Below are 144,179 nucleotides of genomic sequence, written 5' to 3'. Positions count from 1 at the left end.
ACAGTTAAGGCATTTAATTACCCTACTATCACTTTCAATGTTATTCGAAATACCAGTTTATGATTTTCGTCAAGATCTAATTAATGGGTTAACACCTTTTAAGGCAGTTGCAATCAATGCAAAGTGAGCGGTGGCCGTGCAACAATGTTGCCTGCCGCTGCCGCTGCCACACAGCTGACGTCGGTCGGTTTGCCCGATGGTCGATGCCGATCCCACTGGCTATATGATTTATGTCCCGGCACTCAGTAGGCGCCGCTTCTTTACCTAAACCAAAGAAAATGTTTGTTTTCCCAACTCTCAGATAAATCATTGCTTATGATTAAAGGGTCTTAACTTTCACATTGCGGATTAATTTGTTCGTTGCGATTACAAAATGAATAATCACGAAGCCAATCAGTTTTAAAATCAATGTTTAACCATTACAACTATGCTACCCACTCAAAAAAAATATAAATAAACGAAATTCAAATTTAAAATTCGTGTTTTATTCATTTCTTTTTGGTAACAAAGTCTGCAATTAATGGCTTGCATATAAAATATTCATCGTTCGCATTCAAAAGTCCATAACACGGTATCAACTACTTTGATATTGAGTATTCAAGTGAAAGAAAAAGTGTTATTCGGCTAATATATAAGAAGTAAAGAGAGAGACTGATACAGCCTCTTGGAACTGAACCGTTTCGTTCTGTGAATAAAGTGAATAGCTAATGATAATGCCTGAGCTTCGACTAGTTTGTGCTTCCATAGCACTTTTAGTTGTTGTTTCTTATGTTGTTGGCCACATGGGATGCAATGAATTGGTACTGCATCTGGAAAGTTTCATGCCACAATGATTGGGCATAGCTATTGTCGTGCCGCATGGGATTGACATCAGTCAGAGTATCCGAATCATCACCTTCCAAAGATTCGTTGGCGCTGCTTTCCTCCACAGATCCCTGGGTGCTTGATCCAGCCAAGCTGACGTTGCTAGCGGTATCCTCATCGTCCTCTTCCTCTGCAGAGCCAACATCTGCCTCGGAGGACTCCAAATTACCACCCTCACTATCATCGAAATCAGGCGAGTAAAGGCCATATTCCTCATCATCTGTGGAATCCGTTTCGTAAACTGAGGTATCAATACCGGATGAAGCACTCTCGTTGCTCTCTACAAAGCCGCTCGAAGAATTGTGTTCATCGCTCAACTCTTCCTCATCATCATCATCATCATCGTGTTCATTGAACTCCGAGTCCTCTGATTCGGATCCACTTTCTGCGACAACTTCAATATTCGCCTGAGGCAAAGGAGGAATATCCATGCGATGGGTAACATGAACACTCAGCTTGTTCTGTGGCTCCACAACGATAGACTCCTGACTTGGACTGTTCACAAGGGAGGGTAAGTCGTCCTTCAGGGATTCTGATACCAGCTTACTCAAATCCTCATGGTTGATGTAGTAAAGTTCAAGCATGGCGTCATAGAGATTATCTAGGAAAACGCCCACCTCTTCATTATCCATTTTATGTTTCTTGCTGTAGTTGTACAAGCGTTCCAAAATTTGCTCACGATTTTTCATTTTGTTGAGCAGATAATTTAGATTCAAGCGTGGCAAAAGTGAGACATTTTTATACATATCAAGTTTCTAAAATAGAAAATTATTTAGTTATCATATACGCATTCTGTAAACTAATTCAAAAACTTACCTTTAGTTTAAAGTTGCGCTTAACTTTCGGCTTTGAATTTGGTTCAGGTCGTTGGCAAAGCAAATGGTGGCGTTTTCCCTTAACTCTCTTCAGCAAACGCTTCTTCCTGTTGGACTCGAATCTCTCCCAGATTATCCCCTCATCACTACTTGTGTAGATGGTATCGTAGGACTTGTCACTGTGATAACCGCATCCCATGCTATCCGAACTGATGCTACTGGCATCGTCGACCGTGTTTGAAATAACCATGTTTTGAATGGTCATCGAACTGGTCTGAGTTGGAGCAGCCAGACAGTAGGTCTTGTTGTTAATCGAGTTAACTGGTGGAGCTGGCGGTGACACAGTGGTTGGCGATGGCTCATGGGTTAAGTCCAGTGGTGTTAAGGTCGGCGTCAATTCGGGAGAAATCATCTCTTCTGGGTTCAAGGTACTCTTTGCCTGAAGCTGGATTCCTGCTCCATTATCAGGTTGATTTTCTTTTTCATTTGATGATTTTATTCCGGTTTCTAAATAGACCTTTAGGTAATACTCATTGACTTTGATCACAGGCGTTAGCTGCTTCTCAGCTTTTTCTGTAGGAGATGTTTGTTTTTCGATCTGTAACAACGCATCTGCAAAAATCTTGGATGGAGAAATTTGTCTAGTTTTTTTCGAAATTTTAATTTCCTTATCCTTGGCTTTTAAGGCTTCTTCTGGTTTCGAGCAAGTGTTGCCTTGTTTTACATCTATAATATTGATATTTGCATTTTTCTGTGAAGTATGTGGTGCGTTTTCCATGTCCACTTTTTCTTTGGACTGAATAGTTTTTGAATTGTTGTTCTTAATATCTTTATCTGTTTCACCAACATTTGCTAAGGCCTCTTGTTTGTTTTTGGAACCACATTGGATGTTCTCCTGATTTTTTTTAAGTTTCTTTACTGTATCCTCCTGCTTCTGAGTTTTTTCTAAGGCCTCCGATTGTTCTTTAGAAGAAACAGTAGGTTTATCCTCTTTGCTTTGATCATGATTTGCATTTAACACAGGATTTGCGGGCTTTGCTGGCATTTCCTGTAGCGGATTACTCTCCTTGATGTAATATTCAAAATTGTATTTATCAAAGTCCCAGAAATTGAAGTCCTTGGGCATTGGTTCCTTCGGAAACTCTAGGACAGACCAAGCTGTAGCAGCTTTGTTGACCATTTGCTTAAATTTAAAGGCCTCTTTCTCTGAGGTAATAAAAGTTATGGCAATGCCTTTTGAACCAAATCTGCCGGCGCGACCAATGCGATGCAGATAGGTCACATAATCCTGTGGTGGATCGAGATTTATAACCAGATTGGCATGTGGCGAGTCCACACCGCGGGCCATCAAATCGGTGGCCACCAAAGTGCGCATGGTGAAGTTTCTATAGCCCTCGAAGACATCCAAACGCTCCGATTGTTCCATGGCTCCCGATATCAAATTGCATTGGACTCCACCAGCTGTCAAGTAGTTTCTGTAGGAGTCGGCTCGCATCTGCGAGCTGGCAAATAGAACGGCCTGCTCATAAGGCAACTGCTCGAAAATCTTGGTGAGAATCTCCAATTTAAGGCGCATCTCCTGCACACTGTTGATTTGTTTGGGCAACTCGTATACAAATTGACGGATGCCCAGTAAAACCGTGGCCCTTTCGCTATTCGATATGAGCATGGGTGTCTTCATGATCTTGGCCAGGCGGACATCCAAGTCCTGATCGTATGTGGCACTGCAGGCTATTATTTGAATTCTCTTGGGTACGGCCTTAAGAATTTTATGGACTGTTTCCTGCAGACCTTTGGTTTGATACAACTGATCGGCTTCGTCGAGCACCAGGAGACCCAGTTTCGAAACATCCAGGACACGGTTTTCATATAGATGCAACAGACGTCCGGGAGTTCCAATGATAACGCGACTCTGATTGATTCGCCTGCGATCTCTGGCCACATCGGTGCCGCCAATAAATGAAGCGCACTTGAAGTGCGGGAAGAACTCGCACAAATAGCGGAAGGTATCCTCCACCTGGATGGCCAATTCCCGAGTTGGAACCACAATAAGGGCGTGAGGTTTAGTCATTTGGGGACGATAACTCTGCATGGCCGCAATCAAATAAATCAGCGTCTTGCCAGTTCCACTTTTGGACTGGACCAATAGATCTGCGAACAGGTATTAGCCATAACTAGAATCCTTTCGGTACATTATATATCTATCAGCATATTTACCCATATTACTTAGGGCCATTGGAATGGCAGCCGCCTGAATCTTCGTTGGCGTCAAAAAATTATGGCGCTTCAGGCCGCGCAGCATGTAGGGGCATAATCTCAGTTCCCCGAAAGTTTTCACCTGCCCGGGTGCAACGTCACTGGTGCGCGGATCACCGGGAGACAAATTGTGCGCTATTTCGCGCTCCATCTTGTACGCTTTTTGTTTTTTTTGTTTGCAATTTCAAAACCTTCCAACTGCGTGAATTCTTCAGCCGGAAAGTGTGACCGCAGCAAGGCCGGCCAAATAATCTTAAGCTTGCAAAAAATATATACCATTCATATACCGCTTAAGCAGAATTTATTCATGGTTGCTTATTATATAGAAATTTTGTTGAATTTTTGTTGAATTTAAAACATGCACAAGGGTATCAACACTTTTTTGCTCATAAATTTAAAAAAAAAAACATAGTGACATGGTAGGAACACATTTTTACCAAGGTCACACACCAGATGCAAAGTCCGTGCTGGCGTTTTAGCAGAGACGCCAATCAACAATTTGAGATATTATAAAACTGTACGAGTTCTTCTCAAACTGTAATTATAATTTAAAATTTAAATAAGAAACTGGAAAAACAATAGCTAAAAAAGGGACCACTATTAATGCTAAAATGCTACCCATATTTTAATTTTTTTAGGTAAATTGGTCGTCATTAAATATGATATTACAGAGAATTTGTTTTTAGGGGTGTAGTTAGTTTCCAGGCCTATAATGTCATAGCACTTTTAATCGTCTCCAAAAATAAACCAAAAATTTACTTTCAGGTCAACCATTTTTTTTTTTTATTGTTTTCTAAATTCCAAAACCATGTTCAAGGTCAAGTTTCGCGACATCGGCTTCTTTGTGCTGCTGACATCTCTGCACATCTGCTCAGATCTTCAGCCTGTGCTCGAGGCCCATGCCAATATTAAGTCGCTTTACCCCACGGTGGACCGGAATTTAACGCTCCAACTGGGCTACAACTACAATCACTGGATGCTGGTCAAGGCGGTAATGTATTCGCTACTGGTGCTGATCGGACTCTGGTACAGTCGGCATTTGCAATTTACTGAAGCACAGGAGTTGGAGGAAAGAAAGGGCATCCTTAAGAATCCACCAACTGCCGAGGAGGTGAAGAAGAATTGGCTCAACAGGAACAATCCGAATTCTGAAACGGAATTGGGTCTCTTTCCGTGGAAAAACTTTATCCTATTTGCTCTGCCCTGGATATTGACTTTTGTGGCCAGCGGATTGATTAACTACCTCCGTTTCTATATGGTGATCCAACATTTCTGCATTTCCAACTGGAGGGCCATTCAGCTCTATGGACAACTTCAGCTGCTCTTTTTCCATCGCCTGTTGTCAGTGGCTTTGATTCCCTATTGGTCACAAGTATTTGGGGGAGGAGTATCCTTAGAAAAGGCATCCAACATTCCCGGAAATTTCATCAGCGTCGAAACCCATCTGTTAGACTTGGCATGATTATTATTTTTGATTAGTCTTTTATCTTATTGTATTATTGGAAACCAAAATTAGAGTCAAAAATATTTTAAAAGATAAAATTGGAGCATTGTTTTATTGTACCACTCTTCAAAATAAAGGCTCACTTATAAACATTTATTATAATATTTAATAATCACCTTGAATCTGTTTGTTGGTTAAAAAGACATACACATTGTACTATCCAATTTATGTTTTCCATATGCACACATTGAGCAACGTGATGACTGCTTTATTGTTGGTTTTAATTTGCCAACTGTATTTTATTGTTCACTCCTGTGTTGTTTCGCATGCGACAATAAACGACATTTTCTATCAACAAACGAAAAAACTTTTCCACGAACTTTCCTGCACCGCTTGGCAGTTTATTGTTGCAAAAACTTCTCCATCACGTGGGAAAAATGCAGCAGCAATCGGGGTTTTCTGCTAACTTTTATTGAGAGTGAATAAATGCGGAAGAAGTAAATATATACGCAGTTTATTTAAGAACCAAAGGAATTTTTTTGGGTGTTTTTCAAGGAGCTATAATGTTTGGAAAAAAATATTTAAGAACAAAGGCGTACTTAGGAATTAATTATCCAATGTTACAAATATTAATGCAGGTTTCTTCGAAATTCCATTAATTCGATTGAGATGTGTCTTTGCAAGTTGAGTTTAAATTCACTTTCTAGTAGGCCTTGGAAATAATTTATTTTTTGACTCAGAAATATTAACAGGAAAATCTTAGTTCTTTGGGAAGTGTTGAATTCGTAACACCTATTAGATCGGCTCACTTAATAATTTGATAAATGCCAAACAAATTATAGATTTTTTAACATTAATTCATAAAAGTGGAACTGTTTTTCGGTTGGTGAAATGTGACAGTTTTTGCGGAATATGCTTTTTTCTCTGTGAAAGCAAGTGACAGTTCCCGGAAGACCCGTCTATGGAAGACAGAAGGCACTCCTTGCTGCGATCAAAGCTCGTCTTCGTGTCGGAAAACTACCTTGGCTACGAACGTAATCATATGGGGGTTCCTGCGATAAAAGCCATCTTGCGATTCTCGACCTGCGAGAACTTTTCCTGGAAAAGAAAACCTCCCGACAAGCAACGATAGTGGGTACCATCTGTAGTAGAAGCTGCCGATGGTGTTCTCTATCCATATTTAGGTAAATATTTATTAAAATATTTTTTAAATTGATTAACGATTGACTTCAGGAAGGTTAGCTCCAAAGCCAAAACAAATCTGTTGCGAATCATTGGCTACTTGCATTATCCACATGCAGTATAAATAAATTCCTGATAAGCTGCTCCTCGAGCTTATAAGGTTTTTCAGGTATGTATTTAAATGCTACGGCTGCTATTCGATATTTATAATCCTGTGACCGCAGATATCTCGGAGGTCGGAATGCCGAAGGATCTCTTTCTACGCAATGACGCCCCATTGAAACCTGTACCTGAGTTAGCTTTCCGACCCCAAGACCAGTCTCGATCGCTGCTCGGTTTGCCTTCTGACCACCACGGACGAGTCTTCTTGAAACAGGGACCTGTTTTTGAAGAACGGCAAAGCATATGCAGCAAACACTGTCACGCTGTCTTCGAAACTTAACAAAAATAAAAAATTTAAATGTAATTTTTTTGAGAACGTCGTTATACTATTTTTTAAAGTATGCCTTTTTGGGATGTGAAATTAACCCTCAAGCTCTGGAAATGCAGTTTGCATAACCCCTGACATTCGTTGAATGTTTGGGAAAAGCTTTATACATATGTATAAAAATGAATGCAAACAAATCGGTCTTCTCCGGAATAAAACATTAAAAAACACCTTCAGGGATCCCATTTCAAACGTTTGGAGATATGCCACTTCATATAAATGTTGTAGCCTCAGAAACAGAATTTTTTGGTCTCCTCTTAAAGGTTTGTTTTTAAAAAATCGACCTAAATAAAAACCATTTTTTTTTCCAAACACATTCCAGAAATTTATTTTGCTGAGCAGAGGACGCTTCTAATGTTCTGAGTCGTACAGACGTTCATGAAGTTAAGCTTGAATTGGAGTGTAGGTGTGCTCCTTGGATATTTTTTCCCAATATGCTTTCCTTTGACCTCATCGTTGCATTTAGATTAATATTTACTTATAAGAAAATTTGAATAAATATTGTTCTTTTGGTAAAGCTCAATTTTTGTACCCCCTTTCATAAACGTGACAAAAACATAAATGTTTTTATTTTCCAAAAAATTCATTAAAATCGTTATTTTTTGTCAACATTTTTTTTTTTTTTTTGGGTTCCAGAAAATCAATTTAATACTTAGCCTTATTCAAAATATAACATTACGATGAATTTGATGTAAAAGATCTGTGGCTATCACAGATTCGTGTGAAAATATTAAATTGTCATAGCGCTTCATTTTCCTCTTCATTATCCATTAAATTATTACAAGGTTTTCAGAAAATCACGATATCACTGACAGGCCAGTCGATCGATCAAAGTTCACTATAAAACGAGAACTCTCCGAGCATATTTCAAAATTTCACCCACATAAACATTTAATGTTAATTGCTTTTGTCACGAACGGTAATCGCGTTTTGGGCCATCAAATTATCAAGCTGTTTCATTCATTTCACAGGATAAGCAGAAGCTGTGTCGGTCAGCCATCGGAAACACAGGACACTTTCAAACACACCCGTTTCTTGAGTTATCCATTGGCAATCTTAACTATTCGAAACTTTCGGTCCACAGTTTCGCCTTGCTGGTGAGTACTCAAATTCAAAATAAAACAATCGAAGGGAAGATATTTTAGATTTGGATCTGTGGCAGGCATCGTAAAGAATTATAAAGATTTTTGTTTAAGGGGTTTAGGCCACTGTAGAGTCAGAGAATGTATAGTTTTGGAATTACTAAAAAAGAAAATCAATATTACAATTTATTAAGGTATTTATTTATATTATTTTTTGAACTGACCAATTTCAATTTGGCGGCTGTGAAGCGTTTTTGCCCTGGCTTCTTTATATTTTCAGCCGGGCAAGCGCTCGTGTAATTTTTGAATTATTTGTTTTTTAATTTAATATAATAAGTTTTATAGAATTACATAATTTGAAAATTGCGCACTTCCAAAGGGAACAGTAAAAAATTTCGCTTAAAATTAAACGCAATAATTGTAAGTAATGAATGAGAAAAATAAAAAAATGCCTTTTTTAAAGATATACATATTTAAAATTTAAGGTAAATGGGTCGGAAATTTCCACATTTGACAATTTGGAATTAATAGATTATAGGTTGTAGTTTTTTTTCTTTTGTAGTTTTAAGAGAGAAGCAAAAATTAGCTCTCCTTTTAAGTTAAGATTTTAATACTTTCTGACTCTACAAACCCGAACATAAATTTAAAAAATATTTTTGCTAACCGATCTAGTAACCTGTCTCTTTGCAGTTAGCAACAAATTGTTCAGTTCAATTCAGTTTTTCGGTTTTTTTCAAGGAAGGCAGACCTTCCTTTTATTTTATTTTGTACTACTCATTTTACGTTCGCAACTGAAATATTTTTGAACTTTTTTGGACGCGTGAAATACCTCTGAAGTGACAACGCAAAATCAAAACGACACCAACAAAAACCAGTTGTCTAAATTGTGTAGATAATATCGCGAGTGTAATAGATAAATTGCATATCCTTTGAAAAAAATCAAACAACATGCGTGGACAACTGCTGCTGAAGGGACCCGCCTTGGCGAGGAGTTTGAGCCGGGTGCGCCTGAATGTCCAGTCGCAGGTGGTGGGTCAAGTGCGTCATGTGACCGCCGGCTGTTCGGCCGGTGAAGCCGTCAAGGGTGGCAAAGGACTCGTCCTGGGACTCTACGAAAAGGAATCGGGCAAGGGACCTCGACTGACGCCCGCTGGCGAGAAATTCGACGATCGTTTGACCGGCAAGCTATCCGAATTGGTTTGCGAAACCAAACTCACTGGTCGCTTGGGTCGCGGCAAGGTCTTCAACAATGTGGATCCCGAATTCCGATCCATTTGCGTGGTGGGCGTTGGCCTGGAAGGCATTGCCTTCAACGAGCTGGAAATGCTGGACGAGGGAATGGAGAATGTGCGCATTGCTGCTGGCATTGGCGCCCGATCGCTGCAGAGTATCGGTTGCTCCGAGGTCCATGTGGACAATATGGATTATGCCGAGCAGGCGGCGGAGGGTGCCGCTCTGGCCATTTGGCGTTACGAGGAGAACCTGGCCAAGAAGTTCCGCAGCACCATACCCAAGTTGGAGCTCCATGGCTCACCCGATGTGGAGTCATGGACGCGGGGCCTCTTCAAAGCGGAGGCCCAGAATTTGGCCCGCAGGATTTGTGATGCGCCCGCCAATTGTATGACTCCAACAATTGTGGCACAGACTGCCGTGGATGCTCTGTGCCCGTGTGGCATCACCGTTGAGGTTCGCACCATGGAGTGGATCGAGCAGCAGCACCTGAACTCCTTCCTGATGATTGCCAAGGGCAGTTGCGAGCCGCCAGTGCTGCTGGAGGTGGCATACTGCGGCACCGCTCCGGAGGATAAGCCCATACTGCTGGTGGGCCAGGGCATCACCTTCAATTCGGGCGGCATCAACCTGCGTCCTTGCAAGGGAATGGACGAGTTCCGTGGCGATCTCACTGGTGCCGCCAGCATTTTGGCCGCCATGCGAGCCGCTGCCGCTCTATCGCTGCCCATTAATATTACAGCCGTGTTGCCACTCTGCGAGAATCTTCCCTCGGGAATGTCCTGCAAACCGGGAGATGTGGTCACCCTACTAAATTCCAAATCCTTGGCGGTGCGAAACATCAGCAGAACGGGCGTGGTGGTCATCTCGGATCCGATGTTGTATGGTCAGATTACGTATAAACCCCGACTGGTTGTGGACGTGGGCTCCATGTGCAAGGGAGTGAAGAAGGCGGTGGGCGGCGGAGCCACGGGAATCTGGTCCAACTCTCACTACATCTGGAAGCAATTCCAGAGAGCTGGATCCTTGACCGGGGATCGCCTGTGGCGATTCCCCCCTGTGGCGCTACTACAAGGACCGTGTGGCCGAACACCTGAGCTTCGATCTGCTGAACGATGGCGAGGGCTATGCCTCGTCCTGTTTGGCAGCCGCTGTGCTCCACGAACTCGTGCCCTGCAGCGATTGGGCTCACTTGGACACCTATGGCACTGGACTGCTGAGCACCTACGGATTGATACCCTATCTGACGGCTGGAAGGATGACTGGCCGACCGACAAGGACGCTGGTGCAGTTCCTCTACCAAATCGCCTGCCCCGAACAGCCCAAATAAGTGTTGTTCGATCTGGAGTCCGATTTCGGTTAACTACGATTACGTTTTGGTTGTTCCAACTCAAGCCCCCGATTATTAGATGCGTGACTTCAACCATATGTGTGATGAGATATGGTTATCAATGCCATATCGCCCAACGTTTTAAGCCTCTTGACTGATCGTCCCGACACTGTGGACCAGACTCCGTTCAATGTTTGTGTTTAATGTTTATGACTCGGCCACATCTCGGGGCTGAGTTGGCTGGCAGAGAGTCTCTCGAGTCCAAGAATATCGAAATTCACACAGATAAATCATTGTACTACTCTACCTTCAAATTTTTTCGGCAGTCAACATGATGTAATAAATTTTAGGGTTATTTAATGAATTTTAAGGGTTTTATTTCTTTGTTTTAAAGGTAAGTTTTGAATCATATTCTACTCAAAAATTATAAATAAGTCATAAAGGTTACAACCCAGCGAAGGAGACGCCACAGTATATACATATTTTTGATATGATAAAGCTCCCGAAATAATTCCCATATGAAAGATTAAAAAAATAAACCGAAAGCCCATAACTTTTCTTAATGATGTCCGATTTTGGATATGTATACCTCATAATGCATGGAAATAAATGTCATAGCTTTCTTTCTTATTTTCAATAAAAATACATGCTTGAGAATACATTTTAAAGTGAATTCATGGACACCCGTATTTTCAATTTATCGTTTACCTAGTATCTCTTTAAACTCAATTCATTTAATTCCCCTTTAATAAAGCCACCTCGCTTTAACTGCTATTCAGTCAGACTTTTGGCCACCACAACAGCCAATTTTGTGCGTTTTTGGGTTTTTCAGTAAACTGCAGCCAAGGTCCTCTGACTGGGCAACGTGAACGTCAAGGCAATCACAAAAGAACTGACGCACAAACAACCAAAATTTCACCCACTCTGCCAACTAATTCGACTTTTGGCATATCAATGGGGCGACCCACAGAAGGAGAATGATGATGGGGAAGTCTGCAGAACGAGTGACAGGATATCCAAGAGTTTATGGCAAAGTTTTAGCACGTTATTGATGTCCGGCTCAGCTTGGCTAAATTTCAAACTTTGCCGGCGCACAAGACGTGCCTTTTGGCTCTGAACAATTGAAAGGCTCCCTCCATTGCACTCTATTTGTCGACTAATTCAATTGGCCGATGTAAAAACGTTTTAGATTAATACTCCACCCTGATGAGATGGCACAAAGTTCACAAAAACTAGTCACACATGCATTTTAAAACAATTTCTCAGTGAGTTAACTGCAGTTGACACCGACCGAATCATTTATCATTAGCCAATTCAATTGCGGTTTCGCTTTCGAGTTTTTTCGATGAAGTGCTAATTGAGTTCGTATTAAAAGTGTGTGCGAGTGTGCAAGGCTGCTAATCTGTCAATGTCAATATTATGTATGCCCCATGTTTGGCCTTAAAAAATATTGTGCCAACATTTTTCACCGACCAGCGGAAATTTGCGGACATGCGCTGAAAAAATCGAAGTAGTTTTTCAGTAAATAAAAAGTTTGGTTTTTAATTACAAAGGATAGACAAATTTAATAACAGTTGACGCTCTCTATACTTTTCAGATTGTATACAAAAAATTGGTAAATAATATGAATAAAGTTTATAATTTTATTCAAAAATGTATATTTATATAAAAAAGCAAACATTAAAAATATTTTATGCGCAATAATTTCCTTATATTAAATCACTTAACATATTTTTAAAGGATAATTGTGGAGCATTTTAATTAATTTTGGAGCTTCTACTGCAGCAGTGTAACTTATTTCCCCGACCTGTCAACTTTGGTAATGATAAAGTGTTTCATTATAAGCCTGGCAACCGTCTTGTATGGAAATCGTGCAAAACTGCTGACAGCAAAGTGCCCCAAAAAAAGGGGGGCAGCAGCAAAAATGAGGAAAAGTTAGAGGAGGGGCCAACAACCTGTTCAGTGTGAGCGGTGTAAAAAGTTTTATGGCTTAATTCTGCACCGCTCTTCGTCTTTTTTTGGCAGTGTTGTCAGCAAGTTGGTGGCCTGCCAAGTAAGCTTCCACTTTTCCGGGCTTGAAACTACTAAAGTGTCACGTGGTTAAAATAGTTTGTTGGTTGGATTCATTTTGGGCCTGATATAATTAAAAGGGAATGTCGGGTTTTCACTTTGATATGATCTGTTGAAGGCTACTCAGAACTTGTAACTTATGTTTTAATTAGTAGGGTTTCATTTGATGTAAACATATTCTAAAAATATATGTACAAAACATACTTTTCAGGGTTGGACTGAAATTGTTTCTAAAATTTATTTTCTTTATGGCTGAAAGTTTTTCCACGATATAAGATAGAATTAAGGATAAAGGTCAGGCTGTCGTTCAGTTAGCCTTCCTGCCATTTGACCGTCACTGTGATATGATCTTCCTGTATCCATCTCTTGGCCATCTTAATTTCCCCCTTCCGACGGCTTTTGTGCATTGTTATTTATGATGGCCATTGGCAGGAAACGGATATGCGTGCTCGAACGTCAACGTGTCACAGTCAGCAGAGGATGTCCAAGTGGCCCCGATGCACTGGCATGCAATGTCATTTGGCCGAACGAGTTGGCCGGCAGACAAATCGATCCGACCATGTCTGCAGCCCACCCGCTACTCCCACTCACACTCCCACCCAATCAATCGAAGAGCCACCCACAAGTTGATGGATGCAGTTCGCCCGTTGTGATAGGCGACTGTCAGAAAGGTCAGCTGGCGAGCTGCGATGCTGTCGATAAGGTCCTCCAAAGTTGAAGGCCATGAAACGGGAGAAGGAGCGGAATGTCAGACGTGTTGCATAAATGGAAAGTCAAATAGCCTTAAGCTATTATGTTTAAATGATTGCAGCCCCGGAATGTCGCTTTAAAAATTAAATTTTAAATGCTGACTTTAAAATGATATATATTTTTTAATAAGGTACGTAAAGTTGGTAATTTGTACACAATTATAAATGAGCTTAAACCGAAATGTTAAGTACAGCTAAATATTTATTAAATTTCTTCTATCAATTGATTAAATATAAAATGAAATGCATAATGCACATACTGTTACAAACACTGCGCTTTTTTCCTTTGCTAGTTAATTGGTGGAATTTAAATAGTTTCCAAAATAAATTGGCTTTTTTTGAATATTAAACCCATAAGAGATATGTTTCAGGATTCATTTAACAGTTTCTTAGAGTTTATAGCTTCCAATAACCATAGCCCCAAGGAGCAATTTAGCTACATTTGAATGCAAACACGAATTCCCCGCAAAAATTTCGGCTTCCGTTAAGGGCAATTTCGTGGCTGGTGTTGCGGCACAGTTAGTGCCAAAAATAAACAGCCATAACAAGTGCATTTAAAGAGCAGTTTAAGCACACCGGTAGAACTGCGTGGTTCTGTGTGGTTGCTCCTCTAGTTGTTTGCTTACCGATGTTGCACTATGCGTAATGCCCATAAATGTTGCGGTCAGTGTAGCTTTCCCCCTTTTGACCCCTGACCCCTTACACCTACGGAACCACAAAATGGCCGAGCGATGGAAGGAAGTCGCTTTTAATTAATGCCGAATAGCATATTCAGGGTACATAATTTCGTGTTTGCCCTTCGGAAAAGGTTCCAACCCGTAAACCCACAAGGTGCGTTACCAAATTTAATATCTCCCCCACTTTCTATTCAATTTTTGGGTGCCATTTAAGCAGCTTTTTATTATAGCTGGTTATTATATTAAATGCATGCTGCTTAAACCAGACCTTGAAAATGTTGATTTTACTAACAACAAATTTCCAGCAAATACGCTTTTAATTGAATTGCACTTGATCCAGATGTTTGTATTTAATTACTTTCATTAAAACCTGACTGCAACGTTTTTTTGCAGCCCACAAAAATGAGTGAAAAGAAATTGCAGGCTTTTTAATTAAAATAATTTGAGTAATGGCTTTTGGAGATATTTATCCGGTTGATGAAAAGAATTATACAAAAAAAAACTGATTGCTGATGCCAAGTTATTTTTGTGCAGCACAAAGGAAGTGATTTAACCTTCTCGAATAACAAGGTTTACCATGATTTCGTTACGTATCACAATACGTCAATCTCAAACATATTGTAAATCATAGCATACTTTTTAGCGGCGACCTACACTCGAAAAAAATAGACAGAACACGTTTAGCTGTCACTGAAAATCCACTTAAAATGACTGCCAACTGTCAAAGTGTCACCTGTTCGAGCCTTGCGGGCAAAAAGGCGTCACCAGCGATCCGAGAAAACCGTGAAAATAGAGCAACAATCGTGAAAATGGCTGCGCCAGAACGCAATTGTCACTTGATTTTTTTCTTTGCCCTTTTTGTGTCTTTTTTTTTTGGCCACTCCTTGATTTTCTTTTTGTTGGTGCCGCCTTTGTGAGGAATTTTCGCGCACAATTGAAAATTTATAAAAAGCGGATGTTGTGTTTTCCGGCGGAAGAAACTTGGCTGCATTCATAGCAAAGAAACTCAAAAAGAGGAAAAGAGAGAAAAAATGATTCGCGTTCACCGGAAACGAGGCAAACTTGATTCAATTCACAGACGTAAATGAAAAACAGAACGACGGCGACGGTGGCCAAAAGTCAAGGCAACAACACTGAATCCCTCGTAATCAAAGGGCAATGAAAAACCAGCTTAAATGCATTTGGGCCAAGGGTAAGAGGGCATGAAAAGAAAGGGGGAATAAAGAGTACTTAAAAAAGCAAAAGGGAGAAAAGGAAAATCCCCCCCCCCCAAACTTTTCATTTATAAAAGTGACATAGAATTTAAGGACTTAAGCTAATTATATTTTTGTGTGTCTTTCAGCAGAATTTGAATGTAAAGATAAGCCTGGTTTTCTTCTAATTATTTAGCCTTTTCCTAAATAAATAGTTAGCAAATAAAGTGTACGCAATATTAATTGGGAAAACATGTACGTATTATAATAAACCATAACATATGAAATTGTATATGAATATGTAAAATAGTTAATGTAAAAATAATTGTGACACGCACAAAGTCATTCAAATATTCTGCCACTATTTGTTGGCTTTTCACATAAATGCAAGCAGGCCTAAATTCAACGCATAAATACTTCACCATGATTTCCCGGCACGTTACAATTAATGCATTTTCTGCATATCGGAAATGTCTGAATATCTAGCTTTTGGTTTCCAGAAATTAAATTTTCAATTATGCGCATTGGATTATGTAATTCTGTGCCGAACGCACTGATTTCGTTTAGTATTATATTTTAATTGTGTGCAGCATTTTCATTTTGTTTTCTATTATTGTTTGATTTATCTGACGTGGTGCCCGCAAAATCCCATTTGTTTTTATGAGACCGTTTTTGTGTCCGTCTCATTGGGGAAATATGTTGTTTTATTGTTATTATTTTTTTTTTTTTTTGCATGCAAATTGATATTTTGACAAAGCGAATGGGAGAAAAAAGCAGAAATTTGTCAGCCTATGACATAATTGGATTTTATAAAGCCTGTAATGAGGCACTCGGCAGCAATCCCATTTCCTGGATAAATAAACAGAAATAAAAATATTCACGCTTGAAAATGTTTGGGTATAGCAAACAACACAGGGCTTAACACGTTGATAAGCCGGTTTCTTATCCGCCGGAAAACCCAAATCAAAATCACCGACAACTTGATCCCATTTACCCGGGAAAAATATCCCCAAAAGGAAACAGAGAAATATGCACAAAAATAAAAAGAAAAAAAACACACCTAAGCGCACACATGGGCTATCAAAATATCCTTGGCTCAAAGTCCTTTGGCAATCCAATTGAATTATGTTGCCAAGCATTGTAAGCCTGTCCGAAGGCTGTCAGCCACTAAAGAAAGGTGAGAGCAAGGTTTTTATTCCTTTTTTCATTACTTGTTTTCCCCATAATGGCGTTAAATATTCAATATTTTTCTGACCTAACTTTATCAATAAATCAGTTTAATTAGGCGAGACCATAGAGTTCCCGTTAAATGAATTTTCAATCCGAATTTTCAGCTCAATATTGGGGCAATCAGACAGTTCACAGTTTTCATTTGAACTTTTCCTACCTTTTTCTCTCTCACTGATTTTACTCTTTCGGGGAAACTGTTATACGGCCATTATAGCCAGCCTCCTTTTTCGGTGTTACTTGCGTTAAATTTTATGGCCATTTTTGGGCTTTTACGGACCTGCCAAGTGACTTGCCAAAAGAATATTTTTGTTTTTTATTTTCGATGTGCAAAGGAATGCCAAAGTAAAATTAAAATTGATTTTACACGGTTGAATGGACAGCATTGTGGGTTTGGGTTAAAGCAGTCAAGAGTTTAAGCCTTTTAAACAGGGTTTTGGCAATAGGAATTCATTCGTTTCCTATGATAAGAAAAGAGTATTTTAACCAACAAAAAACTTTACTATTTTAATATGTACTAGTATAACTTCATCGTACTTTACCAGCTTTGTTTGCAACCAAAACATTTACCCATTATCTGGGCAAATAAACAGTAATCATCGGCGAGTTTTGCTTTCCAACTTTCTATTTGAATAAGTTTCGGCAATGTTGGCCATCAACTTTAAGACTGACAAAAGTCCCGCAAGATAAGCTAAAATCTGCAGTGCATACATTTGCCAGAAAAAAATACAAAAAAAACACGAGAGAATACAGGAATAATAAAGGAAGAATGAAAGGAAACTTTGGCAGCGACAAACGCTTACACACGGAGTCATGGAACAGAAATTTCTATTTAATAACGCCAAAAGAGAAATTACACTGCAGCATTTTGGTGTCGGGAAGTGTCTGAGTATCTGTGTCTGTGTCTGTGCCTTTCTCCTTTTTGAGTGAGTGAGTAAGTGTGTGTGTGCATGTGGAGTTTCTGTGGGCATTGTATCACGACTGCATTAATTTATGTACGAAATGGCATGGCAATGGCATTACACTGCGATGCACAGCACGTACTACCGAATAGAACCATCTCTGCGGAGCTGAATCTGCGGCCAAGAGTCAGACAGGCAGAAAGCTCAGACGAGCACACTGCAAGATGCAAAACCAGTCGCAACCGGAAGCTACGGTTTGGGGCAAGGACAATGTGGCTTATGGAGAAGCACTCGCAAAAAAAAGTAGAAGAAAACGGAGGCTTTTGTGAAAAATTCCCAAGTTTTTTCTTTAGTTTTTACAGCCTGTATTTGCGGAGATTATTTGGTTACTCAACTCGGCTGACACTATTTGTTATGCTAGCTAACAAAAACCACTTTTTATTTATTTCAAAAGAGTTATTACCATCTAACTAAATAAACAAAATCATATTTATGTTTTTTTTTTAAGTTAAAGTTAGATATAAAATTGCATTGAATTTGATTAATGTCTATAGTAAAAAAGAGCTGGTCATAGGTGTACTGCCTTATAACTTAATTTATAATTATTATCCAAAGGATTTCGTTTGTATTACAATTATTTATTTTATTAAAATTATAAATATCTATAAATTGACTTCTTGCAGTGCTTTGAATGTGCAGCATTTGTGGCAAATGCTGATTGCAGGCTCATTATCTCGCTATCCACTCGCACATACCCACAGGAGTTGTTTCAGCATCTGCATCTTTGGCCAGAGATTGCAATGCTCGAAATGAAATTCCACTGATTTAAAGCCCTGGCAAAACCGTTGACCTTAATCTATGCTAACTTTTTCGGTCTCCCTGCTCAGCTAATATGGGTTAAAGTGTCCTGTGTGCTGTGTCTGTGACCTAAACAAACGTCCAAAGGACCCCACTCAAACAATGGGCAAATGGAAGGACCAGGCTCTCATTGTTTGCTTGTTGCTTATTTCCTTTTATTTCCTGTTTTCGGTTCGCGTTTCCAGCTTGGTAATTTACATCCAAATGGAATGATGGGCGTTGGAGCGGTTGCTCTTTAAACACACATGACTCTCGGTTTTTTTATAGAGCAAGGAGGTGTTAGTTGGATGAGAATGGTCTCTGTGATGCTTAGCTTTCGTTTGGCTATCTGTGGTCACAGTTTACTCAAAAGCAAAAGGGTCAAGAGAAAACTATATAAAATACTTGGAAACTCTTAGAGCAGAAAACATTTTTAATCATTAAACATTAGAAACCAAAAGCAGAACCACAATTATTAAACATTACGGGTTTAAGATACCTAAATCAAAAGCATTTCATTGAAATTTCATCAAGCATTAAATGAAACCGAGTCCGAAATCTTGAAATTAATATAAATGTTTCTCATATTTCGGATAAGCAGATAGTTATATTAATCTAAGTTGCAAATTCTTGCCAAAGCAAAACTCTCAAATAACAACTCAGAGCTCTCAACTATTTCATTAGTTTCGTAACATTCCAAAACCGACAATATTTCGCATTTGCATGAAAACCTAATCCCTCAAACAGATTTTCCACCTCCTGGCGCAAATTTATGATCGAGTGTCAGCCGCGCATTGACGGCATTATTGTTAATTATTTGGCAAGGCAAAAGGACAAAGGAATTTGAGGCGGACATAATTCGCAGGGTCACGCCCTCTTTGGAATTCGGTGATGACGACTGCGCCTGACATTTTCCTGTATCCCCGCAGTTCGGATTGCTGGTGTGGGTGTAAATGGAATTTGCATTTGAATGACTTCGCTCACCTCAGTGCAAGTTATGCAACTCAATTTGAATGTTGCACGTCGAGTGGCGAGAGGCCTTGGCCAAAATGAGGGTGAGAGATGTCGGCGAAATCCCACAGTATGCCACATCCTAGATTACGGGTTAACTGTTTATAATGCACTGGCGCACTGAGAGTCTATGCTAATTACGTTGGCGAAAAGTGGGGAAAATGTATAATTGAAAAATTAAATATACTAATGGAAAATGCATTCTGTTTACTCCGGTCTACGTACTACTTTCTGTTGATACAACATAATCGAAATTCCAAATGCAGTCGAATCCACAATTTATTTCACAAAAACTTGTTGTGAAACACAAAAGCAATTGCTAAATGCAATTTATCTCCGGCAAAACTTTAAACAAGAGTGGTTTTATCGCCGGCAAACAGACACAGATTGTCGCTATCTTGAATGGCAGTTTATTGTTCTCATAATTTAAAGCGATTTAATCGCCTGCCGCCCACAATGGAAACCAATTAAGTTCTGTCACATCATTTTAATGAAATTAAAATAAAATCAGTGCGAATAAATAGGCCCATGATGGATGAGTGGAAACCGCAGGCTTTGCTTTTGTCTCAAGGCTGAATTCTGTAGCCGACGCTTTTAAAATTCAGGGCATGTCCGCAGGCGTCTGACAGACCCACTCAGCCCCACCCTCCGCCCAAAAAAAAGTAAGAGAAAATCCACCAAAGACCACCCACTCACCCACTGACTGACTGAATACATGAACAAGGTGCTGCCTGTTTGCTTGCGGCTTCAGTTACTGCATGAATCCTTAAGTGACTATGAACCAAAAAAAATGCGGAGGGGAGGCGAAAAAAAAAGTGGGAAAGTAAAAATAAAATGAACAACAAGATAAAAACGGGTAACAGAAACGGATGCCGGGCAAAAGTAGACAAAACGCTTAGTCTACTCAATCCTCTGGAAGATTCAAGAGAAGGGGGCGTGGCAACGCCCATTTCTTGTTTGCTTTTACCACTGTGTGAAGGTCGTGGGCGTAGTGACGTCGTGCTGCAAAAAAATATTGCCAACCAAGTGTCGAGCATAATAATGAGAAAAGCAAATGGAAAACAGACGCTCCAACCACTCAAGTTAGAGCAATATTTATTACAATTTTTTTTTAAATCACAGTTTCCTTTTAGCTTACATAAAATATCTGCAATTTTGTTGTTCTACCAAAATAAAAAATAAACATGTCTGGAAAGTCAACTTTATACAATTTTTTTTGTTTGTTAGTTCGATCATTGTTAAAACCCTTTTCAATGAATTTTTGAAAAGAAAATATAACAATGTATTGTTTTGTTTGTATATATCTTATTTAAATTTCCACAAAAGTAAACAGTAACCTTCTCAATACAAACCGTAAGTTTAATCCTTAGAATCCTAATCTAAAAACTATTTTTTTACCCGTAACTGTTTCCAAGAAAGCACATACATATATGAAACGTCCGCTGTGATTCTGTGTTTGTATTTTCACAGTTTACCCTCGTCCAACTTTCACTTTTTGCCATCCGATTTGTTTGTTTTAAATAAATTATGCCCGACTGCGAAGTTTATTTAACTTCATCATGTTAACGAGTCGGCTTACTTTCAGTAACTACTCGTCTGCATGTGACACACATTTAAATTGCATATCCAAGTGCGTTAACCGAAATGCAAATTCATTTCCTGTACTTGCTCCCTAGGCAATTAGTCGGCCACTTTGGTGCAATTGGCTAAATTACAAGCGGCTCGATTTAACTTTTGCAGGCTTAAAATGCTCTTATTTGTGTGTGCGAAACCCTCGTCCACAGGAAGTCATTGCCATTGTCATTGGGGGTTTTTTGCGGCTTGCTGGTGTCTGCATGGCAGTCAAGTGAATTAGCATAAATTATTGGGCTCGACGTCGGGGAATTGGACTCGCTTTTAAGGCGGCTTAAATATATTGCCTAAATGGAAATTTAATATTGCTTCCAAAGGCAATTTAATATTTATACTGGCATTGATTTAAGTGAATTATAATATCAGTTTTTTTGTTTAATTAATTGGCTTATCAACTTGTTTATTTTATTAAGCTAATATATTCAAGTGAATAATGAGGCTTTTTCGTGAAATATGTTTGATTTTTAAGTCATAGATTAATGAATAAATAGTTATAAAAAACTAGAAAAATATTTAAACTAAAACAAAACACTCTTTAACTGAACGATGTGCTCAAAAAGTTTTTTAGATATTCAGGCAATAGTTTCAACTACATTTTCTAAGAACTGTCCAAATAGTAAATCATTTAATGTCATCGCCTTGAGCTCGCCGATTATCTCTGATCTGCGCTAATTTCCCGGCAATAATCGCAGCAATTAAATTTACGACCGTCTTTGCAGGAACTCTACAAAACGCTCGAGTTGGCTTCACATTTTTATTACCCTGAAGCCCAACCCATAACGAAGCCATAAAATAGGGCATGGCACACTTTTTCATAAGCATAAATCAAACAATATACATTAACTTATGGCAGTGGAAGAAAGACAGCTATCCGCACAGCTGCTATTAAATATTACGCATACGCAATGTTAACACTTTATAAACGCATTAGCGACGAACCAACATCTTGAAAAAGGGGCAAATATTGCATATTTTAGTTTGTGTCGTGGCTCTCATATTAAAATACGATTTTCAAGCTGAACGACCGAAAAATAGAAAACAAGAACATAAAAAAACCTAATGCAGACTAACAAAATATTTATGAGCCAAGAAGGAAAAAACTTCTCTGACCATTGTCCGCCATAAATCATTATTATTATTGGCCGAAAACACGTGCCCAGATGAAGATAATATACGGTGTAGTTTTAAGTTATACTATCTAAAATAATAATAAAATTAATAAAGAATTGTAGAAATTGGTTATACAAATGTAAAGACCAGGCAGCGGTAGAATTTCCTTTTCCTTTTAAATAAAGTTTTTAAAACATTTTAAAATGTAATGTAATGAAACGCACTGTATCCACGTGGCAACGAGTTCTTATAAATGGCTATGCCACGCCCATAAGGCACAGGACATTAAACTCAATGAGTTGAAATTATTTGCAGCTGAAGGTCAACTAAATGCGGACTGAATAACTGGCGGTGGGACTGGGGGGGAAAAACGTGGCTGTGGAGTAAAATATCCATGGTTCGATGGTCCTGCGGGTGTGCCTGCTTGGGCGCCATTAAAGACAACTTCCGCAAACAATAAATTTTGCTTACCAAAGAAGCTGCTGCCTGATGGCGAAATGGGTCCCAGCTCAGTTTTTGGGGGATGCTAAGAACTTAAGCGCTATTTTTTATACCAAAATATATTTCACCAGCTTTCTTGTTTGTTTTTTTTTTGTTAGAAAGCAAGCGAACTGCTGTCGATTAAACTGTTATACATTTTTTGTTTTTGTTGGCGCTTCGCGGTTTTTGGGTTTCAGTTTTTTAGGGTGACACGGCTCGGAGTTTTTAGCCGGCTAAACGTGCACGGTTGCGTTAATTTGTATGGATTATTTATGGTGGCCGCTGCCGATTCTGCTGCTGGCAGCAAATGAGGCCACAATGGAAGTAAAGCTGGCGAAATTCTCGTCCGTGGGAAAAGCCGGATGAGCTGCAAGTTTCCCGAAAGTTTGCAGCCTCACGAGTGCCAACTAAAATTTATGGTGCTGTTTTCAAAGTTGGCGGCGCATTGCCAGTGTTTCTGCTCGTATACATTTAATTTCCCTGACTGTACAAAATCAATTAACAAGAAATAAAGACACACGTTCGACATCGAGTTGATATCAGTGAGGTTTTCACATCTAATGGAAGATGTTCTTAGTTCTTGTGGTGTTTGAATTTATAAGTTTTACTTATAGTAGGGAAACTTTGTCACCCTGCGAAGATATGTTTAAAAAGAACAAGCGAGGTCTTGAATCCAATTTTAATTGCTTAATGGAAAACTATAATTTGACTGAAACTCTTTCGGATGTTATTTTAAAACTGGATCAGGTTCAACAAGTATTGGATAAAATTACATCAGATGAAGGGGAATATAAAGCATCGCCTTTTAAAAACATAGATGATATATTGGACATATCGAGTGATATTTCTCATAAAGATTGTCATGAGAAGCGACAAATTATACGAGCTATCCGTAGAAAACTTGAATGGGTTAATGTAATGAACGGTAAAGATACTACTCTCTTTCCCTCTCTCTGGAAATCTGATCTTAATAAGCCTGAGATTACTAGGGATAAGGAGATCTCACCTGAGATTCAAATGAGGACCGAGGTTTCACCCTTTTTGGATGATGTCCGTTGCCTGCTGGCGAATGCCATTCGAAACTCAGGTAATAAATTAAGCTTTTAACCTTTGTTGGCTCAATTGATTGCGACAATTAAGGCGACACAACGGCGGTGACAGGTGCGAAAAAGTGGCCAAAGGTCGGGGCAACTGCATTTAAATTGTAAATAAATTTGGAAGCATCTCGCCGCACAATGGCACGCAATCAGCAAGCCTGGGGCGCAACTCTATCACAGAACTGACCGCTGATACACTGTGAGAAAACAAATGTCAGTTGGCTCATTGGATTTCTTAGATTATACTATGTTCTAGTTTCTTTGTTTTTTTACAATAGCATTTATTTATTTACTGTTTTTCTGTTTAATAGGGTTTTTTTAATTGTATACCTATTTCTTACTTACAGAACACAACAAAAAATACAACTGAATATGCACAATGGAATGGATTGTACTCCAAACTTGTCGATTTGATTTGAATATTTGGAATTAAAAAAATGCATTTGTATTTTTGGTGTGCACTTTGTTTCAGTGCCTGGAAGAACCTGCTGTGCTGGCATAAAAACTTGTGGTCACATGTGTACGAAGCGCCTCTTTCCCTTTCGTCCAGCAGTTTGGCCTCGTTTTTAAATTGAAATCTCAGCAGCCAACGGTGGACATTCCCCGTAGACAGAGAAAGGAAGAGTTGTCTCCGCAATTCTCCCGTCCTTGGTGTGCTTTAAATAATTGCTTAGAAGCCGAGCGCACACTCGTAACAATAATAACCACCCAAGCACTCCAACTATGATAATAATAGCAAATATAACCTGCCGCAGATGGAGCTGCCACTCGGACAAACCCCTCTACCCACATAAGCCTTTGGCTTATGACCCCTACTGCACTTACTATCTATATATATTATTATAGGGAGAGAGAGTGAAGGGATAGTGGGGGAATGTGTGTTTATGCCCGCTCTTAATGTGCCATATAAAATAATTTAATGACCAGCCAGAGACGAGGGCGTCTCCTGGTAATGAGTAAAGCGATTGGGTCCACTAAAGTGGGTGACTGTAAATGATAATAGTGGCATATTATGGTGCAGATAACCGTGACAAATGCCCTGGTTGCATTTAAATTTGTAAACCGATTCCAGTTAGATCGGCATGTATAAAAAACAATTATGTCCATAAATAGAAACTTGTTCATTAAAATTGAGTAATTAAACCACTAATAATGCAGTACTAATACTAATTGATGTTGTTTCTATTGGCAATATTTATCTTTATAGATATTAATATTGAACATAAAACAAATTAATTTATACTTCTATTTAGTTACAAATATTTTGGCTTGTTTCATTTGTTATTTATTAACTTGTATTTCGCGTTTCTGTACCTTTTCATTTAAACCAAAAAAGGTTTAAAAGGTAATTCATACATACACAAATTCCTTTTTTTAACATGTTATTTTTAAAACTCCCTTCCTGGACTTCTTCCATCTTAATCTGCAGAAATTGCCTTCGGTTTCCTTAAGTCAACCCTAATTAGGTTATTCTTGGGCTGCCATTAGCAATTCCGGACTCAATCCCCTTTTAAAGAGGCCTTACGAAAGCGGAATTAATTTTAAGTATTTTTATTTTCCCTGGATTTCCTTTCGGTTTATTTTGTCGTCTTCTTGGCCTGTCTCTTATTTTCCTGACTTTTCCTTCTCCCATTTTGGTGTCCTGGTCATTTTCTGCAAAATAGTTGCGCTTTATTCCCAGCCAACTCTATAGCTCAAGTGACAGCTGTCCTCACCTCCACTTCCGCTAGAATGTCAATAAAAATTCAATTACGTTTTCCGCCGAAGAAAAGTTGGCGCTGAAAATACGTTTCTTTATGGCCTTCTGTTTCCATTTAAATTGGCCGCTCTTTGTCAAGTGAAATTTGTTTGCCTTCCTGATCGATTTGAAGATGCTGAGGGGGGAAAAAGAAATCAGAGACACAGGCACTTATATTTAATGGCCTAATTATGTAACCAAACGCCCACACATAAATAGGCTGAGTAAATAATCATAATCATCGGTATTACGCGGGGAGGGGAGAAACCATAAAGTTCTCCGAGTCCAATAAAAGTAAATTGTCCGATTCGGCTTGGGCAATTTGGCGGAAATGTTTTTCTGGCTTAAACACATATGTTTCTGCCGTTTTTTTTCTTTTCTGGCGGTTTAATAGTTGGCCAAGTTTATGCTGATGATGCTGAAGGTCGTTGTGCATTAAACCAAATTTTATGCTACCTTTTAGCAGGTAGTATCAAAGAGCTATCTCTCCAATCATTTGCCCACTCGCTCACGCACAAAACTGTTATACTTGTTGTAGTGTTATACGGCAAAGCTGCTGCATACTTACAGGCTCTTTTGCGGAAAATTTCAGTCTCCCTTTGCAAGTGCTCACGTGTGGACGGAAAAACTTTTGCTCATCGCTTTTCGCCTCGCACTGGCAAGTCGCGTAAAATTCTCGTGGAAATAAAGGAAAGGAAAAACCTCAGAATTTCTTACCCCTTCCCCCAGGGGAAAACCTCAAATTCCTTGGACTATCCGTATCAATCATCGACTAAAGGCTTAGTCCTGTCTGTGAGTGTGTGCTTTTTGTGTGTTTGCCGTGTTTAGTTGTGCCGGCATTAATTAGCAGCTCTTCCTCTTTCAACCGCTGCTCTTGCGTGCGTTAGATTAATGAGGCAAAAGTGTTTTATCGTGTCGTGCGTTAAATATTTAATACAATATCAAATAAATGTTGCATAAGCCGCCTGTCATTTAGCATCTTGTGCCAAAAAAGAAGAGAAGTGTGTGCTTTTACCACAAGTAATTCGAACAGACACAAGCGGATTCTGTTTCTACGATTCGCAAACAAACAGATCAAGTAAGTTGCGGGTATTAAATATCACAGGAATAAAGCTAAACGGGGTTTCATATTTAAAGTCAGTCATTTCTGCCCCTGTTAACATATTTTATTGGTCCATTTTTCCGCTGAGATATCTTAAGAATTTTTCCGTTTCCCAAACGCATTTAAAACATTTTTATTGCCCATTTTTGCTTTACGTCCGCCATTAAAAAATCTCCCGTCAGGTAGATAATTTTGATTTGATATTCGTGTAATTTCGTCGTTTGTTATTTGGTCGAATTCCTTTGCTGATGGCCTTCCAGGGAATTTCGATTTGCTTTCCCCTTCATTTGCCTTCAAATGGAAATAATGGTAGAAATGCCCGCAAAATACTTTTACAGCTACGAGACTCCGGGGCCGGTTTTCATTTCAAATTGCTAACATTTAGGGCCACCCTTGGCATCGCAAACCCGTTTTTATCACCCGCATCCCCTGCAACTGACATCCAAATGTACATGTCTCCTCTCGTTGCCCAACGCAGAGTACGAAATTAATTGTAACCAAACGTTTTGCTGCTTGCCGCAAACTTACTTTTATGCTAGTTCATTTGCCACGCCCATATCCCCCACGGAATGGACACACTCACACACTAACTGAGGGGTACACACGCACATTGACACTGAAAAAAAATTGTTCAATAGCAAAAATTTTACAAAAAAAAAAAAAAATAAAGGGTTAAAACCCAAAAAAAAAATGTGTGGTTGGAAATACCTATTCACTAATTATACAAATATTTAAATATTAACAAAAATTGTTTAAATGCTTGAGTTAACTTCTATTTTTGTTTCCCTAAAGAATAAATGTTAGATTTTCGTAAATTTACAAAAAGCTCAAGCCAAAGGGAATGAATGTTTTTAAGTACAAGCAATTTATATACATATATATAAGATTAAAATAATATTTTGCGCCTGGTGTACTTCAACAAACACGTGCACACGTACATGGGGATCATCAGGCAGCTTCCCAACTAAGTAAATAATGCGTAAAACAAGTCGAGCGTTTTACAAACCCACCCATTTCGCCACCCCTTTCCCGTTAAACAGGAGGTTGCCACTGCGAAAATGGGGAGTTTCCCCATTTAGAAACTGTAGAAACAGTCAATTGTAAAATTGCTGCAGCCAACAAAGCGTGGCGAGGAAGCTAAGCGAGTGCTCAAAGCGTTTCCATAGGTAGTTGCCTGATGTTGATGATGGCAAGGATTGCTGGATACCAGGAACCGGGATTTCTCCGGTGGTTCATTGTATGTAATTCATTATTATGCTGACGAAGGCAACGATGCTACCATAAAAAGAAGCCAGCGAGAAGCAGGAAAAAATATTTGCGCACATGTGGCCAAAGTTTCCATCACTCCTCCTGCCGCTGTTATTCTTGTTAACGCTAAAATTGTCTGTCACTTTGAGACTTCCGTCATCATCAGCAGGATAAAAGATGTGAGGGGAAAATTATGAGAGCGAAATATGAGACCTCCACTTGGGCAACATTTTAGTTGTTTACAAAATACTCCACTGCCTCTTGTTTATGCAACAAAGATATGTTTGAAATTAAAAACGGTGGAAACAACAACATATTATGTGATTTATATAGTTTAGCTTACACAATTCATAAATATTAAGCAGCACAATTTATTTCATACTTGACTCAACTTTTTGTGAGATTAAAATATGACTTTTAAAAATGAATCTGTCAAACTGTTTGCAAACGAAAAGGACAAGAAAAAACCACCACAAAAAGAAGAGCAACAATTAAACAGTCCACCTGAGTTTCGTTCATAACAAAACTGCCAAAAGAAATAGGAAAAAGCTGCAAATTCAACAACAAATGAGAACAATGAACAAATGGCACACAGAATAAAAGTTCTGCCCGCTCATTTTTGTTTGACTTGTTTTCACATTGACCCACCAAAAAGTTGTTCTATTTTTTACAACGAGCAACGATAAATCAAGGGGCGTAAACGTGCCACCTTCACATATATAGACTAACAAAAGAAAAAAACTTGCACAATAATATGGTATAAACAGCAATTACTTTAAAACTCCGAGCCTTGACTTGTTTAGCCATCCAATGGAAAACTTTATTGTCAACTTTTTTCTCAACAGCTCTATTTGCAGTTATTTACATGAGAATACACACATATTTTTGATGACAGAGTGATGTTGGGTTTTTCTCTATTTTCTCGCATACTTGCGACGGCAAATTTTTGCACAAGAGTTGTGCAATTTATTTCGGACAATATGCAAAATGATATTTTCCATCCAACCAGTGTGCTTCCCCCCAAAAAAGAACTTGAGCATAAGTTTTTCTGAGAATTTTAATAAAATAGAAAAGGAATTTGCGTCGAAGATATGTTTCTGGGATTCTATAAGCATACAATTTGTGGGCATTTATGTCCGAATTTATTTACAAAACATGTGCAATACCATATAACTTGCAGAGATTTTAATTTTAAATTTCACTTAACGAATTTGTGTCACATTATTTTAGATCTTGAGAACCCTTTTTACATTTTAGCCCATAATGTTTTTAGTTGTGCTAACCACTTTTATGCATCATCCATCTTAATCGCATTGACTTCTTTGGGTGGGATTTCTTCTTGGTTTTCCTCTCTTCCCTTTTCTAATAAGCCTAATGGCATTGCTGTTGCCATTATTTCAAGGAAAAGCGTGCAAATATAATTTATTCCACATAAACTTGATTAAATGCTCCTTTTTCCACTTCTCCATAGCATTAGCATACAAAAAGGGGAAATGGAAAAATCCTACTTAAGTTCTTTCTTTCTCAAAAACAGTCAACTTTCCGCACACGCAGACCACACAAAAAAAAATGAGCTTCTTTTGTAGATGATGATGGTTCTGGCTGAAATCCGCTTAGTGAAGGATACTTACATCCTGGCAACCGCCACCTGCTGCAAGTCCATTGCCATTGTGAGCCATCTATCTATCAGGCACTTTTTCGAGAGCCCCCATTCAATCGAACATATCATCAATCATGCCCAGCATATTTTCAGCGGTGCCAAAACGAATGACAGCGAAAATTGTTGAACGAACAGATCGCAAATGTCGCATTCAAATCGCAGAGAGAAAATCAGCAAATCGATGCGAAAATTCCGCTCAAATTTCAATCATTCGGCGGAATACGATTTGTGTGCACGAGATGAATTGCTTTCCATATCGAGCTTTTGGGTTAACAAACTCATTAGATGTTTGGCATCATTATGCAAGCAGAGCTACAAGCACACAACAGCACTTGGAAAAAAGAAAAATTGTTTATTTCGGGAGAGTTTAAACTTAATTAAAAACAAATAAATAAAAAACACAAAGGAATTAATAAGCAAACATAATTACTTAATGATAATTCAACTCCCTTTACAAAATTTTACAAAAATGTTTAAGTTTTTTCAAACTCGACAAGGTTTAAAATATATTTTAAAAAACTGTAAAATTGTTGTGTGTGAAAATAGTGTTTTACTATTTATGTTCTGTGTGTTGTACGAGTGCATAGATACGCAACCATTAAGTATGCGCCATGTGGTTCCACTTCCGCGTATCGATGCCATCACAATGACGCTCTTGATGCTGCTGCTGCTGCTCCATTTACCGTAAAAAATGTTAAAGCCAACAAAAGCAGATAACAAACATACACACGCAAACACCCACCCGCACTAAGTGGTACACACACCAACACATAAGAAACTTTTTCTGATACTGGAAAAAAAGAACTGCGGTAATGGTGAAGGTCAGGCCGTTGTTACGTTTTTTTGGCCTAAACCCATGGCCTTTTGCTGTTGTTCTTGTTGCTTCGCATATAGTTAAATTGTTGTTGCCACTGCCATTGCATCCGCCCTTTCATCTTACAATATTTCACTCTCTTTGATCATGCGCCCTTTGACCCTTTGCGTAGCACACTTTTTGTGATGCTGTCTTGGACATTCGCTTGGCCGTATAACAGTTTACCAATTGCAGACTTTTGGGCGCTGCTTCTCTGCATTTGTTTTCGTTCGCTTTATTTTCATAAGTTCTGTGGCCACAGGACTTACAAAAAGAAACTTTAAACCTGTTTTTTTGATTTAGTTATTTGCGCGTTAAATTACCACTGGCGCCAAATGCATAAAGGCAACGGAAAAAAAGCAAATAAAATTATACGTATGAGTTATGTTGGCCGAATCAACATGCATGGGATTATGCCCCGGGTTTCAGTTTTTGTGAAAAAGGAAAAAAGCGGAAGGCTAACGAGCAGGTTGAAATATTGTTGAGCTTTTTAAATAAGCCAAAAAAACAAAATACCCGAAAGTTGTGTTAAAAAGAGCAAGGAGCCAAAGGCAAACAGTTGAAATTTAACTTACAACTAAAAAAATTAAATTTAAAAAAGGATGTAATTTAGCTTAAAGAGTACTCCCATTTTCCGGGGTTTTTCCTTCACCACCCTTGGCATCAGTTTCACCCCCATAAAATGGCATTCGTAATTGACTAGCCGTGCTGAGCTTTGCTTAACCAGCAAATCGTTTCAGTTCTCTGCACTTTAAAACTTGGAAATAATTGCCGTTTTCCGACGTAATTCGAGCCTTCCAAAAAGAGAATTAAGAGAGGTAAGTAAATCCCAGTGATTGCCTCTTCAATCCACTTTAATAACTCAAGGACTCTCTCGCGTTTTTTTTATATTATCTAACTCTGATGGTGCTTTTGTCATTTTAATGCCATTTTCATAATGCGGACCGGCACCTTCACATTTTTATTATCTTCGGGATGGCCCGGCTAAATCTCTTTATCCAACCTCTTTCGCCCACCCGAGACTTTCACAAACTTTTATGACACGCTCTTCAAAATCGCTTTTGCTCACTGTGAAGCTGACAGGGCAAATGCGTATTTAATTCCACTTGTGTAGCTCCTGCCACGCCCACTCCATTTGGGCGGGGAGCGGATGTTGTTGATGCGTTAACATTAATAAATGTCAGCGCGTTTTCCGCTGCACTGTCAGAATGACAGACTTTCCGCTTACCGACACTAAGTTTTACATATTGCATTCTTTTGAACTTTCATTAGACAGACACACAAAAAACAACGTAATAAAAGAGAGATGATTGACTCATAAAATAAGACAATGAAAAAATGAATACTAAACAAAATTTATTATACAAGGCCAAAAACAAAAAAGTATGAAATAAACTGTAAAAATAGTTCGGTAAAACTTTGTTTTTTATTTTAATAAAAATCTATATTTTATTTGAGTTGTATTACATTATATCTGTTATATACAGATTTAAATATTCCATGGTAGTTTTCCCCCAAGGGCGAGACAAACAGATGCTGATTGTCAAAGCTCCTTAAATTAATTAGACCCATTTTTTGGCTCAGTCAATCTCCGAGTTTGCCGTCCCTTGGCAGACTGTCTTTTTGAAAAGCTGCTGACAAGTAGATTTTCCTGATGGGCCATTTTTCTTAGGGCTATCGTGTGGCCAAGCCAAATTTCTAAGGCATATTGCCTGCTTTCATTTTGGCCTTGGCCATAATCGGCTTATGCCAGAACAGTGCAAATTGATAAACGCTACGGAAATGAAAGGAAAATATGCGACAGCCGTTGTCTCAATCAATCAGGCTAATGATGATTTTCAATTAACTTTAATCGACAATTAAAAAATCAGTTGCATGCAGGGGAAGATTGACTTTTTGATTGCCTGCCAAAGGGAAACGAGGGAAATCATCCCTTTTGGCCCACTAAGCTGCAGCTTACGGTGACTAACACACACCCATGTGTTAGCCAGGATTTTGCCTTGGCTTCTGCTGCCATTTTTGCAACCTTTTTTTTTTGCCCCAATGAAACTCTTGCAAATTCGTTCGAAAGCTGCAACTTTTCAATTTGGCTCTGACGGAAAATCAGATGGGGCAAATCCAACTACATATTTGCCTTCAATTTAAGTGATGAGAACATTTCGTTTCTGCCAATTTCCTACACCCTCCCCTTCAAATAACTCAATTATTTATATACTTGCTTGGAATTTGCCAACTTTAGTCAAGCGAGATAAAAAGGGAAAAAGTTTTAGCAAACTCGGACTAACCAGTTCAGAAGTGAGTTTATTTGACCGATTTATTAAGCAATTAGAAGGGAATTGGGATAAAGTGAATGAGACTGCATATTTGAAGTAATAGAATTTTTTTTAATATTAAAATTATTTCTAAAATGTTCCTTATAAAAATAAGGGATTTATTAATTAATATGGATTGTCCGTAATTTATTTCTTCATAAAGTTAAAACAATTTTTAAAAAGAGCTCAAATCAGAATGACATTATCTAACATGAACTTTTAGGTAACCGAAAAATTGGCTTACAATTTTCAAGTTTACAACAAATCTGTGACCTGCTTTTGTCAGTTGACTAACAAAGCCGTCAACAGAAAAAATCTAACCAATAAATGCAGATGCGAAAAAAGCCGCAAAATTGGGGCACAAAAAATATATACATGAAAAAGAAATAAAATGCTGGTCGATGCCACTGACATATACTGCAATCATTTGATTGCAACTTTCAATAAAAAGGCAAACAAGAATTGCTCCACATTCAATAGCAAACAAATGAATGCAAATGGCCAGAAGGGCAGCAAGAAAAAAAAGATGTAGAGGACCAGTGTTCCAAATGCCAGATGATGGGTCCTTCAGTGACTTTCGATATCCCCACTATCCCATTTATCCTGATGCCTCGCAAAGGAAAGTAGAAATTAAAAACACTCAAACTCTGTGTTATCCAGTCAGCCACTGGAGAACGAGATTGAGGATTGCCAAAGGACTAGAATCGAACCGAAGGATAAGTGCATAAGTCCTGCCAGGGGACATGCAAAAAATAGATAGATTTGGTCGGGGAAATCAATATTATGCAGACTGGCAGACAAGTAGGTATCATCCTACCTCTCGCTCCGTTGAGTGGAATGTGAGTTCAACTGTTGCACAGACACTTGCCACCGGTTGAAATTGCCACTTGACAAATTTCCACACCCGCTGCACTGCCATTCGTTTCGAAACTTTTCCGAGAACTTTTTCCGGCATGAAAATCATCCAAATATATATAGGGGTAGAAAAAGTTGTGCCTGCCGTGGAAGTTCGTAACTTGACCAACCATTTCACATGGCTAATCGTCAAATACCATGGACATGCGATCTCGATTCCTCAACATGTCTCTCTCATTAAAAAGTAAAATAAACAAGCGCAAAAAACTTTTCCGAATCAAATGTGAACTGCAAAGCTGAAAGCAACAGCCAAAAACAGTCCGGCGAAATAGAAAAAAAAAAAACGGCAGCAAAATAAGAGAGAAAAACCACTTGAGAAAGCAGCAAAAGTTTTCCATTTATAACGAGCTCAGGCTCTCCAGTGGATTTCCGAGGGCAGAGTTCAGTTCAGGGGGTAAAGGATATGGATGGCCTGACTGCTGAACAAATAGAAACAGCACCGACTGCCGGGCTTAGTCATAAGCGAGAGTTGAACGCGAGTTTTTGCCAGAACATACATGTTCACTGAGGAAAAAAAATTAACATTCTTATAATTCCTAACTAATTACAGCAAAAATTGGAAAGAAAAAAAATATTGTGTACAAGTGACAGCAATGCTTAATGCAATAGCAATAGCATAATGCATTTAATTTCAAAATCCAAACAGTATTAAGAATAATAAGCACCACCCATATAAGCCACACACAATTCGTTTAAACATGTTAGAGTTTCTCCTAATTAAAAAGAAATATTTTTTTTCAGTATCCTTCATCTAGGCGGCAATGTATCTTCAGCTGTCTCATTTTCAATGTGTGCTTGGCAAAACTTTAAATGTGGCGGTAATGAAATTGTTGGCAGCAAATGTTGTCAACACTAACACAGAAATACCTCCTATGTACACACATACTGGTTTCACATAAGGACCCACACACTCAGACAGACATCATCAACACCATTTTATGACGGAACCATTCCGGCGAAGAGGCATCCTGCAGATTCACTAAAGCCGAAAAGTTCTTCAAAATGCCAACACAACTGTGAAGGCGAAACAGAAACAGAAACAACAAATATTCGGGAAACTTTAAGGGGAAACTGTGTTAGACTTAGAGATACAGATACATTTTGTTGTATCTTCTTGTTTTGGGTCACAGTTATGTGAACCGCTTAAGATTCCGAGGAAGCGTCAAAAGTGTTTTCAAAACTTTTCTCATTCGATTATGGAAAAGGTTTGTCGGGATTTTCTTGGTGACTTTAACCTGGTTTAACGAAATTTATGGGCTTCTTAAAATAACGTAGAGGGTCGTGTAAACAAATTCCTCATAAATATAATCAAATTTCGACCATTTAGATATAAAGTATTTAGTTATAATTTAAAATAAACCCAATTAATAACGTAGAGGGTCGTGTAAACAAATTCCTCATAAATATAATCAAATTTCGACCATTTAGATATAAAGTATTTAGTTATAATTTAAAATAAACCCAATTAGTCTCCAGTTGTTTTACTTAATTGTGGAGGTAAAATCTGTGTTACTGTTCACTTGTTATATTTTTGTTAGCCAGTTTATTAACGCAACAGCTGTCAATGTTGCGTGAACGCAACTAAAATGGGATTCGAATTCACTTCGTTAATCAACCAGATAATCATCGCAGAACATTTGCATAAATTAACAGACGGGTTAAGTTTCGGGTTTAATTAGTCGCTCATCCCATTTGGACTCCATTAGTTTTACCTTTAATTATGCAATGTGGTCGAGCATAACTCAGGAAGCAGATGTCAGTTGGATTCACCTCACTTGAATAATAAGTGGAATTATCATAATGGTACGGAATGAATATTCAGCGAAGGTAGTAAATCCTTTCGGCCAGTTAAATAATAAGATAAATATTGGTTTTAATTATATGAGAAAGCGAAAGTAATATTTAAGCACAAAAATCGCACATATTGTTCAAGAATAATTTATAATATTGAGGTTTATAAGAAAAATATTAAGGATATTATAAGCTATTTGGGTTTTAAGACCAACTAAATAAAATCTAATGTGACTAACGACACAGCAGCCCTAGAACCAAATTTCCGACAGTATATTCTTTTTTCCTGATGGAATCTCATCCGAATCTCAGTTTACTTCGTGCTTTGAAAGTGTTGTGTAGCTAGTCCAGCTCTTGTGAAAAATAGAAAAAAACATAATTTTTTTTCTTCAAAATTATTTGTTGTTTTTAGTGCATCGTGTTTCAATTTCGTGTTTTTAATACGATAGATACTCAAAAAACCCAATTTACGATTTTCGGTGCAAACGAAATTCGCAGTCGCATTTAAATCGGTCCGAACAGGCATCTATATAGATATAGTTTCCAAAGAGCTCCCAAGATGAACAAGATGCGAAATGTTCTGAAGCTTGTGGCCCAGCAACGCCTGCCGAATGTTATTCAAATTCGCAATTCCTGCGGCGAAAGCAAGGTTTCCAGGGGTCTGGTGGTTGGTCTTTACCAGAAGGAGGGCGACAAGGACCCCAAACTAACGCCAGCTGGCGAAAAGATCAACGATCGTCTGCACGGCAAGCTGAACGAGCTGATTTGCGAAACGAAAATCACTGGCCATCTGGGAAGGGGCAAGGTGTTCAACAACGTTGATCCCGAATTCAAGAGTTTGGCGGTGGTTGGCGTCGGTCTCGAGGGCATTGGCTTCAACGAACTGGAAATGCTGGACGAGGGCATGGAGAATGTTCGTGTGGCAGCTGGAATCGGAGCGCGATCTCTTCAAGAAATTGGCGTATCAGAGGTCTTTGTGGATGGCATGGATTATGCGGAACAGGCGGCCGAAGGTGCCGTTCTCGCCATTTGGCGGTATTGTGACATGAACTCGAAGAGGAAGGGCCCTCACATTCCCAAACTGGAGCTCTACGAATCGCCCGACTACGATAGTTGGACCCGGGGCGTCTTCAAGGCGGAGGCGCAGAACTTGGCTCGCAGGATGTGCCAAACGCCCGCCTGCTGCATGACGCCCACTCTGTTCGCCCAGGCGACCGTGGATGCCCTGTGTCCGTGCGGCATCACTGTGGAGATCCGCACCATGGAATGGATCGAGCAGCAGCGCCTTCACTCCTTCCTCATGATTGCCAAGGGCAGTTGCGAACCGCCCGTTCTGATGGAGATCACCTATTGCGGCACGAGTCCCGAGGATAAACCGGTTTTATTCCTGGGCAAGGGAATAACCTTTAATTCGGGTGCCATAAACCTGAGGCCATGCCAGGGCATGGATGAGTATCGGGCTTGCATGTCGGGTGCGGCATCCTGTGTGGCCATGATGCGATGTTGTGCGGCATTGTCCCTGCCCATCAATGTCTGCTGCATTATTCCGTTGTGCGAGAATATGCCATCGGGCATGGCCTGCAAGCCGGGCGATGTTGTCACCCTGATGAATTCCAAATCCATGGCTGTAAGGGATCTGGACAAGGCCGGCGTGGTTGTGATGGCGGATCCATTGCTCTACGGCCAGACCACATATAAACCCCGCTTGGTTGTGGACGTGGCCACCTTGGGTGAAGGTGTTAAGAAGGCTTTTGGCGGCGGTGCCTCGGGAATATTCTCGAATTCCCACTACATTTGGAAGCAATTCCAGTCGGCGGGTGCTCTGACCGGCGATCGAGTCTGGCGATTGCCGTTGTGGAACTACTACAAGAAACAGGTCACCGATGAGATGGGCTACGATATGAGTAATGACGGTCGGGGATTGGCCAGTTCCTGTTTGGCGGCAGCTGTGCTTCACGAACTGGTTCCCTGCGTGGATTGGGCCCATCTGGACACCCGAGGCACTGGCATGCTGACGAAGTTCGGACTGATACCCTACCTCACCAGCAAATACATGACGGGCCGACCCACTCGCACCCTGGTGCAGTTCCTCTACCAAATGGCCTGTCCCGCCGATCCAAAGTGAAGGATTCGGATGGCAAGTCGGCGGAATCCGATCTGAGTCGAATCGAATCGAATTGCACGCCAGTGCCTGGCATTGCAAAGATGGTTTTATGAGATGAGATACATGTCGGTATATTCACGCAACGTGGGTGCGGCACCTGCTCCCCATTTAGAATGTTTTGTGAGCTGTCCTTGTGGAGTGGCGAATTATCTTCGATGTCTGTTGAGTGTCCATTGTTTCCAAATCGAGTGTATGACATGTGTGTAAATAAAAATATATAGTTTTTTAAAAAAAGATTCGTTTCCTACAAAAAGGTTTCATTTTAAATGGAATGTAGGTAAAGCAATTGTCAGTTTAGTTATATTAAAATCTATTTTTATAATATGTAGCTTGCAAAAATATTTATTTCCTAATTTTTAAGCTTAAAAGATATATTTGTTGTTTTTAACAAATATTTTCTTATTTAATACAACCCAATTTCTCTGCGCTTTCTATTCTTTTGGGATAATTCAATTCCAAAAGTTACATACTAATGAAATCCACTTCTGATTAAAGTCGAAAAAGCACACCTTAGGCTAAAGTTAAAGACCGTAAAAGCGGGTAATGGCTATCGTAGCACACGATTCCCTCCCAATTAGGCAAACAAATTTTCCCAATTTTCACACATTTGACACGTTTCAGCCATTTCGAAGGCCTCCTTCAGCACACCGCTGTGTGTGGAACGAGGACCTCAGGGTTCGAGAGCATCCTTGGCTGGCAAAAGGATATTTGCATTTCCACATGAGCTCGCCACCTTGCCCTTAGCCGTGTCTTTGTTGATGAAATTGCTCGGGGATATTACTTTGAATTATCATAAATAACAGAGCAAGGCAATGGCAATGGCAACGGCGATATGTGTGCCAGTTTATGCGTATCCTGCGGTTGCTAAAAGGATTAGGTGGTCCTTGCATACAAGGGTTGGAAGTTAACCCTGGTTATTTTTTCGTTGCCTACACGTTAAAACATTTAAACAGATTTTAAATTATATCCAAAAAAATAAATTAACGAATATGCAAAGGCAATAAAATAATACACAGAAAAGAATTTATTATACTTCGGTAATTTTTATAATTATTTTTTTTAACCGAATTGTGTAGCACGATTTTCTAAGTGTAAATTTATGATAACCAATAAAGTAGACGTAAAATGTTCATCAGGTAATCGGGTTGCCTTTCCCAAAATGGTTCCCATATAATTTAAAAGCCACAAGCTACGAACAAGTTTCCAAGTTGGCGAAAAGTTTATTGAAAGCTTCTTACTTTTTTTTGCTGGAAAATGGATTGCGGCCATCGGTTAATGTGCGTCTCGGATTGCCAATTAAAAGTAGTTGTACTCCACGAAGTATTAAAACGAAGCAAAGAGAAAGATCCGGTGTTCTTTCTTTCGGCTTATACCGATTTTCCATTGATTGGCATTTAAAATTTCATTAAAATACTTTTCCGTTTACACAAGCATACTTTTGCGTACTAAAAGAACGACACTTTTCTCGAGATTGTCTTTTTGTGAGTTTTTTTCTGCATGTATATTCGCATTTTTCCAGGCGAACTGATATTAACCATTTTCGTCATTATCCGATGGCCAGCAGCTACTGCCTTCACACGTGACCGTCGAACATTTATCTATAGATATTCGCTTATGGAAAATCCTTGGTCTTTGGTCCTTGGTCCTTGGTCCTTCGCTTCTGGCCACACGTTCTGCCCCACAATGTTTTCAATTTATTTCGTTTGCCATGTGCGAGCTGCCATTAAATATATTGGATTTTACGTTAACCGAATTAAATTCGCATTTATTGGGCAAAAGTGCCAAGAGTACAACGAAAAATTAACATAATTTACTTTACTCTTTTATGACCTCACTGGTTAAGTCAAGAATAATTTGTTTGTCAACAAAAGGCGAAATTCAATTACAGTCTCCAAAGGACAAAGCCGCTTTCGAACTTGAGCCACAAAAGCCAAGTGAACACAATGGGCTTAGGATATTTCCCCATCACATATGAGTGGCTCGGAGAAAATGTTGGGAAACGAGTGGAAAAAGAGGCAGTCTAGCCAGGGTTAAAATACTTCAAAAGGGGGTCATATCGAAAGAGTCTGGAGAAGTGTGTGGATGTGTGGGGTGCATGTAACTTTTTAATTTGATTTGTTCTTGCCAACTCTTTTTCACAGCTTTTTAATTTCTTACTCTTCTCCTTTTAATTGTGCAAGGAAAAAGTTTTACACATCTGCCGCTGGTCTTGGAAAATTTATATCTGCACTCTGATAACTCGATCAAAGTTTTCGACTCGGTTTCACTTCACTAGCAGATTGATTGCAATTAATTTATGCATGAGCCTTTACAGTCGCCACAAAAGAATATAAATTCAAACAAAATTCTTTGTCCAAAAAAAATTAAAAGAAAATTTTGTTTACGTTAGGAGAAGCATTCATATATATTTTTTTGGAAAAGAGCGATTATTAAAATTCGATTTAAAAGTAGAAACGTCCAATTTTCTGTACTGTTCTAAAAGCATGGCTAATTGTCACCGCTTCTTGGAGGATTCTTCACAAAGTATGCAGTCCTTGGCACTCCAAATTGACGTAGTCGAAGGGCCCAGGAACTTTGGCTGCTATTCCCAGTTGCTTCAACTGGCTGACATCGGCTTAAGAGGTCCTGGTTGGCATCCTGGCGAACGACCATTTGTTTGGTAGCGGTATAGCGCAACCGATTTGCCATTAGCGGAAATACGTACAAAAAATTTCGATACATTTTTTTCTACTTAAGGCAAAGTTTATCCGAAAAATAAAATCTAAATCTGGATTTCGATTTGGGAGTTCGTGTGTTGTACTGTGCTTGAATCGATATGTAATGATGACTTTACGGATCTGGCATTTATATAACCTTTTAGATTGAATTTCCTATGAAGCATTGATGTTTTCATATTCAAGTGTTTATATAGAAGATAAAGAGTTATATCATGAAATCAAAGATAAAAATCTTAATAATAAATATTTAATCTATTTTTAAAGAGTCACAATAAATCACCCATAATTATTTATATTATCCCTATACAATATTTTATTTTCCTCTGTGTATTTTTGCATGACGAAAAGCAAAGTGTCAACTTCCATTCAGTTGGCTGCTTTTGACGTTGGCCAAACTTAGTTTGCTGCCAATAAATCAAATTCTCAATCACATCAAGCAGAGAGCATCGAGCCAATTTTTACTTTGCCACTTCCCAGCCCCACGCCCACTTCTCCGCCCCCAAAAATCCCGCCCATCCGAAGGCCATCAATCAATCAAATAGTGAGATACAAAGACACAAATGTGGGGGACTGGCAACTATGGATCGATTTCATATCCACAAATGCAGTTGACAGAGTTTAAAGGTTTCAGTTAATAACCGACTCAATTAAAGTGGACTTAATTAAGCTTATCGAGTCGCCATCGAAATCGAGATACTGTTCGGGGGGTCTTTGTTTGTGGCAACCAATGGAAACATCTGGCCAAACATGCCGGAAAACTCAAACCCAAATGCCATCAAACGTCGCCAAGTCAGACGACGTCACATTGCCAGTGGCAATAATCGCAATTTAATATTCATGACGCTCCCCACAGTCGATGTATTTGGGGAAATTTTATCGAGAGTTGCAACTGTCAACGGAGCTCAAAAAAAGTCCTCCGAACTATTCGACATGAGTACTTTTTTATTCATTTTACTTTTGTATGTTTTTCCCAGGCGACAAATGTTGAGTTTACGAGAAAAACTTGGTTACCTTTTAGAAAATATTATTTAAAATTTGGTTCAAAAATTAAATATTTAGTTTAAAATATATAGTTGTCTATTATTTAACTACTGATTTTTATGAACACATATATAGAATTTAAAGAGTATTTTAAAGGTACTCCTGAAAAATTTATATTAAATTTTTTTTAATTTTGGTTTTTTTAATAAATAATTAATATCATTATTTCGATAATTTTTGTGTCGCCTGGGCAGCCATCGTGCTTTAGATCTCCTGCAAGTTTACGCTCCGCTGTCGTACATTCAATAAGCAAGGAACCCAATTTACCCGCTCCTGTTACTTAGAACCCCGCATTTCCCTTAAGTCAACGTGGAGCAACAAAGCTGACACCCCTTGCTCATCTGTTATTTATCATACTGTGCCATATCCTGGCTCTCCTCTTGTCCTTTTTCCCATGGAAACCCACAACGCGGGCTTTTCCTTCTGGCTCCTTTCACTTCCTTTAAGGCCTTTTGTGTGTTCGTGGGTGTTTTGTGCAAAGAGAGAGTGGCATTCTTTTGGCTTTACATATTTTTTTTTTTTTCAAGCACTTCCGCTTCGTTTCTTCAGCTTTTTCCTCTTGTCCTTCCAGTAGTTTTGCTTGTTGATTTCCTTTTGGCGATAAGCTGGGCGGGCTACATAGTTTTCCCCCATGTCCTACTACTCTATTCTCTCTACACTAGCATATAATATGGATTATACAAAATTGTGTAACTTTAAGATACTTTAAAGCAAGATGTTAAAATGTTAAATTAAAAAAACATTGTATATAAATTAGTGAACATATTTTAACTCTAGTACTGAAAAGATTTTGAAACTTTGCCATGTTTATAAAGCATTTAATTTGCTTCTCAACAAGCACTGCGTATACTTAATATTTTCTTAGTGTATTTTCAACAATTTGCGCCTCCACTTTTGTGTAATTTTTCCTACACTTTTTCTAGCCTCTGGCTAAATTTATGACTACTGCGGAGGTCTGAGAATTAGTTCCTCCCCTCGGTGTTTTCCCCCAGTTTTCTGCCTTTGGGCATTATCAACGCATCAGCTGCTTATGCTGATTGGCGTATTAATAACAGGACTGTTTCCTAACTGATTTCGGCGCCATATGCCTGGGGCCATTGGGAAAATAGTTGGGCACGTGCTTTGTGGAGACTCCATTGGTTTATCAATACGTAGGTTTACGCCTTTTGAATTTATCATCGAAGTGGAATGAAAATTTCCTTTTGCTCGAACGATAAGCTGAGTGAATTCTCTGCGGGAATTTCCTGCAACTCAATATTCGGTTGGGAGCCATTGTTTGCGTGCTGTGTGGTAGATATTTACGACAGGCACAGTGAAGTGATTAATGATTTCAAGGAGAGTTCCCTCATTGTTTAGAGTGCTTCATCGTTCGACCCAAAATGTGGTCTATAAACAATTTGGCTTATTGGCATAATGGGCCCTCAAAAAAGATAAACTACAAAAGGTTCCTCTATGTACTCCTATAATGAGCAAACATCTGGCCTAGAATCAACATTTGCTCTGCTCCTGAATAATTGCATAATTAATAATGAAAATTAAATGCAAATTTTCATCCCAAGAAAATGACCGTTTCGCAGAGGATGGCGTCCTGGTAAATCTCTTTGCATAATTGAAGCCGCTCTCGAGGATGTTCTATTTTATGGCAGTTGGCAAAAATGTCGCAATCGTTTCCGCCGGATGCAACGCTGCTCCCGGCCGGACTTTTCCTCGGTCCAAGGACCAGACAGGAAGCCGTCGCACAAAAAGTTCCCAGTCATCCCCGGCATGCTAAATTTGACAGAGAATTCTTGCCCCTTCCCCGGCGGCCAAATTGAAAACGTCCTCTGACTTCAGGAGGAGGGACCAACAATGGACCATAAATTTGACTAGTTAGGGTCTGAAACTGCAGAGCACTTAATCCACAGGAGCTCTCTGGCTTGCATAATTTTCTTATATTTTTGCAGATATACATTATCTTCACATAAAATGAATAATTTTGGGTTGAGAAAAACCATGAGCACTCAGCCCGGATAAGATTTTAAAATATTAACAAAAACTGCAAATTGTTATAAAAAAAAATTTTTTTTTAAGGCAGTGAATTAGTTATAATAAACATCAAAATCATCTGTGTTTAATAAATATGTTCAGTTAGTAAAAGGTATAGAAATTGTGACCATTTTCCTATCATTGATTTAATGTAAAAACTGAAATTAGAAATTCATAAATCTCCAAACTTTTCTGTTTGACCTTTATCCTATGTTTGTTACAGACAGGTTTTTATTTTAACAACTACTACATTAATTTAATTTTTATGTGAGTTTTAAAACTGCGAATTTTATTAGGTTTTTATGACTAATGGCTATGTGATAAATCCTAATAAGCTCGCCAAAACTTATTCACATTTGTTTACAAACTGAAAAGCTAGCTTTTCTGGTTTATTTTTTGCCTTTTCCTCGGCCGCCCATTGGCTTCATTTTAGCGAGGTGACGTACACAGAACTTTTGTTCATCTTTTCCATTACATTTTCCAGCCGCATTGCTGTTATTGTCGTTGTGAAAATTAGCCGCATTTTGGTGAAAACAGAAACGTGAGTTACCCCGAGGGAGATTTTCGTGATGTTTACTATGGTTAGGTCGTTGTTTTTCTCGCCGTTTCTGCTGTGCCATTTATGACACTTCAAAGTTGCGCCTTTCACCCCAACCAGGATTTTCCACCACCTCTGGGTTATCTATTGTCGGCCAGAGGAAAAGTCGTTAGCCTGATGTGCCTCATTATGTTGCGGAGGGGAAATATATATACTTTACATAGGACACCCTGTGCACAAGCTCTTTTCTTTTGTTCCAGATGATCCAATTAAAATTTTGCGCCTGCGGCCATCTGACATTGTCCAAACTTTTGTGGCCAAATATTGTCTCTCTTTTAGCCGGCAGTAATATGAAACCAAATCTCTGCCCACAGAAAACAATAATTTGATTTCATATCTTGCCTGTTCTCTGTTACCTCGCTTTTCAAAAATAAGCAAATATTAGTTTACAAACTATAGAGACAAAAAAGTAGACAAGTGGTAGACGGTTTTCTTTGAGTTCACCATTCGGAATTGTGGAAACAAAATAATTTAATTAAAGGCAAGCATTTGAGCAGAAGAGATTTTTTAAATAAATGTCAATTAAATTTGGATCTGATTTACTTCATTTCCCTTTCATACATATATGTTTAGGTTGTAAAATTAGCTTTTTATAAATTGGCTTTTTTGTAATCTATTGAATAATAAGGCAGGTATTTTCTTTTGAACATCTCCTCATCCCTCTGTTTCCCAAGAAATCCTTCAATTAGTCTGTCAAATTTCTATCATTTACCATTATGCGCAAACTAATTTAATCAAATCCGGAATGAAAGCCAAATGCTGCTGTAGTTTAAAGTTATATATTTTGAAAGTCCTAGCGAATTCCGTTCCTCATTTTAAGACTCATTCACCGTTCCTCAATTTTCCTTTCGGAAAAAAAAGGGGAAAAACGAAATATTCATAGCATATCCACTTAAGGGGGAAATACAATTAGAAAATTTTTTTTTCGAAAAATTTTTTTTGGCTTAATGTACTCCAAATATATCTGGGAGTAAGCCTTTAAAAGCATAAAGCCGTCCGGTACTTATTTTCAGAGTTATACGCAATTTAGTGAGGGTGTGTCATATGGCGGACATGCACAAAAGTAAACTTTAAACGCTTCTCCTGAAAAGTCGTGTTTTCAAAGTCGCCGTGCAATGTACAGGTCAGAGATTTTATTTTAATCGAATGCGGTTTTTTGCATTATGTTTGAAATTAAATTCTCCACACCATGAATATAACGGTTTTTCGTATTTGTTTGTTATAACATGTTTTTTTTACAATCAGAGTCAAAAAAAAATCGTTATTTTTGAAATTTTTTTTTAACCTAAAATTTTTTAATGGAAAAATAATTTTTTTTAAATATGGTTTAATTCATGGTGTGCGCTGTACCTTTAAGTTTAAAGCCCAGTTGCTTTTTTTTTTTAAGTCGTGATCCTGGACCTGGAGACTGCACGGCGCAAAGTCCTTCCCTAAAAACACGACTCCACATTATTGATCATAAATGTGCTTAATTACAATATTTTTCAAAAAACTTGACTGATTTTTATTGCTCAATAATTATCTAATAACATGCAAAAAAAAGCGCTAAGATTCATTTAAAACCCTACTTGCAATCCACTCCCAAAGATAGCCCTCATTTCAGGCCTTCTAATTGTATTTCCCCCCTTAATCCAGCTCAAAAATTTCTTCACCCGTTTCCCTCTTTTCTTTCGCTTGGATTTCTTTCTCTAATGATGAACTGCCGCAGCTGCAGCCAACTCAATTAAAAAGGAATTTCGAGTGGATTTCCCTTTAATTATTCCTTATTCGTTGCGGTCTTCCATTTCTATATCGATCGATTGCGGTTAAGCGTCAGTTGGCTTTGCATTTTCTATTGAAAAAAAACACAATTTTTAACTTAATCATATTCAAACTTATGCATAGAAGGTATCTGATGCCGGTATGTAAATTTAAAGTTGCTTGTTATTCCCACTCATGTTTGCCAAATTGTCATCACTTATGTCCCTGTGTTGGATTCCATGTAAATGGATATTTGCATATTTTCAAGGATCCTAAACTTGAAAACACGCACACCGTTACGAAAATCCTTGAGTTTACGAGCGTATTTATGTGCTGCGTTCTCCAAAAAAATTTGTCAGAGAGCGCAGCTTGGACATTTTTAAGACGTTTTTTACACAAAATTGTGACATGTGTTGGTCCTCTAGCCACCCCCACTTACCATGGCCCAAAAATTTCCATCCTTGGTTGTCGTTTAACATTTTTGTTGTCCCCATTTTGGTTGTTGCCGTCGGCTGTCCACCTTTTTTGGCATGTTTGACCAACCGCATGTTGTTTGCAGGACGATGGCTTAAAAGGTTTCTAGTGAAATATGTCCTTAAGTTATCAGAGCTCCTATGAAACGAAATTTAAATTTCAAAGATTGCTTTAAAGATAGCATACACCCAGAAATCTACCTTAATTTCGATTCTGTTTACTGAAGATTATTTTTAAAATTAGTAAAATAAAAAAATTTTCTCAAATCAGCATTTGACAGCCCATAACTTCTTTAAATGATGTCCGATTTTGGATTGGTATACCTCAAAATGCTTATAAAACATACATACTTAGTTTGGTCTAATACCATCACTTTAAAACCCACAATGTCATGACCTTTGACAACCTCATTAAATACCAGCCAAAAAAATAAATACACAGTCAGTTAAATAAGAGTAATCAATTGAATCAACCCTTTACCAATAAAGGTCAGCACTTCAAAGCATCCATTTCAATAGTCAAAGGTTTTTTGGCCTACAATGTACCTTAAAATAAATTGAAAAAAAGGGCATTCTGGAAGCCAAAAAAAAGATATTCATTAATTAAAATCACTTAATTTTTCGTAACGAATTTCATTATTTTTTCTATGCCCAAACTGGCTCTAAAAAGTATGCTAGAGCAATCCCTCAAAGTCTTTGTCAGTCCTTTGACATCCTGCACAATATAAATCACGAACCGAATGGTGTCAGTGCAACAATCCACCGAACAAAGACTAATTGCTTCCACCGCCACAGCAACGCCCCCCTCACCTCTCCTTCGTCCTTCGAATGCACTTTTCCATCTCAATCAACGAAAAAAAAAAAAAAAAAAAAATGGGAAACTGGAAAAACGGAAGAGACCGTTAATTGTTTCAATGTCAGGCAGCAGAGCACAGCAATTAATTGAAGGTCAAGCAATTGACATGGAAAACAACACCAGCAACAACTGGCTGCGGGCAACAAACGATTTATGCGCCAAGCGATAAACCTCAAAAACCTACAAAAATACCAACAACACCGGGGAACTTGTAGCTACCAACTACGAATAAAAATCAAGTAAAGAAAATGGAAGCCAAATTATTAAGGAAAAGTTATTAATACCCTTTTAAAAATATATATTCTCTATTTATTTTTAAACTTTTTATATATTTTGTATAATTATAAACAAAGTTATAATGATTCTTTATTTAAAACGTATTTATTTGATGTAGTTTTTATTCACTCATAAATATGTTTTTTTTTTTTTTTTTTTTATTATATAAAATAAATAACAATTTTAATATTATAAATAATTTTTTATAACGCTATTGTAAGAGTATTTTCAACTGCATACAAATTCAAACAAATTTTATGTTTCAATCCTGCGCAGCAGTTTGTAAATGTAAACAAAGCTAACGATAAAGCAGAGAGCGAAAGAGCGAATTTTCCGGGGCTAAAAGAGAACCCCAAACTGTTATACGCTCTCTCAGCCTCTGAGGAAAAACCGCTTTCCCTCAACTTAGTACACCCGCAGACTTCGACGCTGTGAGTAAGTGCAAGCGGAAAACACCCACCCACTTATTCGCAAAAATACCGCCACTCTCTCAATTATAATGGTAAGACAAAACGAAACGATTCTCGGCTTACCAACGCGTTTAATTTGATGCGCAAACAAATGTTTTTAATGGTCAAAGTTTGAGAACAAACACACAAAAAATTCGCGCGCTTTTCCTCTTCGTAAATATTTGCGGCTAAATTAGAAAAGAAATCCACAGCCAGGTGCCAGGAATTTTCCATGGAAATTGCTTAAGTTTGTCTGTTTTCCTTTTCTATTTCCTTTTTCTCCACATTTCCAAATTAAAATACCCCCACCAGGATAATTTAATTTTTTTATCTTTTTTTGTTCGTTTGCTTTTCGATTTCCTCGTTTTGTGGCAGAGATAAACAACCGGAAAAAAATCTGAAAAACAAACCTCGCACAGAACCAATCAGCTGCAATTCCCATGGGTGAATACCTCCCCCCAATCAAGAAACGGAAAAATCAAACCAAGAACATTCAAGAAGCAGAATAAACCTGCAGCATCAGCTGCGTTAAAATAAAAGATTCATTTCCTTTATGGCCAAATGTGAGGCAAACAAAAAAAGAACGAAAACGAGAAAATGTCACAAGTCTTATTGGGAATATTTAAAAAGAAAAAGAATGGAACTTTATTGTTGGAGAATACATAGTTTTGTTCTAAGTTGTAAAGTTATGTGGAACTTTTAAAGATAAATAAAGTAAACAAGAAAACCAAATCTTAAAAAATGTTGTAAATAAAAGTTAACTATCTTATTTATTGTTTCATTATGAACATCTCAAGATTACCATATAAATTCATTATAACAAATCAAATAAATTACATGTAATTCAAATTTATTGCCATTGTTATTTCCAAATATTTCCATTTAAGACAACAGTCCCTAAGCAACTCGTGTATCGTTTGTGTCATAAAATGTCAAGCAATTTTTCCAATTTCCATATTAAATTTCCCTTTTCTGCGATTCAATTTCACACATCCCATATTCGCACAATTTCCCCCACATTAAATCACTCATAAAACTTCGTATGGGGTCCCCAAAAAGCACGCTAACATTTTTCCCTTCAATGCCAAAGGTTAGGGAAACATTAAACAACACAAGACGAGCAACAATTTCTCAGCATCAGAGGGCAGAAATTGTCATAAAGTGAGTTAAGCTGCTGGTAGAGAGTTTTCTCTGTTGGGGTGACTCGGTTTCTTGTCAAATGGCACAGCGGGTTCACCCTAAGAACAAGTGTTAGCCAAGTTCCAAGAAATGTTCCCTTTCTCCATGGCTTTCTAACAATTTCGCAGCGTAAATTTACGAGTACCACAGTCGCCATATTAAAAAGCATAAAACAAACATGAAAACAACAGGGTAAAAACAAAAAACAAACTTAACTTGTTGCCAAAAATGCTTTTGTGAAATTTTGCAGTACAGTGGTTACTGACTTGCTAGAAAAAAATGATTGAAATTTTTTACCCCATAACGGAATGCAATGGGTGCAATTTAAATCGAGGTAGGTTTAAAAACAAATTGCAAGTAAATTAAACAAGCATAAAGAGAAATTTTGTATTTGGTCAAAATAATTTATGAAAAGTTAATACTGTATGTTTTGAAATGCACATACAAGATGCAGGTTTCCTTCTCCTTAAAGTCACGTTGCATGCAATGAGTGGGCGAAATTTATGGAAATATTTTATGCGTGACAGGGAAACGTTTTGTTGCTGCTCAATGCGTTGCCTTGGGTTATTCTTCCGACAATTTCCCAGCAGAACAAACAGAGAAAAGCGAAACGGAACAGCGCTGAACAAACAAAACAAACAGCACAATGCAAACAACCAAAGTTTTTCTTCATGCGCATAAAGTAAAAAATAAATATTACGAAAAGAAACGCAGCAGAAACAAACAAACAAATAAATAAAGCAACCCAGACGATGGCAGCCAGTCAAAAGTTCATCATAAAAGCAAAAATGTACTTGCAACTTTGCCACCGAAGGCGAAATCCTTCAAAGTTTCCACTTTTCCTTTGCAGCAAAACCAATGAAATGAATTTCTGGGCCATTTAAGGCTTCGACCAATAAAGTTCGCGGGGCTAAGCCAAAACGAATTGAAATATGACAATAATACAAACCACTGAGAAGTGTTTAGAGGGGAAGGGAAAGTTTTCTGAAGAAAAAATGCATTCACAGAACGGTTCATAAAACAAATAAATGTTTAATTCCAAGTTTGTCTCTATATATGTACCCGTATAATTGAAAAATGTGCAATAAACGAACGAAAAATTGGCTTAAATTAAAGATAAAGGATAATCTACCACATACGTAAAATTAAAATTAAACTTCACAATGTACGTTGGAAAATTTCACCTCCCAATTCCCCGGGCAACAATTTCAAGTGCGATAAGCCAACCGCGACTGTAAAACACCATCCGCAACAACTTCAATTTGTTAAACCCATGCAAATCACATTCACTTTCCCACACTCGCGTTGAATATTGCGCCAAAGCTTTTCGGGCTGGAAAATAAAGGAAAAGCCAGGCCAGAAGTCCTTTACTGGTATGGAGTATACGAGTATAACAAACACGTCGAGCATAACTTTGTCTGCTTCAAATGGCCATTAGAAGTGCACTTCCATTCACGGGTCGGCAAAGTAGTGAAAATGGGTGGGAAAAGCCACCTTAATGGCTATTGAATGCGACTGATGGAAACTTTTACAGTTGCAATGCCTTACTTCTTGGGTGGCCTTCTTTTTTCTCCCTTTTTTTCGTGCACATCCTGTTAACCGAATGCCCTTTTCATTCATTTATGTATGGCACACACATACACATACATCGAGTTAACTGCATTTTACATTTGCTAACAACATTGCTACCTCATATCCTACTCGAACTCTCTCTTCCACTATCTCCCACTCTCTCCACCCTCTGGGTGAAATGGTAAACGGAAATTGTGCATATTTCACTTACCATCAGCGCTGAAATGGCAAATGGCACACTAGAGTTGTCAGCGCTTGTTGGCGGAAAAGCGGGCTAAGTCACGAGGAAAGTGGATAAAATCAGGTGTCTAGAGGAATTCAAGGAAACGAGATAGCAAAGGAAAATCAATCACATCGAATGCCAGATACACTGAACTGATAGCAGTGCTTTAAAGAAATAAATATTATTTTAAACCTAGTGCTTCGAAGAAATTAGTTATTATTACCTTAATCTTGGATTCAAGTAACAAAAAAAAATGTTAAAAAACATTAATACTTTAATGTGAAAAATGTAATATAAAAAACTATAACTTTAAATCCTTAAGTAAAATGATTAAATAAATAAAATATGAAATAAAAGTAATAACCAATATGACAGTAGTAATTACTCTTTTTATTCAATAAAAATTTTCTTCCTAAGTAACGTTTCATTTTTTCCAACCAAACCCTTCGGAAATTCCATATGCCTTCAAGGAAATGGTGGAAAAATGAAAGTGCAAAAGCTGACTGTAAATATTTGTGAAATCAAATGGCAGCCAGGAGTCTCAATCGCACACAACTTGTATGTGTGTGTGTGTGTGTGTGGATGTCCTGGGCTTATAAAATGTTAACTGTAAATAAATTATTAACCAACTGGTGCTTCGATGGGGAGTCCTGAAAAGGCTGGCGATAATGGCAGGGTGTTGGCATCCACTTCCGCTTGTGCCTCGGTACAGTAGAGCCTGGGTTGGTGTGCCTGTGCATGCGGAATGTTTGCCAACAAGTAGCGAGTAACGAGACAATTACGACTGGGATAGCATTGCCTTCCAATTTTCCCCAGGGGTCCAAGTCAGATGCAACTTTGAATAGCTTTACACACTAGCACACATTCACAATCGCAAATGTGTGCCAAAAGACGCATACAGTGGTCACTCAATAAACCAAACAGTATTGCCAACTAAAAATTTCATTTTTTTATTGAGCAGAATAGCTGTTTAACATGCTTACAGTGAAATAAATAAAAGGTTTTTAATCTTTTAAATATTACCGGTTAATTATTAAACAGCGTTCACTGTACTGTACACACATTGATAAGCAAAAACTATAGCATACATTGCAGCCAGCAATGCTTCTGCTTCTTCTTCGCTTGTGTGGGCGGCTGGAGGCTCAAAGGGGCGTGGCTTGTCTGCGTAGACAACGTGTTAAGCTTCAGTGGTTCGCCACTGCAAATGGGACACATTAGCAATGTACCATAGCTTGTTCGGTGCAGGGAAAGCGGGAGGGAAAGGTGCCGGAAAAGCGGGCTAAAGTCGTGGAAAACTGTTCAAGTGTGTGGGCAAAATACACACCACCCACTGTAGCATGTGCCAAATGTGTCAGTGGCAGTTTAGAGTCGCTAAGTTAACAATCTCATATCCTGCAATAGACTATATGAATGTAGACATTTTATACATCCTGTTAAACTAATTTCTCTAAGTTCAATTATTCTTAATTGTTATTAATTGGTGATATTTTAAATTGGTCTCCTAGAATTATTAAGCCAAAAACTACAATGTATTGTAATGAAAGTAAAACTCAATTTTTCTAATTAAATAATAACTGAAAACTGTATATTTTGTAATCCTTTAATTTATGAACAAAAAATATATAACTTTAAAAGAGTCGTGCCATTTTCTATGAAAAAAAACACTTACCACCGAAATCAAAAACTTATATACCCCTCAAAAAAGTATATACAAGCGGTAATAGGACTCCACATCGTCTGAATTGCTTAATTTTTACAGTTCGCAGGAACGTCCCAATCCTTCCGCTCCACAATTTTGACTTTTTCATACATTCACTTCTCTGCTTGCAGCAGAAAATGAATTTTAATGTTTGGGGTATTTATTTTAATTGAAATGCATGCGAAAAGGAACTGAAAAACATGTTTTTTATTACAAAGTGAGAGCTGCGAAAACATAAATTGAAATAATTTGCAGCAAATTAGTCAGAGGAGCAAATTTAAAGAGGTACAAAAATAAATGTTTCCCTTTTGGCATGGCAGGCTTTTATGGATGTGCAATCCAACGAGTGGAACTTGAATTAAATCAACCCCACACGGATTAACGTGATGTAGGAAATGCCTTTTTTAAGGGGTCTCCCTTTGACTTATTCATCTGAGCATCGTACCTATTTTTAAACTTTTTTTTTTTAGTTTTGTCTAGATTTTTATCTAGATTTTTATCTAGAAAAATATATTCTCCAAAAATAACAAAAAATTTTCTATAAATCTTCTTTATTTCAGTTACCCAAACATAAAAAAGATATGAGGTCGAATCAAAACAGCTTAACAAACTGCTAAAATCAAGAGCCACACGAACTTCACTACCGCCCACTTGTTGTTTACCGTTCGGAAAATCACGTTGGCATTTTGTAGTAGAGACACGTCCCACGGTCCACAACAAAAATCAACAAGAGAAAGCACAAAAATAACTGCGCTTCCCTACGAAAAATCTAATAAAATTCGATTAGACGCTAAATTAGGCCCCAGGCTTAAAAATACTTTACAAATGTAAAATCACAAATAATAACATAAAGATTGATACATTTACGTGATATAAACAAAGAAAAACTTAAATACCTAAGAACATAAATATCTTAAAAAATTTAATAAAAATAACAACAAATGTCTGCGTCGGCAGTTGAAGTCAATGGAAATGTTCCGCCAGTGGAGTTTCATATGAGAGAGGTAAGATACATACATAAATATTGTTTTGTTTAAATGCCGCCCATAATTAAAATTAAAATTTACTTATAGAATAAATGTATGTATATATGCAGAATATTTTTTATTCATGACCTGTATTAAGATGGGAATGCGCTACTTACCAACATTTACTTTGTGTAAATTACATTTTCACTAAGTCTTATTAATGATTGGATTAAGGTTATAAAAATTTGCTTGCATGCAAATGTACACGTATGTACATATGCGTAAAAGTTTACTTGACATATAAATCTGTGTGTGTGTACGGGCGTAGGCGTTGTTAGCACAGGTTTTTCTAATTGAAGTGCAATATAACAATGATCTTCACTACATTTGAATAAACGAATTTAATTCACTGAACATTAACAAAATTGCAACATTATTTAACACTTAACATATCATTTTAATTCTTTTTAAATTTCCGATCTTATTAAACACGTGTCGCACTGTCAAAAATTTTCTTTGAAATAATTTTTCTGTTCTTTATGTGGTTCCTTTCGCTCTCCTCGCGTCAACCAGATTAGGCTTAAATCCGTTAGCTTTGCTCGCGCATGCGCACTTGTTTGCATTTTTTGCAGTCTATTTGTTGCGGCGACTGCGTCGGTTACTTTGCAGTGCTGCTCCCGTTGCTTGTTTCAAGCCAAATCCCAAGGAATAGTCTTGTTGCAAATAAATTTAAAAATTATTATTATTATAGAACTATTTCAAAATGTATGCTCAAAAAAAATTTTTGCATAGCAAAATCAATTTTTTAATCTAACGAAAAAAAAAAAAAACTTTTTAGCTAGTTTCCGATATCTCTAATGCGCGAGTGCAGATATTTGGTCGCTGCGTCGGCGTAATCATCTTTTTTCTCTTTCTGGCTGAATTTCATTGGTTATTATCGGCCTTTATCATAGATCCTCGGAATTCGCTTCATCGACGCTCTGCCGACGCCATTTCTATTTTTCGTTTCATTTTTAACAAGGCTTCTATTCTAACCGTTTTAAATTTTCGTCGCGTCGTGAATAGTTATTCGATTTTAGATCTCTTCCCTTTAAATAAATCAAATTTATTTGTTTTTGGTGTGTGATTAATAAAATCAATGAGTACTAAGTGTGCAAATTAGTGAAAAATTAAGTTATAGCCATAAAAATGGATCAAGATTGGCCTTTTGAATTTGAAACTCAATGTGGTGATGTTTGTGGAATTTCTATCACAGGAAATTGGAGCATTTTCTATCGCTGCGGTCAATTAAATAGTGAATTGAACGATGAGTGGATAAATATTAATGAGGATATTTGGGTTCGTTTCACTTTAAAATTTTTATTTTTCATATATTTTTTACGAAACAAAATACGTTTTTGGTTGATGTATGTGCGTTTGAATGTGTGAGTACCTGTTGCCTTTTGGGGAGCTTTAAAGCTTTTATTGCTTGGATCTGTAACCACTAGGTGACGGTAAAGGAGCAAGAAGAGCTTTATTTGTAAGTTTCCCTGGACAACCGTTAGGTGGTGCGGTAAAGCTTGTAGTCGCAAATCTACAAATTCTTATAATTCCGAATTGAAAAGCTTTTAACGCTGGCAAAGCGAATTAAGTTCTAAATTCACCACGGCGAATTTGTAACGTAAAAAGATTCAACTTTTTTAAACGATTTTTTTATGACAATAAAAAGAATACAAATATTTTTACACTTATTTTTTTACACAACTAAAAAAGTAAAATAAACCATTTATTATGATTTAATCTTTATGTTGCAACATTTCACAAATACAAAAGTGTAATAAATGGCATACAAATTTAATAATCACTTAAAAATATGTATGTTTTTGTAAAAGAAAAAGTAAAACATGAATAGTTATAAGTGATTAAAGTCAAGTCATTAAAAACAATTTTTTAGGTTACCTTAAATGTTTTTTCTTGTTCCTGTTTTTTAGAAGAAAATTGTTTAGGAAATAGAAAGTGTCAAAATTTAGGTAAAAGTTTGAATATTAGGCCATTTGTCCCATCTTCGTTTTCAATTTTACATCTAAATTTCTCCTGGCTCAAAGCTGAATCCCGATCCCTGCTAATTTGGTTAGTGGCTGTTGGCAATTCACTCAGACAGTCGTCCTTTTCACCGTTCCACGGACTAGGCCAACTTTTATTGACTTCCGCCGCAGTTCGCAGCCATCGCAAAGTGCAAACTCCTGTCGGCTCCCAGGACCTCTTGCCCCGCCCTCTCGACCCCCCGCCCCGCCCCGCCTTTTGGCCAACTCCTCTGAATGGCTAACCCAATCACAAACAGAAGTGGGAGAAGGGGCAAAAAGGAGAAGTAGACAGCGGCTGGCCAAAAGCAAACATCGAAAATCAACATCAGCCACCGCTACCACTAACAGCAAAAGCAACAACAACAGCAACAAAAACAACAACAACAACAGCAGCGACAGCCACTAAAATCACACATCCACACTGAGAGAAATGAGCAAGCACTTAAGGAAGAAAACATTAAGTAAAATACAGACAATATAAAAAGTTGTATATCAGAGTTTTTTTAATAGTATAAAATTCACAATCTTTTAAATCTTTGTTTAGATTATTCTCAGTCCACTTTAAATTTCCGAACCCAAAAAGAAATCTTATCAAAGTTTCGAATTTCTTCAGGTTGCTTTAAATACTAAAAATAATTTTGAAAAACATTTTTAAGAAGTTCCCAATCAAAAGAAAGAGAATTATGATTCGTAAGATCTTATTTTCATAGTATAAATATATATTTATACACCTTTTATACATTTTTATATTTTTTGAATTACTTTCACCATTCAGAAAGCAATTGTTAGAAGCAGGTCAAAGCTATTTATCAATGTTTTTTTCAGTGCAGTCACACTCACTCCATGGCGCTCATTCACAAAATGGAATTTTCGGCGTTGCAAAAGTGAATTTAGTTCGCCATTAATGGGCCAACTTTTGAGCTAATGCCGCGAACCGAAACGGGCAGTGAAACCCTCAACAACAAAACAAAAAAAAAAAAAAAAGGAACCAAAATTTCGTGTCTAATTGGATAAGCAGGCAGACCAAAAACAACAACTGGGTTCTAAAAGCCCAACAACATGGAGATACCAACATTTTTTGGATGTGTCCGAAATTCAATTAACTTTAGCTGCATTTCACACTTTTTTGTTTTTTTAGCGGGAGTTTTGTTTGTTGCCTTTTTTGCGGTTGTGGGCGTGGCAAGGCATTGATTATGCGCTTTGCAGATAAAGTTTTTGAGCGGCTATATGTTGATTAGTTTGACAAATTATTAGTGTGGGGTTTTACGAAAAACCTTTGCAATTTTTATTAGCTCAAAATGGATGTGCTTATGTTGGGGGAAATTCTTTTAAAATAATATAAATAATTTTTAAAGAGGGTTTAGTAAATTAATAAAAAAATGTTGATTTAAACGTCAATATTAATTAGGGTTCTAATTAGGCATTAAACAAGACTAATATTATTCTAATAAAAAAATAGGTTTAGTTACTTAAAATGATTTATTAACAGATATACTTTACTTTTTCTTATGAACGCGAATAAAAACCACATGGTTACCACTGAATAAAATATATACAAAAAAAATAAGCTCTTTTAGGAACCCATGATGCACTTCTGTAAAATAAGCTGAAATTGCGAGTGGCAAAAAGATGTCTTTTTCTGGCGACCAACCTGCTTTTGGCCATCTTTCATAAGGCCTCTCCATTGACTTCATTTGGGCCATCTTTGGCCTATGGCCAAAATGCCAATTCCGATTTGCTCATCACGTATTTTGTTTCTTGTTTCCCAGCCTCTTTTTTTTTTGGCTTTGTTGCTTCTGATTTCAAAATCAAACTGACAGTTTGCCATTTGTTTCTGTATAAAATACTGCGGAAATTATCATAGCAAAAAGGGGATACAAGTGCATATATAAGGATGGGATCGAAAGAGAGATTTCTTGAGGGGAAACTCTGAGAAAACATATAATTTTTTTGGCTTGCAGCAAAAGGCAATCAAGATCTACTTGAGGAAAAGGGGAGGAAAATGGGGTGGAAAAGTGGGAAAAGGACGATACACAGCCTCCCAAATGGAGGCAGACATGCATGGCGGCATTTCCGGTTGCTTGGCACCATTAGTGCAACTGCCACGCCCTCTTAAGGAACGCCCTTCGCCCCCTTTTCTCCCTTTTTCCCAGTTGATTTTTTTTAGCTCGTGGTTCTCCTTTTTTTTTTTTGGCTTTCTGTTGAGATAAGCAGTTTTGCCATTTGTCCGTGCAAGTTTTTCGAAAAGCTTTCCTTGCAAGTAAAAACTTGTTTTTTTCGCCAAAAAGACAAGGGTGAAAAGGGGGTGAAAGGGGGTGGCAAAGGGGGGTGGGGTTATTTGACATGTGTTTGCTGCAGCAGCAACCCATTTTTCGCCCTTGTGGCCAAAGAAGTTGCCAAGTTTTTCGGCGTCTCTAAGCTTTTGCCGGCCAAGAAAAGTATATTCATTATTTTGTTTTCATTTTCTGCGGCTGCCGAGAGCGAAGTTTCCAATTGAATTTTATTGTATCTCCTTGGAATTTAGTCAAAAATAATACGCTCCTTTCAAATAGATTTTTATGTTTGTGAGTGCCAAAAGAAATGAAGAGAAAAATCCATTAAGGGAGGCCTCTTAGTGGCTACGGTTTTTACTTTTTTTATTTCCATCGATCGAATAAAGCTTAATGTTTATATTTTCTTTTTATTACCATCACCTGACGAACTTGAAATAGTTTGAGGCACCCGCATTTGCTTTATCTTTTTCTGTAGGGGGAAACCCATATCTTTTGTTCCTTATTTACCTTATCTGCCCAACTAAAATCAAGAAATATTACGCAAATCAGCAACGAAGCAAAAGAGACCGCAGCTAAACACACACAAACTCATACATAAAGTAAACCAAATGAATGGAAATGGCTGAAAAGATGTGGGAGTCCAGGAGAAAAGGAGCAAAAACCCCAAACCCGAACTCACAGAATGCTTTTATCATTCCGCAAATGTTGCATACATTTGGGCTTTCTTTATCACTGAAAAAAAATAAAACATTAATTAAGCGATTTCATATAAATTATTTAATTAAAATTGAACAATAGTTGTGACTAAAGTAAATGACAATTTGGGAAATGTAGAAGTCTTATTTTATATGTGCACCTTTTCCTTAGGATACAACTTTTTGCAGAGGTTTTTTCAGTGTAGCTTCTGCTCTATTTTATCCCCGAATTTCCCTGCCCCAACATATGTCTGGGTTGCTCCTTGCTAATGGCCTGATGACGCGTCATCGTCGTCCCTTGGGCGGCCTTTCTGTCTGAGAGTCGCTCGCAAATTATAATTGAGTGCATGGCGAGCGCATTGAACTGTGGCTCCTGCGGGCCCCATCGCCATCACATCGTCTGCCTCCCAACTAAATACCCCTTGCTAAGAAGTCAAAATGTCAGTGGATCCAGAGAAAAGCAAAGAAAACTTTCCAAAAATATTGAAAAATATGCTTTGGATGCTTGAACAAAAATATGTAAAAGTTTATTGGCAATTAACTTATTTATATTATTTTTAATTAATATTATTTTTAAACAATTTTCTTTTTATTAAAAATGGTAAAAGTTTTCCTTGTATTTTCTTGCCATTAAATAAATATAGGGTTTGAAAACATATATTACTGAATCTTTAATCCATTAACCAGAGTTTATTTGGCATGCTAATTAGATACATTTTTAGTTTCTGACTTATTTTCTTTTTGAAAAACAAATTAGAAAAAGAGAATCCAGTAATGTTTGCTATTTAAACAGGGTACTAAATATATTCCCTTTGGGACCACGCCCACCTGCTAGTTTTATTCTCATTTTTTTCTGGAGAAACAAGTTCATACGAAACCCCGCTTAAAGATTTCGAACCATTCTGACTGAGGAAGCTGCCTATGTTTCTGTTTCTTTTTCTGTTTTTCTGTTTTTTTTTTCCTTGCCACTTGAGACGCACAAGTCTCCCTGCCATTTGGGCCATAAATTCGAGCGCCACATTTCGCCATTTTAATGAATGGTTTTTTTAATGCAATGGTTTTTGGCTCGTTAGAAGGGAGCGAGTGGAAATGGCAAAACAGCAACATTCTGGCTGCCTTAATTTATTGACTAATTTTCTAGGCTGGAGTGGTAAGAGCCTCACTAAAATTCGGTAATAGATACTTTTAGCTTCTGCGAAATGGGCAAACGGTTCTCGGCTTTTTAATTAGGCGCTGCGTCTTCTTTTTGGCATGGGAATTTAATTTAATTAATGCAGATTTAATGGCAACACTCAAGGTCACAAGGGGGTGAATGGTTGAGATACATAACCCCAAAAGTTCCCGATTAATTGGACTGGGTGAAAAGCTCACGGCGAGGTTTTCCAATTTGCGCTACAAGTGAATGAACACATGTGTTTATGGCTGCCCCAAAAAAGCGGAACAACCCTTTTTAGGCATCCCCACTCCGAATTGAGACTATTAAACTCTCGGTTTTTATGTGGCACAAAACCACTAAAGGGAGTTTTAAAGATTTAAAGAAGTAAAATGGGGTTTAAATCAAAATATTTACTTGACTTGCTTAAACTCTTTTTATAATTTAAATACATAAACCATAAAATTTAAGTTGATTTAGCATATGTAGGTTTTTAAAGACTTTTTGTTATTATTTGGTAAATAAAAAAAAACAACAACAAACCAATAAAGCCAAAATACTAACCTATTAATTTGTAAATTGGTGTTTAAGTTCTAACATATTTTCATGTTTTCCAAAAATATTGGCCAAAAAAGTATGCTATATATTTTGTAAATATTTGCTGCGTGCGAGATTTTATCTGCCTTCCACGCCATTGCTGATTTTTCCCAGCCCTCCGCCGTGAAACCCTCACTCCCTTGGAGTTTTTCTCCCCTTTCCCCTCTCTTGTTCCACCCCCCTTGAATTTACCCCCCTCCATGGGCACCTTTTGTCATCGTTTTCGCCTGCTGTGCGTCCTTCGCGTTCTGGGCGCGATAACAGGCCTCATAAATCCTTTGCTCCTTGTAAACGGCTCCCCGACAGATCCCACCAGCAGCTGCCACGCCTCCCGCCCCCCTCCTACGCTCCTGGGAGAAGGGAGGGAAAACTGGAGGGGGGGAACGAGGTGAGGTGCAGACTGAAACAGAAACAGCTTCTGTTTCGCTTTCGGCCATCGTTTGTTATTGTTTGTGGTTAGTTGGGCGCATTCTCCCCTTTACCCTCTTTACATATATCAAACTCAAAGGCAGGTCAGCTCCCCATGGGAAAGGGGGCGTGTGTGGGCGGGCGGTGGTAAATCAGGAGTGGGATAGTTTTCCCCAAAGAAACGGTTGGCTGAAGATTACAGGCTGCGGAAACTTTAGGAATTAAGTAAGAATTAGTGCGAGATAAAAGGTGGCTTTGTGAAATAACTTTAACATTTTGATTTGATTATATAAAAAACACGTACAAGCAACATATTTTTGTTACATTTTTAAATATTTATTTTAGTATTTTAATAGTATAATTGCTTGCAGTACTTTTTTAAATTTTTTGAAATTCAATAAAAAGTGAGTAGTAAAACTTAAACTTTTAATCCGATTGAATCAACTTTTTATTTCACGTTCAACGACAGATTGTAAGTTATGAATTCAGTTTATATATTGTCAATCTCACCTTGCATTTGGATTTTGCTCACATATTTCTTCCATTGGTTCGTTTTTCATCGCATTTCCATTAAGCATATTAAAAGTGATTTACCTTCCCCGCCAAACTTATTTTTTGTCCCCCATATTTACCTTTGCATATTTAAGATACTTTCGTTACTTATCGGTTGATGCTCTCTTACTTTACCTTTTTGGGTTTTCCTCAAACCGCCTGCATTCAATTTTTGCGATGGTTTTCTCGCCTCAAGCAGCTTAGTCAAAAAAGGTGGAAAAGCGTGGAAAAGTGGCGAAAAACCCGGCACGTTGTTCATTTTTGCCGGCCAACCGGTTTTTTGGAGCGTTGGGGACAATTTGCCGGCCAAAAGGGATTAAAAAGTTGCCATCGGTGGGGATTTTTGCATTTATGCGAGTGGCGGACGGGGGAAATTCAGGCGGGAAAATCTAAGGGGAGGCGTATCATGTGCAGCTTTTTGAATCCAGATGCAGTGCGAAAATTCTCTCACTTTCTATGAATGTCGGTCTGCCGGCAGCTTTCTCTATCACTCTGCCGTTGACTCCATTTGCATTTCAAATCTGGAAGCCCCCTCTTCCTCCTTGTTTCTTCCTCTTTCCCCCGGCTTTCCCGCTTTTCCCTGCTGTTTTTCAGTTTCAAACTGCCGGCTGCTGTCCGTCGCGTTAATAAGCCTCCCAAAAACCACGCCTACAATTTGTTGGTCCTGCGAGTTCTACACTGGGGAAAATAGTTTAAAACTATGAGAAAATATTACAAATAGTGTGATATGTAGTTGTTTTTTCTGTACACACGAAGTAAATATTAAATTTACTTCTTAATTTATTTTTTATGTTATTTTTTGATAGAAGTAATTTTGAGTGATATTTTTTTTCCGTGCAGTTCCACTAGAACTGTTCCGCTCTCCTCATTTTTGGCCAGGAACATGCGGCTAATGCAATCTTGACAAGCGTTGTTCTGCACAACCGAAAATGAGGCTTGACACTTTTGATTCGGTTTTACTGGAAAACCCGAGCATCACCCAAGTGTCCACGATGAAACCCTCTGTAGCACCATCAAAAAACCAAAAAACCAGAATTTTCACCCTGTCCACATTTTTGATTTGTCGGACCTCGGACGTTGTTTGTTGAGCCTATGATGGTCATATTCCGGGGGAAAGTGGAAAGCGGGAAAAGCTGACTGAACGGAGACAATGCCAGAGGGCGACTTTTTGATGGTCAGGAACGGGTTGTGACTTTAAAGGGGGAATGCAATGCTCACATGAAGCAATAAAAACAAGGAACACTATTAAGCTGGCTGGATTTGGATTAAAAGCTGAATTTAAAAGTGGTTTTTCCAAACAAAAAAGATTTTTAAAAAATTCGTTTCTATTTAAATGCTTTAAATTGTTAATTTTCATCACTCAGTTTAGTGTTAAAACTTATTTTTCTTTACCATCAGTTCTGTAATTTAATTATTTTATTATTGACATTAACTTGTTTCTTCTTTAAACAATCGACTAGGGAATTTTTTTATAGAACTCAATATTTTGCAACCTCTTACAAAATAATTATTACATCATAATATTCATAAAACTCGAATTTTAAACTTTACCGGGAAAAAAATTTCAAAACTTCCCAGCAATTCGATACCTTATCGATAAAAGAGCGTTAAGCCGATGAACAAAACATCGCTGTTAGCTCACATAACAGCTGCTGCAAACGCAATTGTGAGGAATTTACTATCGCCTTTCTCCCACAGAGAATTCAAAACATCGAACTATTTCAAAACGTCGATACTATCGCTCGTGAGAGCCATGGTCCGTCAGTCCGTTAACAATACTTACAATGCGTGCGAGTGAAAGGGTGCTCTCTAGTTAGTGCGAAAGAAACAGCAACAGAGTAGGTGGCTTAACCCTCATCCGGTGCATGGGGTTTAAAGTGGCCAGAACAGATCACACTAAGTACATTTATTTGTGTAATTTTTGATATTTCGCTAATGCTGAACCCAAGAATTTGCTCTTACATTATTCACCTTGCTAAACATTTCGGTGCATTTATGAACATTTCAGTCTGCACATGCTTTCTACAATAACTGCAACAAGTATTTTTTTTATTTGTACACAAGGGTTAACGTTTAAAAACATTGTCTTCTCGCAACCTTTCGGTTCAAAATATAACACTAACGGACATCAGCCGAATGAATTGGGAGCCGATGAGAGTACCTTATACTTATTTTGGTGAGACCGATGTTTTCGCAGCTCTAGTTATCGCAGTTGCGTTCTCTCACTCTTCGCAACAAGTCGTGGGTGTCGGATTAGCGGTAATTTCGTATTTCCCAGTGGAAACTCGGCACGCTTGAAAGTGAAAACAAAATGCACACACGCACCGAATAAATATAAAAATTAACCAAAACGGTACAAATCAAAATAACAGCAAATTGGGCGGTGGGAAATTCGTAAACGCCTCTAGTTTCGAAACGCTAAAAAGTGCAGTGCCGAAATAAACTAAGCGAAAAACGGCGAGAAAAAGGCGCAGATAAATGAAATGAAAAGTTATAAATAAATATATATGCCATGCGGCTGTGAGCAGGAAGAAGCAGCAGCGTCGGCGAGGGACGTGATTTCTCTTTTTCGCCTGTCCGTTCTTTCTCCCCCTCTCTTTCGCACTAACGCCCGCCCGCCCGCAGCATCCTATAATAGAAAACCAAAGGCAACAAAAAAAAATTCATTCACAGCGCACATGTTTTTGTGGCCATTGCTGTGTTGTTGCCTTCGCCGCCTCCGCTTTGCCAGCTCGTTTATCCTGCCATCCTTTTTGGGCGCTCTCCAAAAATTCTGATTCGATTTTTCCCACTCATCTGACGCTCTCTTTTTCGTGCGACAGCATCTTGCTCTCTCTCTATGATTCCTTCGGTTCCTCTCAGCTGCTTTGTTTGTCCGCTTTTCGCGAAAATGTATAAAACTGTAATAAAATCGGTAGTTAAATCGAAAAAAATTCAAAGGAACAGATGATGAATTTCGTTTCATAAGTTGGAGCACACGGAATAGCAGGAAAAAGTGCAGACGCGCGAAATAAAAAGTATCTCAGGGATGCGTAGTAACGCAGACAATCAAGCCTCTTTGTGTGTGATCAAAATCGAAAAACAGACATCAAAAATACAGTCAAACGCGTTGTAGGGAGAATTTCGAAAATTCGTTCTTATTGTAAAAACAAACTAAGCTAAACTTCGTGTAAATGCACCATTACCAAAATGCTATAAATAATTTTTAATTGGATGTTTCGTCGAATAAAATGTTAAAAAGGGCACCTATAAAGTGTTAAATAAAATACTTTTCGAATAGGTTGATATATTTCTTATATAATTTGCTTTATTTTCGGTTATAATTTAACGTAAACGCTATTCAAAGGCAGTTTTATTATAATATTTAAAAACAAAAAGATTGAAAATCTCAAAATTGTGAATGTTTACGTTAAAAAAATGTAAATGCAGTAGTTTTTACTGTAACTGCCTGCTTTTCTGATGGCGCCGCCCCCTCTTCGTTGCCTTTTGTTCGCCTCTTTCGCATCATCTCTTTTGTCTCGCGTTTGCGCCGTCTTTTTTGCGCATTTCCTTTCGCTTGCTATTTCGGTTCTGTTTTCGTTTCAAAAAATTAAAACATCCAGGGAGTTTTCAGTTTCCCAGGAGCCCAAAAAAGCCACCCTTATAAAAACAACTAAACAAGAATTTGTACTTTATATCGCCACTCGTCCCCTCTCTTTTCCCCAGTCGTGTTCCGTCCCGCTTGCTCGCACGTGCGACATTGAAAAATATTATAGTTTTGCGTGTGCGGAGAAATATATGTTCTTTTATAAAGTGCAAAATCGTGTTCCAAACAAAAATTTTTATTTTCTTTAATTTGTGACTTACTTATTTTGTAGTCAAAGTCAAAGTGAATCTTACAAGAAGGAGAAACAAATTTGTGCCAAAAAAAACCAAGAAAATAATCAAAAGCAATTCAAATAGAAATCTGAAAACAAATGATTTATTTGTAAAACAGAGCATAAAGTGAAATAAAAATAGTGAACTACCCTTGTTGTTGGCCAACCCCCTGCAAGTACACGCAGAGAAATAGTCGAGTGCAAAACGAGAGAGGAGTTATCATCATTTGCGACGCCACTGTGAACATAAAAAGCCGTCAAACTGTGGGGCTCAGGGGCATATTTTCTTCCTCCGCAAGGAATGTATTATCCGGTAAGCAAAGACAAAAAATCAAGCAATCCCAGTAAAAACAAACACTGCCAAACATCGCAAGTCGTAAATATCGCTGGCAAGCAACATAAAAGGGCAAACTCAGCTCTATTACGCTGTTTGTTTGCCGTCTGAAGATGCATCTGTCAGTAGCGTTTTGTTCAACACAGTGGTAACTCGAATTGAGATGACTAGCAAATAAGGTTGTTATTATCTTCGAATAAAAAATGTGCTTAAAACCACAAATTAAAGTTTTTGGGTTATAAGTAGATTAAATTTTACGTTTAGGTCTAATGGATACAATCAGACACGTTCCTTTTTCAGACTCTCAATGAAGGGTTTCGGATAATATAAAATATAAAATAAAACTATTCAAAATCAAGAGCGCTATAATAAATGTTTTGAAAGATTGTTTAAATTGATCTCTTATATAAAGCAAGATTAGTAGTCGGACCATTTAAATATTGTTTAACAAAAAGTACAAATTTGATGAGCTTAGTTTTAATAAAGAAAGTGTAAAAATAAACGACAACTATCTTAAACCAATAGCACAATGTTTAACCAGCGTCCACTGTATTCTCTGAGCCACTATTTACTTTTTCTTTCATCCAGAGTCGCCGTCTCTGTGTGCTTTACTCTCGATTTAAGGCGAATCTTAGCTCGTGCTAAAATCCTTATTAGTCAAACTCTCTGTTTCACACACCTCTCTCTTGTAGCCGCTGTTTCGGTCTCTGTTTGTTTACCTATTTGCTTAGACGACAACAAATAATGTCGAATGTTGTAGTCACACGTGTGTGTAGGGCTCCCCCCAACAAATAAAAAAAAAAAGAAAACGTAAACCCCTCTTAGAGCCAAATGTTGACTTTGTCTTCGTTTTCTTTTTATGCGGGGCAATTGTTTGCCGGGGCGAAACGGGGGTAATTTGATAGCCAAACCAAAAATGCGGGTCGAATTTGCGGCTTTTTGGATTTCGGAATTTCGCTTCTCTCTATTTCCACTTGACTTTGGTTGTGCTTATGGTCATTTTTCTCATTAGAATCAGATACATATAGAATTAACAATATATTCTTAACGCCCTGACTTTATATAATTATCTTGCGCCAATTTATTGCCTGTTCATTTGATACCCTCAATGTGTTAACAAGAATCACTTTTTTTTCTGGCTGTCTCCTCAGCATTTTTTCCCACGTCTGCGAATAAATTTCAATTTTTATTAATTTATTTCATTTGTCTTCTCTTCTCTTTTCTTTGCAGGTACGTTTGATATGCTAATCCTATGGCTACAAAACTACGTTAATGTCGTATGATTGATAAGGAAGTTGGCCTGGCCTAAACATAGACCACATTTTGATGAATGGCACAAGAAGCTGTTGTTGTGGTTAACGATGGGGCTTTAATGATGTCAGACCGGCGATTTGACATTGAACTGCTTGCTTAAGCTAGAACCAGTCTTTTTTGAGTTTGTATGAAAAATGAATACGCCACTTGAATGGTTCTTGAATAACCTAGTAAAGGTGTTATAAATAGAAATACATTTACAAAATGTTTAGGCCTTGCAGATACCTTAAAATAGTTTAGGGATTTATCAAGATTTTAATTAATTTAATACAATTCGGTATGGTCTACACAAATAATAAAATTAGTTCTTATTTAAAAACAGTATCTACTCAAGTCTATCTCTGTTGAAATCTTTGTTTTTTCAAGCAAAAACTTGCCTAGTTGCCAACTAAATAAATGATATAGAAGGCAACAATAATGTATTTTCAATAATTTTGCAATTGCTCAATGTCGTCACCACCGCCCTGAATCGATTTCTAGTTTCAGTTTATTTCGCAAATGTCACTCAAATTAATTGCAATTAAAAGTTCGCCAAGCTGTCAACGTGCGGCAGTAGTTACTAAAATTTCAAACGTTTCGCACATGCGAAATAAATCCACGAGAGGAAAAAATAGTTTGTGTAAAAAAAAAAAAAAATAAAACCAAAATTGCGTCGCATTAAGTAAAGCCTTCCTGGCCTGCTCCGTCGATTTTTCAATTGAAAAATTGCACATAAATTGCATAAAACTGTTATACGTCGACGGCGGCTGGCATAAATTGTATTTCTGATGTGGTTTTTATGGGGAGGCATGGCTTTTTTTTTCTGAGGTTGAGAGAGATCAGAGGAAGTCCATTGTGCGTGCGCACTTAACCGCAAAGTTTTGGTCAAGATTTTGGATTTGAAGCCAAACAGATTATTGCAATTACACAGTGGGTTTCGAGATGGTAAATCTTGAAGCAGGTTTATTGATAACCAAAGCATACTAATAATACCTCTTACATAAAATGTAAATTTTGCCATAAATTATCTGCTTGATTTCCACACATTTTCGCATTAAAATGCCTCTTAAATTCTCTTATAATCATGCAACGCACTGTATATAAGTAGATATTTCTCTTTTTATTTCTTTCGGTCTTTATGGCTGCTATTAATTATGTGTATTTTGTGTTTATAGCGCTTTGAAGGCTGTTTGGCATCTCTGATGATTTTCATGTTCAAAATGACTTTCACTCAATTAGTCTTACATTTATGTAGGCATGTGTCCGACAATTTCTTAAGTAGGTTTTACATTTTTTCCATTACCCTGAGTGGTCATCAATCCCTCGACTGATTGGATAGGTTCTTGTCATATTTCAATTTCTCATTTTCCCCCCTTGATTGATGGTACTTTATAATTTTCCAGGGAAAAAGTAAAAGAGAGAGCATTTATTGGGACGGGAAAAGTAATGTTGAATGGAGCGCATAAGGCCCGCATCTAATTGAGAACATTTCCATTTCCAGGGCAAATGATATGGCAATTTATTTCAATTAAAGTTGATTTAAAAAAATTGTCATTCCGCCTACAGCTCTTTCCATCTCTTTCTAATGTCCGCCGCCTTGATAAAGCCGACGATAGAAAACCTTATTTAAATTCCAAAGCCAAACCAACTAAGCGCTCCCTGAAATTATATAAAAAGTAGGTTACCTTTTACTTTCAAACTGTTGATAAATTATCCACAATTAAACTCGCAAAAAGTTTAAATAAGGCACTCGAGATAAGATCCCTTTTACGTAATAACTTCGGAATCCAAATCGAAAATAAATTGTCAATTAACTTGGGATTTTAAGTACACAATTTGGATATTTAAAACGTTTGCCTAATTCCATAGGTGCTGATTAAAAGCAATTAAATCCGGGTGCGATAATCGTTAAAATGCTCTTAAAAATGCATGTACCTGTTTTGCAAATTTCAAAATGCTTCAAATTTGCCAACGAGTAAATTGAATATTTTAAATTAACACAATGCAAATTTGCTGTAACTGACAAGTTCACAGCTCGAGATGAAAGAGCCAAAGATAAACAAACGCCAACAAAACCTGCGGCAAAGTGAATGACCGAAACTTTGTTTTTTTTTTCTCTTTCTCTCTCTCTTTGCGCTGAGTGAAACGTTTAAGCCAAGTTTCATGCAAATTATTCGGTTCACCGATTATGGGGCTCAGGAGGGGGGTGAGGTGGCAAAAAGCGGGGGCTAAAAGCTAATCGCAGGTGTCAGTCACACGAGTCCCAGGTATCTCCCCTCGCATTTCTGCCCCCAGCAATTAGCAAGATCGTCGCACGCCCGTTTTTTTTTTTTTTTTTTGTTATATGAGTCAGCAGCAAGCGGACAAAACTTGGTCAAAAGTGTAACAGGTTTTCACGTTGTCATTGTAGTGCAGTCGCCAAAGTAACGGTATCTGTAGCAGCCAGACAGTTCGTGGGGGTCTACAGCATTATCTCAGTTATTGGAGCGGTTTCATAATAATATTCATTTCGCATGAGTGGGCAGCTCAAGATCGTTTCTACTGAGGCTTATTTTACTATAATAATTGTAAAAAAAAATGTTCAATCATGTGCATCTCAGAATGTGGAAATCTATTAAATTAGAGGTTTTAACTTTCAATATTATTTTATTAAATTAAATATGCATTGCATTTTAAATCATTTTTTGCTATCAAAATATCATAATTTTAACTTACATGAAGTATTAATTGAAGTCAAAGAAGAACCCAAAACAATGCTCTGTTTTCTCTGCCCTATTGGTGAACTATTAAATAATACCCTCTAATTGGCTGCACTTTTCACATTATAGCCTATAATGGGTACTTCGTTGCGCTCTTTTTTACTTGATTTTTACGAGCATGTGAATTGTTTTCACTCCATTTCTCGGCTCCATTCAACCAACTGCCATTCGTTTTCATTCATTAACAGCAAGTGTAACGCTTGGTGCATCAGTTCTGCTTCTTCGTCGCACTCACTCTCAGTCCGTCTCATTTTGTTGGCGCTCTACCCGTCTCTTTCTGTCACTATCTTGCTATTTGTTACGCCCCCACGTGCTTTTTGAACGCTTTTGATCGCTGACACAGTCGACAAATTTTTATTGCCGCCTCGAGTCGATCTTTCGGGCTTTGTTTTGGTTTTTTTTATTTATTGCGGCCGGCTTTTGTTTTTATTTATCTTGTACTCTTCGCTCTCTTGATTCGTTGATATAATTTTTTTATAGAATTTTATTCCGCTTTGTTATTTCTACTTTGCGGTGGTCAACGTTGGGCCACTAAATTTACATTTTATTTGCATGTCATAAACGAGATTTTATTGTAGGCATGTTGCTCGTGCATATATAATTTTTGTTGTTGTGTTTATTTTTTTAGACGAAATATTTTGCTATTGAGTAATCGAGTGAAATGTATACAAAGTCATGTCAAGAACAGTGCGATTCGGCACTAAAAAGATTGCATGTTCTTAAATATACATTCACAATAGATTAATATTTTTTGTAAGATTAAAAAATATATGAAATGTTTTTCTTTCTTGCTAAATAAAAAAGTAAATGATTGCTTTTTTTGTTAGATATATACGTTTGCGTTACGCACTGTATTAGCATTCAGTTACTGCTCACTTGATTTAGCATTGAGCAAGGTTTTTAAGTTTATTTTTAGGGTTGGTCAACAAATAAAAAGTCGGCAAACAACTTTTGAATAAGTATATACAAATAATGGCTGTAATACAAGTTTGTCAAATAGTGAAGTGGATAGATATACCTCAAATAAATTCATATTAAAAGGGGTTTGGTTAAGTTAAACCAAAAATTTAAATTGTTTCAAAGAGTTTATTTCTTTTTATTTTACCTAATTATTCATTGCAATTAAACAAGTTTCTATTAAACACTGCATTATAATTTTAAATTCGATTTAAGTGATGTTTTGATAAAAAGCTTTTAATGGATTCTTCTGATTCACCAGTCATGTCACCAATTAAATGGCTTAGCTTCACCTGAATCATTCCATATCCGGAAATATCAATAGACATGCAGTCTGTTACTATTTATAGAACACTTTATTATCTCAGAAAAATAGCTTTGTAAATATTTTGCATAATTGAAAAGTATGCATAATTTATGTAAATACAATTAATCAACGATAAATGAAGTTTCGTTCTCCCCACATTTTTTGTTGTAATTACTCACAACAATGTATCGTTTGCATATTTACACGTTTTTTTGCAATAAATTTTCGCTTAGGAAAAAATGCCAAAAGCGCACTCGAAAACCGGCGAAAATTTGCTAAAGCGATTCGAGAACATTACTTTTTATTTTTTCCCCCTTCGTTTATTGCTTTATTTTTCGGTTCCTTATAGTTCGTACATATATTTTTACATTTTGCATTAATGGGGTCTCGAGGCTTTCGCCTTTTCGATGAATTTAATTTATTAGCTAGCAGAAAAGTGCAAATTTGCTACTCGTTGCCAACCGTTTGGTGGAAAACTGTGCTCACTTTGCCTTAACTGTTGCCAATTAACATAAAGCGACAGCACCGGCAACAACAAGGTGAACAAGTCAGGTTGCAATGCAAAAGATAAATGGAAGATGCGCTCTGGGCTTAAATCTCAATGGAAGGGAGGGGTATATTATACGTCTGGCGCCATTGTTTCGATTGTCTTGACCATAAACGAGTTGCTGACATCATCGGCGGCTAGTAAACCTGGCCAACTGGTGACCTTTACAGCCGGTGACCTTGATGCCTCCACCCCCTTCGTCACCCTTTTATGGCTTTTAATTATTCGATAAATTGAAGATACAATTGCATGACCTAGAACCTGAAATCACTCGGTATATTAAGAAGCGATTTTATTGTGGTAATAAAGATCAATGAACTGGAATTTAACTACCGATTATACAGGTTATAATTATTAGGGAATTTTATTATTTTAGTCATATAAGTTTTTTTTTTAAAAAGGTCTGGACAATAAATTGGTCTTTATTATTATTTAAAAACAGTACTATAAATATTTACCACTACTCAAATTGTCTAAAGAATGTTTATTTATCTCTGAACTTTCGTTGACCCCATATTCAGACGTTTTCATTTGCACTAAGGCTTTAAAATTAATTTATTATTTTACACTTGACTTTTAGCTGCACTGGCTGTCCATATTTAACGTCGATTTTAATGATCGTCTGTCTGTTTTGTTTACTTAATTTATTTAGTTTTAATTTGTATGTTTATAGCAATTAAAGTCTGTATAAAGAAAACCTTCAGATTTTACACGACTTTGTCATCAATTTTCATTTATTAAAAATGAAAAATAATTATACCCATATGTGCGCATATTAAATTGCAATTAACATGGCTATTATAATGAACATCTAATGGGATGATGAAAAGGTTAATGCACAGCTGCAGTTAAAGTGCAAAGACTTCTAATATTTATATAGCTGATTCTATTTATTTAGCTGTGAAAGCTTAGGAAATGTAGCAGACACCTATTGCTATTTATTTTTATTTCAGAAATAGACATTTCTATTTGCCATTTACTTCCTTCAATTTATCCCTCTGATTAACACACACACTCGACTAAATCTCATTTCGAACACTTCTAAATGGAAAACCAATCCTTAGCCAGCCTTTCAGATATATTTTTCTTGGCCTTTTGCTAATTCCCATTGATTGCGGATGCACTGAAAGAAATGGCATATGAAAGCAAACTTGAAATTCACAGTTCACATTTTAATGTTAAAAAATCTGTGAACAACATAAACTTACTTAAGAAGTTCAAGAAGTAAAAAAAAGCATAATTAATCTTTTGCAGATTCTTGTAATAAATTATTCTCAGATCTTTTGGATTCTATACATTTTTTCCTGTGTAAATGTAAGTCCATCCTCGAGTTTCCTGTCGTTTAGCCTGCCTGCCGAAATAGACAATTTCCTTTTCTTATTAAATGTTATTTGTATTTCACTCACAGCGAAATGAACGACGTTGAAATGTCCGCCGCTTGACTATTTATTTGTTTTTAGCCCTGCGAACATCACCCCCGTCCCATTGCCCAGATCCCAGTTCCCAGATCCCCGATTTCCCGCCTGTCCTTTGAACATCATCCAATTACACAGCGAACCGCACCCGAGACACGTGTGCAGCATCTGTTACCAGTTTGTGGGCCACTCGTTCTCGGCATCATCGATTGATGATGGCGTCTCGTTGGAAACGCGGTTCGGTGTGGAAAGCGGCCCACTAAAATCGGTTTGCTTGGTTGGGACTGCTGAAGTTTGGCAACGGCGGTGCTGTACCGCTGACATAGCTGAAACGGCCCCAAACCGAAAACATTTTGTAATTGTGTACCCTGCGGACCCTTTGCCCAGTCCAGTTCGCTTTTCTGTGCAAGCGGCTTGAAACAAATCAAATTGCGAGTCCGTTTCGCCTTCAAACATATGGGAATGCCATAAACACTTGAAGAAATTGAGCTAATGAATGCTGGGAGTTAACAAACAAGATTTGTTTAAAAATAAAGAACGTTGATTTTATAACGTAAAAGATACTAATCTTAGGAAAAGTCATGTCGATTTTTAGCTCTCTATTAAATTAAATTCTTCTTGTTAAACCACAATGTACATTATTTTTGCTCAGTGAAGGGAACAAAACGTAACGAACCGAAACGTAACGAAGACGTAGGACAACTATGGGTTAACAGTGGACCTGGGGTCAGGGTCGCCCTTTCGTTCTCCAGCAAGTGCAAAATAATGGCCAAGAAAGAACAACAGCGGCAAAGAAACTCATACATATTATATTTTGTACCTCTCTAACCGAGTTGCGAAAAAAACGGGGGGAAAATGAATAAATGGCAGGGTGGGCGCAAAAAAAAGGGGGTGACCCGTGTGCCAACCCCAAAGCGACTTGGCATCACCATTGTGACATTTCAGAGGCTCAAGAGAGGCAGCAGCCGTAGCAGTAAAGCTAAAAACAAAACCCACGCACATACCACCAACTCATCCCCGTGTCCCCAGGAAAACCCTCAACCCCTCCACCCCCAAAACCGCCCAGAAAGGACCACCCACATTCGCAATTCCCAAAGCAACCCTCGGGGGAAGGACACCAGTTGTGAAAGGTGTGAGACGAGGCGACTCGAGTCGAGTCGAGTCGAGTCCTTTGCTCAGTGTGTGGCCCCTCAGGAGCTCCATGGGTGATGCTGTTAAAATCTATATATACGAACGTATATATAGTATATATACGTGTGCGCCACCTTTGGAGCGATGCATACTTTGTGGTATTGGTGCTGCTTAAAATAATTACAAATCAATATTTAAACTATGCAATGAAGCCTATCAGGCAACTCAAAGAAGATACTCAGAGAGGCGCTGAGAACATTAAAGCAATCAGGAATATATTAAGATAAAGACTGATGTGATGGCTAAAAGATAAATAAGAAAATGGAAATAAGCTTAACTTAATATTGATTTAAAGAAGTTGATAGATGCCAGCAGTATTAGTTAAGCAACTAGTACATTTTCTGCATAATCTAACAAACATGGTTTATCCTCTTTGCGTAAAATATTTTTCATAGGAAAGCCAAGCATTCTAAAATTACAAAGTAAATTATGCTGAAGCTCGAATCCTCTGCAAACCATATATAAACATTTTCACCTTTACGAAGTTTAATATTATTCCTCTGGCATATCGCTTTAATTTATTATTTACTCCCAAAGTTTACAAAGATAACAGCAAAGGCGACAACAACAATTGTCCATCGCGCCGCCAACCTGCTCTAAATTTCTAGAAGAAATTTGCATAATTTTCGATACAACGAAACTGGGAGAAGAATTTAATTATACCATCTCCACGTCACATAATTTCTTGCAATTTGCATATATTTTCAACAAAATGCCCATTTTATGGAAAACTCCTCCCCACAACCATGACCGCAAAATTATTCCTGGAAACTCTATTTGGCTACAGTTAAAAAATAATTTTTGATGTGGTTTCTCGCGCAGCTTAAAAATAAAAAATCGTATCAATGAAAAAGAACAAATAAAATATTTCATTTTGTATTAAAATAAAAGTAAATAAAATGAATTAGTTGACAAATTGAGGTAGAATCAAAGAATTGGGTAAAATATGCGAAAATTTTTATTTTCAGACATTTTGCCTGGTTATAAATATCGTTTGAGTCCGAGTTCCTCGCAGTGGGTGGCTCAAAAGCCTGTGACCAAATAAATCACTGAAATGTATATCAAATGAATTATAATTCGACAAACAAAAGGCGAATATGCTGATGATAAGTGCAGTTGATATATAAAGCTTAAAAAAATTTGGATGGGTATTGTTTGACAGTTTTTTGCTTGGATTTATAGTCACCTTATGCAGGTATAAATATTATTTTGGAACAAAGAATTCCTGTCAAATTCGTTTCAAATAGTCATTTTTGTTTTCGCGTTTTTGGTTTCAAAAATGCAATATTAATGCATTGAAAAACGACCAAAATATAGTACATGCAAATCCTTTGTCATGCTCTTAAAAGGATTACTAACATTTTAAGTTGAATCATAATAAACTGCTATTACTTTCTTTCACCGCATAAAATAAAACTTTAACAACCAAAACTTTTTATCTAGCATATTAAATCCTGGGGTTACACTAATTAACGCTGTTTTTCCAATAACCAGAAAATCCGGTATTACCATAACCATTCTCATTTTACTGATAACCGAAACATTTTCCGCAGCAGGTGAAAGGCTAAAGGTTCATTAAATGCTCGTCACATTTGGCCGGGTGTGTTTGGGCCTCATTAGATAAATCCCAACAGTATTCAAAGTCAGAATTTCAGACACATATCCGAGTATATATGTATATAAATTGTGTGTATAGTATATTGGGCAACATTAACGCTAATTGTCAGTCTTGCGGGCCAATGACAATTAGTCTGGTGATAAGATAAGCCGCCAGAAAGCTGCTGCCTAAACCAATTTTGGTTGGTTGGTTTTTCGGTTTTCGTTGTATTTCGGTTTGGGGAACCCCTTTTTATCTCAAAATTAAATGGCGGCAGCTGTCGCACCCACATACGCTCCAAACTTCGAACTTTGACTTTGAGTGCGTTTGCCGTTTTGTTGCCGCTTCAATCAAAAAAGTTTGCCACACACGCACACACACCCACGAAATTAGTCTTTTTGTTGTTTTGCTGTTTTGTTTGTTATCAAGATATATGTAACTGTCAAAGCGGGCTAAAGTTTTATATCTATTAGTTTGGCTGCCAATCAGAGCTTGTATGCGAAAAGGAATTTTATTGTGAGGTGCGGCGGCATGACAAGACGAAAAATATTTTATATACGCAAATCTTTCAGATATCTGCAGTCTGACAGCTTAATTTCAGTTCTCTGTGCAATTAAAGTCTCCAACTGACGGATCAGTCTTAAAAGTATACTTCCATCGCCCAGCAAAAGACAAATAAAAATTCAATTTCCAGAGAAATTCCAGTATAAATTTACATTATCCCCTGGCTTGATTGCTTTGGGGCTTCAGTTGAACATCCCCTTTTTTTTTTTGCTCCCCACTTTCATTCATTCATGCGTCATATATGCCAGCTCATCTTCGTTTCTCACCCACACACGCAGAGTATCTTCATTTTTTAAATACCCCGAAAATTGTTGTTAATTACGTTGTTGCAATGTGGCCAGGAAAATGGTTTTTCTACCATGAATAAAATATTAATTAAAGACTTTGCTTGGACATCCGCACACACACACCCATACACCAAAAGAGAGGCAAAAAGTTGTGGCCTCGTTGACCAGATTTCGGCTGGATGTTGGGGCCAAATGGGGGTTTTGGGTTGTGACAACTTTGCATGAAAATTTATTAAATGTCACACAGGAAAGTGATAATGAAAAGACCAGAAAAAAATTGTATATGTCAATTTTCGTTGTTTTTGCGGTTCCCATCCGAAAGTAAATTAATTTAAAATTTGAAAAAATATGCTGACAGCTGGAGGAGGGGAGTAAAAAGTGTGCCTGATTCATTTTTTCAATTGGGTGTTTTTTTCAGCTAGTTTTTTGGTTGCTACTGAATGTGTCCTTTTAATTAAAAACGATCGTTTTATTATTATTTTTTATTTAACTTCTGTAAACTGGTAATTGTAATTGTTACGAAACCAGAAATTTAAATTCTATAATGTTTATTAGTCATTTGTGGCCCTTCATTTTAATTTGATATTTTAGATTGCAGTTAATTAACTAAACTAACGAAAAGGTATCGAAATAAAACAGTTTATTAAACGCCATTTATATCGAATACTTAATTGAATTTATATAAACAAATACGGACTTAAATTATTTATTGTGGTCCATTGCTAGATAAATTTCAATTAAATTCTGGTTTTATTTTGCTTTGAATGCAATACATTTAGGAGTGTGTTTTCGAGCACTTCCTAATGAAGTTTGGCGTTCTGTAGCCACACATAATTTTGAAATGTACTGCAAAGCGAGTTGGCATCTGTTTCTGCTGACAGCTAATCTAATCTATGAGGATGCTTATCCTGTTCTGAGACATAGAAATAGATATGCAGAAACATAGGGATGTAGTTGCAGCTGGCGTAGAAAATTAGGCACTCGAACATTTGGGAATAATTTATATACACATATTAGCGAGAGTGTGTGTTTGTAGTAGTGGTAGTGCAATTTTGTGAGTTCCCTTGGAAGTGTCGTAATAAATTTCTGTCTGAAGACAACCGAGAACTCGGCAAATAAACTTTTGCTGTTTGCGCACTTGGCCCGTCTTGGAAATGCTGCCATGTCATGCCAAATGCAAATCCCCGAGTTTATAGAGATGCCAAGCTGTTTGTGCCTAAGGTGTCAGATTCATTGACTGAGAAGTTTGCACAACTCAAGCGGACAGGGAGTATATTAATGGCATACTATATATAAAAAACATATATCTGTACATGAAAAGGTCCGAGTTGAGTGACTTGATGTTTGTGCTGCGAAAATTAATTAACCTCACAGCATAAGCTAAACATAATAAATCCATAATTATAACTTAAGGGGACGTTCTCTTTGTTTTGGATCAAAAAATCGATTTTTTTTTTTTTGCAAAAATTGAAAGCCACATATCCGTAGAATATGTGTGTGAAAGAATTTTTCGATACGATGAATAGTTTGTCAATGAGAGCGTCTCGAATACACCTGCGTCACGCGCGCTGTGGTATGCTCTAAAAACTTTAAACGCGTTTTTCTCGAAACCATGTTTTTCAACAAAATTACGCGTCCACAGCTTCATCCTGTGAACCGATTTGCTTCATGTAAATTTTTTATGAAAGTAGATGCTTTTCTTTAGGGCACTAACCTACTCCGGAAAAACACAATAATTTATTTATAATTTTTCAACATGGTTTAACTGAAAAAAAATGTACGAAAATCGAACTTTAAAATTCGAACGTTCATTACGCGGTCAATTTATGGCCGCAGTTTGATGCCACTAGGTTAGTGCCTCGCACAAGTATATTTACTTTACATAATGGTAACAATTTTCTATTTCTGTTGACTACAAGAGGCTGCAGGCTCGTAATTTTGGGACGATGTTTGCCGCGCGGAGGCAGACGAAAGCCGCCATTTTGCAGCCGCCATTTTGAATTTCACCATCAAATAAATTTTAAAAAAATCTTGAATAATAAACGAATTCAAAAAACAAAACCCAAAGTTCGTACGCCTTTTCATTATCCCACAACAAATTGACGAACTTTGCCTTCATTTTGACCAAAACAAAGAGAACGTCCCCTTAAGGCAAATTACCACCATCTTTTTCCATCTATTTATACCCAAAAGCCAAGCCATTTAAACCATTTGCCATGGTTACCCAAAAGCCAAAAATTCTTGCTGCCTGTCAGTTCATTAGGTTAATTAAAAGTACAACAAATTTGCTGAGGGTTTCCTGCTGTCATCGAACCCATCATTAAGATAAAATCGAAACCACAAAAAAATAAGCAATTAGAGCCCAAAAAGATTTGTTCTAAAACAGATTGCGTTACATTACGTTATGGGGCTTTTGATTTATATGCCTGCCTGCCTAATTTTCTCAACAATTCAATCAGCCAAAAGGAAACGCGCACAAAAATAATTAATCAAGATTTCAGTTTCATTTTTTATTCGGTTGTTGGCTTGGCTGTGCGATAATTTAAAAGAGAACGCGAAGAACGTATTCTTATTGAGTTTCGACTTTGAGATATTTTTGCACGCTTCAAGCGATTTGTCCTTGAGTCGAGGCTGTTCAAGTCGAGCTCAAAGCCCTCGGAGTGCCTCTCTCGTTTTTCCCTCTTTCTTCTTTTTTTTTTGTTTTTCTGGCCAACTCTCGCGGTTGTCTGGTCGGATTATGACACTGCCAATGCCTCTCGAAAAAGCCCGGCTTCTTCTGCGTTAGAGGAACCGGAATAACCAGTGGAAAACTGCGCCGACATCATCAACAACAAACCTACCAATGCTGCCACGGACTACAGAAAAGCAGAAAACTAAAAACACCAGAGCAGTAGGCAGAAAAGCGAATTGCGGCTGCGAGTGCATTAAACTCGGCTAGTGACAGTGAAAGTGGTTGGCGCAGTTGCTAACTGGGCCTGTCGACTGGTCCGCGATTACATGACCAATTTTAGTTTATGGAAAGGATTGTGACGCTCACTCCTAGGGCGAATAAACATGTTACTCAATGGTGGTTGTAGATCAAGTGGCCGGGGTAAAATGTGTAGATCGTGTTTAGATAATAAAACAAGATCTTCAGCTTCATTTTTTGCTTAAATATATTATTAGCAGAGCGGTTGTACGAAGTAATAGAGCAATTTTTTGTGGTTCTCATTTATAATTGTTTTATTTGAAATGCAAAAACTAGCATATTATAGGATTATTCTCAAATTTTCCTTACTTACTTTATTTCTTTTAAATGCTTTCTGCAAATTGCGAACATTTAATTAGGTTTGCTCAGCTTTTTTGGCATTGATTTTATTACTTGTAAATTGAGGAAATTTAGCTTTTACTACACAGATGGTGCAGTAAAACTTGCAGTTGCACTTCTGCAACACCCTGACTGAGTATTGCATCACAAATATGGCGACGATGCGCGCATAATTTGCTATTTCCGGCGGCAAAGCACACCTCTAAATACAGAGGCAGAAAAAGAAGAGAGTGATGGGCACAAAAATGGCGGGATATAAAAGCCGAAGTGACAACGATTTTTTCTTGTTTATTTAATTTATTTTGTTTCGTTTTTTTTTTTTGAATGCACGCGCGAGTGGCAATAATTTATTCAATCAACGCAAAAGCCAACACCAAACGAGCACTCACATGGGGCACTCGCAGATACAAAGATACTTGGATACTTGGATACTCAGATACCCAGTCGGTTGGCACGCGGAGAGCCTAAATTGTCTAATGATGCCATCATTTGAGGCGGACACACAGCAGACAGCGTTTTACGATGGCCACGGATTGGGCCTGCGACTACTGGGCTAATAAAAATTTACGCATTGTTGCCTGGGACATGAGGCAATAAGCCGGCGAAGGGGCAGGAAACAGGAAGCAACACTTGATGCGCAGTTATGAAATACAAAAAGCAAAAGATACAATATCTCGATGCGTTCGTGTGTGTTCGGTGTGTGTGTGTGTGTTTGACGGGGGGTCGAGTGGGATTGATGGCCGTGTGGCAACAATGGGAATATCTATGGCTACCTGGTCCTAAGTGGCGCGCAGATACCGCCGAAGTATTTCGTAGATACAACGTAAAATATTCAAGACCCTCTCAGGGGAATGGGAAAATACTTGAGGCAAATGTATGGGGTGCAGATAAGCATAATGTATCTGTAAATGGAATATCAGGAATTTTACCGCACTCCAACACAGCCGACAAACGACAATCCGACCTTGGAAAATATATTTATTGTATCTCAAATTTTTGTGTTTGCTTGGGACTTCTGAGAATGTAAAGTTTAAAAAGATTTTGTGAGGTTTTCCAGATTTATTAGTTATTAAAGTAAAGGTAAAACATTTAAGAATAAATTGGCATTTTACGATTTTTTGAGTTCAGTTTTGAAAATTGAACTCTTTTACCTGGGTTCTCCTTGTTTTTTTCGGTTCGTTTGTCGCCAACCCAATTGGCAAATGCAGATTTTTTTAGACCCAGCCATCAACAAATTGTGCACATGGCTAATTGCAATTTGTTGCGCCTCGCTTTTGGCACCTGATGGGCCATATTAAAGCCAAAAGCAACACGAAAATATATATACCAAGGTAGATATGTACATATTTATGCGAAATTGTAACAAATTTGTAGTGACAGATGGACACAAATAGACTGCGGCGAATGCACAAAATTAAAATATGCATTCCAAAGTAGAACCAATGTGAAATATCATAAATAACTCTTAATGTTTTTGAACAAGCAGGAGTTCTTTGTTGTTAATAAAAATCTTAATTTAGAACTGCAAGAGAATGCAGACAAAATCCCCGCAGTTCTTTGAAGATAGATTTGTATCATTCGTATAATCCCCCACAAGTCCCGACAAATTCTTTTCGTACCTCATTTAATCTGCTGAAGGGACTCCCTCTATCATGTAACCCACTCATGTCCAGCTTCAATGAACTGACAAGCTCACATCATTAGCAAGATGGAGGGGAGAAATGGGATGGCATGGATCCACTCCCCGCTGTCAGACAACTTATGTTCTGGCATTTTTTTTTTTCGGTGGCTTTCCCCACCAACTAGCGATGAGAAAAAAACACAGAACCCACCAAAATCGATGAATCTTCAGTGCTGTTTTTATGCTTGCCGCATCGCTAATTCGAAATCATCCATCAAGCTGGCAAAATGGCAACCGAGGCAACCCACCAAAGAGTCATTCAGTCACTCGGGGATTCAAAAAAAAAAAAAAAAAAAATAAAAACGGGAAGACAAATGCAATCTCCTGACTGCCGTCTCCTGGGCGTGTCTTTACTGAAGGCGTGGCAAAAAAAAAAAAAAAATCTGGAAACAAAAAAAAGAGTCACATCAGCAACGCCAAAGTTAGCAACTCTTTTGTCTGATGACAAAAGTTTGTTGTAGGCGCTGTGCGACTTTGACAATGAATTTAGCCTTAAGGCAGAGGCAAAACAAAGCGAACCCAGGCCGGGACCAAAATCCTGTTTTTCGCCCAGGAATGAAGGCGAACTGGTTTTCGGGTTGTGGGTGTGGAACTGGAGTGCAGTCTCCGTCGACTACGTCATCAAGGCGGCTGCTTTTCTTTTTTTTTTTTTTTCGTCTTTTAACATTTTTTGTAGCCTTTGTGCAGCGACTACAATGAGGCAACTTGACTGGGCGCTGACAAAGCGAGATTGATGCCCATCTAGGGCATGTCTTGGTCGCATTCTGGGCGTTGATTATATTGATGGGTGGCCAGCAGTGAGGCGGCCTTACCACCGAACAGGTAACAAAAAAGACAAAAAGCTGAATGGAAACAAATGAAGGGGGGCAGATGGTATGCAAAGGAAAGTATAGAAAGTTTTGAAAGGGTTTTGCATAAGAGATATTCTGCATAAGGCGCATCATGCATAGGAGTACTTAAATTTTGGCTTTTTGGGCAATGTTCTACGGAGATATTCAATTTATTTTCTATTATATTACCTTGAAAATTGTATTTTGATAATTAACAGGAATAAGACGAAAAAAAGTTAAATTGTTAAATGGTCGGAAAACACGTATATAGTGCATTTGATTATTATAAATAGCTATTTCGGAAAATCAACACTTGAAAGCCCACAACATTCTTTAATAATGTCCGATTATACCTCAAAATGATTGTGACATAGTCCTTCAAGAGACTGCATCATTAGTTTGGTTTCGATTTTTGGGCCGGTTTTTTTTTTTGACGTGACCCCTAAGTTGAGGAACCTAAATTTACTGAAACAAGAGGGCACTTAAATCTTGCATCATACTAAATGGGGAAAACCTTTCTTACAAAGTGTACATACTTCTCATAACCATAGGCTAAGATTTTTTCGGCTAATTTGTGCTAATTACTTATTCTCTCTTTCCTTTGCAACTTTTTCATTACAGGTAAGTTTGAAGAACTCATAAAATTGCGCCAGAGCAAAGTTGCCTCATGAGTATGAGTGTTGGAGCCCACGGGCAACTTTAATTAGTAACAAAAAATAAAAAAAAAATCTTCACGCCTTCGGAGGAAACTTCGGACTTGGGATTTGGTCATAAATCTTGCAAAACACGAAAGCAACAGCAACCAAACAGGTGCTCCATTGGCCGAAAGCCCGGTAAATTGAATTAAGATGAAAGGCCTAGCCAGCGATAGAGGGAGATAGCAGCAGTACAAGAGTGAGACGGAACATCAACAACTTTTTAATGCCTTGGCAATTTTATGCTTAATATTTTGTTACCTGCATCAAAAGTACAAGTCCCAAGTAAAAGTCAAGACCCCTGGAACAGATGCTCCAAGATTTCCTTAAAAGATAAACAAAACAGAAAGGAAGCGGAAAAAAAAAACTTAAGAGTGAGAGAGAGGGGTGTATAAATAGGGAAAGGTAAAGACAGAGATGGACAGTTTTAAGCTTAATAAGATCAAAATCTCTGTGGATTATTTCGTACACTTTTTTTTATACCGAAACTTTTCTTACCTTTTCGAGAGCCATGCCACGCCCCCTTGCCGCCTCTCTTGGGAACTCAAGGCCCCTTTGCGGTTTTTGGTCAAGACACGAATTTCGGATTTTATATACAGTTTTTTTTGTGTGTTATTTTCTGTTCTTTATTCATTTTCTTCATTTTCCTTCTCTTAAGTCAAAAGTTTGTTCTGTGTAAATTATTCGCAAAGCAAACAACTCAAAAGCCGAGCGGGGAATCCTTGGGGGGATTGGTGGGAAATGTGTGAAGGGAGCAGCGGATCCATGTGACATGTTTTGGCAGTTTTTTAACAGAGATTAGAACGTCGTACAAGTTGTAACTTTTTAAGAAGAGCAGACGCAGGACGAAAACATTTCCCGAAGAGAGCGACTGACTGCCACAGAAAAGTTTTATATTCATTTCAACTTCCACCGATTTCAAGTGCTGTAAAACATTTCGAAGAATGAATATTTAATGCCCAAGGGTTTGGGGGTGTGCAGCATGGAAATCATTTGACACGTAGGAATCTGTTCTCGATTGTAGTAAAAAATAATGCAAATGACAAACTATATGCACGCATATGGAAAATATATTCACGATGTTGATGATGATGATGAGGATCGTAACCCCTCATGTTGCATAAATTGCTGCGTAAAAAAGCGAAGCTCCCTGCAAATGCAGCGCTTATCTTTTGGCTCTTTTGAAACCCCTTGAAGCAGAAAGAAAAATTGTCATTGTAACTACATAAAAATGAAATGCAATAAAAATACCCACAGAAAACTGAAAACCACCAGAAACAACAATAACAATTGGAACAACAAAACCAGAAGGCAACACATAAAAATAATTTCAAATGAGCAGACGGGGAATGAAAGAGACAGGCAGTGAGGGAAATAGGGCAAAAGAAAGAGAGGGTCGGAGGATTTGGGGCAACGGAAAATGGTGCACAGTAAAAAATAGACAATTTTAAAAATACATGTACTTATTTTATTCAAACAATTAAATATAAATTTAAAAAAAGTAATGGGGAGACGCTTGTTTAAATTGATTTAAATTTCAGTAGATGTAGACATTTTATTTTAAACACTTTGTCGAATCCTAATAATTTCTGGCTGTGGATAAAATATAAATGAAAATTTTTCGCTTTCTGTTGTTGTTTTCGCTGTGTCTCTACAAGTTTGCTTTTTTTCACGATTTTTATTTTGCCACAGAAATGAAAACTATTGAATGTCAAACAAAACGTGCAATCGCAATCGACACAGGCACACACACGCATATATATGTATATAAATTCACACAGTCGGAGATATTAAGGAAATTTTCAGCGAGGAAAGGGGGAAAAGCCAGTGCACACATACATGGCGTATACTTAACCAAAATATTTACTCCCTTAAAAATTGTTGTGGGTGTGCGCGAGGTTTTTTTTTCCTGTATGAGTGTACATTGAAGATTAAATGGTTTTTTATGTTTATTGCACAAATACTTTTGTTATTATTCGCGTTAGTTGTTATTGGGGATTTTCTCCTGCGTTCTGTGTACCAATAAGTTTGAAAAAGATATCGCATATTCCATGTGGAGTAGATAAAATTTCGATTTGTGCATTCAGAATAGGAAATGGACCAGCGAAATTGGGGATAAAAAACGAGAAGTGTTCCTTATTAGATTGAATGTAAAGAAAGGAAATCCATTAAATAAACAATTTTCCTTAAAAAAAATTTCTTTTCCGTTTTGGATATCAAATGATATCATTATATTCCAAAACGCTTGGAATTCATGTTTACCATAATTGCCTTTGATACGCATACAAGGTAATTCTATTGTTTATATCACCTTTTAAAACTCCCACAATCAATTTCGCGGCCAATTAAATTCGAATTTCATTCCTTTAAATAAAAGTGTATGCAATTTATTTTTAACCCACTGCACTGATAGATATATTGCCCAAAGTCCGAATGGCAATCGATCAATGCAAAATGGTTTTTCGGCTAAGACGCCCTGACCTTGACGATGATTTTTGGCAGAGCTCGTTAGACTGATAAATGCGTTTCAGTTGCAGTTCCCCAGACATCGGCATTGAATATATATCGCTTTTCTTATTTGCAAAATAGGAAGGATTTACAAGATTACATTGTATACTTAAAGTTCGTATGTACATATATGAAACAATGATTTTTTATTCTGTTAACTATTTATTTGCTTATTTAATATAAATAAAAAAACAATTTTAAATACACACACCTTGATACCATAAAAACTGTTTAAATATTTAATTGATTACATCTTTATCTTTAAATTGTCTTCTTTAGTATTCATTTTTTTTTGTTTAAATTTCCCTGCTGTTGTCGAGGGAATGTCTCTTGCTAGGCGACAAATTACTCCATCATTTAAGCTTATCGCAACGCCTTTCTCTTTTTAATACCATTCCCTAATTAATTGACAGATTGGCTTAAATTTCTCCATCAGCCCGGAAAAAGTTTTGCACTTGTTTCGCGAAACGGAAGGAAAATTCGTCAGGCCCTTGGCCATTTTTTGAAATCCACTTTAGCATAATTTTCGAAGCCCTTTGGGGCGCGAGGAAAAAGAGCTCTATTAAATGCTTATCGTTCGCTTAGCTTATCCGCAGGCCAGAAACCATCTAGGGAAACCCCGTCTCCGCTTCCCAAATAAAACTTATTGATTAAACGCGAGGCGAAAAACTAAAACTCAGCCAAGGCGAGGGAAAATTACTGAGGCGAAGGAGGAGTGGAAGTCGGGACAAAATACCGAACCGACACGCGAGCCAGCAATTTTCCAGTTTAGTTTTAACACCAGCCCAAGGCAGCTGCCTTGGTTGTGTTTTTTTTTTTTTTTTTTTTTTTTTGTGGGGGTTAAAGGGGATGGAGGAGAGGGGCGGCGCTAATAAGCCAGTCAATTGTTGCTGTTGCTTTGGCTACACACACAAATTTTGTGCTGTCTAATGGGCCAATACAAACAATTTACAAATTTAACGCTGAATTTTTTACGTCTCTATTAGAATGGCTGGAGGGTTATAAAATTCATGCTTTGTTATAATAAAGTAATTAGTTTTAATTCAAACATCTCATAATGAAATAACATTTGGTAAATTATTATAGCTTTTTAAAGGCAAATAAATACCTAAAAGGTTAAGAAACATTTGAACAACAACTATACAAACTGTATACATTAAATTCGTTTCAGACATTATATTTTTTATAAGTGCGAGTTAAATATATATAATTCATTAAATAAAGAGGCTAAAGACAAATTATTTTAAATGAAAATAAACACATGAAACATTGTTAGCTTTAATTATCTGCTGAAGCCATTCTTTAGGTACTTTCAGTAATCCTTTTCTGCTGCAGATGACGGAAAGCTTTAATGTGCAATATTTTAATTAATTTTTCGCACAGTCATGCAAAAATAAAATCGACCAAGAGCTTTTCCCTTTGAATCTGTGGGCCCAAAAAACACGCAAAATAAAAATAAAACCAGATAAAAAGGCTGTAAAATAACATTTGCGCCTCTGCGTCTGACGATGAATTAAAATTATTGTGGCAGTGGTTTCCCATGAGCTTTAAACTTCAAACCCACTGGGAATCCAAAGGCTCTGATTTATTTCGTTAAAATGCATTTCATTTTATTTCTGCCTGCATCTGAGTAATTCTAATAATTTTAGTCGGTCTTTCCTATGGGAAAGCTGTCAAAAAATTTGGTCAAAACCCTTTTGGCGCTCACCTAACAAATTATAATCAAATTATTTGCCTTAATTGCCCTGTCGTAACTAGAAATTGAAATTAGGTTTCGCTCGAAAATTTGCACAGGCAATCAATATAATTTCAGATATACAATTTACAACAGAAAATTAAATTTGTTGTCAAATTGCGTTTGATGTTAACATGAATTTATTGTCGGATACATTTTTTCTTCATTTAATTATAAAATACCTTTTTTTGTATTTTGTTTGCGCACAATGATTTTGTAAAATGTTTAGTCAGCAAGGAAAATAATTTTTCGCTTTCATTTCTAATGTAATTTATCATTTGACAGAATTAGTTTTTCCAATTTGTATGTTTTTTTGTAGCCGAGCATAATGCTTTTCGTTCGATTGGCTTAGCTCCATATTTCCGTGACATATTTAACTTTAAATAGGTTTTTTGCTTTTAAGCATTCAATACTTTTTTAAGCTGCTGACAGTCACAAATTATGCTGAAGATATATTGACAAAGCAATTTCCACATCCTTCGGTTCGTCTCAAATTTCGTTTTAGGCCACAGGCGAAGGTGCCATATATATATATATATATAGATTTTTCTCCTACACATCCATTCGTATGAGCTGTCAATAATGTAGGCATGTGAGTTCAATCTTGTCTACCGAGCGCCAAATGCTTAAACTCTTTGACAATTCCAACGATAAAAATGTGTCGAAAAATATTCCAATTTCCTCTCACCCCGCTTAGACTTTTCAATTTTCATAAATTCTTTTCTTGTTTTTTTTTTTCCTGTTGTGTTGGACTTTTTTTCTTCTTTTTTTTGGCCATGTGCCAACCAACTGATTTACGGCAGCTGGGGAAATGAAGTGGGGGTGGATAAGTCTTGCTGACTCAATGGGGACTTTTTGGTTCTGATAGATAGCTGATGGAACGCTGACTACGTAAGCGGAAGTTGGCAGTTTCAATTATTTATTTACGTATACACAGTATACGTTCGCCTCTTTTCTAGAACCTAAAATTAGTTGCCTTTGTTATACAAGCTAACCAAAAAATGATTTCCTTGTATTGTTAAGCAATTGCTATCCTATTTTCGGTTTATTTTTGCGACATTAGCCCGGCAAAGTGGCGGACAATCGCAATTGTTGAGCTGACCTCGCCACCTCCCCTTTCCCAATTTGATCCCATCTGGGTCCTTTTGTTTGCATGTCAATCTCATGCTTATAGAGAGGGCGGCTCTGTCTTGTATGTTGTGTCATTTAAGTGCCTCATAAAAGTGTCAACTTGTTGTAGCCAAACCCCCTTTTCCATTCACCATGTCCTTTGTCCAATTCGCTTACATACAAATATATATATATACGTATATAAATATATAGTATATGTGTGCTATATGGTCAGTGTGTGTGAAAGGATTTCATTTCGTTTCTTTCAGGCTTTTTTGTTTTCCTTGTTGTCGGGTGTTATTTGTTCGGTTTCATACCTCTTTGCTAGCCAAATGTCGACTGCTGTCCTTCTGACTACCTCTATCTCTATCTCCGCCACTCGTTCCGTCTCTTTCTTCGGCTCTCCACTGCACTTAATACATATTTTTGTCACCCTTATCGGACCATGGGCGACGTCATGTGCCGCTTTTTTTTTACTCCACAACCCGATAACATTGTCTGACTTTCAGGCTCAGTGCGAAGTGGATTCTATGATGAGTGCAGAGAATGGTTCTACTTTTCCGGGGAATGACAGCCTGGAGGCCTGTTATGATTGTCATGTGAGTGAAATGTCCGAGTTTACAGCTTTTTGGGTCTCTTTAAAATGTGGGATATTGAGTGTGCTATTTCTTCTTTTTGATAAACCAAAAATGTGTGAACTTTAATTTGATTTCAGGTTTTTTGTATATTGAATATACTTTGATGGTTTCTACAAGTCTATATTTTTTTTATCATATTAAAGAAGAGTATTGTTTAAGCCTTTCAAAATTTAAATCGTTTCCAACTTCGATGGCTTTTTCGCACAACCCCCCTTCATTTAATGGGAAAACGATGAGTGAGCAAAGTTTCGCTGTTGCAGTTAACTCCTTGCTCTTTCATTTCCAATTATAATTTACACATTGAAACCATTTGTCTTCGCCGGCTTGGTTCTTGGAGACGGCTACGCGACATCGCCATAATTTAGCCACTTGGCCATAATTTAAAGCGGGCGCTTTCTGACATTTCGTTTTTACGACTTTTTAGCAAGTTAATAAAGTGTTCTTTTCTGTCCTATACGCCCACCTCCCACCCACACATGTGCATATAAGTTTGGCTCTTTCGCAGACAGTACGTGACTTCCGGCCAAAACAAAACGGTTTTTGTTGCTATTACATTTTTTTTTCGGTCGCCAGACATTTTATGATAATTTATTTGATTATTTTCTTGTTAAAGTGCAAACTTTGTCATATTCTTGGTGCTCTCGGATCGTTCTTCTTTCCTTGTTTTTGTTATTTCGCGCTATTTTCTTTGTTGGTTTGCGAAAAGTTTATGCATGGTGTATGAAAAATTGTCGACGGAAACGGAAATGTTGCACAACATATGCGCCATTGCGAAGTTTTGTCTCCCACATAGAGCGATATGTATGTGTATGTGTATGCATGGATATCCTTGTGTTTGCACAAGTGTGGGCAAATAAATTTTATTGCATATTTTTCGGCGCCACATGACGGGACAGCAAACGGACTGGCAAGTGCTATTTATATGGTGTCCTATGCCATTCTGATTTTAAAATCACTTTTTTGCGCCCCAGCCTCTCCGATTTTTTTGCGGTTCTTTTCCTGCTCTCGCCATTCAATCAGCCAACAAATGAAATGAAAACTCGAGCCAAAGTTTTTCTCCCTCACCTATTTTTCTCTACTTTTTTTTTATCCTGTTTGTTATTCGCCCTGTGGCTGTCTAGTCAAAACTTTTGTTTGGCATCGGCAATATCCTGGCGGCAGCTGTGGCTCCCCCTTTAACCTTTGCTTCTGCTGGGATTTTGCAGCTTTTTCTATTTTTTTGTGGCATAGGTGAGAGGCAAAAACAGCAATCAAAGAGAGCATTTCGATGCATTTTCGTTGCCGCAGTGCTCTTAATTAATTTTGCCCTTTGTTAAATATTTTTGGGCTCAAAAAGTTGTTCAGTATTTCTTGCGTTTGAGATTATTTGAACCCTCTTTTTTTCGCCATTATTGAAATGCATAAATTTTATTCCCCAGCCGCTGGCTTTATTTACCATATTAAAATAATATTTTTCGGTTTGCCCGCATTTCCATTTCGTTTTCCGGATTTCACTTGTGTGCCTTCACCGTTTTCCCCTTGCCGCTTTCTCAACTTTATTTCTTTTGCTCGATCTGCGTCAACGAATTAAATGCGCATTTTGTGCTAAACAATTATTTTCCTTCTTTTTTTTATTATTATTATTAGGGAAGTTCTTTGTTCGGTGGAAAGGGGGCCGTGGCATCATTTGTTATAATTCCGGCTGCGCGGAAAATGGCAAAAAGTATTTTCTTTTTTACCGTGCTCACCCGACAACGGAGTTTTCTTTCCGTTCTGCCACCTTTTGCGGCAAGCATAAAATACGCATTTGTGCTGACAGCCTGCCGCAGCTTTTCGCCAACTTCTGGCATTGTTTCCCACTCCGAAAATAAAGGCATAAAAAGGCAATAAAACATACAGTCTGCAGAGAGCAAATGAAAAAGCGCTGAAGAATAAGACATTTCCCCCGCGCACGTTTCCATTTCCACTTTCCACTTTTGCCCAACTAATTACACGCGTTTGCATAATTGCCCGTCTTTCGTTCAATTTGGTTTCATCGCTCGATTCTCCATTACCATTTCCACTTTTATTCTGCTGCGGTTCCCTTAACATTTTGTAAATCTTTAAAGTTCTTTTAATTTTCTTTTCCTTTGCGCAGTTTTTCAACTCGTTACTCATGCATATGCAAATAGCATGCAAATTTTCGTATTGCATACAAGCAGGCGCAGGAAAATCTACCAAAAGTTTTACAGTTTCACAAACCCCAAAAACGATTTGTTTTGTTGCATTTTAATTAAGTAACAGAATGCAGAACAAGCTCAAGGAAATGATTTCCCCAGGCGAGATGTGAGTTTATTTAATTGAAATCAGGCCGGAAAACTTTTGGCCAGGTCTTGACAAATGACTGAAAGCAATCAAAGAAAATGGCTCTCTTGATTTCTCCTTCATTTTTGTTTTTCACTCCGTTTGGTAAAAAAGCTGTCACAAAAGTTTTCGAAAAAATAAGGAAATTTCTTATTCGCCTTGATTTTTATTCTCCCCATTTTTTCAGCCTGTAATTAAGTGGGGAGAAAGGGGGAGGGGGTGGGTGGTTGGTCGGCGTGGGGTTTGTTAAATCTGCTTTGAAAATGTCATTTCACTAAGCTCTTGCCACTCTCCCGTTCAATCCCGCTGAAGCGTAAATCTCATTTTAATGCCAAGAGAGTTCTTAATTTAGTTTAATTACACCAAACACACGAGGGGGTGCGGAGGGAAAACGGAGGAGCGACTCTGGAGCGACACACACGTTAACAAGTTTTTGTTGCTGCCACTGCCGCTTTTGCTGCCGTTCTGCCTCAAAGGCAAAGTCTGGCCCGGCTTGGCTTGGCTCGGTTTTTCCGCACCCTTTGCCCCGGTTTCTCTGTTCCTGTTCCCCGTTTCTGTTTCTGCCATCGTTGCATGCTTCAATGCGATTTTAATTACAAGAAATATATGCAGCCGGAGAAACTCTGCAGAGTCAGCCAAAGTCGCGCCACGAATCCTTCGTACAACATGACGTATGCGTATTGCAGATGAAAGGGATAGACACACAGAGCAAAATTCAGGAGACATTATAAATTGAGCACTTGAGAATATATAATATTTACATTTGAAAAAAAAATTCATTACCATAAAGTATTATTATTTTATTTATGGTACTACAATTTATTTTCTTACGATTTGAATAATTCTATAAAAAAAGATAAGAACAAGAGATAAGACTTCTTACCTTAACAAATCTCATTTGTTTTTTGTGTACTCCTTAGCAGGAAAGACTGGGAAAAGGGGAAATAGAGTTAAAGGACATAAAGCCAGACAAGGATGCGGCTACGACTCTGATGAGTTGACTGCCTGTTGGCAACACTTTTGTGTTTCAGCCGCTGCTTTCGGCTTGCCACGTAATTATGCGCACACGAAATTCCAACAAATTTTTGCACGTGGATAATACAACAGTCTGGAGTTAGAAAGAGATGGTGACAGCAGAGACGATAGAGCGACAAGGACAACAGTTGGCTGGCTGTTGCATTTGAAAGCTGACTTTGCCATGTCCCTGATGTCGCTCTCATCTTGTTTGCATTTGTAACTCATACTCCGCAACTGAAAAACTCCACTACACTTTTCGATTTTCGTATCCTCACTTTTTTGCAATTAGCAACAGCCGAGGGCCAGGCTAAATTGTTTGTGAATTTCCCATTTTCCAAGTTGAACATCGACAGGAGAGCACTGAGAAAAATGAAGCTGCGAGAAAAATCCACACAATTTTTAAGGGATACATAAGAGACAGTAAAAATTCAATTTTTGTTTGAACATTATTGTTGTTAAGAAAACATTTTACCCATGCTTAGTACAAATTTGATTATTTATTTGTTTGCATTTCATTAAAATAGCCCAAATTTATATTAATAATTTGCCAGGGAGATAATCTTCAATTAGGCCATCAAAGTAGCTAAAATTTATCTTCTGAATCCACTTATATTTTTCTGTTCGAGTAAGTGACAAAGCGGCTGTGATAGCAAGTCAAGTTCTTTCTCTCGAAGTTTATGTACATCCATTTGATGGGAAACAAGTGGCCTGGTTGGTTGGCGGCTTGTGCGGATGGGTAAGTGCATTACCCCAGTTGCATGGCGAAAGGGAAATGCGAATGGGGGCTGGGGGCTTTTCCCGATGAGGGGTGGAGGCGCTGAAACGTGACAATGCAGCGACATCCTCGAGGGCTGGGAAGGGAGATGGGCCAAAAGACGACACTGCTGCAACATCGCAAGGCAGTCAAGGCAACACTTTATCATGTCAGTTAGCAAAGTGGAAATGGAATAAAACTGAGAAAGATGCGAAGCGGGCCAGTGAGGGCACCCCCAAAAGTTGATGGGGGAATTTCGTGTTGCATTTTTGTTTTAATTTCGTGCAACCCGCCCGAAGGTGGTAAGATAAAAAAACATGCTGAAAAAGTTCAAACAAAAGGTGAAGAAATATGCATAAAGAAGAATTCTCTTTGATGCGAATTAAAGAGGTTAATTCAAGTAGATTGTTCAAACAGTCGAACTGTAATTAAAAGCTCTCAAGAATACTTAAATAAAAAAAAAGAATTTTTTTTATACGACTTCTTAAACTAGGTATACGGTAATCTTAAAAAGACATATATGTAATGCAGATTTTAAATAATAATTATTAACACTTTGCATTTGCCAACCTTCACAACAAAGTTGTGTTAACCCTTTCGAGACATTTTCCTCTGGCCATATTAAGGTGTGCCATGCCCTGTGCGACTGTCGGAAAAGCAGCGAAAACTCGGCGAAAAATTTCCCCTGAATATGCAAATGAAAATGCAGAACAGAAGCGACAGGCAGCAGGACGAATGAGGTTAAGTTGAGCAGCGTCAATTGTAGCTGACGGAAATGAAAACAAGATGTGTGTATAGCTGAAGGTATTCTGGAGACTGGGCATCCTGATGCAGGTGCAGTCGCAGTCGCAGATGCAGATGGAGATGGAGATGAGCTAGTGGCACCGGGGGATTCGGTGGTTTACTTTTTGTGCCACTCCTCCTCTTGGGCATAAAATTTGAAATGAAAATGTCGCGAACTGCACGCAGAATGCAACAATGCAAGGGCCAAGGAGCAAAGAAGCCAAGAAAACGGGTAAAAACGTGCAAAATTCTTAAGAAAATTCCTACACTTTTCAAAAGAAGAGTTTTCAATCTGAAGAGTTACAGATTTTGTAACACAAAAATATGCATTGTAAAGAAATGTAAAATATATATTTTGAATTAACCCTTATTTATAGATGAAAATGAAGCTGAAGATTATATGTATTTTGATCAGTGTTCGAAACAAACCTAAAGGAGTTTAATTCAAATTTAAGCAACAAGCTGAAAATGAAAAACAGGAGAAAAAAAAAGTTCAATTAAAAATCGACTAGAAGGGTTACAAATGCACAAGGGGAAATAGAACTGTGAAACAAGATTGAGTGCTTGAAAACAAAGAAACTGAATTGAAGTCAACTGGCAGCTAGGAGGATTGTTGCCTATCATTTCAACTAGAATTTCAAAGGAAAATCAATTTAAGCCTTTGCTTTCACCCAGACTCTCTGCCTTCTTCGCTTCCCCATTCACATATTGATTGCCACTTCAGCAGGAAAAAAAAACAAGACAATCTAGGCCCGATTCCCGGGAATAGTCTAAAAATGGAAATCTATTCCCTTGTTTTCTGTTTGATTTCGGATGCGTTGCTGCTAAGAGCTATGAAACAAACAATATTAAAAGCTCATTTTGCCAGAGGAAAATTAAAAGAGAGTTTCCATTGAGGCATTGAAGGCTGTGACCCAGTCTAGGAAATTATATAGTTTAAATTCAGGGTCCGAGTTGGTCAATGGGGCAGATCCATAGATGCTCAAGCTCGGTCATTAGACCGTCCTCCAGGTTGCCTCACTTCAAAAACATCTTTTTGTGCTTTGTAAATTATTACTTTTCCGCAGTTTTGTGAAGTCAGAAAAACATTATCCATTCAACTAGTTTTTTAGGCCAGCAAGGTAAAATCTTTTTCGTTACTTTGCTTTTAATTATGCCCTCGTCTAAGGTCTTTTTTTTCGGTTTGGTTAACTTGTGCGTGGCCAAAGAGATCATAATGTGCCGCGGCCCAGGTGGCTCATTAAAAAGTAAGGAAAAAACCGCTTTAAAACCAACAACAAGTCATCGCAAAGTTTCGGGCAAAGTTGAACCGCGTTTAGGCGCCTAACGAGCTTCGAGTGAATACGAACAACACAAATTTAATTTGTTTTCGCCATGTTTTGTCATACATATATGAAGGGGGCAAGAAACTGCCCCGTAATGCCAAAATATTTTGAGCACCGGCTCTGAAAATTGATTAAACATTATAGTTATGTTGTTATGTGTTTTGATAGATGATTAAGTCGAGAAGTTCAAGTTTCAAGCATTAATCATAATTTGTCTTCTTCTATTTACAGGTACGTCCGTGTTTTGGGATTGGTCTTTTGGATCTCTTTTGAAAAGATTAATATAGTGCTAAGTACAAGTTGTTTAAATGATTAAACGGAAAATATTTGTGTGTTGTACGAAGAAGAAAAAAATTTAAAAATTAATTAGATTTTATTCTTTTTAAGTGCATCTGCTTTTTGATTTATACATTTTTATCTGTTTAGTTAGATTAACGACGTACAAAATTCTGATGTACTTAAGCTTAACCAAAATATGATACACCATTTGCATGGTGTTCTTTGGTTTTCTTTGTTCGCGTCTCGATTTTCTGGAATATTTTGTTTCTGTTTGAGTTTGGCGTGTTTTATCCAAGTTAATCTTGGTCAACAGCAGCGGTTCTGTTGTTCCTTTTTTCCTTGCTTCGATTATGGCCAAGTGTCTTTTATCTCATTTTCTTGAAGCAAAATTTCCTACTTCCACCATCCCAGTTGATGTTGGCAATATAAACAGCATCCTGTCTGCGTTGTTGACACATAACAGCATTGCGTACTTTAGCTGCCATCTACAAGAAGAGGTTTTCCCGGCATTTTAACTTTCTGCTCCCTCGACTTTTATCCCTTCGCCATTCGCTTTTCTCCTAACTCCCTATTTTCCCCACTCGATATCGCGCCATTTCGCCTCAATCATTTCAATCAGCTTTGGCTCACTTATAGCTTCACTTACATTGACTTGCCTTTTGGCTCCTGTCTGCCACCTCACGCTTCCACCTTTTTCCTCTTGATAATTTCCTGGTGGGTAAAAACAGTGGCGTACGCATGGGGGATTGGTTTAAGGTTTAAACTCCTTTACTAAATTGATTGGGTAGAGTGTTTAAACCTTTGGGAGCCAAAAGATTTTACAGCTTTAAAATACAAAAACACTGTATTATTATAACCTTACACTAACAACTTAGAAGTAATTTTTAAAAAGCTTCTTACAAATATTTTAAGAACCCCTTCATTGAAAACAGATTACGCCTCTGTCTGAAAATATTTTTGGTATCTGTGCGTACTTTGTGTATATTGTGACTTAAGATCGAACTTTAATCAAAGTAAACTTTTATGCGCTTTGGCTGTACACAATTTTAAGGCGCTCTCTCTTGGTTTTTTTTTTTTTTGGGATGCTGCTTGATGGATTTTGGTACTGCACCCCTTACCCCCCTGCGACCCATCAACACATTGTGCGTTTTTCAGGAGTAACAAGTTGCCTGGCCGTATAAAAGGGATATATGGATGGAGGGGGAGTGGTGCAAAATTGAATGGGGTACACCACACCAGCAAGTCAGAAATAAGAAAGCTGTGTGTGGAACCAAAAAAAACAAAAAAAACCAAAAACGTAAGCGGGAAAAAGAAGCGAAAACTTTAAATTGAAAACTGTATTCAAGCGTTAAATTGGCTTTTTCTGCGTTACTCTTTCTCGCTCTCGCACACACAGGCAGCTGGTGCCTGCTTCTATACCAGTTACCCGTTCCCCTTTCACCTCTTAACTCCTCTCACACAATTCTATGCCACAATGCACCTCATTCGACGCCTGCACTTTCGCCTTTCGGATGGTGCAGGTTTTTTTTTTGTTTTTTTGCCTTGCCCAAAGTATAGTAAATTTTCAAGGGTTCTTGCTTCAGCGAGAAATAAAACCCTTTATGTTGCTTTTAAAATGTGTACCTGCTGTCAAAATAACTGCCGAAGCGAATGGCGCATTGAATATGTTTAAAAGGTGTAAACGTGTTACTCGCCAAATTGTTTTTTGTTCTTAATAGACAAAGGTATAAATTAGGAATAATAAGGAAAGCCATTGTGCTTTTTTAAAATGACGTAAAGATTTTAACTTCGAAATGCAACAAAAGCAAACAATAATTATTAAACTTAGGTGATATAATGTCATGCAATTAATGGACTTTACAGGGTATTCAAATATGCGCTTACAAGTAAGGCAAAAAATCAATTTTAGCATTTTCCAATTTTGTCCCAATCGAACGCTTAAATCAGCTTGACCAAGTCATTCAACGGGTCTCTCGCTGGCTTTGTCATTACACATATTGCCCTATCGCTTTAAACCCCCTTTTCCCTATTATGTATAGTATAGCGCATAAATTCAAATAATCGTTGTGTGTTTTGCATGTTAATTATGCACGCTTTGTCTGTGATTCTCTTCGATTGTGATTCTGTTTTTGGTGCTGGCTTTGTCTTCGATGTTTTCGGTGCAGCTGTTGTTCTCCGATGGCTGTTTGTATTTGTGGTTGTTGCCGACTGCCTCTTGGAGCTTTATGGTGCCCGTCCATGTTTTGCGTATTCAATAAGCGAAAACGGCAATGCCAACACACACATGTGTCCCCTCGACCCCACTTGAAATCCTGCCTTCTGACGATATAAACCCATTCAACACCAATACCGAAACCAACCCATCGCCCCACACTCAGTAGAATCTATGATTTTGACATTTGTTTTCGACCTGCTCTGCATGCAAATGACATCGAAGCTTTAGCCACTACATAACCGATTGTCATGTGTTGAGATGGGTTTTAGATGGTCAACTCCAATACCTGCTTAGTTATACAGGGAAATACAAGAATTATTAACTTCACGGAAAAACAAATTATTTTACAATAAATAATGTATAATATGAATAAAAATTAATTTAACAAGTATCTATTTTCTTCGAAAAGCAAGCTTGGTAACTAACTATTAAACCAAGTTTAAATTATAATAATTCTCGTAACTAGGAAGCGAAGCCATGCTTTTGTCTGTAAAATCCGAGGTGCGTGGGAATTGTTCCTATTACTTTTTCTTGGAAGTTCGCACACAGCATTTGTTTGTTCCTATTAATATCTGTGAAAATGATGAGGAAATTTCCATTTTCAATCTCAGCCGGTGGGATATACAGTAGCCCACTTCCTTCAGGGCAGACAAACACTTATCAAATTATCTTGAGACGAGCAAAAAATGTATAAGATTGTAAGTTTCTTGCCTTCGGGACGTTGGAGCGATTTGAGTCTTGTTGCGTGCCAGATAGCCATCAATATGCTTTGGCGATATTTATGAGGCGCGCCCGCAGGATACGGGCTTTAATGATAGCCCAAAACAGGGCACTTAATTTCCCAGTCTCCAGGCATCAGCACCACCAGCATATGACCACCTTACCACCGAAACCACCATCAGGAGCAGCGGCAGCAGCTCCTCCACACAATCAATAACGATTTGATGAGGGCTCCCTTTGGCAGCAGGATGCGAGTATCCAATCCACCTAGGCCATGGCCACTTAATTGTGTGTGTGTGTGTGTGTGTAAAGTATGTGTGTATGAAACGAAAGCGAAATAATAATGAGGGTAATATTAGGTGGTGGCAGGGGAAAGTAGTGTGGTGAAACAAAGTAAGAAATTGAGCCAGCTAAGAATTGGAGTATAACAAATTTTTGTTTTCGTCTTTGTTTCCTTTTAATGCCCTCAAAGAGGGTGGTATAGTTTTCCCTTAAGTTTGCCACTCGTACTGCAACACATAGTTTTATGGTAAAAATATTTATTGTATAATGAGCACCTTTTTAATTCTTAAAATAAAATACATTAAATATACGTTTTGTATTCTTATGCACTTGTAAATGCCGTCATATGTTTTTCTTTTATTAGTTTTTACACTTTTAATGGTAAAAAAGTTTAGTTCTCAAGGAAATTGCTTTAATTAAAGGCTCATAAAAACTTTATGTTTGGATACACGTTACAATAGGTATTTAGAAATAAATTACCGCTGAAATTTATAGTAATATCGTTATAATTATATATTTTTGCAGCAAGGAAATATAAATTATACAAAAATCCCCTAAGTTAATCCCATTTAAAGGGTATCTTAAAGTGCTATATTCCTTTTTAAAGGTCTTGTTTCGTTTTTGCTTTTGTGTCCGCAACAAAGAAAAACAGCGAATAAAAACTAAAAGTGGCCAAGTTCTTTTTGCTCCTGACCAAAAGTTCCTTTAATGCGGCCGAGACACGCAAGCCAATTTGTTGTTGCCATTGTTTTGCTGTTGTTGCTGCCGCCGCATATTTACAACCGTGGAAAACATTTATTCTACTTCTTAGGGCTTATCGCCATTGTTATTGTTTCTGCCGGCATTCATTTCGCCCTGTTTAGTGTGTGTGAAAAAACTAATAAAGGGCAATTTGGGCAATTCAAATTTGATCGCTTGTGGAAATATGTTCGTCGTTTCCACGATGCGGGTCCTGGCTGTGAAATTTTTAATGCAATTATGACAAGTTTATTGAAATATACTGGTGAAAATCGGTTGGAGGGTGGACTGTTTACGGTCTGGCTACCCACACCACCTTGAAGTTCTACGTACATATGTACATGTGTTCGGATGTGTACACACATGGGCACTTAATCAACGCCCACGCACGCACACACGCCCAAACTCATTTGTGCCATAGATCTTTGTTAAGTTAACGCTTTTTCGGGAAATCAAAGTAATGCAAAGCCTTGGCATAGCCACGCCCATCTAAGTCGACTAAGGCTGGAAATAAATTGGTAGCTACTAGTGATGGAAGTATCCTTGTTACGGAAATACCCTGCAATGCATATCGTAATTGGCTATGTTAACTGTTAGCTCACATGAAATAGGTGGACCAAAGCACATAATGCAAATACATAGATTTATAATACAAAACTATTAAAAAATATATTAATTAAAATGAGTAATAGTATAAATTGGTATTTAAAAAATCTTTTATTAAGAGTTAATAATATAGCTATGTTCAATCAATATGTATTTTTGGTGTATAAGATAGAACTTTTCTCCACTGAATTATAATTTTATATATTTTCCTTCCTAAATAACAGGGTATTTCGAACGCCCCATTCTTGATTGAGTAAGATTTACCGCTGTTGTTATTGTTGTAAAAAGCCATTACGATTATTTATGTATTTGTATTTTTTTCGCTCGAATAGAAGCCTCTTCATGGGTTGCCACGTCGACAGTGTCTGCGCTAAAAAGCACCTCCACACGCTCCCCATTCATTTCACATGGAGCCAACTGTCTCTCGCCTCGTTTGACAGCGAGCGCTAAAATATTTTGTTTAATTTCAATGCCAGTCACGCATATCCTGCAAAAGGCGCTGCCCCAAACTCTAGTTGCTATTTCGCTTCTATTTTTAAACCTATCTATAAACATTTCGCCTTGAATTTAATTTTTATGATTTTAACAAGGTATTTACGGATTCAGCTTCAGTTGCTTTTGGCGATTTCCGGGAAAGCAATTATTACATGGCCTAGGTGTAAGTGTTGCCCCATTGCCGTGAGCATCGGAATGCTAATGGAAAATGCCTGCTGTGCGCCACCGTCTATCTATGTTTTGAGATTTATGATTTTAAAAATTCCGCCGTCGTCTTCGTTGATTTTGACGCTGTCGTCGACGCGTTTGTCGCATGGAGCCAACGCCCAGCAGCTAAACAAAAACAAAAAGGAATTCTATCTTAATGAATTTGACCCCCAGTGTCAATTTAAACTGATTAAATGGCTAGACCCGAGAGCTCAGCCCTCTCGTTCGTTGCCAGTTGCGAGATGAGTGAGAAAAAATGGGAACGGGATGCTGCGCACAGAGTGTCGTTGGCGGAAATGTTTCTCTCTGCTTTTTGTTTTTCGCTATTTTCAATTTTGTAATTGAAACATTCTCCATAGCCCCCCATTTGTTTACACATTTCAAATACATTTATGTGTTTCGACTTTATAGACTGCAGACAATGCCGAAAACCCAACCGGGGAATCTGCTTTTGGCACGGGAATTCCAAACAATTTACGCACATTTAAATTGAAAAGTCCACATATATATTTCGATGTATATTTATATAATTTATTCCATTTGGTTATTGTTTTTAACTTTTTTTTATTCGCTTTGCATTTTTGTCACGCAAAAAATCTGCGCCAAAGTGCAGATGTGTTCGGGGTGAATTTTATATTTGCTTTTGGCTTTTTGAACTCAATTCATGTGAAAATAAGCGGATTTATTTTAATGTTTTGGGGCGAAATATTTTATTTTATTCCACCCTCGGGCTTGCGTTTATTTCGAAAATATATTTTATGTGAAGTATTTGTTCATATTAATCTAACTACTATGGCCCACGTAAATCAGATCAGGTATATACTTTAATTAGGCTTGGCTTTCCAAATATTGACTTTTTGAAATTGTAAACTAATTTGTGACTTATCAAAAAGTTACCACAGGCGGAATTTATTATATGTGTGTTTAAGGTAAATATTTATTTTTTTTTTTTTTAATTGTTCTGTGTGATTTTCAACTAATATATTCATTTTCTCTTTTTCTTTCAGGTATGTCCACCATAAAACACGATTGGGAAATCACGTAGAACAACCCTAAATCACTTAGTAAATACAATCCTTAGTTAAGGAGGACTATATAAATGCTATCGGTGAATCTGTTATTACGTTTACCGCAATGCCTTAAGCACCTTTTAATAATAGGCACTTAAAGCAGCGGTACAAATGCTCAAAATGCCGACATGGTGTTCAACATTATATGTTTTCCATGCTGAAAAAGCTAGTAGAAAGGTTGAATCTGAAAGGGGCATCTTGAATGACTCATTTGCTTCGCTTTAATTCTACGAATTAAAATTCTGTACCGCATGTACGATTACCATTGCCATTGGTCGCTTAATGAGCAAATCTGCTGCCATATCGACATCGTCTGGAGTCTAATTTTAGCTGCCTTTGGCCTCCGACTTCAGGGAATAGGCTGTTGTTTCTGCTTCTGTTTTAACATAAGTTCGTGGGGTTGCGATATATACACTGAACGTTAATTACATTACCATCTGGCAAGACAAAAAATACTTTCATTTATATTTCTATGAAAAGTAATTTAGATTTATAGCAACTTTTAGATGAATGTTCTTTATGGAATTGTTCTTTAATGATATTATGGAGTCTGCAGTTTAAGTATATAATAAAGTTGAATATTGTTTTTTGGATAAAACGTTAAAAATTCCATGTAAGTTACATCCAAGTTAATGTTCCAATTTATTCGATTAGTTCTTTGTGTTATGGTGTTTTGTTTTCTCTGTAGTCAGTCCAAAACACAGCATGGGGTTGTCTGCTTCAAGGCAGAAAAAAAGGAAAACAAACACAGAGCTAAACGAGGAATAGGGGCTGGCAAAGAAGAGGCCGAGGAAACTTTATTAAAGAGGTAGCCGGAGCTGCGATGGACGAGAACACTCCATACACAATTACGACAAATCCACAGCTCTCTCGGTGCTCGGCACTCGAAATCCCCCAACTCTTGGGTGATAATGCGAACGAACCCCAGAGAACTCAGAGAAACTCGGTGCTCGGGGATAAAAATAGACAGCAGAAAGGATATTGTAGCAAAGTGGAGAAACTCTGAGTGCCAAAGAGGCGAAAAGAAAAACGGGGCAGAAAATCAGGAGGAAAAACATGGGCAACAGGGAAAATCTCTGCAGTCGCCATGTGTTGCATTTCAAAGTGTGTGAGTTATGGGTAGAAGGGGGTAAATGGAATGGAAAACCCCGAGCAGAAGAAACACTGCCAGATGAGACGACAAATTACAAGATGTCGAGGGGAGACTGTACCGTGTTCCTCTACACCTGCGAATCAATCAAATTCCAGCGCAGCTAACTTCCACTAATTGGAGTTTTGTATACGGGGAAACAAGATATCGCGAATTAAGATTGCAAGTCTTGATTTATGGGTGTTGACAGAGAATAGGGGTCTAAAACGGGAATGATATACTTGTATTTCTAGTATTTATCATAAGTTCTGGCTTAAGTCCTGCCATAAAGTTTTATATTTTCCCTCAGTGCCTTTGCAATATATAAATTCCTACAGAATTTCTTACTGTTACCCCCCAAGCAAATCTCAACAGCTCCCAACTCTTCCTTCTAGGATCAAATGGCTCCCAAGTCCAAGGCAATTATTGGTAATTAATATCGACTTAATATTGGCCCTAAACAATGTCTGGCCCTTCTTCAATAACAAATTCTACTAGGAGACGACTCTCATATCAAAAATTCCAAAATATTTGCCATTGCATACATTATATTTCGGATGAGAGCTCCAAGGCACAAGTTGAAGACCAAGAATGTGCTTGGGTTGGGATGTGAAAGCTTAATTCAAAGGGCAGGATATGCATTACATTTTTAATTGCTTTCGAGGAGATAGTTTGCTGTGGGATGCAAGGATGGAACCACAAACTCAAAATTGCATTCCAATCAGCTTGGATGATGCGAAGCCTGGAAAAAGTTTGTTAATTTTTAATTAGGAAAATATTTTTCATATGTGAACAAAATATAAACCAAAAAGAAACTTACAAGTTGGGCTTCATCGGTAGATATAAAGTTCAGCACATTTTATTGAGAGAAGGTTAAAAACTACTATTAATAAAGTAGGAAGTAAACCAAATTTCTTGTTCTTCATTCACCTTCTCTGCAGCTTTTCCCGAAACTTTATGCTTCATATATTTAGTTAGACCATAAACAAAATCTCTGTCTAAGCTGCACTTTTTATCATAGCCAAAGTTCAATTAGAGTTTTTTTCAGTAAAAAACTTATTCCTAGCTCTAATCCAAAAAGTTTTGCGTAATTTTCACCAAATTTACTTCCCACTCTAGAGCTGTTACCATGCAAATAAATTTTAGCTCCTACACTTTAACTAAAAACAATTTCCATAAACTGCTGGCTGCCTGTGCAAAAGACCTGGGAAGTCCTGTAAAATCCCCAGGACATTTATCAACGAAGGTTGTGCCGGTAGCTTATTATTCTCCAGCCGCATTTCAATGGGGAAATTTTAATTAAGGCTGCGCTGGTCGATGGCCTGTCCACTCACCACTAAATCTCAAATGTCAATGGGGCTGTGGTCACAAATTTTTGCTTCCTGGCCTCCGCATCGCATCCAAAGCCATTTGTAATGGGTCGCTGCGGAGAGGTGGAACTGCCACAGGCAGGTGTCGTTGTGGCCAACAAAAAATGGAGAAATCCCAGCTCAAAGTTCGCATCGACCCTCCTAAAAATGATAAATTATCCGAAAAATTTTGCAAACTCCTGAAAATTACGCATTAAATCATGCAGAAAGCAGGAAAAACTGGTGATACTGCCGGAGGGTCACCAAAAGGGTTAAGCAGTGCCAAGTCATTGTATAGTTTACGACTGAGATTTTCCATTGAGAGGGTGGGGAAGTTGCGTTTTATCGCTCGCATGAGCTGCATTTTTATTACATTTTTATATTTATTTTTTTGTGTGCTCGTTCTTGGTGTTTTATTTGGCCAAAAGGAAAATATTTGTATGTTTCTCTACCGGTCACGTTTGGTTTTTGTGCCGGCTCGTAAATTCGGGCAAACAAACTGCAATTGCACAAGGCGAAGGCATCAACCAACCAGCGATGAATATTCCCCAACCCCAACAACCCGCTCTGTTGGGCTATTTTGTATTTTCATTATTATTACCAGCCAGCCAGCCAGCCAGGTAAGTCGTCGTCTCCTCGCTTGGCACATATTTCATGGCTATGATTTACTTCATTGTTCAGGGCTGTTGGCCACCCCAAAGTACAACAACACAGGTCGAGCAGAACAAGTGCCCAGTTTTTGGCAACGCCCCCGCAAAACCCGAAGTCCATATCATCATCATCTCCATCGAAATGTTTGTTTTGGCCCCTTGGACTTGGGTCAAAACTATAGTTGAGACATGAACCTAATTTACTGGCTGAGTGCCTTTCAAGCTGCTGGCCTTTTGAGCAGAGTTTCCAAATGTCTTTATCTCGTTGGCTTTAGTTTCCTTTTAAGAAGCACTCTTTTAGCACATAAACCTTGAGGAAGATACACAAAGCCAGCCAGACTTATGCAACTTCAGTTTTTAAAGGAGCTTAAAGCAATGCTTAAAAGAATTTTCTCTCTGATTAAAGTTGCTTATTCATAAAGTTGATTTATGAATTGAATATTTAGTTTTTTCTGTAAGCAGATAAACATATTTACCAACATTTTCTAGTTTTCCTTGCTTCAAGTTTAAAAACTGGTTAGGTAATTGTCAAGCAACTTGGTTAACCCAACAGAATGTCAATCGAAGGTTGAAGAGCCTTCGTTAACGTTTCCCTAATTGCCGGGGCAGGAATCCCTATGCCCACGCCCAAACTGCAAGCAATTTACGCCTTTTTATCAGGCAGTTGTGTGGGGTAAACGCACTTCATGCTGCCAGGATGCTTGAGCATCCTTCGAGCCACTTGATACCCAGCCAGATAGACAAGCTCTTAGTTTTTAATGAAGGCTCATCATCAACAATGTTGGCCCATAGGAGGCGCACGGAAATACAAGGTAGGGCTTGCTAACCAATTACTTAGTCATTGCGGGCATTAGGGCCAAACAGTCGGGCGGGATAATTGACACTCAAGTTGGTAGGAAGGGTAACGAAGGGTAACAATCGAAAACTACCGCCAGAATCTGCTTGGAGTCCGTATACTGGGTATCGAGGTGAAAATCCCCCTGCGTGTCCTTAGATCGTCCTTGTCGGGGTCCTTTGCACCGCCATCGCCCGCTGCACCATCAACTTGACGGCAGGTGAGCTGGTGCTTCTCGATACTCGGATCGTAGCAGATATTGTGGCGCCAGAAGGAGGAGGTCATGTCGAAGTCCACCGCATTGATGGGCGCCGCCATGCACACGACCAATATTTTGTCGCGGTCCTTTCTCGAAAGCTCCACATCCTTGCACAAGGTTATGAGGATATGCGAGTGCTCCATGGGCTTCAGGACACCCCAACGGGGTCGTATTGAAAATTTTCCATGCACTGTGCTCTGCAGCTGGTGGGAAATGGTCTAGTTATATTTCAAAATATTCTTGGATATAAAATAGTAATTACCTTATAGGTTACCGACTTTTTGGAAATATTTCTTACTATAATTTCTTGCGTATTGTTGATTTTTGTGAAGTTTAAGGGGCCACTTGGTGAGACTTCCAATGATTTTACTGACATATTTGTGTAAAAATGTGATTTTGTTAGTCAATTACCTAAATGAATACTCTAGTTATTACTTAAAATTTTATTAAAGTAATTTAAAGTAATAAATATAGGAACTCGTGGTATTAACACACAAATTGTAAAAATTTTAAATTTTATGTGCCGAATTTAATTTTAACATTTTGTGAAAAGCCTGCCTAATGAAGGAAATTTTTTATTGGCAACCAGAATATTAAAACCGAATTGAAAATTGGTAACAATAATATGCAAATTAATTAGTGAACAAAAATGTAATGCAATATTTCAGCGTCATGAACAATCATTAAAATCCCCTGTTGTCGGAAATAAAATTCCTTTCATGGCTTAAACTCCCAATTTTAATCCGTCGGGGTCCTTAACCCTGGCCAGCCTATAGAGCCATAATAATCACCTTTTGGCCACCGCATTGCGGAGGCTCCTTTACACACAATTGACCCCGAATGTGTGGGACCAAGTGGGCCAGGTATTAATTACATTTCAACGGTCGCCGCTCAAGCAAATCAGAAAATCCAGCCAACGACCAACAACTACAATAACCAACATTTACGGCCAACAATTTGCTTTCAAAACAACAAAGGGGGAAACAAAAGTTCCCACACACACAGACACACACTCCCTACTAACACACCGAAACTGAACACACACTTTGGATTTTGAGTTGGGCACTGCAGAGGCTTCACAATCCTTGGCCAGCAGTTGAGCATTTAAGCTTAGCCGGCGCTTAGGCTAAATGACCAACCAACCAGCAGGTGATGGTAGCAGAAACAGTGGTAGTTTGTAGTCCACTAGCCAAGTGACCAGTGGCCATTTCAACAACAACAACCACAGCAGCAACAACAACAACCACAATAAGATGGAAAATTAATTGATTTACAAGTGTGAAAATGCGCAGAGAGCGAGACAGGTGGCAATGCCAGTGGGTCATAACAATAACGCCTGTCGGCGAATGCGAATGAAAATGAAAATGAAAACGTACCATAAGAATGTGCATTTAGTTCTAGCTTAGTTCCTGTGTATACCTCGTACAGAGTGTGTAAACTACAATCCGCTTAACGGTAATTGCCGTACAACGCCCACGTTACAAACCCTTTAATTACAGAGAAAAAAAATGATTTGGGTAGCTATTGCAGGGGGATATAATCGTTAGGTATTGCCAATAAATTCGTTAAGAAATATTTATAATCATTTTTTTGTTTCTTATCAACTTTTTCATATTAGAAATTCTGGAAAGCATTAAATCACAAATATTTTTATTAAAAAATTTGAAATGTGATATTTTTTCCCAAATAAAACTCTTATCTGTTTGTTATTAAGTCCCTCGCTTAATTAATGATTATGTTGTTTTTAATATAAATATTTCCCAAAAATCTCCATAATTTGGGTTTTTGAACAACTCATCGATTTTTCCCATGTGTATCGCTATTTTGTCGCGTGCTCTTTAAAGCCACCTTAATGGCCCCCGGCCACGCCCACTTCCTGCACCTGCCACATCCATAAATTGCGTGTAATTTTGGATTTCTTACTGTTTGAATGTTCACAAAGCTCATTTATATTTCATAAACTTAAAGGTTGCTGGTTTTGGGGAGGTGAAATGGGTGGCCGGAAGTAAGCTTTTGTTTTTCAGCCGTTAGTTCCTTCCGCTTCGGCTGCTTGTTTATTTGCCTACGTTCTGTTCCGTTCTGTTCTGTTTTGTTTTGTTTTGTTTTGTTGTGTTCTGTTTGTTTGGGCCTTGTTTTGTAAGGCAATTTAATAAGCGTCTTGGGGCTTTGCGTGTTTTTTATTTTGTGCTCTGTGTAAATCAGCTAGAGGGTCTTAAAGGTTTCGCTTAAAGAGGTGTTCCACATTGATTGGATGGAGGAGCGTTTGCCTGATTTATTGTACACTTCGTCGGGCGTTGGGCGTGGCCAAGGGACAAATATTGTAACATTGATTGCATTTAATGTCTGAGAGGGCAAATCAATCAATGGCAACAACAGCGGACAGCGTCTCGATTTCGCTGCAATCGCTGCAATCACGGCAGTCGTTTATTTGTTGCGAAATAGCTGCTAAAATGCTGTTCAATTGTCGTCTGGCTTTTCGGGGGTAATTCAAGAAAGACAAGTGAACTCCACGTCTGCCACACCGAAAGAAAAAAATCGTATTAATAACAATTATGTTGTAGCTGACTGATGAGAAATAAATGGACTTATAATGACCGAGGGTTGGATTCCTGGGGGAGTCGATTAATCTGATTAAGCAATAAAGCAAGAAATTAATGTGAAGTGATAAGCTAAATAATACAAAAATTAATATACACAACATAATTGTTTCAACAGTTTTGTTTTACAGCTAGAGACTGGCTACAATTTTATTTAACCTAATAAAACCCATTCAATTTTTTTAGGGAACATTTTTGTATTTTACGAAATGAAAGTCGGAATATTCATTCGCCAAGTTTCATTGCTCGCTTCTGATTCAATTGGTGATTTATGTTTGGCACTTCATTATTCCGTAATCGATGTCAAATCCGAAAGGAATTTGGCCAATTAAAAGTGAAAACTTGGAAAGCGCAGTCGAACATCAAACATGCTGAGTTGAGTGTCCATACTTCTGGTTGGCCCACGTATTTAGCATGGGTTTCGCATCATTTCAAATGCGGTCCGCTGTTGCAGCCCTTTGGACACGCTTTCGTGATGCCTGTTAGCCCATGAAAAGAAGCCACATCAAAATACATGCTTAGGCGAAAATAAAAGTAAAGTTTATCTCTTTTGCGCTGTGATGTTTTTTGATGTTGCGCCAATTGACAGGGCGTTTAATTTCTTCGGCGTTTTTTTTTTTTTTACCCACTCACTGCTCTTTATTTTTGGTTTTTTATTTCCTTTGGTCTTGTCAACGCATCGTTCGGCTGCCATAATTCAAGTCTTTCTGTCTGTTGGTGGCACGCCGTTTGCATAGCCAAACATTTGCTCTTAAATAAAAATTTATTTGGTATTTGTGCGAGTTTTTTCACTCACATTTTGCCTTGTTTATTGACAAGTTGAGAGAACGTGAAGATCTCTGTGCTTTTTGTTTTATGTATTTTTTTCCTTGTTGGTTTTTTGTCTTTTTTCGGGTCTTTGTGTGCCTTCGATATTTGTCTTCATTTATTTTTATTGATTTTTGTGCTACTGCCGAGGGTTTCGGTGCTGATTTAGTACCTATATGTACGATGGCAGACAGCGAGTGGTCAATGGCCAATTTCGTTTTCATTTGCTAAGCCAGTGAATAATCACAATGCATTTATCTATCGACCTTTCGCACACTTTCCCCCTTACGCGCAGCAGTAGCTTTTCAATTATTTAATTTTCCGCTCACGTTTTGTTAGTTTTTCACGTAGTTTTTCATTGGCCCTCCAGCTAAATGCGACAAAAGAAAAATCCCATCGAAATTCGGCGATAAAAATCTCCGAATAAAAAGCGGATGAAAAGTGCATCTTCAACTCGGAGGCGGCGACATTCTCACGTTTCCATTGGCATTAAGGTTTAGTTGATCGCCTTCGCCATTTAAGGGGAGCTAAAAGGGGGCTCAGAAATACACTTAGAAGTTTTAGTAACTGATTTAAAAATCACAAAGAATAAACCTTGAAACCATAAAATAAAACAAAATGAAAAGTTGTGCATGTTTTGTAGAAAGGTTTAGATATACATAACATATATCACAATATTACAAAAAGGTTTTGTGTTTTTATAACTTTACCTTATTTTAGTACTTTCATGGCTCTGTAGTAATAGTTCTATATATACTAATAGTACTATGGCCCTTTTCGCTCAGTGTATGTGTTGGTGTGTGCTACTTTTTCCCATTCACTCGCTGCATGCTTCATTTGGCAAAGCTGCAAGGCAATTGATGACAGACCCGGAGTTGGAGTTTCGACTTGGGTAAGGCAGCATAAATTCCATTTAAATGGCAAACCAGTCCTCAGCTGCATCATCATCATCATCAAAACAGCCGTGATGCATCTTTAGGTTGGGGGCATTAACAACTATGGAAACTGCTATGTGGGCAGCCCAGTGACACACTGAAGTGCCACCTAAGAAAGCAGCAAAAAAAATCTTATTTCTTATATTAAAGACAAAAAAAAAAACAAGTCTGCACGAGGTAACAGAAACCGCATTTAAATGCCGGGCTGCAATTCCAGTTTCGCTTTTGGTTTTTGCAGATGCGCAGGCCGACTGGCCATCCTCTTGTTTTTCCCCCTTCTATATCCCGATTTTTAAACCAACCGGTTTTATGGCTTAGCCAAGCTTGCCTAGGGCCATCTATTCTTTTCGTTTTTATTTTTCCTGGTTGGGCTTTTGCCGTTTCCCGTTGCCAAGCGTTTTGCCGTTGTTGTGGATATTGCTGCTGTAGGCACCTGCATTTGACGTTTTGGGTTTACCGTTTTGCAGTGGCAGTTTTCCACTGCTAACCTGGTCAGTTATTGCCCGCCTCTCTGGCCAGCGGAGGCCGTAATTTCATTCATAAAGTTGGCTTACCGTGCGTTTCGTAACTTTAAGGTTAATGGGCAAAAATGGTCAAGCAATTTGGTAAAGTTTTGGTTAGGGCAATAAGAGGGAGAGGTGAATTTTTATGGGTGGCTTCCCTAAATAACCAGTGGCATTTCATATTTTGGGTCAAAGCTTAAAGATTACTCCCCGAAGCGCAGTGTTAAAATTTCTAGTAGTTTTACTTTTTCAGGAAAATAAACATCTCTTTGGCGCACCACTGCTCCAATACACAAAATTGTTTTATTTTAGGCCTAGCCGACAGGTAAACAAACAATCAATCAAAATTTCTATACAGAATTTCAACCTTTTGAAAAAGTAATTCGATGGTTATTTGATTTCACTAATTTATGATTACTGTCTCTAAAATAAAGGTCAATGCTGAACTTATCTGGGAAAAATCTCTGCACTTTGATAGAAATCCGAAATCGGCAAACATCATTTTCTTTTATGAATTTTTATGAAGATAACAATTTTTAAATGGAAAATGAAATTGTATCTGAGGTATGCAAACAAATTACAAATCGTGAAAACCACTTTGGTTATAATAGAAAATTGTAGTTTTATCCTTAAAAAGCAACGTGTCCCTGAGCTGTTAACCGAGCTTTAATTCTAGACAAGCAAACCGGGCTTATTGTATTTCGTTGCTCATTACGTATACGAAACGTGTGACGCGCTTTTCATTAATTTTCCACCCGACAACCCACTCTCTACTGTGTTTTTGCACTGCGATGATGTAGTGTTTGTCTTATTAAAAGGATGCAGAGTGGCGAACATGGCATTTTGTGTATTTTGAAATAAATTTCCGTTCTGTTGATTTGAGAATGCTGCACATGTGTGTTTGTGTCTTGTAGCTGGTTTCTGACACCCGCACGCTGTAATTTCAGAGCCATAGCAATTTCTGCAGTCATATTACATGTCACAACACACACACACACACACCATACCCCGCTCACACCTGAATTTCCTCTTACACTTCAACACGCTTTCGCTGCAATTTCCTGTTGGCAAAAACTGAAACCTGACAGAGGCAGCAAAAGCTCTCTCCTGTGTAGTGTCCTAATTTGCAATAGCACTGGCTCTCCTCTAGCTTAATATCCTTGGCTGGCTATGTCGATTGCAATTGCAATTGCCATGTAAATTGATTTGGCACGTTCTGCATTTGCTTTCCGTGGCAATTATGGAGAAGTGACCTTCGGCCAGGCCAAATAACTTGACCGGATCTCAGATCTCTCCAAAATAAGCACTGACAGATTGCCGTGACATCGATATAATACTTTCCAAACATTATCTGGGTGACACAGACGTGACCTGCATCGACCCACTTGCAATTTATCCGCCCATTGAGCAATCACCAAAAATCGGTAGAAGTTGAATAAAAGCCCAAAGACACCAAACTTTAATTCAAACAATCGGTTGGCGCGTGTTAGGCAAATTTTCAATTTCAATTGACTTTGCTGTTTTGTTAACCGCTTTGTTTTTTTTTTTTTTTCTGTTTGTGTTTAATTGGCATTCGCGGCATGAGCAACCGAGTTGGCCCGGCGTTTTAACGAGCGTCGCCCCAAATTTGCCATTGCATCGTAGGCCAAAATTGGCGCTTCGATCGCTGAATTGCGTCAGCGATTGAGCAATTGGTCAAATGCCTTCTGACTGTGTCAGGTTCAAACTTGGGAGTTGGCACAGGAATACATTATGGGTGATGGTAATGCTAATTGAAACGGACGCACACGTCTAAAAAAGACGACTTTGCTTTGGAGGAAAGTTCGCAGTCAAAGCACACGAAAAATTTCACTCGCCATTCACGTCACGGTTTATTAATATTCCGTTGATGTAATGCGACTCAAACCGCACACATTATTTATATATAATTTAGTTTGACTTCTGACAAGTGTGGCAGCCTTTCGACTTTGTTTGGTTTCTTTCAAAATATTTTGGTTCAATTTAAGATAACATCATTCAACGAAAATAAGCAAAGAAAAATTATGTTTTACTTGGAAAGTAAAACTGTGGAAAAGTAAAGATCAAAGTGGGGTTCGTTGCAAATGAAAGCAATGTAAGAGTGTTTGAAAAAGCCAAACTAAATATAAGGGAAAATTGATATATGTATATATATGGAGCTTGAATTTTTTCAGCTTTATGGCGTAATTATATTTCAATCACTTTTCCAGAGTTTCTTCTTTTTGAAATGCATTTTCCAGCACGATTGTTTTCATGTTTCCCCCGCAAATATCTGAGCGCATTTTTCATTCATTATTTATGTTTTTGTAGGTATATAAATATATTTTTTTTGCGGCGCCCATCAATCACCAGCCGTGGAATGTGTGACACACTTAAGCGTAACGCATACGCAGCGTGTGCTGCCAAAACGCAATATATTTAATGAGAATGGAAAATTGCTCTAATATTTTTTTATGCATCGAATCGCCAAAAAATCTCTGGTATACACAACGCTTGAAAGCGGCTACTTGAAAGCGCAGCGAGCGAAATTGTTGCAAAACGGGAAAGTAAAGTGTTTTGTTGAAAATTCTCCAAAAACAACAGTGGCGAAATGTAAACAAAAAGCGATGGCAGTTGGCGCTGGCCCCAGTCAATAAAACAGTGCCAGCTGCCGACAATTTTTGTTGCCCGCGTTTTTTTCTTTTTTTGGTTGTGTTTTTTTTTTTTTGTTATTATTCCTGCAGAGTAACTACAAATGCAAATTGCCAGGGCCGCAGTGCCGAGCGAAATATTTGCCATGTAAATATGGCCCCCCCAAAAAAAAAAAAGTATATATAAAAGAGTATACTTTTGTCCTGGCCCCCGGTCCTCTGTTCAAGAGCAATTAAATAAAAAATATTTGCGAATGCAGCGAAGTATTTGCGTCAAGTGCTCTGACCCCGCCTTCAAAATGGTTGACAGAAAATTATGAAACTTATTGGGGAGCGCTGTTAAAGGGAGAAGTTTTTGAAAGGAAAACTTCAGGCAGACGAACCAGACACATACGCAGACTCATTAAAAGAAGACGGTGGCGGATCTCAAGTGCAAGTCAGCACATTCCCTACGTCAGCGGGCTGTCGGAAAAGCAGAAGCTGCCGGCGCGGAAAAGTGAAGGGAAAACATTTTCATTGGCACAACGGAATGAATTTTCATACACATTTTATGTAAATTTAACATGACAATTTTTTCTTCTTTTTCTCATTTCGCTGTTTAGTTGTACGTTTATAAATCGGTGTAGTGCGCCTGTATGAGAGCACATATATCATGGGTTAGCCAACGTGGCGTATGAGCAATATGAGTACCAATTTGCACTGCAGATTATGTCACAGAATGGGGGAATTGCACAGGGCATAGATACTTGCACCTCGCCGACTTGTCATATGTGGCTTGCATTTAATTAACAAGCTAATTTTTCAAAGCATAAATCGCTGGGAAGCCAAAACAGAGCACACACAAATATGACGACTGCAACTTGATGGCCTGTGCCAAAATAAATATAAATAAAATAAACAGAACCAAACAAAACAAAACAAAAAAGATACCCATTGGCGCATTGATATATATTTTTGAGGCGTGTTGAAATAGCTGGTTTATGGCCTGCTTGCCAAGATAGATGAACTGTGTCCATCGGATGAAATAGTTTAACGTCTAGGTATTTAAAATCGTTTTTGGGTATTTTTAAACAGCACTAATTAAACGAAATAAGCTTAAAATTGCAGTCGGTTTTCGCAACCAAATGACATGTACAACACGAAACGTTTTCTTAATTGAAAAACGCAAATATTCTGCTGCATTTAGCATTCTAGACATCCACTTACCTGCATTTCTGTGTCATTTGCATTAAATTTCAAAATTAATAACCATTTCATGTAAGCAGCTGGGAGCCGAGGCAACGATTTTCCCAAGCTAAAACATATTAAAATGCCACTCACACGATAAACCCGTCCTTGCCACTTTAGCACCCGAAAAAATATCCAGAAAGGTTTTCCTTTTGCTATTCCGATGCTACTTTTGTTGTTTTTGTTGCTGCTATATGTGTGTATGAATTTAGCCAACAAGCAACAATAAGCTGCAAATTTTGCATATTTCATAGCTGCTGACAGAGGTTGGGTTGGAAATCCGGGCGAGACAAGCCAAATAATGGGAAAAATTTATACAAATAAAACTGACAATTTAAAGCGCATTTTGTTATCCCGCCCCAAAAAACCCAACGGAATCCCGGCCCACATCCTGCCTGCCAGTCTGTCGTTGTCCTTTGTCTAACCAAGAGCTTAATGGGGAAAGCTGTGGACCAGCTCCCAAAGGGGTTACCACCTGCAAAATAAACTACCTGGATTTAATTTTCCACTTCTACGGCGCAGGTATCCACACTCACAAATAGAAAAATACTCAGTGGGTGGAAGTAGGGAAGCCAACCTGATATGAAAAGTGTCTCCGGGCAAAAACTAATATTCATAATGTTCAGTTTATATGTGCACTCGAAAATATTGTTTAAAAATATGCAGTCTGAAATGGAGCAAACTTTTTTTTTTTAAGCGTTTCTCAATAGAATATATGCCAGAATTCTGTGGAGTTGCTTTCAAAGTTTCGAATTTCCCAAAGCTTGTATTGCCAATTTAATAAAAAAAAAAATTATACCACAAGTGAATCGTATATATTTTTTATCACAACGTACGAGAGCCAAAATAATTGAAAATAAAATATTTCTTTGGAAATTTTGTATACTATTGGCGAATTTGATATTACTGTATATATAAAAGTGGGTGTGTCAACATGTTATGAAAGCAAAGAGGCTGTTTATAATCTATTTTAGATAAAAGTCGTATTATCCAATCCATTTATCAAATTACGCTTTTTATGAGGGAGTTTCAATGATTCATAAAGTTTTTTGTTTAACGTTTGTTTAAGCGATTTTCTGCGAGTGTTAGATAGGGGAACTTACACTTTTACGACCATTACTAATCCATAAACCCATCTCTCTCTCTCTCTCTGCTTCTCTTTCCCCGTTCTCTCTTTCTGTTTTTCTTACTGGAAAATGCAGCACATGGTGCAGGCGGGCGTGGCGCCTTTTCCGGGCGCTCCGGCCGGCTATGCCGCCGCACCGGGTACTGCAGCAGCAGCGGCTGTTGCAGCTGCCGCCGCCGCCCAACAGCAACAGCAGCAGGCGCAGCAACAACAGCAGCAGCAGCAGGCGGCCCAACAGCAACAGCAGCAACAACAACAGGTGACCGGCGGACCGCCCACAGCTGCCGACAGTTTGTCAATGGCGGTTGCAGCGGCAGCGGCCAAACAACAAGCTGTCGATCCAGTGGCACAAATAAAATCGATCGGCGGCGTTGAGGCCGCAGGATCTGCCAACAACAGCAGCAGCAGCAGCAACAACAACAACAACAGCAGCAGCAACACAGGTGGGGCGGCAGGAACGCCAGGATCCGCCGGTGGAATGACCGCAGAATATTCAACTGGCTGTGGGGGCGGTGGTGCATCATCGGCCAATTCGGTGGTGGTGGCCACCAGTGTTTCCGACGTTGTCAATGCCTCGCTGTACATGCAACAGAAGGTGAGTTTGCCTGGATAATTGTTTGACCTCCTCCTACCTTTTCCAATAGTCACCTATCCACCCACCCACTCATCCACCCCTCCCCACTTTCACCCACTCGCTCGCTGTTTGTGTTTGTGTGTGTGTTCTGATATGCATTTGTAGCTCTGTTTGGTTTTTAGCTTTTGGGTTCGCTTTGGTTTGGTTTGGTCTGCTTTGGTTTTTAGGTCTGCTTTGATTTGGTTCTGCACACTCAATACACAGATGCCTTCACACACAAACATGAGAACTTTAACGCTACACTTACCAAAAATTCATACCATCTTCTTTTTACTCTGACTAAACGTAATAATACATTTTTAACAAAGTATGGAAATTTTGTTAAAGAGTTATTCTTCTAATATAGGATATTGGTTAAATAATTATATTTAGCGTTTAGGTGGAACGGATGGGGTTTCTTTTTTAATGGAATTTTATTTAATGCAACATAATGAAATATAAAACAAGAAAAACTTTAATATTTAAAATCCGTCAATCAATATATTCCTTATTTTTTCCTCAGTGTAAGCCAGGGCATCAAACAAGAGGCCGTGCTTGTTGTCACTGTTGCACCTGCTCTTGTTTTGTCTGTATTTGTTGTTGGTGTGAGCGCTTTGCTTTACATTTTTAATTGCAGCGAGCAACACAGAGAAAAGTGCCAGCAGCAAGCAACACTCACGCACTCTGGCATCCACAAATACGAACACACACCCGCACACAGATACACTCACCTTTTTTGCCTGCATTTGTGTGCGCTGGGCGTTTTTGTAGCATACTTTTAGTAGCTGGTCGGTCGTGTTTCTTTTTTGACCCTGGAGCTGGATTTCAGTTTGCTTTGTAGTTTATTGTTTCTGCGCTTCTAATTAAAAATTGACTTTGGCACACATGCTGGCCAAAAGTGGCATAGACTTTCCGTCTGAAAGACCGCCCGAATCCGTTGCATCCCACAAACCTCATTACATATTTTACCAACTTTAAGCAAATCAAACAAAAATGTTGTTTTTGTGTTAAAAGTTCAGTTTGTAAATGGTGAATCGGCAGTTTTCGGTCTAACCAGTAGGGTAAATACAAATTATTGTTTAGCTATTGACCAAAAGGTATTTGCTTATGAAAATTGCTTCGTGCATATGAATAATTTAACAGATAAAAGCATTGGGTGTACTTTTTCAATGTATCCTAAATCTGAACACATGCTTATTGAAAATGCCTTGCAGGTGTAATAAATAAGCAAATATTGATCAATCGAAATAAATATGTTTTGTTGTGTTTTTCACAGTCCTTATGTTTTACGTAGTCGCATTTAATTCAATAATGTTTTCGCTTAAGTGAACAATGCGCATACGCAACGTTGTACGATATAAAATATCCTACTTTCAACAGCTGCATTGTTTTTGTTTCTGTTGCTTGCCTGGCCTGCGGTAAAACACACCTAAAATTCCAATTAATATTGTAGGGGAAAGTGGGGAATCGTGGGCCATGGGGAAACGTGAGCCACCGCCACCTGTCGGCAGTATTTTGAGATAAATAGTGAAATGCACCTGTCATCGTTTTCTTTTAACCTGAAATCATTTTTAGATTGGTTGTTGACAAACGCACGCGTTTTATTCGCTTTGCACAATACTTGCCCAAAAAAAGTATCGGCAACACCTTTTTTGTGTTTTTATTTCCATCATTTTTGGACGAATTGCTACGACAAAACACAGCTAAATATGTTTCACATTATCGTTAGACCTTTCCTTTTCAACATACAAAAGTAATTTTGCATGACACTTCAACAAGTCAATTACACGCCGTTATTTTGCAAAAAGTAGCTTGTGGGGAATCGTGAGCCACTTTTGGTGGGGAATCGTGGGCCACCCGTGTTTTTAAATTTTTTGTTATCAATCACATTGGTATGTTGTGTTTATGATGTTTTGTGCAAAATGGAGGCTGTAAATCAATAAATAAAACAATAAATAAATATTATGTATTAAATTTTCCTATTTCTTTGTTAGTTTTCGGCAATAATGCCACGATATTATGGAAAATATGATAATTGCGTATCAGATTGATTGTGCATAATCCTTCTCCATTTTCTCGATTAAAATAACTGTACTTGTCATTTCTACTAATTGAATAAAGTTTTGCATCATAATTGTTTGATTTTCATTAAAATACGGGGGTGGCCCACGATTCCCCACCATTTTTGAAAATCGCCAAAACACCATTTTTTTAAAAACCACGAAAAGTCGGAAAAAACAAAAGAATTGTAAGGAAGTGTAATAGTCAAAAGTTACCTAATTTAAGGGGTTATATACCTTTTTTTTTTTTAAAAAAAACGAAAATTTTTTTTTAGCTGAATCCTAAAGTATATCCCCTAGAGAACATTTTCCCAAATTTTTTAAGAGATCCGAATAATAGTTCGATAGGAAAACAGCGTTTTGAGGCGCGGTTCGTCACTCTTTGTAACGCAACGTAAAACTTTGAATGCGATTATCTCAAAGTCGTTTTTTTCCAAAAGTGCCTTTGCTGTGACCGCGATTGCACAAGAACTATTTGATCGATCTTCTTCAATTTTTTTTAAATATTCGTAATGATTGTGCCGAGTTCGTCATTGAATCAGTTTTTATGCGGCAATTTCGATTTTGCAGATAAGAAATTTTTAATAAAATTTTTAGAGCTCGAAAATTTAATTTTTTGAAAAAATTGTTACTGTATGCAGAAAAAACCAAATATTCTTGAAGTAATTCAATGACGAACTAGAAATAATACTAAACTAATAAATATTTTTTGGTTTATTGATTTTAGTTGACCCGCTGGACTTCCATCGTGGTCACCGCAAGCCGCTATAACAAAAAAAGGGTTATGAGAGAATTGCCATAACTTCGAAAGTTATTTGTATTTTTTTAAGAACAAACGTTTGTTGTGTCTATAAAAACATGTACTATCAATAAATAATAACCTCAGTATCATAAAATAATTGCTACACACCTGAAAAAAAATCCAAAGTTCCCTAATTTTTTTCGCTCAAAAAGGTATATAACCCCTTAATGTAGAATAACATACCATATTACAATTTTGGAAAAAAAAATTTATTTGTTAAGATATTTAACAAAATATAAACGTGGCCCACGATTCCCCACCTTCCCCTACTTAAACAAGGACAGAAAATTTAATACGCTTATTTATAACCGACGGAATCCTGTGGTTATTTAAAGCAAATGGGGTGAACAATTCCTAACATTAATCCAAGGCTTAAGTCACTTGAGTGTGCAAAAACTTCAGTCGACAGAAATTTATTTATTTGCACTCGTCCACACTTTTAATAACTCTGAAAATTAAATTCAATAAATTGACAGAAAAAGACAGCGATTGACGTAGCTGTCAGAAATGAAAGTATAAATTAAATGAAAATCATAAATTAAAGAGAAACAGGAAGCTAAGGAAAAGGATATAAATCCAATTAAATCGAATCATTTAACTTTCCACTCATTGAACTCAATTTCTTTGTTTAAAATTTACTGAACGTATAGATTAAGTGAATTTTAATTTTGTATAAATGGTATCGGTATTCATTAAAACAAAATTGTAAATTATGGAGTTGGTGTGTTTAATTAGATATTATTTACTGGAAATATAAGTTGGCTAGCTCCATATCTACCTAGGATATGTTCTACTCAGTGTTCAGCATATTTATATTTGACTTTGTTTAGTTTGTTAACCACTCTGCATTTTGTCTTGATTCATATTCTTATACTTATAAATCTCTACATGGTAACTGTAACAATTATATATTCAAGGCATGTTCCAAGCAATTAAGCAGCTGTAAAGCGGTTGAGAGTAAAAAATTAAGCTACCCATTTAAGCAAATTGTTGGTGTTGGTCGCCTGCGCCTGTCTGCCTGTCTGGTTTTTTAGCCCACATTCAAACTCTATCTCTTAATCCAAGTCCTCCACACAAACACACGCACGAGCCAAAAAAGAGAGATAAACACAGGCTGCAAACTGCAACTGCAACTGCAACTAAAACGCAAATCCTTGTTGTTATCTGAAAATTTATCACAGACAAATCTGTCAACACAAACACAGACACAGTACGAGTACGAGTACGAGTACAATGGAGGAAGCAGCCTCGCAGAACCAAGAGTCCCAGGTCCCATTCCGCATCCACTGACAAATGGACATGCCATGGACCAAGTGCAGCAGCCAACAGAACACCAGCAGCATCTGCAATCATCGCTGCCCCCACAAAATGTGCTCAGCATAGTGAGTCAGCCACCAACAAAAAATTATAATAAAATAAACAGAGGAGGAGGATGAAAAAAAGAAAAAAAATAACACAAATATATGCAAATATTTATGTATAGAGAAGAGTCGGGCGGACAATTGAAATTTACGTGCCAGTTTCTTGGTTCTACCATGTTTTCCTTTACCATTTTGCTTTCCTATTTGCTTACCATGCTCATCTTCATTAGGCGACCAACCGACTGGCCAGGGTAAAGCTGCTTTTTGCCTCAACATGAACTCTTTTGTAACTGAATTTTGGCGTGCATTGTCATCATCGGGAAACTTTTTTTTTATAACTTTCAAGAACAGATGCTGTACAAGTTTTTAAAATAATTAATTGAGTGAAGGGAATTAAAACCAGCTGTGGTATTACAGAAACTCCGAAATTATACTTATACATTTCATTCGTTTTTCCCAAGGGATTATCGACTTATAATTTTTTCCTTCTTATTTAATTTTAAGACAAGCATCGAAGACTTATATCAAAGTTTGATATATTTCCATGCCAAGTTAAATTAAGACTTAACCGTTAAAGCCACGAATTGCAATCTAAATCGATCTAAACTTCTCAACCAAAGCGGTATAATAGTTATTCAAAGTTCAAGAAAAATACCCCAGTCAAATATTCAAATCAAAACAATTTAGAACAAATTTCTTGCCTTTTGGCTGGCAAAAAGTTTTTAAATTTATGCAAAAATTCTTTTAATGCCGAATCAAAGCAATGCCGGCGACCTTTTTTCAGCCATGTCGCGTGCCGCACAAAAGCATTTCGATAAACTAAAAAGCGTTAAATGTCATTTACGTGTAACCCGATACCCGAAACAATAAACCCTCCACCTCCGCCAGTTGGCCATTTATGGGGCCAAAGTTTTTCACGCCATTTCACTTTGGTCCCGAAATGTTCGGTAAACATGCAAGCCGAACCGAAAACCGACAAAAAAAAATGCAAAGCGTGGAAAAAATGTGTATTGTCAGGGCGGACGAAAAATTTGTTTAGATTTATGTGTCAACAATGCGCAGCAAATTAAGTTAAGCGTTATTTCTATTGCCTACATTATGGGGCAAACACAATCTCTGTTCTGTTCTCTTCTCTTTTTTTTTGTTTTTTTATGTAGATGCCTGATGTTCAGTCTGGTTTTTATTGCGTTGTCATCGAATTTGGTCGCCTGCGTAAATTGAGAATTTTTCATATTATTCCGGTGCAGGGAGAAAATCGGAATCGGAAGTGTGGGGGCGTTGAATCAACAATACTCGGCGACGGCAGTGCATTTTCAGTTTTAATAATGCAGAAATACAAAATGCAAACATTTCCGCGGGCTCGTTTGGGGGATTGGTGCTGCTGCAATGTGGTGTATTGGGTATATTGCAACAGTTTGCGCGACAGTTTTATTGCATAAGTCAACACAAGTTTGTGCCACAAAATATGTGGGATTGTACTGTACGTACATATATGGGACTTTCTGCTCCTGTTTCTCCTGTCTGTCTGGGTATGTGTGCAACTTTTTTATTGGGTCAACCCAGCGCACACACACACATGCACACACCCATATGTGCGTGTGGCCCACTTTTGCGCCCTCTCGCAGGATTTTCATTTCTCCGGGGATGTAAACCACTTGAAAATTGTATTTTCATTTCAATTGTTTATTTATTGCGGCACTTGTTCGCATTCGATTTGCCAGGCAGCACTGAAAATTTTAACTGAAAAAAGAAATACCAACTGCAAACAACATCGGCAAACAGTTCGAGTGCTTTTGAAAGTTTTACAAAAATCGCTTTCCCACTAGAACGGATTGCGAAATTTAATTTCCATTTACGGGTTTTGAAAATGTTTTTTTTTTAAATAAACGTAACCAAAGAGTTACTTGATTAGAGAGTGTACTATGAAGAATTGTGGAAATTATTATTTGTTAGTTTTTCTTAATTTTAAATTGCTATTTAAACGCTTTTCTTTAAATAATACCAAACATTTATAATGTCATACAATTTTTAATTTTTTCGCTAGAAAATATTTATGGGTAATACAAGTTATCTGTATAGGAGTTATTATTCGTTTTTAAAGTTTTTATTTTATTGTATAGAAATCTTTTATTTATTTTTATTTTTTTATTAATAAACTATAATGAGGGTAATATTTAAACTGTAATTTTATTTCTTAAACTAAAGATAAATTTTAGAAAATTTACACAAACTTTATTATATTTTCCTTCTTTTTTTTGCAGTCCACAGTATTGATCGCCAATGAGGCAGCAGACACACAACAGAGCACCGCCATGCCCAATTCTGGGGGCGTAAATACCGGCGGCGGTGGCGGTGGAGGCGGTGGCACGCCCAGTTCACCGCTCAGCAGCTCCCCGTCCAGCGCAACAGCCTCGCAGGCCGGCGGATGCGGACTGACCCTCAACGGCAGCGCCACCGAAGGCACAATGTCCGGGGATACATCGCCGGTGGCCAGCGGCGAACCGCTCCTGCAGACGCCGCCCACCACCCACCAGCAGCAGCAGCAGCAACAGCAACAACAGCAGCAACAGCAGCAGCAGCAACAACCACTTCTGTGCAGCAGTCCCACATCGATGCAATCGGCGGGAACTTCAGTGACGGGCAGTTCGATAGCATCCGGCACATTGGCGTCGACCAGCAGCAGTGGCGTTGGACTTCTGCCCACCACCGGATTGGATAGCATTGCCAATGGCGGAGCGGCCGGTTGTGCCTCTGTACCGGCCAGCACATCGCAGGTGATCGCCCACCTGAACGCAGCCGCCGCGGCGGCCAGCGGCATCATGTCGCCCACCGCGAACGTGGCCACTAGTCTCAGCAGCGCTCTAGTCCCAGCCCAGGCGGTACCGTCGGTGGCCGCCGCCGTTGCCGCCGCCGCCTCCCTCGATGCCAAGAGCCAGCCGAAGCGGCTGCACGTCTCCAACATACCGTTCCGCTTCCGGGATCCCGATCTGAGGGCCATGTTCGGGGTGAGTACGGTGGATAATTTAAATGCAAATAATTTATTTGCTAATGAGCAAAAAGATAAACCCAGCAGATTGCAGACATCCAGAGCTCACTAACTTTATTTAATTATAATATATAAATATTTTTCAATGTCTTTTTATAAGGCAATTCATATTAACACAATTTTTTTTAACAGTAGTAACCAAGTTAATATATCCTTTTAATCAAATACCACTAAATTCAACATTGATACAGCGATTAAAGCTTCAATAATTTAATGTTCAGAAAAGATATTTTCATAAAACTAAGTTTTTATAAAGTTTAGTGGATGCTCCCCAGAAAATGAAACTTTAAAGTGAAACCCTTGAAAGCTTTCCAAAAATTAATATTTATTATTTTTCTATTCCCCAGCAATTTGGCACCATTCTTGATGTGGAAATCATCTTCAACGAGCGCGGCAGCAAGGTGAGTTTTCGCTAAACTTTTCATCCTCGTAGAGTTCGTCGTCTTCCTCCTGCAGTTGAAATCGCCTGCCTGCTCGCTCTCAGCCCCTCTCTTTCGCGCCAGTGTCTCTATCTCGCTCTGACGCCAATTGTGCGGGACATTTTGCATCTAATTGTCGCACAATTCATTTAAATTATGCACTTCAAGTATCCCCAGATGAGATGTCTTTGTCCGTCGCCAGGGCAACCGTGTCGAGCTGTCCTTTTTTCCAGCATTATTATGCCCGGTTGGGAGCCTGGTGAAAATAATTGCATAGTTACCATGGCAGCGGGAATTGTGCATAATTCAGGACCGAAGCCCCAACACCTTGAGATGTTTGGGGAGTTTTTCTGGAGACCGGGAGAGAGCGAGGGGATGAGTTTAGCAGGAGGCGGAGGGAGGAGTAGAGGAGTAGAGTGCAAAAAGTAGGGCACGTGCATGTCGCAGTCGCCACCCCAGAAAAAAAAAACCTCCCAACACCCGAAATCCCAAACCAATCCAAGAAACCTCTACTTAAAACCCAGGAGTATAAAAGATGTGCCAATGGCCCCTGTCCGAAAAGCATGTCCTTGGCCGCCTTGTTGATGTATTTGTAGCTTTAGCTTTATCTATTCTATATAAATAATTATATATACATACGACTTCAACGAAACCCGAAGAAGAAGACTTTGTTGTACCGAATCGTTATTTTTTTTAGTTATTTTAAAAATCGTAATCTATATACTCTATATGTTTCTTTAATTGCATGTTTGATTGCGAATGGCAGGGATTCGGTTTTGTAACATTCGCTAACAGCAACGATGCAGAACGAGCACGCGAACGTCTACACGGCACCGTGGTTGAGGGACGCAAAATCGAGGTGGGTGCATGCCATATCATATACAACTTACCAACACACAATAAACACACACACATACAGACACATCCCCCCAACTAATTTCACCGAAACTATATTATACATATCTATCGTATCGCATCGCAGGAGTAGCGGAAAGAAATTGCTTTTCAACTTTTAATCCTTGCGTGTCAGAGCGATATGGCTTTAAAAATGCTCCAATACCACTTCCTTTTTCGGTTTCATTTAATCCGAAGGACTAGCGCACAGTGATTGATTCTTATTTGCCTTTCATTAAAAATTAATTACACATTTTTCCTTTCGCCTTCCCTTCTGATTAATGCTCACTGGGTGAGCCGCAAATAATTGGCATTTAAAATATGCTGAAAATGCGCAAAGTGCGGAAAGGTTCGCCTGTCCTACGGTTGGTTAAACAAATTAACTGAGCCGCATAAAAGGCTGAAATGCAATGTTATTTCCCTGCCAAATGGCAGCGGAAATCGCGCGAGTCTAATTAAGTCTCTGTGTCCACAAATGGCTGCCATGTATATATGTATATGTATATGTAGTATATACATGGCGTAAACGGAAACGGAAACGAATGTCCGTCCGCTCGCTGAAAGCCTTCAAAAATTAATTTTCTTTATTTTACCAATGAAAACAAATGAAATTTAAATAAAGTTCAGCTGTGATAACTGCCTGAAAACGAAGCCTTTGTTATTTTTATGAGATTTTTAACGAATAATTATTCTTGAAGTGTTTCGCACAATTAGTATACAATTTTTTTATTCAACATTACTTAATGCTTTAAAATGCAAACTTAAATATAGAGAAAAACGTTAAGTTATATTTTTTTTATTTTAATAAATGACAATTTTTTTTAAATAAATATCATTAAAGCATTTTTTAGTACACACCCTCCCACAAACACTTTAAACACTATTTGCAAATATTTTCGTAATTGTTAACTAACACTTAATTTATTTTTACATTCTCTATACATGCGATCTTTTAAAAAAATATATATATACTCTGCTCATATGTGTGTATATGATATAAAAAATCTTTTAAAACTCATCACCAAACCAACAACAACAACTACAACAACCACGCTCGCTGATCTTTCAAAAATAAAATAAAATAACCAATTGTGAAGGTGAATAACGCCACTGCACGTGTACAAACCAAAAAAGTGACAACAGTACCCAACGGTAAGTGACCCTAACACACTCACACTTATATCACACACACACACACACCCACATGTAATCTCACACACCCACACACCTACATAGATATTCACATACATGGCAGCTATGTTTAAGCCACATAATGAAACAAGTTCAAATGTTCGGCAAAGAAATGCAATTACGATGAAATGCAACAGCAGCAGCAGTAGAAGAAGCTACGAAAATAGCAATAAAAGTCTGCTCAATTTAAGTGCGCATTGTTTTTGCTGCTATTGTGTTTAGTTTCTTAACATTCCTCAAGTTTTCGTTTTTTTTGTTCTTCGTTGTTGTTTTGTTTGTTTGTTTTTGGAACTTTTCACATCAACTTCTTTGGTGGCCAAAAACTGAAACTAACTAAAACTGAGAAATTGTGTTGCCGACGAATGTGTGTTTCCTAATGAAAATGTTACGATTTTTTTTCTCTCCTTTTGCGTTGGCAGCACACGCTAGAGAAATGTTTCCCGGCTTGAAGCAATCAAAAAAGTTGTTAACGCAAATGCCACTAATTCGTGGGCAACCCATATTCAATAGACACCCTTGCTTTTTGTTAATTTTTGTAATTTAATTTCTTGGGGTTTTGCGGCTGCCTAACTAAACGCACATTTGAGACACACCAAAATAATATTTAATACACATCGAATTAATGCGTATTTGTGGTTTCGATTAAGTTATGTTTAATGCGTCTGCTTTGACTATGATATTTATGATGATGATGATGATATTGATTGACCAGCGTTATTTATATGATTTTTATTTTGTTTTCTCTCAAACACCCCACACAGTTGTACTGACCAAAGATGGTGCCATACCGGCCCCAGCTCTAGGTGAGCCAAATCCAAAAAAAGAATTAAACCCCAAACCCCTCCACCCAAAAAAAAAAAAAAAAACAAAAACCAAAATGAAATAATGAACGTATTTCGTAAACTTTTTGTTTTTGTAACTTGTGTGCCTGCCAGAATAAAAGTAAACTTAACTATGACACGAATGCTCGCTGCTTGCAGCTTCCGATCCCAACCGCCCTTCTATATAATCGTTAGATTTTACTGAGAGGTCCTCAGAGATGCCTTGGCATGTTGCACGTTAACTGTTGCTAACTGTGTATTGTACTCGCCCACCCTCTATTGGCTGAATGAAATCAAAATTTTACAACTCGCCCCAAACAATATACTCCACAAGTTAAGCTAAATAAGCTTAAGTTTACATATCTCCCAGCATGTTAAAAAATGTCGAGATATAAACGTAGGTGTGCCACAAAATCTATAGTAAAGTCTCTAAAATTTTTTTTATTTTTAATTTTCTGAATACAATTTAATTTTAAAGACATTTTAAAAGTCTTTGGATTACTAAAGATTTCTTGGACACCTTAAACAAAATGTGTTTTCAATTGAATAGGATAAAACTGTCTAGACAACATTTCATCGAGTTTAAAAATGTTTGTTTCTTTTAAAAGTGGATTTTACTTGTATTTTTCTTATTCACCCCAATAGAACTCTTTCCCCAAAAGTCTGCCGACTTATATTTCCTTTTTTCGAAAATATCTTTGATCCATGTTAATTCCTTCTGATTGCCTAGCTATTTACCTGAAATTGTTGTGGTCTTCTCTGAGTTAATATCTTTCTAAATACAAGAATTAAATATATCCGTCTTAAAGTTCATTCAGCTAGAAGTTCTTAGTTATTTGCTGTACCATTTGCAGTTTAGCGCAGTTCCAGTTGAATTTCTGCTTTGCCTCTTTGGACAAAAGAACTATAAAAAGGACGTAGGAAGTTGAAACCGAGAAAAGTTTTCCCGGCAATGTATAATAAATAATACTACTGATTAAATCGTCTTCTCTCTGTTTGCCATTAAAAAGTATTCACAGCGCAAAATCTATACTTTGGGTACGCTCAATACGATAAGCCGCTTACAAACCGAAACCGAACCGAAGGCATGAGATTGAAAAGGACAAGATGGGACGGGATGCGGGGAAAGGGGAGGAGCATCCTGGTAAAGCGGCTCAGGACGTTGGCAGCTTTTTGCTCCATCTCCGTCTACAGCTGATGGTCCTGGTCCCTGGTGGTCGGTTATCCTTCTGCTGATGCAAAATGCTTTTGTATTGCCAACAAAACTTAGACTCGGACGCAAAAAGGCCAATATGACGGGGCAGAGGAGCATGTTTGCCATTTTTCCCCCAAAACCCCCCTGCCCGGAAACCCCTTTTTTAACCCCTGTCTTTGGCCATGTGCACTTGCACCTAATGCGCTTCATTTGCGTTGCACTAAATGCTCTGGGAGCCCAAGAAGTTTACCGACTGTCGCAGCCCATCTCAGTATATGGTACGCTCAAAAAAAAAGTGTCTGTTTGCTGCAATAAAAATAGCTATTTTACTGGAACTGAGCAATAAAAAAAATATTGGCGGAATAAAAAAAACCAATAAAGGAAGATGCATTTCATTCTAGAACATTTAGTAATACTTCCAAAGCTTATGAGCCATTTATAAAATAATGAATATTTTATTATAAAATAAAAGGAGTCTATTTTTTATTATTCCAAGTGCAGTCAGAAGAAGGAATCGAAAGGGCAGCAGAGCTCTATTTTCTCCAGATCCCGGCAGTCACTTTATCACGTTTCGAACGGGCTTCTTTTGCATGGCAAATCGCCTGCTGCATTATTACCCAGCCGGAGGACGTCTCACGTCGTTGTCCTGCTCGTTAGGCGCCAGTCAGGGTTTCCAGAGAAGTCAGGCGAAGAGTCAGTCAGTCAGTCAGTCAGTTAGTCAGCCATTCAGTCAGTCAGTCAAGCGGCAGTCGGGATAATTGCAAATAAACCACAAAGTTGCAAACATGTGGTGGCTCACCCTGCTGGCAAAACAAAACCACTTTCGCACACACACAAACACACTCAGCGACCATAAATTTAGCAAAAAAGTAAAGTTTTCTGGTTATCCTTGGGGCGGAGTAGCACTCTTGGGGCAAGAACGTTTTGCCCCAGCCCTGTGTTTTGTTATGTCTTATGCAAATGTTCACCCCACACACTTACTTTGTGCATTTGCAAGAAAATTTACTTCGTATAGGTTGATTTTCCCGCACAATTTCTTCCCCCTCTGACTTCTGGCTCATCTTCTTGCCATTTTAACTTTCTTGGTGTTTTATTTTTTCGTGCTTCGTGCTCTTCTGCGTTCATCCTTTGACATGTTAAACTTAATGCGCCTTGCCCCTTTACTTAGCTCCCTTTTTCCCCCAAACATGTCCTTTACGCTGGTGTCTTTCTGTCTGTCTGCCTGACATGTCTCCTACTGCATTTTTCGATGGTATTTTCGGGTATTTATTTTGCCGTTTTCCAAGGCAATTGCAGCTGACTCCTGTGAATTTCCATAGCACAAAGAGACAGCAGCTCATTGTGTAAGCATTCGATCGGTGGAAGGAAGCAATCATTGCTTGCTTATTTGTCATTTTGTTAAGCGTTTCTCTTGCATTCGCAATGAATGCAAAGCTCAAATTTACAGAGAGTAAAATGCCTTTTGAATAAATGCATCGGGTGAAAATCTATCAAATACTTTTATAATCCAAAGTGTTTTTTCACTTTCACTAAAAATTTCCGACAACCCTTTCCTCTCTACTAAGAGCTTCTCTACCTTTTTTTTCTCTGTGTGAAAAGCAAATTTTAAATTCACATATGTATGCAAATACCACATTCCAAATGAGAGAAAACACAAGGATGCTGCATGCACCAGCAAACAATGAAAACACAAAGCCACAAATCAATTAGAACTCTACAGTATTTAACCAATTACCATAAGCACTAAAAAAGAAAATCAATCTTGTATATGTTATAGAGCTGCCTGTTTTTTATGTGCCTAAGACATGTATCCGACAATATTTATTATAGGAAACCCGACAAAAAAAACGAAACAAAAAACCTATTTAAATGCGATACTAATGAAAATATTTTCTTTTGCCTTTTCCATGCCAACGATAATAAAACACAATCAAAATATATTTGCAAAAATATATAAATCCCTTGATGGAAACAGTCTGCGTACAGTGGCCAGAAGGTAAGCGTTTTTTCCACACTTTTCTCTTCAGTGTTTTATTGCTATTATTACGTATTTATTGCTTGCCGTAATTTCGTTGTATATTCTCAAATAATACACACTATTAAACACCACGCCCACACAGAGAAGCAATAAGTTATCATAAATGTACAATAATTGACCAGTTTTTGTTTCTGTAAACATACATATAAAACTACATGTATTTATAAGAGTTTTATCAACGAATTTTTTAGCTTGTAAGCCAAAGGACCAAAATGAAAAACATAACTATTTAGGCAGGGCACAAATGTTGATATTGATATTAAAGCCTATGTGTAGGTCATCGCCGGGAGGATTAAAAAGTCCAGAGTTCACCAAAATGAAACCATTTTTGCGATTGCATTTGTTCGTTATTCTTAGTTTTATTTTTTTTTTTTTTTGCAATCTGCAAATATGTTTGGACAAAGTATATATTTTTACGAGCATTTCCTTTGTTTGAATAGAAATATGTAACATGATTTATTTTTTTTGTTGGTAGGTCCCGACGGAAATTGCGTTAAACTATATAAACTATGCATACAATCTATATACAAATATAATGCTGCAACTTATTTGAAACCCGTTTGTAACATTTAAACAATTTTTTTTCTCGTATTATTTATTGTTTTTTCGTCTGCATATAACCAAAGTTCAATCAAAGTGAAAATACCAAGCAAGCTAAAATTACCAAACCAAAAGAAATTGAATTTGAAATCATAAAAAGCCACATTAACACCTGCTCGAAAATCCCGTTTTTAAAGCAGGCCCGTCCGCCACTTTTTATCTAGTCCTGATTTTATATTAATAATCGATAATGACGAATAATGCTGATGACAATGACTGAGATCATTATACTGATGGTTATGAGTTTAGCATATTGCGGCTGTGTTGTCTTATGCATACTACCTACTATATATACTTTATATATACCAATTTATATGCCAACTACTTTATCTACATATCCTTTTCTTAACCAGTTTCGTTGTATGTGTGTTCCATTATGATTATGATTATGAATTTGAATTTGACTTTGACTTTGATTATTGTGTACTTCTTTGTTGTCCTGATTTACATTATTGTTATTACACGTTTTACGTTTGGTCTGGTATTCCTTTGGTCTGAACATGTCTGAAATGCTCCTTAGCGTAAAACTATTTATACTCGTACTCGTAACTGTAACTGGTAACTATCGTCGCGCGCCAAGATCCAACCAAAAGTCTAACTTAGCACTAGAACTAAGCCAAAAGCAACAACAAAACAACAACAGCAACCTCATCATGCATCCCTCGAATATGTATATACATACTTAATATATTACAACCAAAAAAAAAAAAAAAGAAAATCCCCACGCACACACCTAACACTTGCATTCTAAGTTCATTTTAATGGTGACCAGCAAGAAAAACAAAATCGAAAGAAAAAAAATCAAATGAAAACCCAACTTAATTGAAACCTGTATGCCAAATCCAAGGTTACCGCCTGCCGGTCGCCGCCTGGCCGTTCTTGGGCGCCCCCCGTTGGCGCCGGAGCCCCCGCCCTCACCCACCTCCAGCTGCCCGTTTCGATGCAGATGGCCCAGGCGCCGTCGGCCGTTGCGAGCGGTACGGCTGCCACATCGCCGGCAACGGCAGCAGCGGCCGCCGCCCATGCAGCGGCTGCAGCGGCGGCCACGCCCATAATGCTCGCGCCACGCCCACCGCATACCGCTGTCCAAGCAGCAGCGCCCACAGCAGCAACGACACGGCGGAGGTACGACGACCAAACAAACAAAAGTGTCCCAAAAAGGATCCTCGGTTCGAGGTCCTTTGGTGAAAACGATGCGCCTAAAAGCAGAATTCAAAAAGCATCAGAAGAAAATTGATTACTACGTTTATGGGAAAGCTATTTGCAAAGTAAAAATATTTTTAAAAAAAATATTAAAAACTTATTGCTAACAGGTATAGTGCAATGAAAACTATATGTTTACCCGTATGCAATTGCAAACTTTCTTAATTTAAATTTTATAGAAAGAAACAAACTTTCAAAACGTGGAAGAAATTTAAAAATTAAAACATAAATCTTCTAATATCTTTACAAAAGTTCTAGTATGAGTCGCAATCAAAGCTTGGAGGCATACCATTTCTATTAAAAGGTCAATTTTTTTTATATATAAATTAAAGGCCCGCAATTGAAGCTTGCTCGTAAGCGTCAGTAATCAATTTACCGTCTAAAGTATTAATCAAACACCGCAACAACAACAACTAGAACCAGAACCAAGATCACCAACTCTTTAGCTATGAGAATCTTTGTACCATAATACAGTATAAATGTTTGTTGTCTTGTTACTTTGGTTTACGCATTTGGGTATGACTATTTGACTATCGATATATTCCATAAATATTGCATACTTTTTGGCGTCCTGGAGATTGCATTGTTCCAAGGACTAGGCACACACACAACACACAAACTCACACCGAAACACTCGATCGAAGCAGTATATATTTTCAATCAATAAATCTAGTGGCAACCACCTGAAACTGTAACCGTAACTAGCTGTTAAGAATGGCAAGGTCTTAGCTTTAACCATAGTCTAAACTCTATATCGTAACTATCGAATATATCGTAATGTTTTATCGGTAGCGAACATTTTGCCGCAGCAAGCATTTTTCGTAAGGCCTTTCTCTTAGAGCATTTCTCCCTAGCAACCATACTCTCGTACTTTCTCTTCTCTCTGCCCAACTATTCCCCAATCTTTAACTGTTGTTTGATTTTGGGTTTAACAATCTCGGAGTTTGCACGATTTTCGAATTTTTCGTTTGCCTTTGTTACTTGGCTTTGAACATTTGAGAAGAACACGAATTCAATTTGCCAAAAAAAAATTCGCAAAAAACTGAAATCGAATGGAATTTTTAAAATTGATTATTGCATGCCACCTAGACTTTCCCCAATATTTGTTTTGTTTCTTTGGTTGTTTCGTTGCCAAAGCATTTAATTTGTATGGCCACGTAAATTAGCACAGCATTTTAGCAAAATATTTTACCTCAAATTCAATGAACATTTTCTAGAAAATTCTTTGGCACACTCACTCATACATGTTTTAAGTTTTCCTCCAATAATTTGCATACAAATATGGCAAATCGAATTTTTGATTGCATGTTGGTCAAACAAATTTTCAATTTGTGGCGCAATGTAGCCTGACCGGAGTCCACACCTCTGAAATTCAAAGCCGAAAAACATTTTCATACATTTCAATTATGATTTGTGCCATGATTCGCTGTGAAAATGTCGCAACGCGAACACATACCTGTGGCCGATCATAATGAGCTGGCTTTCTGGCGAAATTGGTAATTATATGGCCAGCATATGCCATTATTATAAATTGAGTGATAAAACCGCGTGGAATTAATAAAAGTACAATATTAAAACTGTGGCTTGTGTGGTTCGATTACGAATAAAATACACTTTAATTGTAGCAAAAGAAAAAATTTAAAACAAAAGCAGATATCTTTTGTGTTGTACTTTTATTCATCGCACATCGAATATTTTATTTTTCTAAAATGATTCGTTTTCTTTCTCTGGTTCTTATCTGTCATAATTACGGACAGAGATTTTAAAACAACAATCTTATGATTTACCCTTTCAGCATGAAACCAAATTTCTATCCTTTCAACACCCCATACAAAATTGTTTTATCCAAAAAGAATCCCCCTCTCCGAATCCCAATTATCCTTTCATTCGGCCTACTTGTTCTATGATTCCACTTAGCACTTGGTAAATGTTCTTGCTAGTTTTAAATGTATTTGAAAGGTGCAAGGATTAAATAAACATTAAATGTATTTTATTTACTTAAATGCTTTTAATCCCTCACATACACAGCAAAATGCAATGAGTTGTTGAAACAAAAAAAAAAAAGGTCTTGCCGCATACGTACAAAAATGGATGTATGTACATATGCTATATACTACTGTACTAAAGATCGGTCCAATGTTTTTTCGTATTGTTGATGATCATATCTCTATATATATATACAATTATGCAATATAAAATGCAACTACGGCGTAGCATTTCTTGGTAATTGAGTGTTCTAATGTTTAAGTATGTTTCGATATAAATCCCATTTACATATGTATGAGCTACACGTATGTCTTATGTATTGTTATATGTATATACCAACATCATCTCAGCGCTATGAATATAAACCAAAACAAAAATCGTTACTACATAATGCCTAGATTTGCCATACTATATACTATATATATATATAAATATTTACTTATATATCAAGAGCGAAAACTAACCGCATGCGTTTTATGTTCTTTTCTTTTCCTTTTTCTACTTTTTGCACACAAAACACACACATAAACCAAAAATAATAAAAAACCGCATAAATATGAACAAAAAACACACTGGTCAAAAATGTTGTGTCAAATGGTTGCAAAAAAACAAAAAAATCATATAAAAATCCCAAAAAAAAAAAAAAAAACAAATACGAATTTCCGTTTCGGTTCGGTGATTCCTGCAGCCGCCGTTGCCGCCGCAATGCGTGGAGTGGCCATCCAGCGCGGACACGTGGGCGTGGTCGGCGCCGCCCCCTACCATCATCCCCATCATCCGCATCACCATCCGGCGCTGCTGGCGGCCTCCGCCGCCGCCGCCCAACAGCAGCAGCAACGCCAGCTGGCCGCCGCCGCCGTGGCAACCGCAGCAGCCGCCCAACAGCAGCAGCAGCAACAGGCCGTTGTCGCCCAGCAGCAGCAGCAGCAGGTTGCTGTCGTCGCCCAGCAGCAGCATCACCAGCAACAGCAGCAGCAGCAACAGCAGGCGGTGCAGCAGCAACAACAGCAGCAGCAGCAACACCAACAGCAACAGCAGCAGCAACAACAGCAACATGCCGCCGTAGCCGCCGCCGCAGCTGCCGCTTCGCATCCGCACATGCATGCCGCTCATGCCCACGCCCTTGGTCCGCAGTTGGCGCAACTCCAGGCGGTCGCCGTGCCCACAGCAGCCAGCAATGCTGCCGCGTTGCAACAATCGTTGGCTGCCGCAGCTGCGGCCGCGGCTGCTGCCCAAAATCCGAGCGGTAATCCGAACGCTGCTGCCGCCGCCGCCGCCTATGCCGCCCGTCTATCGGCGGCCTCCGGTGCCACACAATCATCGCAAACGGCCGCTGCTGCTGCGGCTGCTGCTTCCATGGCTGCGTCGGCCAATGCGGCCAACAACGCGGCCGCTTTGCATGGATTCGCGCCGTAAGTAGAGTCCGCCGTGGACTTCACTCCGTCACAAAAAAAAAAAAAAGAAAACACCCGCGATCCCGCCGTAGTTAGTCCGCTGTAGCTGTTACTTTGTACTTTAGTTGGTTCCGCTGCGAATGTAGTTATAGCGCACCCTAATTTATAGTTATCCCATCCCAAATCGTTACTACGTTTATACGCACGCCTTAACTGTAGAATGCTCTTACTATTGATTGGACAATCAAGGTTTATGGTTATTTTCGTCATCTAAAATTATTAAAATTGTTGTTTAAAGCTTTGTTTACTCATCAAAGAAACTTTCAAAGACAAAAGACCTTTCTGGTTGTTGTTAAAACTGATGATGTTTTATTTTTAGTTAAGTAAAATTAAAAATTGAACGATTCATCGAGCATCATCTAAATTTTCTTCACATAATGGTTTCGTTCTTGAATTACTTGTTGAATAATTAAGCATAATTGAACAAAGAGCATTTATCTACGAATTTCTTCTAACAAAAACCGTTGTTTCGAATTTAAAATGTTTAAATGAAATTATTAAGATCAGCAATTATTTAGTTTTTAGTTTTTTCTCTTATTTCTTTTTAAAGCTGGCGTATAAACGTAGTACTTGCCATTATTTGTAAACTTGTTCCCATAACCCGTTAGTTTCTTTTGGTGGCTCACCACCAAAAAACTCATCCCCCCATTTGTAATGATTTTCACCCAAAGCTTAAATTGTTTATAGCTTAAGGATTGTTTTTCCTTCCATCTCTCTCTATCTCTATGTTACTATTATACGTCTCTATCTTGTTGGTGACAAATGTTTTTTAGCTATCTTGTGTGTGTAAAGTTTTAATATCGCATATAATGAAACCTAGACTTTGACTTATTTTGTATAAATCCAGCAATAGATGAGTATAACGAACCGAACGCAAACTGAATACAAAATTGCAAAAAGCAGCAACCGATTAACGCACGCTATAACACACACACTCAAACATCCACGTAAACTATCTATAACTCAAAATATATATATACACACACGCATATACTCAGACTGACAGAAGTGTGTTTTTGGCATCGTATGACTACCTAATTATCGTTATTTTGGTTAAGGGACCTACTCGGTTGTATATTGTGTACCACTAGGCGTATGATGAATTTCGGTTTGAATTTGACTTGAAAGTGTTTTAATGCGACTGCGTCGCTCTCTGCCAGCGCCTTGCGTGCATGTTCTGCCCCGACATTATATATATAAACCTATATTTATATAGACCTTTGATTAACTTATTCTTTTGTGGCTGCTCTCTACACACACTCACCCATATATCCCACGAATGAATGCTCCATTAAATATTTGTATACCTATAACCACACCACAAGACATGCCAAGCCAAAGAACCAAAATTACAAAGAAAACACCCAGAAAAAAATAATAATAAATAAAACTAATTAGCTAGGTGCATGAGTGTCTGTTCTGTCTAAAGATTAATTGCAAATTAAAGCAAGCAAGACAATTTTCGTAGTGTTGGGAAATGGAATGACCTATGTATGTGGTTCGTTGGTTGGCTATCTTTGCTAGTGCTCTCTCTATATAAAACGACAATATCTAAACCTTTTAATTTCCCTTTGTTTCGTTTCCTCTGTCTCAAACATTTCCTCCAATCAGTTCGTCATCAAGTGGGGAAACAGGTCAGATCAGGTCAGTTTAGCACAGGCAATTAATTAGCTAGGTAGGTGGGGTGTCTGCAATTAGGTGCCAACATTTTGTTTTTCAGTTGCCCCTTAAGTTACAGCCATTTACCCACAACAGCATCCGGTACCAAAAAAAAAAAAAAACAACAACAACATTTAATAAAAAATAAAAAAAACGAAAACAAAAAATGAAAACCAAACCCGGATGCGGATAAAGTTTTATTGGCCGACGAGAAATGTTTGGAATTTTTTTAATGGCAAACTTTATCCCGTCTGGTTTTGCATAGCGCCCAAATAAAAGACCACACAAGTGCGTTAAAAAAATGAACCAAAAAGAAAATTTTTGAATTTTGCTTTTAAGTGCCATAAATTGGGTGAGAGGTAAGCCGTTTAAGAGGAGTATTTCGTGTATTCCTCCGTCTGGTTGCCTCTCACTCGACTCACCCACCCAGACACAATCCCATCACGAACTCTTTATTAATATATCGTCTTCTTTTATCCATCTTGTTCCCAACGCAGTGTATACTATGATCCCTTCTTAGCAGCCGCTGCTTCCGCTGATCCAAATCTACGCTTCCAGGTGAGTTTCGTCCAGCCAACAAATCCATTTACTATCTATAAGTTTATTGTACGTCTTTAAGCTAGTTTAAAGCCTAGTTTAGAGCTAAGCCGAAATCCCGAAACTTGCCACGAAAATACATGAAAATATTATATAAATCTTACAGGCAGCCAAACCGGTCACTGAAGTTCCAGCCGCTCAGCCAGCCGCCATATTAAATGTAATAAAACTTTTTCAAACTAATATGCTAACCACAACCACCAAAAAAATTAAGAACAATTCAGTTATAATTTGTATATTTTTATGGTAGCTTGTGAAAGACACCGTTTGAGTTTTGAAACATTTGACTTGGTTTTTGGAAGAAACGTTTATTATCTACTACTCATACGTATATTGTTTTAAGTCGCTTCCTTTGAGTTTCCTTTTGCATTATCCACGTCCATCCAAAACTAACGACGCGTCCTAATTTCTTGCTGTGTAACATGTTTAAGTTGAGATCGAACTTGGTAACTGGTCGTAAATCACTTTATTTCCTTGACTTAAGCTTAGCAAAGCTTACTCAACTAAATGTCTGAATAACTGAACACTTGTGTATAAGCTCTTTACTGTATAATTGCATCCTTTGTTTGGTTTATCTTTTGAACAAAAAAATTCATTAGTGACCACAGGTGGCTTTATGAAGCATACGCTCTTCTTAACTACTTTAATCTACATACTTTTTAAGTACTTCTGCTAGTTTTCTTTATTTGTTTCACCATTTTGCTTTTGCTGAATAATATTAACTACAAACTAATACCTATGAATTATTATTCAATGCTGTATACATTTTGTAACTACTACAAACTCTTCTTTGGTTATATCTTTCACGACTGTTACAACATACTCAACTCAACAACTATTACCACAACACGATTGAAAAAAAAAACATATGAAAAACGAAAAACCGTAAAAACCAAAACTGATTGAAAAACCAAAAACCATAAATTACAGCGCCGCACTGTGACTACGCTAAACAGTAACCCACATACGATCAACCGCATTCCGGTTCCACAGAATGTTTTGGTAAAAATAATCATATCTAGTTATAGTCTTTCCATACCCATGCACCTAGATATCCTGCCGTTCCGTTTGATTGTTGTCATACCTTAACGTTTTGCGCAATGCCTTTTCTGTATGCACCTCTTGAAACTGTATGTCTATGCCTTAAGTCTTAAGTTATAACCCTAGCAAGTAATCCGATACGATAAGTTATTTAAATGTACTGGTTCGTGCCTCGCTTTTCGGTTTTATAGCCTGGCATCTTGGGTTCTTCGTAGCTCGGTTGAAAACACCTGGTTTCAACACCTGGCTTAGAGTTTTAAGTGTACATAGAATATTTGAGAACACACTACTCCACTTGTTTGCACCCGTTTTTGGTTTTGGTTACGAACTATGTATTTTTTTGTGTGTGCGTATACTTTTGGCCTCCACCGGTTTGGGTTCCTAATTTTTCTCACACCACACTTGCTCTCACCCACCGTCTCCTTCGCTAGTCTTGTCGTTTGCCGTTGTCGCCCCCAAAAACAAAGAAAAAAAATAATTAAAAATAATATTACCCCAATCCCCGATCTGTAACTGCGTCTGTTTCTGGAGTCGCCACGCCTATTTTGCCCCCGTTTAACGCCCCATCTGCTTACCGTTATTCCAGGCCACTGCTCCGCTGTTAAAGACACCGCTGTCTCAGGCCCAGCAGCAGGCGTACGCCACGGCGGCCACCACCTACACGGCGGTAGCCGCTCGGGCCGCCTATGGTGCCGCCGCCGCTGCGGCTGCCCAGCCGGCACTCGCCGGCTACGCCACCGTAGCTGGGTAAGTTATCTACGTATATCCCCATCGAACTGAAGCCCGATTTCACCACCGGAGATTACTCCTGCTCACCATTAATCCATCCTCACCTTCTCTAACCAATTAATCACCGAATTTCCCCTCACAATGACTTCAGTTGGTATTTAAGTCTGATCAAAAAATAGTTTTTCAAAAATTATAGTACATAAAAATAAGTTTTATAAGGGTTAAAATTAACTAATTAATTTTACCATTATCTTATTTTTAATTACCTATTTATTGTATATCTTATTATTTTCTACAGTTTAAGTATTTTGATTACAATTTTTTACAACCGTTAGCAATTTAAATTTCTTCAATCATTTAATATGTCTTTTGATTTTACCTAAGTGTATCACTCTCTTAAGGTTTTCTTAGATGGTAAATTATGTTTTGGTTAATGTTTTATTTTTATTATTATTCCGTAAAATCCTTTTTAAATTTAACTTATAACTTATTATTTATTTATTTTTATTAATTTCTATTTACTTCTATAAAATATTAAATTTTAAACTACTATTTATTTATTTGGTTTCCTTTTTATTTGAAGTTTGACTAATTTTTGATTTTACTTCTCTTTGTGTAATTTTAAACTAAATGCGTGTAATTGGGTAAAGTGTAGAAATCTAACACCGAAAACTGAAGAGCTGCAACAGTCGATTGAACACTTTTGTAAGACTTTGTCTAAACTGAATAATTTTTATTAAACGATTAGGAGAAAAGAAAAACTAACTAAGCTTAACAATCCAACTGGAATCATCAATCAACCATTCCACCCCATCATTTAAATCAAGAAAACACCATTGAAAATTACTAATAAGCTGAAAATACATCATCAAAATATTTATAGATATGCGCGCGAATATGCAGATCCTTATCTAGGACATGGCATTGGACCAGTTCCTGGATACGGGGTAAGTTTTCCATGTTTTTAACGTTTTTTAAATTATTTTAAAGTATCTTGTTGTCTAGCATGTTTAAAAATGTTGTAATATTTTTAGGAATTTTTTTTATATTTTTTCAAAAACGAATAGTATTCTTATTTTAATAATCTTTACTAATCCTTCAATGCTTTCTTATTTTTTCTTCCATTTTTCACTAGGCAACCATGTATCGCGGTGGCTTCAATCGTTTCACGCCATATTAAGAACAATCTACGCCAGTCAGCCAAATAATGCACTTGAACTACTCTCGATGAAAATGCTCAATATATGAACAAAGCAAAGCAAATAAGTAACTAGACTTAATACTCCTCCCTATGTGCAGTAAGTAGAAGTTACAACCAAACCGATAGATGCAGGATACTCAACACCCAACAGCAGCCATGGCAACAAAAACAACAACAACAACAACAGACGCTCAAAGTCCTTGGAGAGTTGAAAATCAAAGCTAAGCAACAAAGAAACAAAAAGAACATAAACAAATCAATGTCGTCCAGTAAAAGCAAAAAGCTAAACCAAAAAGAAAAATATACGCCGCTAAACGCAGTTCTATGGAGTTTATATAAGTAAACCACAGAAAACGTAAAAAAAAAAATTATTAACACATAAATTCGAATTGCAAAATTGTTTTGCAGAGGATGAAAAGAAAAATGTGCTTCATGCGTAGATTTTTACCAGAACAAAAGCTGAAACTTTGTGCGGCAGATCAGAATTTATATATATATATATTACCAACATGATATATAGTTATTATATATAGACATTGTATTTGTATATCAAAGCAAACCAGGAAAAGAGCAATGTTTTTAGGTACTTCTCATGCTGAAACATCAAAAAAAAAAAAAAAAAAAAAAACAAATGTAAACCCTCGGTTGTTGATTTTCATAACTTCGTTGAACTAAGTTAGTCCTTATAATTTACAAATTATTCTAAAATATTAGCATTGTAGGATGTAGTAAGGAAAAGTAACAATGCAGCCACACATTAACAAATGAAATTGTACATTATTTGCGATCTGCTAAAGCACAAAAATATATATTTATACTTTAGATTGATATCTCTAATTCGATTACCCAAAGAATACTCATTTCTGTATTGTACTGTATTGTCAACGAATTTAATTTTAATGCATTGCTTGGTTGTTCCTAATAATTTTATATTTTGGCAGCTAAATCCACTCACACTCAGCTCACGACTCAATTCGAATTGCTCAAAAAAATTGTAGCGCATAGGTAATGCAAAAGATCAACACGTAGACATATCCTTGGAATATACAATAATATTTACTTTAAATGCCGCCATAGCAGCAAAGCGAGAAAAAGAGAAGAAAATGAACAAAAAAATATATTAGTTTTTAAAGGTCAAGCTTCCAGTGACAAAAAGCCATTGATGAATGATGTGGAAATCGAATAATAAGCATTAAAAATTACAATTTTTAGCTCTTACTCCGTAGCACTTTTCTTGTGTGTTGTGTAAAAAAAAACAAAACCAAAAGTGAAAATGCAAAAAAGAAACGTCGTTTCGATGTTGTTCATTTTCGGTCTAGACCGAAGCGAAACTTCCCTAAGCAAACTAAGAATTTATTTTATACACACTCGAATCTAAATGCACACACAAAACGAAAATGAAACCAAGAAACTTTTAACGTTGTGTATTTTTCAAATGTTAACGATTAAATGCTCAATGGAAAACAACCAAAAACAAAAAGGACGTCGTTCTCTATTTTGATTCTTAGGCAGCTACTGTCGTCAAATTTATACTAGTTGTTTATCAACCAAACTATGCTAAAAAACAAAACCAAGCTACTATTTATTGTGTGTGTGTAATCGTGCAATTCTTTAGGTGTTCTTCGAATTTCCTTGAAATCCTAATACCAATTACTTGTAAAGAGGGAAGAAGAGAGGAATGAAAACTTCATCAACTCCAAAGAGCTTCAACTTTGATGTTTTTTTTTTATCTAATCACTTAGCAACTGTCTCAGATTGTACATATTTACGATGACATATGGTATTTTACCTTATTCCTCTCAACGCACACACAAACAACACACGCACAGGCTATTGACCTGAGAAATCGAAGCAATTTACGGCATACTCATATTTGTACACTCATTAGGGTGTATCTACCTTTTGTTTGATCCTCTCTCATGATCACGCATCGATATATTATTTTTACGTTGACATTTTTAAAGCCAAAGTTTATATTTTAAATGATTTTTAGTTAGGTATTTAGTTTATATGCTGACGACAGACACAAATGGATAAGTAAACGATTACGAACTAAAGGGAAAACAATAAAGGAAAACAAATCGAACCCAACAATTGCCAAATTAAACGTAGCTTTCAAGTGAATTATAAAATAAAGACGTAATTAAATTTAATGAATTTTTCAAATAGCGCAAAAATAGTTTGCCAGAAAGCCTAGTATACTTTTTGGCCCACCCCAATCACACACCAGTAAAGAACACACTGATTTTTGGGTTTGATGATGAGCAAAAAAGGAAGAGATAAACCATCTAGTTATAAAGCAAACTTAAATATAATACGGTACGGTATATACATTTAAATTATGAACTCAACTTCCACCGCAAACTTTTAAAACAAACAAAAACAAAACTAAGGAAAACACAATTTTTGTCTTAAGCAATGCGTTGAGGAAAGTCAACCTACAAGTAAATTATAAAGCAAACGCAACTCAATCAAACACTGCAGCTATATGATAACATACGATATATGATGTATATGATAAAGTCTTCATTTAACCCGATCCATTTTGTGACCCCCAACAAAAACCTGTAATCTGTGTAGTCTAACCATAAGCCAGCGCCAGCTTTTGTTTACTTTCACATAGATCAGATGCCTAGGCGTCATATAAAGTATAAATATAAAGTATATAAATATATATATTATATGGAAACTCTAATCTTTAATGATGTGCCAAATTGTAAGTTGTACCATTTGTTTTTATGAGCAAATGCAAAACACAAATTGAAATAAAAATATGAATTAAAACATAAAACATTGAAAATAGCATTACAGTTTTCCTCCTCCCGGAAATATGCAAACAAAGCCTATTTTGATTTTTAAACATTTAGATGGTAATGATAAAATATTTTTTAACTTTAGCATTGTGTATAGGAACGGGCAAGGCTGCAAGAAAAAATGGCCAAGCCGAGCGTTCTCAAGCGCTACCTTACAAAACAAAATTGATAATAGATCCGCAGAGACGATAAACAAGTATTATATTAGCAACAATCGCAAAACAAAGCCCAACCAACAGCAAACACCAAACAAACTAAAGGTAAATCCAGCTCAAATTTAATTTACTTCACATACATACCGAATGGTATTGAATGCGAAATTTCAATAACAAACATACACAAATTCCGAAACGTATTGGTTTATATCAATTTTCAATTTGTAAGGTTGTGACAAATTGTAAACAAACATAGAAAACTAAAAAGAAAGAAACGTGAAACAAATCCATGGAAAATTGTAATATTGTTTGTGAATGGCAAATAAAATAGCAAGCAAGTGGAAAACCTTTGAGATTCATACAAAATACATTTGAGAAGAACGCCAGAGGAAAAGAGCGAGAAATGCAATAAAAATAACTTTAAAAAATGCAAAACAATACCAACAATTGTGTTTTTATTTAGGGGCCAAACTCTGTTGACAGCTCTCCATAAATTACGGATTCATGGCAACTTTTTTTGATACTCAAAGGAGAGCTTGTAATGGAACATTTAACAGCACACAATCAATCATAGAGGTTGCAAAAACGTATGGGTGCTTATCTAACATCTACCGGAAACTCTTTGACGGCTCACACCTCCATGGAAAACCTCTTCAGACATTTTAGCCCGGCCGGCACGCACACGTACAAAATTTTCATCAATCATCAATTTTACCTTCCGTTAGAGCCCAGCAGTTTTTTTTCATTATTCCAAAACTCCCTGGCACTCGGGGCGTAATTAAAGTTGATGGGCGGC

At 37.7% G+C, this 144,179-nt stretch overlaps 7 protein-coding genes and 1 long non-coding RNA gene across 29 annotated transcripts; 6 read left to right on the top strand and 2 right to left on the bottom strand.

The window, feature by feature from the left end:
* Positions 1–463: 463 nt before the first annotated feature.
* On the bottom strand, positions 464–4,184 carry LOC108089760 (probable ATP-dependent RNA helicase DDX46). Its single transcript, XM_017188150.2, has 3 exons — positions 3,897–4,184; positions 1,681–3,830; positions 464–1,619 (listed from the first exon to the last, which is right to left on the bottom strand). Exons 1-3 carry the CDS (start codon positions 4,084–4,086, stop codon positions 753–755), a joined length of 3,207 nt encoding a protein of 1,068 aa, XP_017043639.2. The 5' UTR covers positions 4,087–4,184; the 3' UTR covers positions 464–752.
* Positions 4,185–4,655: 471 nt separating this feature from the next.
* LOC108089698 lies at positions 4,656–5,535 on the top strand. Its single transcript, XM_017188046.2, has one exon. It carries the CDS (start codon positions 4,744–4,746, stop codon positions 5,395–5,397), a length of 654 nt encoding a protein of 217 aa, XP_017043535.1. The 5' UTR covers positions 4,656–4,743; the 3' UTR covers positions 5,398–5,535.
* A 626-nt stretch (positions 5,536–6,161) lies between these two features.
* Positions 6,162–7,027, top strand: LOC108089703. Of its 2 annotated transcripts, none has more exons than XR_001771291.1 (3): positions 6,162–6,563; positions 6,622–6,730; positions 6,786–7,027. It is a non-coding gene; the product is annotated as an uncharacterized LOC108089703 (long non-coding RNA). The 2 variants fall into 2 exon arrangements; XR_001771292.1 differs by having other exon boundaries at positions 6,613–6,730.
* Positions 7,028–7,897: 870 nt separating this feature from the next.
* Positions 7,898–10,813, top strand: LOC108089762 (cytosol aminopeptidase). The gene is given in 3 exon segments (XM_017188152.2): positions 7,898–8,145; positions 8,821–10,413; positions 10,415–10,813. Coding segments are annotated over 2 exon segments (1,611 nt in total). The 5' UTR covers positions 7,898–8,145; positions 8,821–9,078; the 3' UTR covers positions 10,691–10,813.
* Positions 10,814–23,145: 12,332 nt separating this feature from the next.
* Positions 23,146–23,685, top strand: LOC122320725. Its single transcript, XM_043208942.1, has one exon. The coding sequence runs from the start codon at positions 23,146–23,148 to the stop codon at positions 23,683–23,685; it is 540 nt and encodes a 179-aa protein (XP_043064877.1).
* A 2,337-nt stretch (positions 23,686–26,022) lies between these two features.
* Positions 26,023–143,821, top strand: LOC108089717 (protein bunched, class 2/F/G isoform). Of its 21 annotated transcripts, none has more exons than XM_017188064.2 (17): positions 26,023–26,491; positions 52,867–53,310; positions 115,582–116,100; positions 120,162–120,362; positions 122,603–123,346; positions 123,735–123,788; positions 124,573–124,665; positions 125,798–125,852; positions 126,653–126,694; positions 129,883–129,903; positions 134,423–135,146; positions 137,345–137,405; positions 137,551–137,604; positions 138,375–138,446; positions 139,072–139,232; positions 140,098–140,161; positions 140,350–143,821. In XM_017188064.2, the coding sequence occupies exons 2-17, from the start codon at positions 53,248–53,250 to the stop codon at positions 140,392–140,394; spliced, it is 2,973 nt and encodes a 990-aa protein (XP_017043553.1). In that variant the 5' UTR covers positions 26,023–26,491; positions 52,867–53,247; the 3' UTR covers positions 140,395–143,821. The 21 variants fall into 21 exon arrangements, 19 of the variants coding, with proteins under 19 accessions (XP_017043553.1, XP_017043563.1, XP_017043555.1 ...); XM_017188065.2 differs by lacking the exon at positions 26,023–26,491 and adding an exon at positions 47,631–47,686; XM_017188069.2 differs by lacking the exons at positions 26,023–26,491; positions 52,867–53,310 and adding exons at positions 63,208–63,274; positions 64,873–65,185.
* LOC108089719 (cytosol aminopeptidase) lies at positions 35,606–37,694 on the top strand. The gene has a single exon (XM_017188086.2). The coding sequence runs from the start codon at positions 35,854–35,856 to the stop codon at positions 37,417–37,419; it is 1,566 nt and encodes a 521-aa protein (XP_017043575.1). The 5' UTR covers positions 35,606–35,853; the 3' UTR covers positions 37,420–37,694.
* Positions 105,236–107,165, bottom strand: LOC108089720. Its single transcript, XM_017188087.2, has 2 exons — positions 105,925–107,165; positions 105,236–105,865 (listed from the first exon to the last, which is right to left on the bottom strand). The coding sequence occupies exons 1-2, from the start codon at positions 106,036–106,038 to the stop codon at positions 105,494–105,496; spliced, it is 486 nt and encodes a 161-aa protein (XP_017043576.1). The 5' UTR covers positions 106,039–107,165; the 3' UTR covers positions 105,236–105,493.
* Positions 143,822–144,179: the final 358 nt, after the last annotated feature.

This window comes from Drosophila ficusphila, unplaced genomic scaffold, assembly GCF_018152265.1.
Source record: "Drosophila ficusphila isolate 14025-0441.05 unplaced genomic scaffold, ASM1815226v1 contig_106, whole genome shotgun sequence".
NCBI lineage: Eukaryota > Metazoa > Arthropoda > Insecta > Diptera > Drosophilidae > Drosophila > Drosophila ficusphila.
This window is presented reverse-complemented; position numbering and strand designations above follow the sequence as displayed.

Excerpts from the sequence above, each read along its gene's own strand:
- LOC108089760 (XM_017188150.2), bottom strand. The coding sequence starts at position 4,086 with ATGGAGCGCGAAATAGCGCACAATTTGTCTCCCGGTGATCCGCGCACC. Across the intron at positions 3,831-3,896 it reads AATGGCCCTAAGTAATATGG|ATCTATTGGTCCAGTCCAAA; the intron begins GTAAATATGCTG and ends ACCTGTTCGCAG. Across the intron at positions 1,620-1,680 it reads AGCGCAACTTTAAACTAAAG|AAACTTGATATGTATAAAAA; the intron begins GTAAGTTTTTGA and ends TTTCTATTTTAG.
- LOC108089698 (XM_017188046.2), top strand. The coding sequence starts at position 4,744 with ATGTTCAAGGTCAAGTTTCGCGACATCGGCTTCTTTGTGCTGCTGACA.
- LOC122320725 (XM_043208942.1), top strand. The coding sequence starts at position 23,146 with ATGTTCTTAGTTCTTGTGGTGTTTGAATTTATAAGTTTTACTTATAGT.
- LOC108089719 (XM_017188086.2), top strand. The coding sequence starts at position 35,854 with ATGAACAAGATGCGAAATGTTCTGAAGCTTGTGGCCCAGCAACGCCTG.
- LOC108089717 (XM_017188064.2), top strand. The coding sequence starts at position 53,248 with ATGTCTGCGTCGGCAGTTGAAGTCAATGGAAATGTTCCGCCAGTGGAG. Across the intron at positions 124,666-125,797 it reads TTGAGGGACGCAAAATCGAG|GTGAATAACGCCACTGCACG; the intron begins GTGGGTGCATGC and ends CCAATTGTGAAG. Across the intron at positions 126,695-129,882 it reads CATACCGGCCCCAGCTCTAG|TCTGCGTACAGTGGCCAGAA; the intron begins GTGAGCCAAATC and ends TGATGGAAACAG.
- LOC108089720 (XM_017188087.2), bottom strand. The coding sequence starts at position 106,038 with ATGTCAGTAAAATCATTGGAAGTCTCACCAAGTGGCCCCTTAAACTTC. Across the intron at positions 105,866-105,924 it reads AAAAGTCGGTAACCTATAAG|CTGCAGAGCACAGTGCATGG; the intron begins GTAATTACTATT and ends ATTTCCCACCAG.